The following is a 144,179-nucleotide window of genomic DNA, read 5'->3' as shown; positions in this document are numbered from 1 at the left end:
CAATAACTTTGTGCTATCATGGGTTCATTGGAATCTGAAAGGAACCTAATTAACCTTTGCCAGTATTCAATAATTGTTAGGAGTTGTATTTATTTATTAAATGGGATAAACCAAGGTATCCCTCTTGTATTTTATCCTTTTGTACAGATGTGAGAACATGTCACTTACTTGTCCTCTTGCCCATGTGTATGGACAACTCATTTTTTATAATTCCTGTTGAGATCTGATTGAAAAGATCATTGCTAAAAGAGATTATTGAAAGAGGGAGATTGTTAAAGAAAAAAATGTGTTTCAATCATTATTTTGTCACTGATGTCAAACATGCTATTTTCTGGTAAGAAAATTACTTATAAGATTCAAGTACTATCACTTAGTTGATTGATGAAGAGGATTTGATCAAAAAGATGTAACAATAGCACCTAGAAGAAAGATTGAGTTATGATTATGTAATGAAGTACAAGGATCAATTAAGATAGTGACAACATAATGTATTGATAATCTACTCGAGGTTACAAAGGCTAGTTATACTTAGACACTTTAGAAGAACAAGTTACACAAAGACTATCTGCCAAGCTTGACTAAGCTATTAGTAGCTACCAAGAAAAGTTAGTGCAAGCTGAAGAGAAAATTAGTTGGAGCTGAGTAAAAGAAAAATCTAGTGTATGGTGAGTAGAACAATAGATGCCGAGTAAAGTTTAATGGATGTTGAGCGTCAGTAAACTTTAGTCAATTCTGAGTGATTACATAGTTGATGTCAAGCAACATAGTATGTGTCGAGCATTAGAAGATTGATAATGCCGAGCGACTGCATTATTTAAAAGATCAAAGATTTTTTGAATCTAAGCTAACAAGTTTTTTTTCTTGAAACTTGTAAACTAGGAGAAAGATAAGATTGATGAGCTAGTGGCACAAAAATTATTGTAAACTATTTATAGGTGAATTCAAATGGATTCTAGGAGAAGTTTCTAGAATAAAGATGAAATTGTAGGTTAGATACATTATATACTACCTAATCCATATGAACCCTAAAATGGATGGTGGAAAATGAGTGACAAAGTATCTTAATTTCCTATATAAAGGAATGTCTAGTCATGAAGCAAAGAGTATGTGAAAGAAAAGAAAAGGAAGACAAGAAGACCAGGAATTTGCTTCATCAGGTGACCTAAAAGATGACTGCATTGGCGAGCTAAGTAAGAAGACTTAAGAAGATATATTCTTGAAGGGTGAACAAGATGTCAGAGCTAAAAAGAATAGAAGCCAAGTAGAATTGAGGACTAATAATGATCTATAATCTGCAAGAGAAGTTGTAAGTTGTATCATATCAAAGCTCTATTGTTACTCTTTAACAATTGTATCAGTTTAGGGTAAATCTTTTGGATTAAGTTTGACTTAACAATCATTTGAACATCCTTTAATTGGGTGGCTTTCCAAATGAATGGCCTAAATTCTTCTAATAAGGCTCACTTCTAATAGGGTGATTGAAATCCCTTAACCGGGTCACATTTAACAGTGTGTGTTGTAACCTTTAATAGGGTTGGCCTTTCATAGGGCATCACTTCAGAAGAGTGAAAAGGAGTAGCATATTATTGGTGGTTTTTCCCAAATTGGATTTCCACATAAAATCATTGTGTCAAGTGTTTTGATGAATTTTTTGTGTTTCACATTTACATTTCTGCAATTTAATTTAACAGTAACCTATAAGTTTTTAGTGACTGCATTATCCTATGGATGCATGCATGTATATGAATGTTTTATGGGTTCACTAAGCTAAAGAAAAGTTTTAATTGTACATCTAGACCCTAAATAACTAATTCACCCCCCTTCTCAATTATTCTAAAAGAATTCTAACAATTGGTATCAGAGCCACCTGCTTAAGAATACTAATTTGAAGGTACTAGAAGCACAAAGATCAAGATGTTAAAAAGAGAAGTACCCAAGCTTAACAGAGATAACTTTCCTGTATGGAAAAGTTTGATGAAGCTACACCTTGGAGGACTAGGAGATTATGCACAATTTACCATCATAGTGGAACATGTTGATCCTATTGGAGTTTCAATTGTTGAAGATACAAAGAAGAACAAAGAACACAATCAGGAAATGTTAGAGATTGCCTCTATCATAAGCTATGCCAAATTTGATGATATCAAAAGATGTGACACTACAAATAAAATGTGGGATGCTCTAAACACTATCTATGGAGGAGACAAAAATGTTCAAAGAGCCAAATCTAAGAGTCTCAAACTTAAGTTTGATGATATGATAATGGAATAAGGTCAAAACATTGCTCAATATGTTTCTAGGATAAAAGAAGTTGTTCGTGCAATAAGAGGAGCCATTGGTCATATAGATGATGATATTGCATTAAGAAAAGTCTTAAGAACATTACTACAGATTTATGCTATTAGATTTTTTGCAATCCAAGAATTGAGATGTATACCAGGAAATGATCTAACTCTTGAAGGTCTAGTAGGTAGACTCATTGATTTTGAGTTAGCTAACTATGACAATTAAAAACCAGAGAGTCTTGAATCTACTTTCAAGGCTAAGTTTTTATTGAAGGATTCTGATGAAAAGCAAGACACAAAGAAAAGAAAGATAAAACATGTGTCTAGTGACAGTGATACAGATGAAGAAGATGTTGAACAATTGGAAGCACTGTTGGCAAGAAGATTTCACAGAGGTAAAGGCAAGTTCAAAGGTAAGTTAACTATCATTTTTTTCAATTGTAATGAGATTGGTCATATTGCTGCTAACTGTCCAAAGAAGAAGAACTAAAGAGGTAGTGACAAATATAAAGGAAGAAGAAATGAAGAGAACAAGGATTACAAAGACAAAGGCAAGAAGTGTTAGATTGTTAAAGATGATGATTCTGATGAACATAATGATGTAGTTTATGTTGCAATGAAGGACAAATTTGATGAAGATGAGGCAACTGCACTTGTGACTTGTGTGAACAAAAATGATAGATGGATCATTGATAGTGGATGCTCACATCACATGCCAGGAGACAAAAGTAAGTTCTTTACCTTAAAACATTATAATGGAAATAGTGTAAGATTTGGTAATGATGCACCATGTTTAATAAAAGGAAAGGGTTCTATCAAACTCATAGACAAGATCTCATGTGACAATGCTTACTATGTTGCAGGACTAAACTATAATTTGTTGAGTGTGTCACAACTGAACAATTTGGGATGCGAGGTTGAATTTGAAAACAATATTGCCAAGATATATGACACAAATGGAGAACTAATTGGAAAAGGTGATAAAACTAGAAGTAATATATTCTATCTTAATATAGAAGATGCTTCTTGTTTTGTTGTAAAATTTGATGATGTATGGCTATGGCACAAAAGGTTATATCATGTTAATTTTGATAACTTGGTTAGTATCAATAACATGAAGAAAGTTAGAGGTTTTCCTAAGTTGAAAAAGCCTGATAATATGATATGCAAACAATGTTAGCTAGGAAAAATGACAAAGTCAAGTTTTAAGAGTAAAAATTATACCTCTAAAGAAATACTAGAGATTGTTCATACTAACTTGTGTGGACCAATTGAAGTGCAACTCTACAAAGGAGACAAGTATACATGTTATTTGTAGATGGTTATTCTAGAATGATGATAGTCATGTTTTTGAAACATAAATTTGATGCTTTTCAAATGTTTACATGGTTTTTGGCAAGAGTTGAGAAAGAAATAGGTAAAAGTCTGAAATGTTTGAGATTAGATAGAGGAGGAGAATTCACATCAAATTAGTTTAAAATGTTCTATAATGATAGAGGAATCAAAAGATAGACATTTGTACTTAGAACCCCTCCACAAAATAGAATTGCTAAAAGAAGAAATAGGTCAATAATGGACTATGCTTGAACACTCATGATGGAGAAGAATGTTGCTTTGAAATACTAGAGAGAAGCTATAAGTACAATTGTCTATACCTAGAACTGCATACAAGTCAAGCAAGGTACTCATTCTACACCTTTTGAACTATGGTATGGATATCCACCTAATGTAAAATAATTTAAGGTATTTTAAAAAAAATGTTACATTCTTAAAGATGTTAGGAATGGTAAGCTTGATGCAAAAAGTGAAGAAGTAATATTCCTTAGCTACTCCATAATAAGTAAAGCTTATAAGTGTTTAAATACTAACACTAACAAAATTGTGGAAAGTGCAAATGTGAACTTTGATGAGTATACAGAAGTACATGATGTTGAACCTATGAAAAAGTCAGAGGAATACAAATAATTTATATAATTTTATGAAGGAATGCCTATTGAACAAGATGCTACAAATCAAATTCCAAACCAACAACAAGTTTCAATGATTGTTGAGTCACACCCTGTGAATGCCAAGTTGCATTCAGAAATTGAGTTACAGAATGAAGGATTTGCACATTCTGATTCTGAAGTTAGTATACATGAAAGAGATGTTGAGATATCTAATAGGGATGCACATAGTGATTTTGAGGTTGAAAGACAAGAAACAAGATCTGAGTCAAGATTATCTAAATATGTCAAAAGACTTCATCCTACTGATCAAATAATTGGAAATAAAGATGCTAGGCCAATGACAAGAAATACATTGAGAAGTGAATAATGTTTGCTTAGAAGAAAGGAACCAAAGATAGTAAAAGATGCATTAAAGAAGATGTTGACTTGTATAAAGCTATGAAACAAGAGATTGAACAAATAGAGAAGAACAAAACACGGAGTCTAGCTCCTAGACCAGAAGACAAAAATGTGATTGGCACCAAGTGGGTATTCAAAAACAAGCTAGATGAAAATGGTGAAATCACAAGGAACAAAGCAAGACTAATTTGCAAAGGATATGCACAAGAGGAAGGAATTGACTATGGAGAGACATTGGCCCCTGTTGGAAGATTGGAAGGAGTAAGAACTCTACTTGCTTATGTTGCATACAAAGGTTTCAAAGTTTATTAGATGGATGTTAAATATACATTTCTAAATGGCATATGAGAAGAAGAAGTTTACATAGAATAGCGAGAAGGTTTTGTTGATGTTAACAATAAGAACACGGTATGTAGACTGCACAAAGCTCTATATGGTTTGAAACAAGCACCAAAAGCATGGTATAAGAGACTTTATAAGTATCTTGTGAAGATTGGATTTGAAAGAACTGATGATAATAACAATCTGTACATAAAGACAGAAAAAGGTAAAGGTATTCTATTATCTGAAATTTTTGTTGATGATATAATATTTGGAGGTCAAGATGCTTTATGTAACGATTTTGCAAATCAGATGAAGTTTGAATTTGAAATGTCAATATTTAGAGAGATCAAATTCTTTGTGGGATTACACATATATCAGATGAAATATGGCATATACATCACTCAGTCAAAGTACATCAAGGAAGTATTGAAAACTTTTAGATTGGAAGATTCAAAATTAGTAAGTACACCTATGGTGACATGACACAAATTGTTAAAGAATGATGATTCTACTAAAGTGAATCAAACATTGTATAGGTCTATGTTTGGCAAGTTACAATATGTTGTACATAACAAACCTGATATTGCATTATCTATAGGGATAGTTTCAAGATTTTGTACAAATCTTAGGGAGAATCATCTAATGGCTATGAAAAGAATAATGGGATACTTGAAAGGAACATAAGAGTTTGGCCTATACTACAAGAAGAATGAAAAGTTTGATTTAAGAGCCTACATTGATGCTGATTGCACTAGAAACATAGATGATAGAAAGAGTACCAATGGAGGAGCACTTTTCTTAGGCAAGAGACTAGTTACATGGACTAGTAGGAAACATATTTCTACCTCATAGTCTAATGTTGAAGCTAAATATGTTGTGGCAGCTATCAATTGCACAAACATAGTATGGATCAAGCGGTTACTCAAAGGAATGAAGTGATCATAGAACTAATGATACTTTATTGTGATAATACAAGTGCTATCAATATATCAAAGAATCTAGTGATGCATACAAAGACAAAGTACATTGCAATCAAGTATCATTGCTTGAGAGAACTAGTTCAAGATAAAGAGGTGAAGATGGAATATGTTTAACACAAAGGAACAAATTGTTGATATCTTCACAACTTCATTACCTAAGGATGCTCAAGAATATCTAAGAGGTAAATTAGGGGTAATACCCCTATCAAAGGCTATCTAAGTGACAAGAATATTGTCCTACATTGAACAAGATGATTTCCAAATGTTACAAATTGATGACCATTATCTTACTTTAGGAGCTACTTGAAGTAATCAAAATGATGAAACTCCAAAACAATCACAAGCAAGGGGATAGGGGAAATAACCAAAGAAATGGAAAAGTCTATATCTACATGTTGAGATGAAAAGGTAATATGTCTTTGGTATTGTTGTCAAAGAGGGAGAGATATTAGAAAATGATCATCATTTAGAGGGAGTCATAAGAAAACTGACATCAGACTGACTAGAAAGGAAAACATATATCAAAGGAAGAAATCTCAAAAGGAGTTAATTATTGATGTTGATAATCAAAGGAACACACATGTAAGAGGGAGAAATTAGAAACTCAAAGGGAGTCATAAGAAAGTTTTGTAACCTAATCAAAAGATGGAAGTTGTTGATAGAGGAAGAAATTTTGATACAAGTTTTTCTTTTTGGTATTGTCTTACTATTTTAACCTAGTTAGTGTGGTTGAACGTGTTTTATGATTTAGGTGATTTGGTTGATTAGTTTGGTTTGCCATCAATGCCAAAGAGGGAGATTTTTGAGATCTAATTGAGAAGATCATTGGTAAAATAGATTATTGAAAAAGGGAGATTGTTAAAGTAGAAAATGTGTTTTAATCATTATTTTGCCATTGATGTCAAACATGCTATTTGCTGGTAGACAATTTCTTGTAAGATTCAAGTACTATCACTTAGTTGATTGTTGAAGAGGATTTGATCAATAAGATGTAATAGTATAACCTAGAGGAAAGGTTGAGTTAGGATTATGTAATGAAGTACAAGGATTAGTTAAGACAATGATGATATAATGCATTGATAATCTACTTGAGGTTACAAAGGCTGGTTACACTTGGAAACTTTAGAAAACCAAGTTACACAAAGACTGTCTACTAAGCTTGACCAAGCTATTAGTATGTGTCAAGCAAAGTTAGTGCAAGCCAAGCAAAAAATTAGTTGGAGCTGAGTAAAAGCAAATTATAGTGTATTCCAAGAAGAACAATAGATGCCGAGTAAAATTTAAGGGATGTTGAGCATCACTAAACTTTAGTTGATGCCGAGTGATTACATAGTTGATGTTGAGAAACACAATATGTGTTGAGCATTAGAAGATTGATAATATCGAGCTACTACATTATGTAAAAGATCAAAGATTCATCAAATTTAAGTTGGCAAGTTTATTTTCTTGAAACTTATATACCAAGAGAAAGATAAGATTGATGAGTTGGTGGCATGGAAATTTATGTAAACCATTTCTAGGTGAATTCAAATGGATTCTAGGAGAAGTTTCTAGAATAAAGATGAAATGTGGGTTAGATACATTGTATCCTACCTAATCCATCCGAACTCTAAAATTGGACTTTGGAAAATGAGTGGAAAAATATCTTAATTTCCTATATAAAGGAATGTTTGGTCATGAAGTAGAGTGTATGTTAAAGAAAATAAAAGGAAGATAGGAAGAAAAGGACTTTGTTTCATCAAGTGACTAAACGGTGACTATATTGGCAAGCTGAGTAAGAAGACCTAAGGAGATATATGCTTGAAGGGTGAACAAGCTGACAGAACTAAAAAGAATGGAAGCCAAGTAGAATTAAGGACTGAACAGTGATCTATAATCTACAAGAGAAGTTGTAAGTTGTATCTGATCAAAGCTCTACTATTACTCTCTTACAATTCTATCAGTTTAGGGTAAATCGTTTGGATTAAGGTTGACCTAACAATCATTTGAAAATCCTTTAACTGGGTGGCATTCCAAGTGAATGGCCTAAGGTCCTCTAGCAAGGCTCACTTCTAATAGGGTGATTGAAATCCCTTAACTGGGTCACATTTAATAATGTGTGTTGTAACCTTTAACAGGGTTGGCCTTTCATAGGGCATCATTTTAGAAGAGTGAAAAGGAGTAGCATGTTACTGGTGATTTTTCCAAAATTGGGTTTCCATGTTAAATCATTGTGTCAAGTGCATTGATGAATCTTTTGTGTTTCACATTTACATTTCTGCAAGTTAATTTAATAGTAACCTATAAGTTTTTAGCGACTGAATTATCCTATGGATGCATGCACGTATATGAATGTTTTATAGGTTCACTAAGTTGAAGAAAAGTTTTAATTGTACATCTAGACCTTGAATAACTGATTCACCCCCCCCTCTCAGTTATTCTAAAATAATTCCAACAATTCCTTTTATACGAAAATTACTTTATCCTCCTTAAGAGGATCTTGACACTTTTCACACACTTATTATGAACTGTGGCATTCATAGAAATGAGAGTTACAAATGCAACTCCATTCTCATCTCTCTCTCTCTCTCTCTATGTGGGCTTTTCCCAACATTCATAATATTACACAAGGGGGTTTTTCTTTATTTTTCCCCTTTCAAAATCCTTGTCTCCTCTTGTTTATTCTTTGGTGGTTACTCCTTGGAATTTTATTATTTCAATATCTTTTCATGGAAAGTATTATGGTAACTATTTTTCATTTCAAAATCACTTGAATTATTTCATTTCTCTCCATTTTATCACTTTCTTTCATGGTATTAGAACACTCTAATCCTTGTTTTGAGCTTGTGTGAAGGTTACCATTTGGAGATCTTTATTGAGAGAGAAGAAAGAAGTTTTTGCTTTTTTTCTTGCATGTTTCCTTATTTTTTTCTAACCCCTTTGGAAGGCTTGCCACTAGAGGATTGTTATTTCTTTCATTTTTTCCTCTCTTGTTTTGGAAGGCTTGCTACTAAAACAAGAGACATTTAACTTATCTTTGTTGCAGGATTTAACACTCAAATATTTTTGTAGATTTCACTATATTGTTTTATTTTTATACCATTTAATTGGTCTCATATAAGCTAGTTTCTTTTTTTGTTATATAGTTCATGTAGCATGTTTCTATACATTTCCTATAGCATGTTCCTATACAATTCTTGTAGCAAGTTTCTATACAGCTCTTATAGCATGTTTTTATATAGTTCTTGTAGCAAGTTTCTATAAAGTTCATGCAATGAATTTCTATATAGTTCCTATTGCTATACTCATATTGATAATACTTGCTTGTTGCATAACACTAACATTATTCTTTGCAAGTTTAATTTCATTTTTTTTAATCTAATCTATTTATTGTTGAGTTCTATATGTAAATCTCTTTTATTGCATAATTTTTTTCTTCTTTACTATCTATTCGCTATTGATTCCTGTCGCCTTTTTCTATTCTAAGTTTATTCATGTTGCCCGCCTATTTTTAGCTTCTTCCTGGCACCTCTATATTCTTGCAGATTCATGTTGCCTCTGTTATTCTTACATCTACATTCTAGCATGTTCCTGTTGCCTTTGTCATTTCTCCTCTATAAGTTCCTACCACCTCTGTAATTTTTCTTCTATAGGTTTTTGTTACCTCTACCATTTCTCTTCTGCAAGTTCCTGTTGCCTCTATATTCTTGCAGGTTCTTGTCACCTCTATCATTTCTCTTCTATGGGTTCCTAATGCTCCTTCTCTTTATTGTTATTTTTTCTAATATTCTCCTTTTATTAAGCTTTTTAATCATAGTTCCGGTAACGTTTTAAAATAAAAAGTTAAGATTTTCTTTTAATCTTAATTTCTTCTCAAGATTTTTTAAAAAATCTACCAAGCTTTAATATATATATATATATATATATATATATATATATATATATATATATATATATATATATATATATATATATATATATATATATATATATATATATATATATATATATATAAATTTTTATTTCATAAAATTTAAAGATTAAATACTTTTTCAAATATTAAAAAAAGAAATTTATTTTTTTATTTTTTCATTTATTCTAGGAGATTAATTTTTTACATTAATTTTATTTCAATCATGTCAACTTTGTTTCTTTAAATTAAGTTAAATAACTCAAACTATCATGCTTGAAAAATTTATCTTTCATTTATTTTTTGATTTAAGCATATTTTAGATGTTGCTACTAATGCCTCTTCAATTCCCAATACTTCAACTATGCAAGATGAAATAGATGTGTGAAATACTAAAAATGAAGTAGCTCTTGGTCTTATTGGTATATCACTTAATCCTGATTTGTATGTTTTGATTGCTCACTACACTATTACCCACAAAGCATGGGATACTTTAAAATAAACATATGATAGACCATTTGAATCATGCAAGATTCAATTGCAAGACAATTTGGAAGACTTAAGGTATACTAATTTCAAATCTATAGATGAATTTCTACTTAAGTTTGATTATATTAAAAGTCAATTAATTGGATTAGGTGTCAACCCAACTCATATTAGATTAATTAACATTATTTTAGAGAAATGACTTCCTAGGCAATTTCAACAATTTATTACTAATATTCATTCTCAACTTGTTATTTCTACTTTGTGTACTCAATTAAGTTATAGTATTTTTCAAAATTTGTTATGTCAAGAGGAAGCTAAGTTGTTTCAATTTGGTACTCTTGGATCTAAAGAATATTTCAAAATTTTAAATCATCTAATCATAATAATTCTCCCAACTTCCATAATAATCATAATTTCAATAATAATCATAACAATCATTACTTTAATAATAATCATAATAAAAATGATTATACTAATAATAGATTTAATTCTAGACCTTTTCTTAACAATAATAATAACAATCATAAGCATAATCATAATAATAACTATCCTAATCAATATGATAGCCTTAATAAAAAACTCCATTGTACTTATTGTGGGAAGATGGTCATTTAAGTAACAATTTTTTTAAGAAGAAAAATGATAAACAAGTTATCAATAACAATAATCAATATAATAAAAAATCTCATGGTAATCAATCTCGTCATGCTTTTACTATTAGTTACAATGTTTCTGAACAATTAGAATGGATTGTTGATAGTGGTGCTTCTCAACATGCTACATCTCATAGAGAAGTCTTTGATTCTTTACAACTTGATCCTTCAAATATTCCAATTCAATTAGTTGATAATCATAGTTGCAAAGTTGAAGGATTTGGCAAAGTTAGAATGTTACATGATGTTCTTTATGTTCATAATTTGAAATCCAATCTTCTTTTAGTTGCTAAATTATGTCAAAATTATAAGTTTGAATTTCATAAAGACATGTGCTCTATTATTGATCCTAATAATAATCAAGTTATTGTTAATGCTAAGTTGGATCATGATAACTTGTTCAAGTTATATGAGTTTACCTCTTCACGATACTCTGTGCAAGTCAATATTGATTTTAATGTGTGGCATGAAAGGCTTGGTCACTTGAATTCTAATTATATATCAATGATGCTAAAATCTTATATGGTTGAAGAATTACCTCATATTGTTCCATCTAAGATTGCATGCACTAAGTGCATGAGTGGAGAAATGCATAGGGAGCCCTTTCTCCATGGTTCATCATGGAGGGCATCTCATATGTTACAATTGATTCATAGTGATCTTTTAGGACCTATAGAGAGCATCGCTATTCAAGGTTCAAAGTATGCTCTTACTCTTATTTATGACTTTACAAGAATAATATGGATATATTTCTTACATAGTAATGATCAAATACTTGATACATTTTTTGAATTTCATATGTTTGTGGAAAGACAATTAGATTCTAAGATAAAGATTCTTCGAACTGATAATAGTACTCAATATGTTAATAATTCTTTTCATTCTTACTTAAGATCCTTTGGTATTAAACATCAACTTATTGTTCTTGATACACCACAAAAAAATGGTGTTACAGAAAGGAAGCATAGAACTATTATGGAAATGGCTAGATATATGTTACATGCAAAAAAATATAGATTACAAAATTTGGGTTGAATCTATGGCTTGTGCCACTTATATCCTTAATAGAACTCTTACTAAATATTTAACAGATATAACTCCCGAAAAAGCTTGGTTAGTTAGAAAGCCCAATTTATAACACTTAAGGATATTTGGATCTATTTTTTATGTTCACACACCCAAACAAAAAAGGCATAAATTAGATGCTAAATATTCTCCATTTATATTTGTTGGGTACGATGAAGTACTAAAGGTTATAGATTTTATACTCCTCTTACTAACAAAATGTAAATTGCAAGATATATTTGTATTGTAGAAAGTGAAGTACATGATTGCTCCAAGGCTCAAGATGATAAATTTTGTGGAAGTAAAATTGTGGTACTAGAGGACCAACCCCTTCTCTAAACCCTAATCCTCAAGTATCTTATTTTATTCCTCCTATTTCTTCTAATGCTAGTAATAATGATAATGTTGATACTAATGAAGCATTTACATATCACGACTCTTCTTCTAGTGATGAGTCTATTACTACTAAGAGAAAACCTAAATAGGATCAAGGTTTACTTAATGAAGTGATGATTGTCTTATTAAATTTGGTAAACTTAAACCTAGGAGAATTAATTATTGTAATTATAGTTTGATTTATTCTCTTATGAATTCTAATGATCCTCAAACATTTAAACAAGCTAAGACTCAACCTCATTGTCAAAAAGCTATGCAAGAGGAATATGATACTTTAATTTCTAATCAAACTTGGGATCTAGTCCCTTTACCCCATGCTAAAAATTTAGTTTCATGCAATTGGTTATATAAAGCTAAAATCAATTCCAATAATGAAATTAGTAAGTTTAAAGCTAGGCTAGTAGCTAGAGGATTTTCTCAAATTAAAGGTTTCAATTATAATAAATTTTTTCAAAAGTTGCTAAGATTCCTGTTATAAAGATTGTTCTTTCTTTAGTTTCAAAAATGAATTGGCCTATTACACCTAGGCACCCATGAAGGCATGCTTACAAACCATTTTAGCTTTTAGATAAAAGGTAGAGCTATCTAAGTTCAATGAAGGTTGGTCATATTATGAGTTCATACTTGTAGTTTTCAACTTCCCCTAATAGAGAGATCATAGATTTGCAAGATGAGTAAACAAATAATGAAATATCATAGTTAGATTCCATTGAGCTACACACTATCATACAAATCATACATGCCTATTTGGAGGAAAAAGAAACAAAGTCCCATGAAAATGACAAAAGACCCAAAAGACCAGGACAAAGAAAAGAAACAAAGACTTGAACCAACTATTACAAGGGCCAACAAAGAAAAATAAGAAACCAAAAGGAACAAGACAAAAAGAGAATTTATAGGGTGCACTCGGAGATACACTGGAGGATATTTATAAGAAAATATACACATGTTACACGAAGGGGGAATGTACACCCTTATCCCACCTCCTTATTCAAAATAATGCTTGAGAAATTATCTATTAATGGGAATTAGAATAGGTTCTCCAATTAATGCACTAAAATGGTAAGTATTATTCCTCACATATCTCAATGATTTACTAAGGTCCAAGCCAGAGTTGTTGAAGCTTTGTGTGGTTTCCTTTCTTATCATGGGCCTTGTTCTATAGGAGGACTAAGTCTAAAATCTTAAATGCTTTATACTGGGCTCTTTTTTCAAACTATCATTTGATGACTGCTTGGTGCTTGGTGAAGTGTTCAAGGATTGCATATCTCTGATCTTTGATGTGAATAGGATTGAGGAGGCATACCTCCACAATGTTGTCCTACTCATCATACTCCCTCATGAATTGTAAGATTGGAATCAACATATTCATTGGGAATATCAAATTTTGGTTATTCACCTAGTAAAATGGAGATTTCCCCTAGGTAGCCTTATTTTGGATGCGATTCACCCAAAGTGCAAATCTGAGTTTGTTGTGCTAATCCCTGAGATTTCTCTCTAGTAGATATTTAGTAACCTCTAGGAGGTTCTTATTGGTTGATTCTACTACTTTGTTACCTTTTAGATAGTAAGTTCTTGAATAATTCAAGGTAGAATTTATGTCACGGGATCATCTACAAGCTAGGTTGCGGCAAGCACTATGCCATTATTGCACATGAGGGTGAAAGGAATTCCAAATCTCATGGCAATGTTCTCCTCAATAAAATTAGTTATTGCATCCATTGTCTCTTTTTTACAAGGGATAGCTTCAGGCCACCAAGTACAATAGTCTATTGTAGTTAATACATATTGGTGTCCAATGGATGAATTGGGGTTTATCTACCCAATAAAATCAAATGTCTTTTAGGGAAAAGCTCTACGCTCAAAAATTGGTTGAAAAAGGCATTGCAGGGTTTCTCTCTTTGGAAGTAGTGGTTTGGCAAGTGTGACATCTCCTCACATGGTTTTGAACATCCGCAAGAAAACAAGGCTACTAATACTCAACACAAACTATCTAATGGACCATAGCATCAATTGAACCATGTTTAGTTCTAAACTATCCATGGAATTCTTCTATCATTTTCTTTGCTTGCTCCTAATCAAGGCACCTAGTATATATGCATTTGATATTTTGACAAAATAAGGTCTCACCTTTGATCAATAAAGGTGTGTTGTTTAGTTGAAGGGTAAATCATTTATGGGCTAGGAGTCCCTTTGGACACATGTTGTATAGTAAGAGATATACAAATTTCAATGTACCATGGGTCTTGGGTTAGAGTTTTCATAGTGTAAGTTAGACATTCCAATTGGGTATCAGTTGAGGTCATATTTTTTGATAGTCCTTGCCCACAAACTAATTTCATAGGATCCATTTCTAGGTTGTACTCATGAAGGATGGTCATCCACTTCCCACGTCTTTCACTAAGTTCACTTTGCATAAGAAAGGATTTGACCACTAGTCTGAAATGATTGCATGCACTTTTCTTTGAAGAATTTAGTGCCAAAATTTCTTCACTACCCTAATGAGTGCAAAGGCTTTCTTTTCAAGGGTGGAATATCACATTTTGAAATTCTTGAAAGGAGAGCTCATGAAGGCTATGATTTTCTCTCCACTTTAACTATTTGAGTTAATATGGCAACATCAGAGTGCATGGATGCAAATGAATAGAGAATGGGAGATTGTAATCACAGTATCTTAGAATTGGGGCTTTAGTAATGGCTTGTTTTATCTTCTTGAAGGCCTACTTTTCTTCTAGACTCCACTTAATTTTATTGTCCTTTTTCATCATGTCATTTAAGGGCATTACCATGTTGACAAATCATGTGATGAAATGTCAAATAAAGTTTATCTTTTCAAAGAAAGATCTCATTTCTTTTTGATTGTGGGCATTGATAAACTTACTAGAAGCTCCACTCATTAAGGATTAGTAGTAATACCCTTTTCAGAGACAATATGTCCGAATAATTTTCCTTCAGTGATCCTAAATATGCATTTCTTGGGGTTTAGTGAGATACTAAATTAGAAACATCTCTCATAAAGCTTGGCAAGGTGGGTGGGATGACCATTCCTATTCCAGGAGAATATTTTTAAATAATAATCCATATAGATGATTATACATTTGTTAACTAATCCCTCAAAAATTGTATCCATCACTTTATGGAATGTGGCCCTGACATTGATCAGTCCAAAGGGCACATGTCTATAGGTGAAAGTTCCCCACTTGGTGGTGAACATCCTCTTAAATAGGTCTTCGTGATTAACCATAATCTAATTGTAAGGTCAGGATATCTATTCAAAAATGACATCATTTGTGTATTATTTATAATATGTAGGACCTTATTAATGTTCTATTTGACTTCCAAAAATCTACACATAACTTGATTTCTCTACTTTTCTTCCAAATAGTAACCAAATTAGCTACCCATGTGGTGTGTCAAACATGGAAGATTAACTTTCTGGATAATAGCTTCTAAAAATCTTGATAAATTAATGGATCAATCATAGGGTTAATAGGCCTTTGTTTTTGCATGAATGGCTTGGCACCTAGTTTGAGGGGTATAGTGTTTGTCATTATGGACGTGTCATAAGTCTTTAGATATTTTTATCTCCATGAAGTGATGCCTATGTATTCTCAGAGAACCAAGAGAATCTTCTCTTTTTCTTCAAAGGAAGATGATATACTAATGAACACACTTTTATCCTTGGTGTCTATCTTGAGGTTGACCTTTTTATACTTCTCTCCCCAAAGGAGGGAGGATGTTTGTCTTTAACCCATGGATCCAAAAAAAGATACATTTGAATACTATCATTCCTTTCAGGATTATGTTGTTAGGAAGATTTGGGATTTCTCCTAGGTCTTTCTCTTGCCCTCTATCATTATGTGCTTCTTCTTCCAAAATCTTATCTTTGAACATGCCACTATTGGCCAATAAGTCTAGGATATGATGATCATCCTCAATGACTTGGAAGTTCTTGACATTTTTGGGGATAGATGGAGTTTCTACCAATTCCACAAAGAATTTTTGAAGATAAGAACCAGCCATGGGCTCAAGAGTGCTAGCAGATATAGCAAGGGCATTGGAGTAAGTAATTTCATTTTTGTGGGATAACTTTGATACTGAAGGCATCAAAGTCCTCAAGTAAGTCCCAAACTCAATTGAAATAAGTCATAGCATTTGTACTAGCTCTAAACTTGTTTAACAATGTGTTCAAAGACTCTTTTCTATAGGGTGAAAAGAAGACCCAAACCAAAGCTTCATAATCGGTATGTTGTTTGTGAATTAAAATTGTAGTTGATAAGAAGTAAGGAAAGATCTCCCTTTTTGGTCAATCAATTCTACCCTAGCATCTAATCTAGCCTTTTCTCAGGATCAATCAAACTTCAAGGTTCATAAACTAGCTTCCATAGGTAAAGGCTTAGAGGGCAAAGAAGAAGGTAACACTTGTGGTGGAGGGGATTCTGACCTATCCTCCAATGTGGGGGACACATGGGTGTGAGTTACCTCTAGAGGTGACACCAAGATGGGTCACTCAATTGTAATCCCTTTAGATATAATCATTAGAGCTTTGCTTGGAGTAGGGATTTCTTCTTGTTATTCTTCTTAGGGAATGTCAGAAAGGTGGGCAATTGTTATATTCACACAAAGCTCACATCCAAACTTAGAATGTCCTTTGTAATAGATCATGTACCATGAGTTGGATAGGAGACTTGAAAAGGACTCACAATCAGCTTGAATTTTGATATCATGTTTCAATTGTGCAATAAGTTCATGAATTCTCTATGTGATGATTATTTCCTCATTGTGGAATATCCCTCCTAGAATAAATTTGAGGGATAAAGTCTCCATGGCTTGATACAAGCTAGGTTCAAGCTAACCATACGAAAACTTGCTCACTTGACTATAGTCAATAAGTGCTTGTCTCATTTGTGGTTCATTGTCAACTTTGATCTGATTTATTTTCCCCCTCTAGTGAAGCCATATGTGGGAAAATTTTGTAGAGATGTACCCATTCAAGGCCTTGGAGCAATTATGACTTAACAACATCCCATAATTTTCAAGGATGTCTACCACTTTAATGTCAATGATGCTAGACACTCGAGGTTCTTCAACAAGATTGATTTGAACATTTTTTATCTCGCCCACCATCTTGACAATGATCTTGTCAAGTTGCACCACAACACCCTTGGATGGCATGGTAAATTAATCTGAGCTTCTTACATATGGAAAGATGCCTAACATTACCCAAAGCTTTGGATCTTCCAGCTAGCTATACAATTTTTTACCATAGATTCTCAGATTAATCAAGAAGGGAGAATCCTTGGTATTTCCTCAAAAATTAGCTGCCTTGGCAACATTGAATGTCACATTTTTGGTAGTGATTGGTTGTATATATGGAAGGACAAATTGTTGTATGAGGTTCTTCTACTACTTTGAGTAGCTCAACAAGATGTCCATCAAGGACATGGTAGTATTAGTATTCTCCATCACCTGTCTAATATCAAACTTCACTTTGGATGGACCTAAGCCTTTCATCACAAAATTATGAGGCTATTGGGCTAGTCCTATGGGAGGAGGTGGATTCACATTGGCATGAATGTTAGGAGGTAAGGATGTGTTCTTAGGTGGGACTGGTGTTTTAAAGGGGGGCCTTATTGAACTAGCTCCTTGTATTGTAAGGAGGTTGTGACTGAGTGAAATTGTTGCCCTCATAAGAAGGGATGCCATCATGAAGAATCCTTGTAGAAAAAGTTTCTCATCTTCTTTCTCATCCTACCCATAAAAAAATGTCTTGCAAACAAAGGCAAAGTTGGAAGGTTCCGCCAAACCACATAGAGATATTTGGCTAGACCACAAATGCAAGTCTGAGTAGGAAATCTAGATCACTTCTTTATGGTGGCACAAGTGGCCTCTGAATGCATTCTAGTATCATGTAGCTAACACCAGTTGGTCAAGGGACATAATTCCTTCATAAGGGTAGTATGACTAGGATTTTCACTCCCTTGGTATCTAGTTGAATTAGGGGAACTCCCTCATTGTTTAGCATGTTATTCCATTATCAATTACTCATTCGCTGGTCATAATTGCCATTATTGGTGCCTTAGGGACTAGACTTATAAGAACTTATCTATCCTATAAAAGATATTCCCTTACTGTGGAGGAGTAGATTGTTAGTTTGTTGTTGCAGTGTTCTCTATCATAAGTTGGCTCACATCATTGGCTATACTAGTGACAATTCTCTAGAAGGCCTTTATGCCATCCATGAGACATGTAACTTGATTAGGTGGCTTTGAAGATTATATCTACATGCCCACCAAAGCAACATGGCCATTGAGATTTTTCCCACTTGGGTCGGTGGATAAAAAAGTAGGGACTTTGTATGATGGTGAGGCATGTGGGGCCAAGGTAGAAAATGAAGTCCTAGGTACCTATAATATCATTTGCTGACACCAATGAGAATATTCTAACGATAGGATAGAGGTAGCTTGCAATGCATATGTGTAGTGAGATGTGGGATAAGCTTGTAATCCTACCATAGGAATCATGTTATAACTACCTAGGTGAGGAGCCACTTAGAATTGAGATTAACATGGCATACTTTACCGAGCATTGAATAGATGATCTATAAGTTGGGTAGAGACCTACAGGGCTAATGCATAAACTTTGGCCAAGGTATCTCAGTTTGTTAGGGGCATGATCTATATGATGAAGTTTGACAAAACTTGAGAAATAACATCCAAGTACATTCTCAGGGCTAGTTTTGGTGTGGGAGAAAAATCATCCAAATATTATTTGAGAACATGTTGGAATCAGTTGTTGTAAGAAAGTGATAAAAATGGAGAACAATGAATTACTGTAAAAGTTTCCACCAAGAGATATTGAAATAAGAAAATTCCAATGAGAAATCACCAAAGAATCAACAAGAGGAGATAAGGATTTCGAAAGGGAAAAAGAAAAGAAAAACCCCTTGTGTAATATTATGAATGTTGGGAAAATCTGAAGAGAGAGAGAGAGAGAGAGAGAGAGAGAGAGAGAGAGAGAGAGAGAGAGAGAGAGAGAGAGAGTTGGAGAAAATTATCTCATTACAATAACATCAAAGTGATGTATAGATGAAAAAGTGAAGAAAGAGAGAGAGACATCTCTATTATAGAGATGAGAATGTAGTTGCATTTGTAATTCCCATTTCTATGAATGCCACCATTCATAATAAGTGTGTGCAAAGTGTCAATATCCTCTTAGCGAGGATAAACTAATTTCCTTATGAAAGGAATTATAAAAATTGAGTTGTCCTCATACATGGACAAGAGGAAAAGTAAGTGACATGTTCTCACATGTGTACACAAGGACAAAATATAAGAAGGATACGTAGGTTTATCCCATTTAACAAATGAAAACAACCAAAGAAAGATTACTATTTCCAAAATCCCCCTTTAATATTTACTTGGGGAGATAACATCAAAGGCTATTAAATCCAATTTTTTACAATTAAATTCAAATTTCTCTCTAGAAAGAGGCTCTGTCAAATTATTAACAACTTGATCTTCACCCTTGCAATAGATGAAGGACACTTATTTTTCTTCAATATGTTCTCTTATGAAGTGATGGTGGAGAGAAATATGCTTTGAATTTGCATGGTAGATAGGATTATTTGCCAAGGCTACGACACATTGATTATCACAATACAAAGGTGTAGGTTCTTGTTAAGGTAGACCCAAATCTTAAAGTATTATTCTAAGCCATAGAGATTCTTTAGATGCATTAATACAAATTTTTTATTCAGCTTTAGTATAACATAGGGAAATAAAGGTTTCTTTCTTACTTTTCCAAGATATAGCATCTATACCTACAAAGAAACAATAACCACAAGTAAATTTCCCATCTTTGGGATCTCCACCTAAATCAAAATTAGTAAATACTTGTAAAGTAAAATCATAGTTTGCATCATAAAATAAACCTAGATTAAGAGTTCCTTTGATATATCTTAATATTCTTCTAACTACTTTAAAATGTGCTTGTTGATGTTTGGACATAAATCTTGAAATTAAACCAACACTATATGCAATATCCAGTCTAGTAAGAGTGAGATAATTCAAACTTCCTAGAAGCTATCTATAAGAAGTAGCATCAACAAAAGGAGTGTTCATGTCAACTAATAACCTAGTTACTAACTCACATGTAATAGAAACATGATTAACATCATTCATTTGAAACTTATCCAAAAGATCTTGAGCATACTTTCTTTGAGAAAGAAAAATACCCTTAGGTGTTTGCCATATTTGTATTCTTAAGAAGTAATGTAATATTCCTAAATCAGTCATATGAAATTTTTGATTAAGTTGAAACTTAATATTAGAAAGTAAAGTATTAGAACTTGAAGTAAGAATCAAATCATCAACATAAAGAGTAATAATTATGATATCATCTAAAATATGTTTAATGTATAAGTTAGGATCATTTTTACTTCTATCAAAACCTTGAGAAATAAAGAAAGCATTAATTTTGGAATACCACTCTCTAGAAGATTTATTTAGAGCATAAATAAATTTCTTTCATCTACATACTAAATTTTTACTACCTTCTATAACAAAATCTAATAGTTGAGCCATATAAATTTCTTCATGTAAATCACCATTTAAAAATGTATTTTTAACATCTATTTGCTGAACTCTAAAAAATAGATAGTAAGGGCATGTTGTCACTCTTTCATGCACATGTGTGACCTTGGTCTTAGTAGGATATGATAGTTTGATGGCATGGCTCCAGAAGGTTCAAAGTTTTCTAGGGTGACTATAAATGGTGATTTTCAAAATTTTCTCATCTACTTGGATACAACATCCTTTCTTGGGTTGAGTGTCTTACATCATTTACATCAAGTTTGTTGGTATTTGAATTAAATGATTGTCACATCAATACTACCTAGCATTTATTAATCCCATGTGTCATGAAAATGAGTGTTGAATATTGGTCTTGTCAATCGTATAAGGACAACTTAATGCCATTAGCCACATTGCTAGAAGTCATGTCTAGGTGACATATGTTTTGGGTTTTTGGTAGAGAGAAAATAATATTGTGGTAAGTTTGAAATTGTCTATTTTTGTACTCATGAGGTTTGAAATGATAGGTTCTCAAGATTTAGGGATTTTGGTTGCCACTACTAATGAGAGATAGTTTTCATGCTTCCATGGTATGGCTTCTAGTTTCCATTCTTTTGATTATTATTAGAAGTTGGTATACCTTTTTAGGGTTTCAAGTTTTATGTCCCTTCCTTGTGTGACACATTTTTCTTTTATAAAGGATCAGAAGACGTAAGATCTTAGAATCCCTAAAATCTTGATCAAGTCTAATAAAAGAAGTATTATTGAAAAGTAGATCATGGTATTAACATGTTTTTGGTCTCCCTAGGTGCTAATGGGTGTTGGCTTTGGAGGAACAACACAACTATTTGGGTATCATGGATAGAAAAAGATTAATGCAAATTGTACAAAGATGGAGATCACCTAATAAAAAGGGCATCTCTAGGAAAAGATGGGAAGATGATTCCCTGAGGGTTCTAGGTTAGCAAAGTCCCAAGATGTAAACCATAGAAGAACTAGTTTCCAACATAGTAGTCAAGGTTTCCCAAGAAATGAAGATTTAGAAATAACAAGTTTACAAATGGAAGAATGCTTACATGTTTGGCACTCTACAAGAGTGGGTATGGAATGTTTATCTTCCTGGCTTTATAAGGCCTCCCCTTCTATGTCTGAAACTTTTGGTGTCATGACATGGGAAATTTCTTAATGAGGAATCCCCTACAAGTAATATTTTCATCATGTAGGGATACGTTTGACTGGCTTCAATACTTTCTCAAAGGGAGCTTCACTTGCTTTTAGAGGCACCACAATTCTACTAAGTGTAGAACTAGGTTTAGGATTATGCCATCCTTATGACTTGGTTAGATGAGCATGCATTACATGGTGGTCAGTATTCAACATTCCATATCTAGAATTCTTGGAACTCAAGTCCTTTGGATATGTGGGTGGGTATGTTGGGTTCCTCATGAATCCAACATTTTGTCATCATTATTGGCCAAAAAACCTATTTATGTTGTGATAGGTAGTTAATGATGATAGTTAAAGAATTCATTTTTGTTAAATACATGTTTCCTCACATATCCAATGCATTTAAGACTGTTAGAGAAGTAGAGTGCTCTTATCAATCTATGGGTACCTCAAGGAGATAATTGACAAATATTTGATGGAAAAGCATACAGAGATCAACATTCTTGGGTTATATTTTCTTTGGGACATCCCCGTCCTCATTGCCCACTTGTTTTCATCCCCTTTTCATGTCTTCTCAAGTGTTTTTTTTTTTTTTGCATCTATTTCTATGTGAAGATGATAATAGATTTTATAGATCATAGAAATCAAGTTGGTAGATGAATTAGTTAGTGTAAGATGCTAGTTTCTCACCTAAAGTTGTAGATAGTTGCCTATAAATAAGAAGAATGCTAACTATTCTAGGGTCAGTAAAATTTATGGTTTTATCTTTCATTTCATTGTAACACCATCATTATGAATGAAAATAGTACCACCTTTTCTTTTTCTTGCAATTTGGCTTTCTTGAAGCATTGTTTCATCTAGTGTAGGTTGGTATTTATAATTTTTTTATTAGAGTAAAGGAATCCTTGAGTGCTTTCTATGGGATTCATTCATCTTTGAGGGAAATGAGATCTTTCTATTTTGTTACTATTATCTTCCTTGGCTTGGATAAATCTAAATGATCTTGTTTACTTTGATGCTATTTTATTTGCATCACTTATTTATGTTAGGTTGATTGATTGAGTATGTATTTAAGTTATTCTTCCATCTAAGCATGTATTGCTGATAGTAACATTGCAAAAGTAGACTATAGGTAGATTAAATATCTAACCCTATAGGCTTTTTATTTTCTATTATTTTCTTTCTATAACCCCCTAATTGCATTCTATGATATTTTCCCAACCTAGTTTAAGTGATCTATTGCCAAAACCAATATGCATGAAGAACTGCTAAAGTTTTGTGCACCTTATTATAAATATAGTCATCTCCTTATCCAATTTTTCCTATTCCTTACATGAGTGAGACCTGATCTACAAGAATTTGGTAGTCGAGAGTTCTTCTCTATGCTCTTTCAAGAGCTATTGGCCAAACATTCCAATCACATGACAATTGTTACTCTATTAGCAATGCATGAAATAAACTTCTATCAATAGGATAAAAGTAGTTCACCCATATCTACTATCACCATTCAGTAGTATTTCTAGTATTTGGGCTTCACTGAGGCATCCTATTACTCTACCCTACACATTAAATTCCACAATACTTTAGTTGCCTTTCAATTCCTAATTACACACATTCCAAATCCAAAGTACACTTCATGTTTTACAATTCAAATAAAAATCCACTCAAAACATTACAAGAAAGTGAAAGGGTTGTCTCAATAGGTTGAGCACAATTGGTGAGGATGCTAGTAAGAGTTCACAACCCCTAGATGAATTTGAAGCAAGCTTCTAGTTTAGATGTATGCTTACTCATAACATTTTTAATCTGTTGTATTAAGATAAAGAATGTCAATATTTATGTATGTTGTATTGTTTCCATAAAAAAATCACATGAAAAAACCCCATCCACCATTGACATTGATATATGAAAAATCTAAATAGGAAACTAGCATCATTCTTTGATCACAAAAAGACTTCACTAAAGAAGTGAAATGTTCTATTTTTGTAATTATTTTGTACACGCTATTTCAAAAATCCTCTAAAGTTATTGGCTTTTTGTGTTACTAGTGCACATAATTTTTTTTAAAAATGGACAAAACTTATTAAAACCTTATGTGACCATTGCAATCATTCACCATGGTTTTCATTCATTTATTCCCTTGTTAATCTTCCACTAGTTGAGAACCACCTATGTGGAACCTATTGAGGAAAATCCAACTCTTCCTCATTCATTGAAAACTCATGTCACTTTATTACCTACTTAAGGATTTCCCACATAGTTAGGATTTCTAATTTGTAAGCATCTTTGTTGATCCTTTTCAGCCACCTCACAAAGGGAGCTAGACCAAGTTTCTTTGTCTCCACTCCATCCTTGATTCCTTCAATTACATCAAATCATATACCTTTATGGAACTTGTTGAGGGAAATTTAACTCTTCCTCATTCATTACAAACTCATGTCATCTTATCACCTACTTAAGCCTTTCCCACAAAGTTAGGATTTCCAATTTGTAAGCATCTTTGTTGATCCTTCTCGACTACCTTACAAAGGGAACTACACTAGGTTCCTTTTCCTTTACTACATCCTTGATTCCTTCAGTTACATTAAACCCTATACTGGGAACTTCTCATTCTAAAAATGAGTCAAATCCTAGCAACAAATCATATTTGAAAAAATAATGCATAACCCACTTATTTATTTTAAATTCCTTATTAAGCTCCAATCCCCATGCTAAGATCATAGAGGCAATTTTTGTATTTATTTTACCCCTATCTTTGGCTTCCATAATCAAACTCCCCAATGTTTTCAAAACCAACTCAATCACATTATGTCATGAGGAAATTTTAACAAAAGCTTTAGCCTATGATTATCAATGGGACAAAAGATTTCTTTATAGTACTTCTTGTTTTTGAAAGTAAATGTCACCTATATGGCACCTCTATAAATTCATTTAAAATAATTTCCACCTTCCTAAACTATCTCTAATTCAACTTTAAGGGCATGGCAATAATATCTAATGTGCACCTTTTAAGGGCCTTGAACTTGTTCCAACTATACCTTCCTTAAATGACTCTCCTTACTACCTCAAAATTTTTTGAATCAATATCACAAAAACATTTGTGACCTTTTTTTCTTCAACAATCATATTTAATAAATGAAATATTTTGAATATTTCATATGGTCTTAAAAGAAACTTTGTATCACTTCCTAGTTTTGTAATTATTTTACATGCTCATAAAAGGAACCCTCCAAGATAATGTCACTTAATTTCCTATTTGAAAAAAATGATTAGCTTCCATTGGAAAATAAATTCAAACTTTTGCACTTCTTGAGAGTCATACTAACCATCACCACAATGTCTCTTTGACAAGGAATCTAATGTAACTTCAATATTTTAGGTGATATCATTGTTGCTTAAAAAAAATTCTTCTAATTCAAATCTAATACTTACCATTTTGATAGTATGCCAACTTCCTAGAACTATCCAAGCATCAAATATGGATCATCTAAAAGTTTTCAAAGAGCCCCAATTCTTTAATTACTTTCCATTTATAGTTTTATACCTGTTAAGCCTTATTAGTCACATTTGAGATTATTTGAGTGGTTATTTGAGAGAAAACTTCTAGATAGATTTTTTAACTACTACTAATTGAGTTATTTCAACAAAAAATAGTGCTTCTTACCCTATAAAACATTATTCATTCCCTCGTCAAGATTCTTTTCCCCGATAACTTCAAATTCCCATGCCAATCTTGGAATAGATTTCCTTCTCCTAATGTGCCAAGGTTTCCTTGAGAAACCCAATCAAAATTCACTTTATGGCATCCCCTTGATGGTTTTCTCCAAATCACATCTTCATTACCACCTTTTTATGATATAACCACTTCCAATTCCTTTGATATCCTACCTATCCATCATTTTCTACATTTTGATATATTTCGTTGTGAAGATAATGTGAATATCCTAAATATGTGATGATGGTGTTGTCCCTATAACTTTCTTTATCATATGATTGATTATCCTAACGATCTACTTATTTATGTTTTCTCCAAAAACTTTGTCCTATTTTTCTCTTTCCAAATTTCATAAATCATTATGGAGGGTTTGATTATCCATATGTGGGAGAATTTTTATTTCTTTTGGTTCATAGATGAGCCCTCAAAAACCTCTTTTAATGTATTTTGAAGGGATTCTTTCCACCCTAATTTAAACTTGATCTTCTCCTAAGAATTTGTCTCTACATCAAATTGGAGAAGTAAATGATCTATTATTTCTTCTCTGATTTCACACATCACCCATTTTATTGTGCAAACAAATCCAATTCTTTTCCTCCTCCCCCCAATCAAAATATCCCCCCTCATAAATAGAAAAGAAAATGTTCCATCCTTTGGTAAGAAATCCTTATGCCAACACAACTTTTTTCCAAAAAGTTATCACCCTCTTTTCTATCCCAAAATTGCAATGCAAGTTTAATCAGATAGTCTCCATTCAAAAATATAGGACAAACTAATTTTCCATCTTTATTTTTCATCAGAACTTTATTGTTTTAGAAAATATCTTTCATCATCTCCACCTCCTAATTTTTTAATGGTATCAACCTCCTTCTAGGCATATTCTATTAGGATTCGACAGATGCAAAACAATATACGAATAAATAGTTAAATGAAAAAACAAAAGAAGAAAACCATAAGAACATAGATAACACAAAAATTTAACATGGTTCACCAAAAACCTAGGCTACATCCACCTACACAACTGCCCAATCTTTCTTATTATCTAGTGATTCCAGTACAAACCCTTACAACTCAATACTACCATAAGAACAACCTATGTCACTATGAATCATATTTTACAATCCCTAACCCTAAGCTATCTTATATAATATGCTCCTACTTTAGGATTATAATATACCTATCTAAATAAGGTGTGATAAAATTGTAGTGGAATTTTTTTATGAAGTATGTATAGTACTTCTATGATCAGTCACCAACTAACAATCTCCCACTTGAAGACTGGACCTATAACAATACTGCTATGACATGGGGCTCCTACTAGATAAAATATTTTGATGTGTATTAACTCTATGATCATCAATAAAGAGGCCCAATAGAATCTAAGAAAGGAACCAACTTCTCCTTGGGAACTATCTTCATGAACATGTCTATAGGATTGAATCTTTTCAAGCCGTACTTGGCCATCCTCCAAAATGACCATATAAAATAGTACTTGAGCTGTATGTGCTTTATCCTTGAATGAAAATTAGAATTCTAAGATGAATGACACTTTGGCTATTAATGTACAATGGGAAATCTTCTTGCTTCTAACCCAATTCATATAGAAAACATTATAACTAAATCATCTCCTTGCTAGCTTCCGTAGTAGCTACATACTTAGCTTTAGTGGTTGAAAGTACAATAACCTTCTACAATCTAGAAATCTAACTAACTATAGTACCCCCTATAGTAAAAAAATACCCTATAGTGCTCCTCCTTGTATCAACATCTCCTACCAGATATGAGTCAACAAATCCACTTAGAGCAGAACTAGATCCTATTAGACATAATGCCTTTGTAGTAGTACCTCTCAAATATTGAAGTATCCATTTGACAACACTCCAATTTTCCATATCTAGATTACTCATATACCTACTGACAACTCCCACTGCATGAGAAATATCTGGCCATGTGCATACCATTTCATACATCAGACTGCTAACTATTGATGAATAAAAGATGTTAAACATTTTATCTACCTCTTCCTATGACTTTGGGCACATTTTCTTAGTTAGTCTAAAATGACTAGCCAAAGGTGTACTAACTGCTTTTGCATCCTACATATTAAATCTTTTCAACACCTTCTTTATATACTCACTTTGGGACAAATTCAAGGTTCTATTTTTCCTATCCCATGTGATCCTCATACGAAGGATTTTCTTAGTAGCACCCAAATCCTTCATAGCAAATGACCTTGCTAATTTTTATTTAAGTTCATTTATTTGTTGCATATTAGACCCAACAACGAGCATGCCATCAACATAGAGTAATAGAATAATGTAACTCCCATTATCCAATCTCTTAAAATATACACAATGGTTAGAATTACATCTATGGTAACCTTGTTCAGCCATGAAACTATCAAACTTTAAATACCAATACTAGGGTGCTTACTTTAGGCCATATAAGCTCTTCCTTAACCTGCACACCAAATTCTCCTTACCCTTGACCTCATATCCCTTTGGTTGTTGCATTTAAATTTCCTCCTACAAATCTCCATGAAGAAAGGTTGTTTTCACATCTAGTTGTTCAAGATGCAAGTCATTTGTAGCAACAAGACTTAATAAAGTTCTAATTGAAGTCATTTTTACAACAAGGGATAATATTTCATCAAAATATATACCATTTTTCTATGCAAAACCTTTTACCACAAGTCTTGCCTTATAACTTTTCTATCCTCCAATTTCCTCCTTTAGCCTATAAACCCATTTTTTAGGCAAGGCTCTTTTTCCTTCGAGTAAAGGGAATAAGTCCCAAGTCTTATTTTTTAACAAAGAGTTCATCCCCTCTTTCATGTCCAGTTTCCACTATTGTTTGGCATCTACCTATATTGCCTCTTTACACTCCTCTAGTTCATGAGAATCAATCAATAAAATAGAGTATAAAGAAGGAGAAAACCTTTCAGGAGGTCATATCAACTGAGTAGAATGTCTAATACTTACAAGAGTTTGTGGGACAACTTGTTGTTGCTGAGCATCAAATACTAGTGACATTTCTTTTTCAGGAGTCTCATCCAAAACCACGTAGTCTTCTTTGACCTATTCATGCTTCTTTTCCTACAGCTTTTCTTTTTACATGACCTTCTCATTGAATATAACATCTCTACTTTTAATTATTTTCAGATTTTCAAAATCCTATAACCATAACCATAGTCATCTATTCCATATCTAATGAAGGTACATTTCTAATATTTAGCATCAAGCTTGGTTCTATTTTCTTTATCAACAGGGGAAAAAGCTTCACAACCAAAAGTATTTAGAAATGAATAATTTAACTTTTTACCAATCCATGCTTCCTCTAGAATACCACCATCCAAAGGAGTTGAAGGTCCTTTTTTTATCAAATAGACAGTAGTGTTTACAACATCTACCTAGAAATGAAGTGGTAGCCCAACATGCAGTCTCATGCTCCTTACACATTCCATGATTGCCATATTCATCTTCTTAGACACACCATTTTCTTGTGGAGTTCCTCGAACAATCTTCTTCCTTTTGATTCCATTATTAGAATATCAATCTTCAAAGGACTTGCTATAATACTCGCCTCTATTTTGTGATTTGAGACACTTTAGATTCTTTCTTGTCTCATTTTCAACCAAAGCTTTTAATTTCTTGAAAGTTTCAAAGATATCAAATTTTTACTTTAGAAAATATATCCATGTCTTCCGAGTTGAGTCATCAATGAAAATAACATAGTAACAAGAGCCACCAAGAGATAATACCTAAGTCATTCCCCACACATCCAAGTGCACTACCTTTAACTTCTCACTCTTCTTCTCTTTTCCAACTTTGAGAAATCTGACTCTTTTCTATTTACCATAAACACAATTTTCACAGAACTCTAAATCAATATTTTTCAATCTTGGCAATAGATTCTTAGAGTGAAGGATTTTCATCCCTTTCTCACTCATGTGCCCAAGCCTATGCTGCCACACAAGTGAATCTGTTCTTGCAACATTTATAGTATCTTTCCCTGCATTATCAATATCAAAGCAACTAAAGTAGAATAAGTGTTCCCATTACACAAGTACAATGTGTGAACCTTTTCACCTTTAGCTACTACTAATGAACCTTTAGTTACCTTCTAGGCATTGTTTGTAAACATGAATACACAACCTTCACTACCTAGTTGTCCTATAGAAGTTAAATTTCTTCTTAAATTAGGGACATGCCTTACCTCCTACAACATCTAGTCATTTTAGTTTGGAAAATTGATCTTTATTTTTCCTTTTCCAATAATAGGACAGGGCTCATCATCACCCAAATATGCCAATCCAAATTCACCTTGAGCATAATCTTGAAAATATTTCCTATGGGGTGTACCATGGAATGATGCCCCATAATCTATTACCCAAGAATCATTAGCATTATCTAAACAAAAGATTAAAGAATCTTGTAAATCATTACTTGCAATATTAGCTTCCTTACTGTCATCTTCATTTCCATCTCCTTCTTTGTTTTTCTAAGACCAACAATCTTTCTTTAGGCGACCAGGCTTTCCATAGTACTCGCAATCTTTCTTTCCTTTAGATTGAGAATGTCCTTTCTTTGACTTCCCTTGTGACTTGTCATGCGAAGGGCCTTCTCAGGTCTTTGATTTTCTCTTCCTCTATTCTCCACATTCAATGTAGAACCTAATGAGGTTGAATTTTCACCTATGCTTTTACATTGCATTTCCTCACTTTGGATAACACCAACAACTTCATCAAATTTCAAAGTATTTGAACCAGAGACAGAGTTAATTACAACCATAACCAAGCTATTCGAGCTTTTTGGAAACGAACATAAAATTAAGAGAGCCCCAACCTCTTCATTGAATGAAATTTTTATGGATGACAATTGATTGGTAACTATGTTAAACTCATTTAAATGATTTGCTATAGATCCTCCCTCACCCATTTTCATATTAAAGAAATGCTTCATAAGAAATACCTTATTTATATAAATACTTCAATATTTAAATATTATTATATATGTGAATCATATTATGTATGACTCATTTCTATATTTACATATTACTAGTATAATGTAATATTATATTATATTCAATAATGATTTGTATACTATTTATTTATTTATTTTTATATAAGTTTCTTTCTTACTCAGATATTGCATGGGATATTATGACATATTAAATTTATGATTATATATACTATTTATATGTACAATTATCATACATTATTATTAATTGATAATATATTATTATTATTTCATTTGACCTTATTATATTTATCTAAGTAATGTTCATTGTTATGCCAAAAAAATTGCACTACAATTATATAATGGCTTAGAGGGTTCTGCAGCGTGAGGTACAGGACATGCATCCCTTATAGGGTTGGCCTATCCTATAATTTATAAGGCCTAAGTATTATTTTATATTTTTATTTATATTATAACTATTTTATTTCTATCATAATCAGGGGACATGAAAATTTATTTCCAAATACCCATGTTTTAGTTCTAATAAGTCTCGCACTTTATCCCCCCACTTTTGTGTACCATCTTAAATTTGACGCACTTGGATTTGAGACCTTTTAGCTCCTCTTTAGTGTGCTTTTATTTCATGGTTTCACCTTTAGCAAAAAACTCACATATTTTCCATTCTTTCTCTTAGGCGAAACTAAGGTAGAACCTAAGTGATCTTCCTTGATTTCTCTTAATTATTCACACAATCACTAAATTAAGACCTAATCTATGAGTATCCTCCCTTTCTAGGACCTCAAAACCCTATATTGGATCTCTAGATGATAGTCCAGGAAACACATTTTGTACCTAAATCTCTCCTATTTTGAAATTTGGACAGAGATACCTTGAAGATCAACCTTTTGGACTAGGTCAACTTGGACCTAGTGCTTCTATTGATTTATGACTTTTAGTTGTTTAACACTCCTATTAAAATCTTGCTTCTATTGTCAACTTCTATGATGTACTTTTGTGATTATTCCAAAAATTCACTATTAAAAGGCATCCAATCTCTCATTTTCACAAGAGGAGAACATGAAATGACCTGGCATGAGAGGAGAAAGCAAGTGTAGACAACCCAATGTGACTTAGAGAAGTCACAATGTGGAAATAAAGGCTTGTATCTTATTCTTTGAGGCAAGAGAGGCTATTATTCTTCAATAAAGCATTCAAAGGAAAATATATCAAAACATGGAGTTGCAAAGGGACCTTGAAGATGGTTAGAGTACTTTAGCCTTGGGGGCTTGGTATGATTTCTACATCATTCTTTAGATCTGATTCTTTGCACCTTCATACATTTACATGCATTTAAATACACATATACTTTCATGATAGGATTTCACTCATAAGGTATATTCTTAGATCTAGGATTAAACACATACACATATGCACGACAATTTTCCTAATAGCTATTCATGGAGGTGGAAATCACCAAAGTGGGGTTTTGACTAGGAAAACCCCTTTATAGCCACCCACATAGAACAAATGGTTACAAGTTTATAGGTTTGGAACAAAAATAATTATAGACACATAACCTACATTTCACAAAATTTCTAGAGTTGTTAGTTTCAAAGTTGTAGACTATGTCAACCTTGTTGTAGGACATCCTTCCAAGTCAACCTAGTTCTTCTCTTTCATATTTTGGGGTTTTGTTCCTTTTGATATTTTATTCCAAGATCCATAGTCAAAAGTTTAGCAATAGTTTAGATCTGTGATTTCTAAGGCCAGGCCATGTCTTCCACTACATATTTTCAGATAAGTACATTATCTCTTATTTTCCTTCTTAGCATACATCTAATTTCATATCTTTATTGGGATATTTGTATGTATTTCAGATTTATACTTGTCCTATCTATTGTTTAAATTGCATATAAGAGAACTAACTAGCATACCTCCTTGATGAGTTTCTAGATTTTGCATGGGTATCCCTTGTCCTCTTTGGGGTCTTCCTAGTCAAATTTAGGGCTTATCATGAGTTATGCTTGGAAGCCCATCTTTCTCTTGTATTGAATGTCTCAAAGTGAACATGTTTAACCTATTTAGCCAAGTTTGTATTGTTTGTCATTGGTGTCATTTTCCCTCTGAACCTTTTGGTGAACCCAACATGAACACTCTTTTTGGTTTGATCTTGGTAGTTATATCACTCTTTTATGCATTGCATTTATAAAAACAAAAAAAACAATAAAAAAAAATATTATTATGATTACTTTACATGTTAGTCTTAAGTAATTTTGTTTTACTTCAAGATGTATGATTTCTTGTATGATTATTTTGATGATGTGTTTACTAGAGAACTGTCGTAGGTGTCTAGTAGCAAATAGTCATATGAAAAGAATGAGATCTTCATTGAATCCATTGCTTTGACAACATCTTCCTCAACATCTTTTGCAATGAACCTCTATAGTAGGGTTGTGTCCTGACTTCTTATGTGTAATACTATGTGTAGTATTCAACCTATGTAATTTTCTCAAGCTATTATCATTCTTAAAGGATGCACACCTCAATAACTCATTATCACTCTTAAAGGAGTTCCTCAAGATGATAAGCCTCTTATATTCCTTAAAGGAAAACCTGATTACACTTTAGTTTCTCACTCTTATTAGACACAAAATAATCCTCAACCGACTATTTTGATAGGTCCTATGTATTCACCTCCATCTCAACTAGTGCTTCCTCAAGCACCTCACTTACTAAGTTCCTTTAGAAATTAGTATGACTTAGTTGAGCAGTTACATGCAACTACTACTAAAATATCCTTATGGGAACTTCTTCAAACATCACCTATTTATCATGAAGCTTTACAAAAGGCTTTATATACTCTTCCTAAACCTCCACCTAATCTAGATAATGCAATTTTTTTCTTAGAATGTATAAATTTTACACCTACACCTCTTTGGATTGTGTTTACTAATGAATATTTTCCATCTAAGGAAGTTCAAGATTAGTGTTTCTCTTATGGTTATGGCTCTCATTAATGGGAATCTCATTCATAGAACCCTAATTTATGATGGATCAAGATTAAATGTTTTTAGTCAGGATATATTGAAAGTTATAAATACTGATATGTCTACTATGAAGCAATATAGTCTTCTTATCTCTGGTTTTCATAATATTGCTAAGAAAAATTTGGGAGTTATAACTCTTCCCATCAAGGTTGGTCCTGTGGTATTAGATACTTTGATCCATGTGATGCAAGGACTTCTCAACTAAAAAATTCTATTTGGGAGATCATGGTTGTGTAACATGCATGATATTCTCTCTGCTCTTCATGATAAAGTGAAGTTTATCTATGATAAAATAATATACACCTTTCATGCAGATGATAAACCTAATAATTTTTAAGTACTAAAGCTTCTAAGGTGCCAACACCTAGGGAAGATAAATAAAAGGACAAAATTGAAGTCAAAGAACAATCAATTGAAGAATCTTCATCCTCATTATCTGATGATGATTAGAGTGCTTTGGATTTTCAACCTACACTTATTGGAGAATACTAGGTTTTTGATCTCTCTTTTATGAAGACATCCAAACAACCTAAGGAAGAATTTTTTTGTCTCAACTCCTCTTTCTAGTGAATTAAGTAACAATGTTATCACTGCCTCATGTGTAGAAATTGTTGAAACTATTAAGCAAGATAGTTAGGGGATAGTACCTTATGAAGCTCCTTTGACTATCTCTAATATGGTAGATAGCTATGGTCCTGCATACCATTTTCTCACTAAGCATGGATTTTATGGTCAAAGATGTGGAAAATATGAATAAGGAATACAAGTTGCTTTATCTAGTGATGTTTGTGAGCATACTTATGGTTTGAGATTTAACCCTTATAAATAACCATCATTCTTTCTAAATATTAATCATATCTACAGTGGTCTTTTAAAGATATAAAATCATCACCTTATTGCATTTGAGTAAACTTCTTCTTTGGATTTTTTCTCCTCTGATTATGTTGTGTCTGATTTTCTAGGCGCATATGGGGATTTACCTTATTTTCATCATAATAATAAGATAAATCCTTATAATTTGTATATTAATGGATATTTTGGAGAGGAAATGGAATCCAATTCACAAACTGATTCTCCTCCTCCTATCAAAGAGACACAAAAGAATAATACGTTGATCATTAAAATTATAGAAGTCTTTGTCAATCCTAATGCCTTCGAAAAGGTTATTAAGATTAGGAAGTGCTTAGATGAAATAGAACAAGATCATCTTATTGAACTTCTTCTGAAATTTTCTAGTATCATTGCTTGGAAATACTCTGATGTCTCACGTTGATCCTAAAGTTGTCACTCACAATATAGTTTTGACACCAGATGCTAAACTAGTTAAATGAAAGATTCATAAAATAAATCCTAGCATCACTCTCTTGGTTAAAGTTGAGATAGAAAAACTTTTAGATGTTGACTTCATACATCCTATAGATTATTCCCCTTGAATTTCAAATATTGTGGCTATCTCTAAGGGTGAAAATAACATAAGGATGTGTATTAATTTTTGGGATTAAAAAAAACCTTCTTTGAAAGATAATTTCCCTTTACCAAAAATTCATATGATAGTGTATTCAATAGTTGGACATGCGGTTCTATGTTTTATAGATGGATTTTTTGGATATAATTAGATCTTCATTCCTCCTTATGATCAATACAAGACTATTTTCACAATTCCTTAGGGAAAATTCTATTAGATAATGATGCATTTTGGATTACAAAATGTGTGTGCTACTTATCATCATGCTATGGCATTGTTTTTGTATGATTACATGCATAAGATTCTTCAAGATTATGTGGGTGATATTTTAACAAAGTCTATAAGAAATGATGAGCATGTTTCTATTATTAGAAAGACCTTCAATTTTTTTTTTAAAAACAAATATGCATCTCAACCCATGAATATGTGTCTTTGGGGTTGACAATGGAAATATCCTTTGGTTTATCATATCTAATAGAAGTGTTGAGGTAGACAGAGAACCAATTGATGCTATTATAATATGCCTCCTCATAAAATCTCACAACTTTGTAGTGTATAAGGAAAGATATAGGCTATTCATAGGTCTATTTCTAAACTAGCAAATCGTAGTCTTCCCTTCACTTCCTTTCTTAAGAAAGATTCTACTTTCTCTTAGAATAAATATTGTAAGTTCTCATTTGAGCAATTCAAGGCTTACCTCACTAATCCTCCAATACTTCAACTAACTCAACCTAATAAGCCATTTTTCTTTATACTTATGCTTCTTCTAAGGCATTAAGTATTTTCTTGGCTTAACATGATCAAAATGGTAAAACATTGTGTTTATTACATAATTTGTATGTTGATTGATTATGAAATGCACTATACTACAATTGAAAAATAATACTTGGCTTTGGTTTTTGCTTGTCAAAAACTTAGACATTATCTCCTTAAAGAAGTTAACATTTATGTGAAATTTGATCCTTTGAATAATCTCTTTTCAAAAATAAATTTATTTGGGCAACTTGCTAAATGGGTCATGCTCTTAATGGAGTTTGGTTTAAAGTTAATCTCTCATAAATCTATTAAAGGGAAATCCTTGACTGACTATTTAGTTGAGGTTCCTTCTTCCATCTCTACATCAACACTTGATAAGTTTAGTGATGAATCTGTCTTATCTATTGATGTAGATGAGATATGGGAATTATACTTTGATGGATCTAGATGCCAAATTGGGTCCAGAGCAGGTGTTATATTAATATCTCCATCTAGGAAATTTATCCCTTTATATTACACACTTACTTTTGCATGTACTAATAATATTGTTGACTATGAATCCCTTATCATTGGATTGAAAGTGGTTTTTGTTGGAATGTTTAGAATAACTAGGGTGGGGGGGGGGGGTGTGGTGAATCAATTATCTAAGGTCCAAATATATAAATAAAACTTTTTGGTACTTCAACTTATACTTATGCATTCAATATCTTAAATATTTGCATATTTTTGTCCTAGTTCAAAATAACTTTGTAGATATGTAAACATGCGATACTACAAAATCAATCACACATTTTGACACAAGGATTTTACATGGAAAACCAATTTGGAAAAAGCCACTAGGAACATGCTACCAATTTTCACTCTTCTAAAGTGATCGTAATGAGGAGAAAACATTGTTAAAAATTTTAATGCATACTATTAAATATGAGCTAGTTAAAGGGTTTCAATCAACTTGTTAGGAGTGGGCCTTATTAGAGGACTTTAGAAAATTTCATTATGATGTCACCCTATTAAAGGATTTACTAATGACTATTAGGTCAACCTTAGTCCAAAATATTTATCCAGACTGATATAATTGTTAGAGAGTAACAATAGGACTTGATTTGATAATAAAACAACTCACTTGTAGATAATAGATATGACATTCAATCCTCCATTCTACTTGGAATTCACCCTCTTTCTCCCTAATAGCTTGTTCACCCTTCAAGCCTTCATCTCCTTAATCCTTCTTTCTTAGTATGCCAACTACATATTCTTTCATTTGGCCATCATATGAAGCATCACCCTAGATTTCTTTTCTTTCTTAGATTCTTGCACATGACAAGTTGCTTCTGGCCTATTATCTCCTTAAATAGAGAATTTAAGTCTTTTTCCACTTAACCACAATCATCTATTTTAGGGTTAGGTTATATTCATTGAACCTTCCCATCTTTCCATTTTATTCCCTCAAGAACCTTCCTTTATAACCCTCTTTGAATTCATCTCAAAATAGTTTATCTTGAATTTTGTGCCACCATCTCATCATAGTGATCTTCGACATGCTTCACATAATTCAAGAAATCAACTTTTTTGGCTTAGATTCATCAAATATTTGATCTAACTCATTTTACTTTCACTCAACAATAACAAGTTGTTTTCTCAGCAAACACTGTCTTCTAATGCTCATTCAACACTGGGTTGGATGACATACACTAAGTTTCGCTCGGTCACTACTAACATCTCCTAACTCTTGCCACATACTTAAATTTCTCTTTTCTTGGCATATACTAAACTTACTGTGTGACTTCAACTAAATTTCTTTTTGGGTTGCACTGACTTTCTCGGCTTCCACAATTTTCTTAGCTAGGCTTGGTAGACAAATTTCTTTACTTAGCCTTCTAGTATTTTCTCAAGTACCTTTTCATTATAGCCTTAAGTAGATAAAAAATACACTATATTATCAATGCCTTGCTTGGTCTTAGTGCTCCTTTTATACACCATATAACTCAAATTTCTTTATGTTCTCTTGTTGTCCTTTCTTTTCAAATCATCTTCATCAATCAATAAAGTGATAGCATTCAAACCAAAGTAAGCAATTGTCCCACCAACAAGTAGTAGGTTTGACATCAATGACAAAATAATGATTGCTCCATGATAGGTTTCAACAATCTCCTTTCAAAAATTTTCCTCTTTGGCATTGATGGAAAACCAATACCAACAACACTACCAAAAAGAAACTTAATAAATTTTATTTAAATCTCCCCCTCTATCAAATATGTGTGTCTTCCTTTGTATGTCTAATTTCTTCCACAAATTTCTCCCTCATCTAGTTTTATCCCTCCATACATTCTTAGTAAACTATTCCTCTTTTATAATAATGCCAAAGACTTGTTATCTATACATGCAGGTATAATCAATTCAATTTCTCACTCTATCACCTTGCATGTGACTATAAATCTTCTATTTTTAGCTCCTTTACTTCAAGTAGGTCCTAAAGTAAGATCCACTACATCAAATTGTAAAATATGTCAATTAGCTCTATTGATGTAGGGAACTACTCTTACTTCTTAAGTAGCTTTGTATAGGGATATCACCCCTATTTTACCTCTAAGATATCTGTGTGCATCTTTAGGTAAAGCCTTTGTGAATATATCAACTATCTATTCCTTTTGTATTCACATATTCCATTCTCACTTCTTTGTCTCGAACCAATTCTCTCAAGTAATAATACTTGATTGCAATGTGCTTTGTCTTTGTGTGCATCATAGGGTTCTTAGATATGTTTATAACACTTGTAATGTCACAGTGGAGTACTATATGGTCAATGATTTCTTCTTTTATTCCTTTGGGTAACTTTTTAATCCATACCACATTTGTGCAATTCACTGCAACAACCACATATTCAGCTTCAATGGTAGATTGTGAAATACAATTTTGTTTCTTGCTCATCCTAGAGACCAATCTTTTTCCTAAGAAAAATGCTCCACCACTTGTACTTTCTCTGTCATCAATGTTTTCAACCCAATCAACATTTGTATAGGCTCTCAATTCAAACTTGTCATTATTATTGTAGTATAGACCATAGTATTATGTTCCTTTCAAGTATCCCATAATCCTTTTGACAACCATTAAATGATTCTCCTTAGGATTTGTAGAAAAACTTGCAATAATCCCAATAGCTAGTACAATATCAGGTCTACTATGAACTGCATATTACAATTTTCCAATCATAGACCTCTAAAATGTTTGATTTACTTCAATAGAATCATCCATTTTAGATAATTTGTGTCATGTCACCATAGGAGTACTAACTAACTTTGAATCTTCCATACCAAAAGTTTTCAGTATTTCCTTCACATACTTAAACTATGTGATGTAAATACCATATTTCATTTGATATACTTGCAATCCAAAAAAGAACTTTATTTCTCCAAATATAGACATCTCAAAATGTTTTATCATTTCATTTGCAAATGTCTTACACAATACATTTTGTCCTCCAAATATGATATCATCAACAAATATTTCAGCTAGTAAGATTTCTTTACCTCCTTCTATCTTCAGGTATAGATTATTGTTCTCATCAGTCTTTTCAAAACCAATCTTCACAAGATAGTTGTGCAATCTTTCATATCATGCTTTGGGAGCTTATTTCAAACCATATAAAGCTTTGTGTAGTCTACACACCATTTTCTTATTGTTTGGATCAACAAATTCTTCAGTTTGTTCTATGTAAACCTCCTCTTCTAGTATACCATTCAAAAATGTTGACATAAATCCATTTAAAAAAAAATTAAATCCTTTATAAGAAGAGTAAGCAGGTAGAGTTATTGCTCCTTCCAATCTTGCAACTAGGGAAAATGTCTCTTCATAGTCAATTCCCTCTTCTTATGAATATCCTTTGCAAAATAATCTTGCCTTATTCCTTGTAACGTCACCACTCTCATCTAGTCTATTTATATACACCCACTTGGTTCTAATAACATTCTTGTTCTCAGGTTTGGGTACTAGTATCTAAGTTTTGTTCTTCTCAATCTAATCAATCTCTTCTTTCATGACTTGGTTTCAGTCTTTATTTTCTAATACATCCTTCACTGACTTAGGTTCATGCATGCTTAACAAACATGTGTCATTTCTCAACCTATTCCTTATCATTGGCCTATCTTCTTTATCTCCAATAATTTTTTCAACAGGGTGATGTCTTCTGACATACTTTGACAACCTTGGCTTAGTTCTCCTCTCTACAAGAGGTCTTTCAAGAAGTTCAATTTTAGATTCACTGTGCACTTCTCTATTAGGTAACTTGTCATTCCTTTCATGTAAATTGATCTCTATATCAGAATGTACCTAAGCTTATGATTGCAACTCAGCTCATAAATGCAACTCCACATTGGTTGTATGTGACTCGACATGCACTAATTCTTATTGATTAACAACTTGGTTTGTAGAATTATCAGCATTGTTAGACATGTCTGCATAGTAGTACATAAAGTTTCTATAATTTTGTAGGTTCCTTCTTTGGTTCATCTTCATGCACTTCCATATATTCATCAAACTTTACATTTTCACTTTCTATGACTTGTTTAGTGTTAGTATTTAAACACTTATAAGCTTTACTTTTTGTAGAATAACCTAGGAATATACCTTCTTCACTTTTAGCATTAAGTTTACCATTTCTTTTGTCCTTAAGTATGTAACACTTTCTTCCAAATCCCTTAAAATATTTGGCATTGGGTGAGTATCCATACCATAATTCAAAAGGTGTGGAATTTATACCTTTCTTGATTTGCACTGAGTTCAAGGTATAATAGATGTATTAATAGCTTCTCTCCAATATTTCAAAGCAACATTCTTCTCCATCATTAGTGTTCTACCACAATCTATTACAAATATGTTCCTTTTAGCAATCCCATTTTGTGGAGTGGTCTTAGGTGCAGAAGTTTTCAAACTCATTTGATGTGAACTCTTCACCTCTGTCAGATCTTACACATTTCAATGTTTTACCAGTTTCATTTTCAACTCTTTCCAGATAATATTTAAAGATTTGAAAAACATTATATTTTTCTTTTAAAACCAAATTTATCATCATTCTTGAGTAATCATCAACAAATAGGATAATGTACTTGTCACCTTTGTAGCTTTGCACATCAATTGATCCACATAAATCAATATGAACTAATTACAAAATTTCTTTTGAATTAGGAGTCTTGCTTTTAAAACAAAACTTTTTCATCTTTCCTAATTGACATTTTTTGCAAATTACATTATTAGGTTTCTTTAGTTTTGGAAAACCTCTAACTCTTTTCACCTTATTGATATTGACCAAATTTTCAAAATTTATATGATATAACCTTTTGTACCATAGCCACACATCATCAAATTGTACAAAAAGACAAGTAGCATCATTCATGTCAAGATAAAATAGATTACCTCTTGTCTAATCTCCATTTCCAATTAGCTTTCCATTAGTCTCGTAGATCTTAGACTTCCTATTATCAAATTTAACTTTGCATCATGAACTATTCAATTGTGATACACTTGACAAATTATAGTTAAGTCCTTCTAAATAGTAAACATTGTCACACATGATCTTGTTTATCAATCTTATTGATCCTTTTCACTTTATCAGACAGGGTGCATCATTACCAAATCTAATAGTATTTCCATTATAATACTCAAGGGTAATGAACTTACTTTTTTCTCCAGTCATGTTATGTGAACATCCACTATCAATGATCCATCTATCACTTTTTTTCACATAAGATATCAATGTAGTTAACTCTTCTTCATCAAAATCATATTTCATAGCAACATTGACAACTTCATCATCATGATCATCAAATTCATCATTAGATTCTTCTTTAGCAATGTAACAATCCTTCTTTCCCTTGTCCTTGTAGATTTTGTTAATGTTATCTTTTCTATCTTTGTATTTGTCTTTATTCTGATTGTTTGACTTTTCAGGACATATTGTTGCAATATGACCAACCTCATTATAGTTAAAACATATGATGGGTAACTTACCTTTGTGTGTTCCTTTGTCTCTATGAAATTTTCTAGCTACCAGTGTTTCCAATTCTTCTAGCTCTTCATCATATATATCACTGTGTTGGTACCCATGTGGACCCACTAATTAAATTTTTTAGTGTGGAATCTTGAACCTCTTTGAACTAAGGTTCAAAGTAGATTGAAGTGGTTCAAAGTGGTTCAAAAAGGTTCAATTTTCTCTCAAAAGTTCAATAGTTCATTCTTAGAAGTTTAGATGTACAATCCATCAGCTTAGGTTCAATGATTCATTTCTAGTTTAAAAATGGAGTTTTTCAGTTTACAAATTTGAAGGTTTAGCAATGCAAGGTTCATGTTTAAGGCCAAGTTCACAGATTCTCCTTCATACGATTAATGAAATTAGGTGTAGAAGAAAGGTTCATAACTTTCCACGCTTTTTGTGGCTCAATTCAAATTGGTTTGTGTAAATGTTTTCAAGACCATCTCAAAGAATAGTGAAACATACAGGGGTAATGGAATATTGTGTTCTTGCTAAAATTAAGAAACCATAAGTTACACACCAATCAAGCAAAGGATCTCTTAGTTCAAGTATTGTAGATGCTAGCAAGTGATATAAACAACAAATAGTTTCTATGCACATCGAAGCATAGCCAATATATACAAATTGTATGATGTGATACCCATACCTCAACAATGGAAATCATGAAGGACTAGTTTTTGAATGGTTTAGATAATGAGATACTAGAATTATATGGAGGATATAATAGAATAACTATGCAAATGAAAAGAATCATAATATGTAACAACCACAAAATTTTTGGAGTGATAAAATTGTTCTCAGTGTAGGGGCCATAACTCCCAACTCCACCGTTGGATCTTTCCAAAATTGAAAAATGTTGGATGTAACCTAGCTATTTAAATTCTCATTGGAGACATCTTCAAAATACAATCTCAGTCACAAGATATAGATAAATGTGTGTGGGTCTATTAAAATTACTTAGAACAATCACAAAATGTAGAGCACTGTAAAATAGTCATGTTGCAGGGATTGTATCTCACAATCCAACTGTTGGATTGACCTAAATTTGGATATGTGTTGTAAAACTAATTTTACAAATCCTTTCCAAACAATGTTGCAAGATTCATTTTAGATCAAAAGTTATGTTTGACTGAGTGTAGTGTTGTCAAAATTGCCTATGACTATCATGAAATGATGATAGCACTTTACAACCAGCAAGTGCTGCCTGTTTAAATGTACCCTCACTCTTAATTCCACAGGCATCCTTTCTCATTCCATTTATAAATATAACATTTATAAATATGGAACTCATAATGTAATGTAAAAGGTTAGTCATGTAAACTATTAAATGTCACTAAAGAAAAAGATAGTGATGTGCATAGAAGAAGGGTAAAAGAGATTTCACGAGGGAGAATCTTCAAGATACGGTTATCATAACTAATTAACCACATCAAGATTAAAGGAAATTATATAAACCATTGAGAACAAAGAGGAAAGAGTTCTAGTTATTTGAAGAGGGAAAGAAAGAAAACTGTTGGTTGTGGAAGAGTAGAGCTCTTGCTCATCTTTTGGACTTTGCGTTAGGAAAAGGGAGAAATTTTGATTTAAGCATAATGTAAGGGAGATAATTTTTTTTTCCTCTATATGGTGATTCTAATGCAAATATGTAATGATATTTGTGTATTCCTTTTGTTAAAGTTTGATTAGATTTATAAATTTAATTTTTTGTATGAACTAAAACCTTACACTTAGAACCCCACTTTGTAATAGCACTTTGATATTATGTGTGTTTCAAATGAGACTTCTTGCCCCCTTAAATATATATTACAAGAGAAAACATGAACCAATAAATTACTCAAGTGGCAAGTCTAATCAAGCTTCCATCAATTTGAAAACAAGATTAGTATTAATCATTAAAAAATTAGTGACGGATAACTATCCTGATGATAGAACACGATCAATAATAATATAACAATAAAAACATAAAAGAGTAGTGCCTGAGAAACTAACTTTTCATAATCACTTGATGCAATAATGCATTTAATTTGACTCAGCCATAGATGATGATGTGAACTATAGACAAGGAAATTAAGAGAGTTTGAAAACAATACCCGAACCATAATCAATATTGTACTTTGAACTATCATTGGCCAAAGATATAGTAAATCAATTATATTTAAATGTCATCTGATATAAGCTAAAACATTAACACTCCCTCTTAGCTAGGGAGGATGAACACTATTCATACACAATATGAATAACATATGAATTTAATCTTGAAATGGTTTTTGGAATGTCAACTCATTTGACTTTTTAGTTTATTGAATGCCAACTCATTTGAATTTGAATATCAAATTTAATTTTTGAGTGTTGACTCATTTAACATCTGAATGTCTACTCATTCAACATTTGAATTCACTAGGTGCCTTTGAGTAATGACCTCATGAATGCTAATTTTTCAAGATATTCACCAAGTACTATGAGTGATGGCCTCCTAAACATCAATTTGCATAACATTCACCTAGTACTCAAAAATGTTTATAAGGTATGTGGACACACATTCTTATAATGTGTTCCATATAAACATTCACCATAATCTATCATGATCTACATAGACATCATAAGACATCCATCATAATAGAAAATTAAGTTATTGTAAGATCAGCACCTTTCAATAACTCTTGCAAATACAAGTGATAATCATTTGGAAGTCATCACTTCCTCATGATGTGCACAGAGCCTATATGAAATAACCTTTATTAATAAGTAATTCAATAGTACAATAAATATCCTAAGACTCTTCTCATTAATTTTAGCATACCAAGTTTACTTTAGAAGTGATCCAAATTTATTTTTCTAGAGGCTTGGTGTAGATAATAAAGAACTCCCTCTTAATCTAGAATTTTACAAAATCTTTGAGGTTCTTTTAGAATGCAATAGTCTCTAAATCCAAGCTTGAGTTTCTGATTTCATTGAAAGAAGCTTTATGTTTGATTCTATCAGGACATCTTGCTACAGTCTGACCATATTTGTTGCTTCTAAAACATTGTACATGAGAAAGATCTTTTTGTTTCTTGAATGGTTGTTTATCATTCTTTCCCTTTTTCCTTTTTAAGTTTGTGGTGAGAGCTTGAATGTCTTTATTTATGGACTCTATGTCAATTCCTCTAGTTTTTTTATTACACTCTTCTTGAATGCAATCAATTTTTAATTGATTGAACTTTGGGGGTTTAGGATGAGCATCTATTCCTTGTCTAAAGTTTTCCCATGAAAAAGGCAGCCCATTTAATGATACGATAATTAACTCTTTGCTATCATAGTTGTGACCAACTATTAATAGTTGGTTTCTTAACTCCTTTATCCTCATAAAGTATGATGTGATGGACTCTCCTTTCTTCATTTTTATATTATTGAGTTGATTTATCAAAATGAGAATCCTACTAGTGTTGTTGATCTCAAACATGTCTTCTTGATGCAGGAGCATCCAGAGGTATAAGGGCAATTTTGTGTCAACCAAAAAAAAAGTACTTAGACTTAGTTTCTATTTCATGTGTTTTCATTTCTGGATACCCATTTGGGTCAAATAAACGTTCCAACTCTCACAGTTCCACTATCAGTGTTCTAGGATAGAGTATTTGAACACCTTGGAATATGTGTAAATGTCAAAAAAATAGGAGTATGTAATTGGGCCATCATTTTGGTGAACTAGAAGGTATAAATTGGCCAGATGAATGTAATTGTAATTTAGAGCATTCCAGAAAAAGAATCAGGTCAAAAGGCCCCATGGTTTGAAAGTTATTGCAATTTTTTAGGTTTTGGAGACCTCCTAAGAGTGCTTTAAAGTCAGTTAAGGGCATTAAATGACTTTGAAAGGGGCCAAAAAATGGGGGATGAGTGAAGCTAGTCCATAGGGCTATAGAACACTTTGAGAGCTTTTTGAAAATGTAAATGGTGTTAGGATAAACCACAGACAGAAATAAAAAACTATATGCAAATATAATCAATAACACAAAATAATAGAACACATAGAAATGAACACAAGGCACCAAGATTTAATGTGGTTCACCCAATCCCTGGGCTACATCCACCAAATAGCAAGTTCGATCTTATTACAATCCAGTGATTACAACTTGATTACAATCCGTAATCCCTTACAGCTCAATACTACCGCAAGAGCTAATTTTGCATCACAACATAATGAAAATACCTAACCCTAAACCCCTTTATACAAGGATTTTATTCATTTTAGGGTTACAACATGTCAGCCATATGTCGGCCATAATATGTCGACTACCATGTTGGCCACGGCCCAAAAACCTCATTATTTATGAAGTATGTACAATACTTTCCTGATTAGTCACCATAATCTAACAATCTCCCACTTGGGGACTGATCAGGCTCCACACTAAACAACAATCTCCCACTTGGAGACTGATCTTGTACCAATACCACTACCACATGGGGTCCCCACTGGATCAAACCACCCTGGACTCTATTGTGCTTTTATTCATGTTCAGTCTAAAAGACCAACCGGAGTTGAAGAGGAGTTTAGCTTCTCCCGTGTTACAACCTTTGTCAAAATATCTGTTGGATTGTCATTGGTATGTATCTTCTCTAGATTTAACTTTCCATCCTCCAAAACTGACCAAATGAAATGGTACCGCAACTATATGTGTTTGGTCTTAGAATGCAGAGCTGAATTCTTTGCAAGATGAATGGAACTTTGACTATCAGTGAATAAATAATTATCCTTCTGAGGATGTCCCAATTTTTCCAAGAAGAACTAAAGCCATATCATCTCCTTGACTACCTCTGTAGCAGCAACATACTCTGCCTTTTTATTGGATAGAGCATTAATCTTCTGTAACCTAGAAACCCAGCTCACGGCTGCCCCACCAACAGTAAAGACATAATTTGTAGTACTCCGCCTAGTATCAATATCTCCAGCCAAATATGAGTCAACATAGCCCTGTAAATTAGTAGTAGAGCCCCCAAAGTGTAAACACTTATTGGATGTTCCTCTCAAATATCTGAGAATCCACTTGACAGCATTCCAATGCTCAAATCCTAGATGACTCATATACCTGCTAACGACTCCCACTGCATGTGCAATATCTGGCCTAGTGCATACCATAACATACATCAAGCTTCCTACAGTTGAAGCATAGGGTACCTTGGACATCTTATCCTCCTCTTCCTATGTCTTAGGACACATCTCCTTACTCAATTTCAAATGACCAAGTAAAGGTGTGCTGACAGCTTTAGCATTCTCTATAGAGAAACATTGCAACACCTTCTCAACATAATTAGCCTGAGATATCATCAATGTTCTGTTCTTCCTATCTCTGCAAATCTTCATACCAAAGATTTTTTTTGCTGCCCCCAAATCCTTCATAGCAAATGCATGTGCTAACTCGCATTTGAGCCCCTTAATATGATCCATGTTAGACCCAGCTACAAGCATATCATCAACATATATACATAAAATAATGTAGCTATCATCATCCAACCTCTTAAAATAAACACAGTAATCTGAATGACACCTATTATATCCATTCTCATGCATAAAACTATCAAATTTTAGATACCATTCCCAAGGTGCTTGCTTTAAGCCATATAAACTTTTCTTCAATTTGTACACTAAGTTCTCCTTACCTTTGACCTCAAAACCCTGTGGCTGAGCCATATATATTGCTTCATCCAAATCACCATGAAAAAAGGCTATTTTAACATCCAGTTGCTCTAAATACAAATCTTCAGTAGCCACAAGACTTAAAACAACACGAATAGAAGTCATTTTAACAACAGGAGAAAATATCTCATCAAAATCAATTCCCTTTTTCTATGCAAATCCTTTTACAACTAACCTGGCCTTAAATCTTTTCTTACCTCCTTCCTCTTCTTTCAACCTGTAAACCCACTTATTTTGTAAAGCCTTTTTACCTGCAGGCAACTTGCACAAATCCCATGTCTTATTCTTCAGCAAAGAGTCAATTTCATCATTCATTGCAGACTCCCACTGAATCTTAGTATCCACCTGCACAACTTCATCATAAATTTCAGGTTCACCAACATCAGTAAGTAAAATAGAATACAAAGAGGGAGAAAATCTTTGTGGAGGTCTAATTTGCCTTGTTGGCCATCTAACATTCACTGGTGTGCGTGGTATTTGTTGTTACGATTGTTGCACATCATGAGGAATGGTTGGAACATTAGCTTTTGAAGTATCATCCAACACTACATAATCATCTTCTTTCTTCTCATGTTGTTGCAATAGATCTTTGTACAATACTTTCTCATTGAATATGACATCTCGGCTTCTTATAATTTTATGATTTTTAAAATTCAAAAGCCTATAACCAAATTAATTAATGCCATATCCAACAAAGACACATTTCTTTGACTTAGCTTCTAGCTTGGTTCTATTTTCAGAGTCTATATGAGAAAAAGATTCACAACCGAAGGTCTTGAGAAAAGAATAACTCACCTTCTTCTGAGTCCATGCCTCCTCTAGAATACCATAGCCCAAAGGAGTAGAGGGACCTCTATTAATCAAATATACTACAGTATTGATAGCCTCTGCCCACATGTGTAAGGGCAACCCAACATGCAACCTCATGCTCCTTGCGTGCTCCATTATAGTCCTGTTCATGCGTTCAGGCACTCCATTTTCTTATGGAGTCCTTGAAACAATTTTTTATCTACGAATACCATTAGTGGAGCAATAATCTTCAAATTCATGACTGCAATACTCACCACCATTATCAGATCTGAGACATTTTAATTTCTTACCAGTCTCATTTTCAACCAAGCATTTCCATTTCTTAAAAGTTTGAAATACATCAGATTTCTGTCTAAGGAAATAAACCCATACTTTTCTAGTTGCATCATCAATAAATGTAATATAATAATGAGAGCCACTAAGGGAAGATACCTGAGCTGGTCCCCATACAACTATATGCACAAGCTCTAATTTCTCCTTTTTGTTTTCCTTCCCAGTCTTTACAAAACTCACTCTCTTTTGTTTTCCATACACACAATTTTCATAGAAATCCATATTCACACATTTTAGACCTAGTAAAACTTTCTTTGAATGAAGTACTTTCATACCTTTCTCACTCATGTGCCCAAGTCTATTGTGCCAATGCGTCGTATCAGAATCTACAACAACTATTTGTTCTCCCTGCTCAACTGTAGCAATTGTTCTTCAACATTTATTTTTCTCTGAAGCAATCAAAGTAGAAGGAACAATATGACCTGTACAAAGATATAAGGTGCCTACTTTCACACCTTTTGCTACTACAAGGGAACCTTTTGAAACCTTCCAATTTTTATCATTAAAAGTAACTACACAACCCTCATCACCGAGTTGCCCTACTGAAATTAAATTCCTACTTAGTTTTGGAACATGTCTTACCTCATGTAGTAGCCAATGATTCCCATTCTGCAACTTAATCTTAATTTTTCCCTTTCCAACAATTTGACAGGGTTCATTATCCCCCAAATAAACAAGCCCAAAATCCCCTTGGACATAATTAGTGAAATAACCTCTATGAGGTGTAGCATGAAATGAAGCACCAGAATCTAAAACCCATGAATCATCAACACTTTCTAAAGACAAAAGCAAAGCATCCTCTTCAGATTTGTTACTTACCACATTTGCCTCCTTGTCTCCATCTAATTTATCTCTTTCATTTTTCTTTCGATTCCAGCAATCTTTCTTTTTATGACCTGGTTTCCCATAGTACCAACAATTGTTTTGTCCTCTTGATTGAGATCTCTTCCCCTTTGACTTTCCTCTTGATTTCCCACGATTTCCAGAGTTACTTCCTCTCTCAGTTGTTCTGCCCCTGCTTTGTGCATTCAAAGCACTTCCTAATGTAGATCCACCTAAGGATTTTCTACGAGTTTTCTCACTCAAAACAACACCAATCGCATCATCATATTTGAGGGTACTAGATCCAGGAATAGAATTACTCATAGCCATTACCAAGCCATTCCAGCTTTAATGCAAAGAACACAAAATCAAGAGAGCCCTAATTTCTTCATCAAAATTGATACCCATAGAAGATAACTGACTAGTAATAGTATTAAACTCATTTAAATGATCTGCAACAGATCCACCTTCTACCATTTTCATATTAAATAAATGCTTCATAAGAAATACCTTGTTTGAAGCAGAGGGCTTTTCATACGATGACGCTAGGGTTTTCATCAAATCTTTTGTCGTCTTTGCTTTTGTAATATTAAATGCCACCAATGGTGCCAAGCATAACCAAATTCTTCTAAGTGCCTTTCTATCCAAAAGATCCCATTCAGCCTCTGACATAGTTCCTTGATTCTTGGCTTCGCCATCCAACAGCTTCCATAAATCCTTTTGATATAGATAGTCTTCCATTTGCATCTTCCATAACTGGAAGTTCTACCCATTAAACCTGTCAACCCTCAGCTTACCCTCATCTTCCATTGCTCCCACTCAACCGTGAGACTTCCACTCATCTGTGAGACTTTCTTGCAAAGGATAACTAAAAGACAACCTCGCTCTGATACCACTTGTTAGGATAAACCACAAATAGAAATAAAAAACTATATGCAAATATAATCAATAACAAAAAATAATAGAACACACAAAAATGAACACAAGGCACCAAGATTTAACGTGGTTCACCCAATCCCTGGGCTACATCCACCAAACAACAAGTTTGATCTTACTACAATTCAGTGATTACAACCTGATTACAATCTATAATCCTTTATAGCTCAATACCATCGCAAGAACTAATTTTGCATCACAACATAATGAAAATACCTAACCCTAAACCCTTTTATACAAGGATTTTATTCATTTTAGGGTTACAACATGTTGGCCATATGTCGGCCATAATATGTCAGCTACCATGTCGGCCACGAACCAAAAACCCCATTATTTATGAATTATGTATAGTACTTTCTTTATCAGTCACCATAATCTAACAAACAGTTCGTCAATCGGAGCTATAGTTCAAAAGTTATGCCTCCTAGAAGTTCGATTATCATTTTTGGATTCTTCTAGATTTGCATCGACTTCTAACATAGTTTTTAGAGCCTTCTATTTGGTTGGTGGATGCCAACTAGTACTTTCTAGAATGTATTCCTAGTCCTTAACCCTCCAGGGTCTATTTAATGATATTTCTGGCATTGTAAAAGGCAGTCTAGAGTGGAGTTTGAGAGGAGGTACTAAAAGGAGAAATTATCTCCAGATTTATGCTATTGTAAGCCCATAGGGCATGTTTTAAAGTCTGTTTACTCTGTACAGGATGTATTAGCTTATTTACAAAGTTAATAAAATTTCCCTTTCCTGTTGTGTCCCCATCAAGTGGTATAAGAGCTGATTTTCCTAAGTGTGTAGATAGAGAACTAACTTTGAGGCAGTTTGCACTAGGAATGTGTGGTTGTGGATTTGAGTTAAGAAGATGCCTCCACGAAGAGAGTGTGGTGGATGCGCCAGAGCTGTTACTCCTGAGGAGGTTAGAGCCCTCCAAAGGCAGGTATAAGCATTGCAAGAGGAGCTTTGTAGAGGAACAAACATTGCCGCAGGTGATGACAGTGAGGATGACAATGAAGAAGAAGAAATTGGACCAGAAGGGGAATTTGACGAGGAAGTTCTGAATCAGGTAGAGGAAAGGCCTTTTAGGGCCATTACTAAGTTTGGAAAAAGACCTACAATTGATGTGGGTGTATTTTCAAGAAATCTGAAACCAGTTGAGTTGATCAATTGGATCAATGAACTAGAAGAATACTTTGAGTATGAGGATATTAGGGACCCAAATAGGGTTAAGTTTGCAAAGGTCAAATTGAAAGGCCATGCCAAAATCTGGTGGCAAGAGGTTCAATTGGAAAGAAATAGAAGAGGAAAGGAGAAGATCACAAGATGGGATCGCATGGTGGACAAATTGAAGAAGCAGTTCATTCTTGTGGACTATGAGCTTGATTTGTTTAAGAAGATGCATAGGTCAAAGAAAATAGAAAAATTAGTCCAAGAATATACAGAGGAGTTTTACCAACTCTTGATTAGAGTAGGGCATGCAAAAGCAAATAAGGAGAAGGTTGCTCATTATATCAGTGGGTTGCGACCTAGCATCCAGGAGGAATTAAGTCTTGTAAGAATGACCAGTGTTGAAGAGGCATACCAGTTTGCCCTACGAGTCAAAGAGAAGCTGAATAAAAGGTTTGAAGGGAGACAAAGAGGGTGTGGTCAAGGAGGAAGGGGAAGTGATAGGTCATCTGGAGGTCAAAATGAAACCCAAAAGAAAAATGAAGATGTGGGTACTAGCAGGAACCAGAGGAATGAGGGTTTCAACTGCTCCCATGATCAAGACTTTGGAAATCAGAGAGGAAGAGGTAGAGGACATGGACAAGGAAGAGGTGGCTTTCATCATACCTATTTCCATTGCAATGAAGAAGGTCATCGCGCCTTTGAATACCCTCAATGACAAGGAAGGATAGATAGGAGAATTGAGGGCCAAGCTAGGGTTGCTCATGTGGATGAGGATGCACAATCATCACATTGAGAAGATGCAGAAAGAGGAGAGACTTTAGTAAATGAAAGGGTCTTACTAAGTGGTGAGATTGAACTAGGACAAAGGAGGAGTTTATTCCGTACCAGGTGCAAATGTGAGAAAAATGTTGTGATGTGATCATTGATGGTGGTAGAACTGATAACTTGGTATCAGAGGAGATGGTCTCTAAGATGATGTTGAAGAGGGAGAAACACCCCCATCCCTATTGGATTTCTTGGGTGAAGGATGATCATAAGGTCCTGGTAAGTGAACAATGTTTAGTGAAATTCAAAATTGGGAGTTACCATGATGAAGTTCTCTGTGATGTTATTCCAAAGGATGTTTTCCATCTATTGTTGGGTAGACCATGGTAGTTTGATAGGCATATAGTACATGATGGTCATGCAAACACATACTCTCTAACAAAGGATGGAGTTCACCACAAACTGAAGCCCATGAAAAAAGAAGGTGAAAAGGTATGTAGCAGTGCTAGGATTTTTCTTGTTGATGGAGGAAAGTTTTTAGATGGCATAAAACATCTGCGTATGTGCTATGCTTTGATTCCTAGGAAATATAAAGAAGGTAGTAGTGAAATACCACTTGAAGTTTTAGATTTACTAGGTGAGTTTGGAGATATCATTTTTGATAATGTTCTAGAAGGATTGCCACCAGTAAGTCAAGTTAGTCATCAGATAAATTTGATCCTAGGAGCTAGTTTGCCTAACAAGGCTGCTCATAGGATGACTCCTACTAAAACTGAGGAGCTAAATAGACAGGTTCAGGAGCTATTGAGGAAGGGCTTGATTCGGGAGAGCCTGAGTCCATGTGTAGTACCTGTAGTACTAGCACCAAAGAAGGATGGAGAGTGGAGGATGTGTATAGACTCTCGAGCTATAAATAGGATAACCATCAAGTATCAGTTTCCTTTGCCAAGAATGAATGATCTTATGGACTGCTTGAGTGGATCTTAGTACTTGACAAAGATAGATCTCAAGAGTGGTTATCACCAGATACAGATTTGAGAAGGAGACGAGTGGGAAACAACCTTCAAGACCAAGGATGGTCTTTATGAGTGGTTAGTCATGCCCTTTGGATTGACGAACACCCCAAGCACCGTCATGCAGCTTATGAATGAGGTACTTAAGAAATTCTTGGGAAAATTTGTTATTGTCTATTTGGATGATATTTTAATTTTCAGCAAGACTTTGGAAGAACATTATTGCATATTCATAGTGTCCTTGAAAGGTTAAGGGAAGAGAAATTGTTAATTAATCTGAAGAAGTGTATCTTTGCAAAAAGGGAATTAGTCTACTTGGGGTTTGTTATATCACATTAAGGTCTCAAAATGGATCCAGAGGAGGTAAAAGCCATCTTGGAATGGCCTACTCCAAGGTCTGCTACTGAGGTAAGATCATTTTATGGTCTGGTTAGTTTTTATAGGAAGTTCATAAAGAATTTCAGTGGCATATGTGCATCCTTGACTGACACAATAAGAGGGGATAGAAAAGAGTTCAAATGGATTGCGGCATCTACGAGAAGTTTTGAATTGCTGAAGAAGAAGGTAACAGAATAACTTATGTTGGCACTTAAAGATTTTATGAAGGTGTTCCAAGTGGATTGTGATGCTAGTGGCAGCACTATTGGCGCTGCATTAAGCCAAGAAGGTAAGCCTATTGCATATTTTAGTGAAAAATTGAATGATGCAAAGAAGAAGTATTCTATTTATGATCAAGAGTTCTATGCAATAGTTCAGGCCTTAATGAAATAGAGGCATTATTTATTTCCAAAGGAAATTTTTTTGTATAATGATCACCAGGCATTACAGTACCTAAATAGCCAAGGTAAATTAAATCAAAGGCATATGAAGTGGGTAGAGTTCTTGCAGAGCTATACATTTGTGTTGAAGCATAGAAGTGAAAAATCTAACAGGGTTGCAGATGCACTAAGTAGGAGACAGTTGTTGCTTATAGTAATGCAGGTTGAAGTAGTTGGGTTTGATGAACTCAAGAATTTGTACCTTGATGATCCTAATTTTTTTGAAGTGTAGAAAGCTTGTAAAGAGCCTGTTGCTATAGATAGAACTAAGTGGTTAGACTATCTGATTCAGGATGATATGTTATTCAAGGGCAGTCAATTATGCATTCCAAGGAGTTCCATGAGGGAAAATCTGATTAAGGAAAAACATAGTGGAGGGATGGTAGGACATTTAGGTTGAGATAAGACCATTTCCATTCTTAGAGAACATTATTTTTGGCCTCAGATTTCACAGGATGTGAAGAAGTTTGTACAGAGTTGCCAGGTTTGTCAAGTTGCTAAGGGATTTAGCCACAATACTGGACTATATCAGCCATTGCCTATTCCATCAAAGCCATGGGAGGACATAAGTATGGATTTTGTTCTTGGATTGCCAAGGACACAAAGTGGTAAGGACTCAGTATTTGTGGTGGTTGATAGGTTCTCCAAAATGACACATTTCATTCCATGACACAAAACTCATGATGTTGTCCATATTGCAGACTTGTTTTTCAAAGAGGTGGTAAGACTACATGGTCTTCCAAGGAGTATAGTTTCTGACAGAGATACTAAATTTGTGGGGTATTTCTGGAGAACATTGTGGAAAAAGTTGAGAACAGACTTGAAATTTAGTTCCACACATCACCCGCAGACTGATAGCCAAACATAAGTGGTAAATAGAAGTCTGGGCAATTTGCTGAGATGTTTAGTTGGGGATAAGCCCAAGGGATGGGATTTGATTTTACCACAAGCAGAGTTTTCTTACAATAACTTTGTAAATAAGAGTACTGGTAAATCACCATTCCAAATTGTATATGGAAGTAGCCCAAGGACTGCACCAAAATTGAGGAAGATAGAGCAAGGGGAGAGGACAAGTGTTGAAGCTGAAGAATTTGCTGAACATATTAAGCATCTACATGAGGAGGTTCAGGCACACATTACCAAGATGAATCAACAGTATAAAGCTAGGGCTAATCAAAGGAGAAGACATAAGGAAATCCAAGTAGGGGATCTAGTCATGGTACAGTTACAAAAAGAAAGATTTCCATCCGGTACTTACAACAAGCTAAAAATGAAGATATTTGGTCCCTACAAAATTCTGAAGAAACATGACTCAAGAAATGCATATGAGGTGGAGCTGCCAGATGGTATTCACATTTCTCCTATTTTCAACATTGCAAAATTAATAGAGTATCATGATGATGGTGCAGATGAGGAGCTAGTGTTAGAGCCATGTCCAATTCCTGCTTCTAAGAAGGAGGAGATAGAAGACATTCTAGATCATCGTGTGGGTAGGAGTACCAGAAATAGGCAATATGAAGAGTATTTGGTCTAGTGGAAAGGACAGCCGATAGAGGACTCAACTTGGATTTCAGCAGCTGAGGTTTCCCATTTGGAATTTCCTCTACCATTCATAAAGTGACAGGGTCACTTTTCAACCTACCCTGGGTGTCTGATGCAGGAGCATCCAGAGGTATAAGGGCAATCCTATGTCAACCAAAAAAAATGTACTTAGACTCAATTTTTGTTTCATGTGTTTTCATTTTTGGATACCCATTTGGGTCAAATAAAGGTTCCAACTCTCACAATTCCACTATCAGTGTTCTAGGATAGAGTATTTGAACACCTTGGGATATGTGTAAATGCCAAAAAAATAGGAGTATGTAATTGGGCCATCATTTTCGTGAACTAGAAGGTGTAAATTGGCCAGATGAATGTAATTGTAATCTAGAGTATTCCAAAAAAAGAATTAGGTCAAAAGGCCCCACGGTTTGAAAGTTATTGTAGTTTTTTGAGTTTTGGAGACCTCCTAAGAGTGCTTTAAAGTTAGGTTAGGGGCATTAAATGACCTCTAAAAGGGCCAAAAAGTGGGAGATGAGTGAAGCTAGTATATAGGGCTATAGAGTACTTTGAGAGCTTTTCGAAAATGTAAATGGTTCATCAATCGGAGCTACGGTTCGAAAGTTATGCCTTCCGAAAGTTTGGTTACCATTTTTGGATTCTTCTAGATTTGCATAAACTTCTAACGAAGTTTTTGGAGCCTTCTATTTGGTTGGTGGATGCCAACTAGCACTTTCTAGAATGTATTCCTAGTCTTTAACCCTCCGGGGTCTATTTAAGGACATTTTTGGCATTATAAAAGGCAGTCCGGAGTGGAGTTTGAGAGGAGGTACTAAAAGGAGAAATTATCTCCAGATTTATGCTATTGTAAGCCCATAGGGCATGTTTTGAAGTCTGTTTAGTCTGCACTAGATGCATTAGCTTATTTACAAAGTTAATAAAATTTCCCTTTCCTGTTGTGTCTATTCTGTGCTTGGGTTGTGTCCCCATCACTTCTAGAGCTTTGACCATATCATATGTAGAGTCTATTTTTGTGATAAGAGGTAGTAGATAATCTTTAATCCATCTACTAATAATTCCATTGGTTTGGTGTTGTTAGTTTCCCATTCATCAGTCTTCTTATTTTTTAGAGGATTTTCCACAATTATTTTAAACTTTTGTTTTCTTAGTATCATCATTATACACAATTTCCATGCTTCAAAATTTGAAGCACTTTTAAGTCTATCTTCAATCATCATTTCACTTATCATTTTGATATGTAGGGTTTAATAATGTTTGAATGAACTAATTAAATAAATGTAATCTAAATAGTTTCTTAAACCTGGCTCTAATACCATGTTAAAGTTTGATTAGATTTATAAATTTAGATTTTTGTCTGAACTAAAACCTTACACTTAGAACTCCACTTTTTAATAGCACTTTGAAATTATGTGTGTTTCAAAGGAGAGTTCTTGCCCCCTTAAATATATATTACAAGAGAAAACATGAACCAATACATTACCCAAGTGGAAAATCTAGTCAAGTTTCTATTGGTTTGAAAAAAAGATTAGTGTGAATCATTAACAAATTGGTGACGAATAACTATCCTAATGATAAAACAAGATCAACAATAATATGATAATAAAAACATAAAAGAGCAGTGCCCAAGAAACTAACTTGTCATAATCACATGATGCGATAATGCATTTAATTTGACTCAACCATAGATGATGATGTGAATTGCAAACAAGGAAATTAAGAGAGTTTGAAAACAATACCCGAACCATAATCAATATCGTACTTTGAACTATCATCGACCAAAGACATAAAAAATAAATTATATTGAAATATCATTTGATATAAGCTATAAAAATTAACACTTTTACATTTTAGAGAAAGGAGATTTGAGGGATAATTGTACATCAAAACTTGGAGTTTGGGCGGTTATCTTTCCACTGACTGTGATCTTTGTATAACTTTTAGTTTTCTCTAAATGCATTTTAGTGTCACTATTTTATGAATACATTGTAATTTCAAGTTGTCTTTGAAAATTTTATTCTTCACTATCTCAAGTGGATAGAAAGTTCATCTCTTGTTTTCATTCTTTTTGTTATGTAAAATCTAGGTAAATGGACTTTGCGCCATTTATTTCCTTTTAGCTGTTTAGTTTTTTGCATCTATTTTGTGTTTATGGATAGATTTTTGTAAACCTTTTGTGCTTTCTAGTTAAAAGCATATGTATTTTTATTTTTCTGATTTTATTGTAAACTATACATGGTGATCTGTACCTAGATAAATTTAGAGGGTGCTTATGTTTTTCAATAGCGAAGGGACCCAACTATTAGTGCACATTTAGTCTTTCTTTTTGGGCTTTTGGGGTTAATTTGTATGTTTTTCTTTGGAGAAAAATCTGTTCACTGATAGATTTTTGGTGACTCTATTGAAGATCCAAAAATGAAGATTTAGTGCTTACTAATTGTTTCCTTAGTATTATGATTATCTCTATGTGTAGGAGATTGGTGACTCTATACAAAGACCATGCCGACTATAAAGGTCATGAGAAGACCAAGGCCAAATCTTTCTCTCATGGAACTTTATCAACTGGATGATAAAGTGTTACACAAATTTGTGGACAATTATAAAGAAAGTATCTCTTAAGCTGTTAGGAAAAACATAAGCATAGAAGAGGGCTCCATATCTTAGTTATTGTGGAAAATCCTCTATGTGAGATTTCACAAGTTGAAAGACTTGCAAGAGCTTGAGGAGAAAGTGTACCAGTTGAAGAAAAATTTAGAGGTCAATGATGATGAAGCCCCAATTATATCTTCACATTTCATCTCATGTAATTATTTAGTTCTAGATGGAAAGAAACCCAAAAAACCATAGTTCATTCACAAGAAAACTAGACATGGGAAAACAAGAGCAGTAAAACTGAGAGTGAGAATCCTAGCACTAGTAACAGAAAAGAAGAGAAGGAAAGTGTCATGCCCAAAATTTACAAGGAAAAACACAACTTTTTTTTTGAAATTATTATTATTATCATTATTACTATTATTATTATTAAAGGTAAAGTTTAGAGCATAACATAACATAGAGATCTTAACATTGCTATACTAGGTTATTGAAGACTCAAAGTTTAGGATGGTTATTGGTTATGATTTTAGGGTTGCAACAAAATCTTAAATCTTTAAATGAATTTATCCTTATCAGTGTGGTGAGGGTCTCATTCTTACTTCTTGGGTTGATACCCAAGGATCCCAAAAACATTACAGTATGTCTATATGATGGTGGTGTAGGCAAAGTTTTTTCCTTTTCACTCGAATGAAAACCAAATTCTTTTCATAGGCATAGGCATGGGTTAATGAGTCATCTAAGAATCTATTGAGTACCTCTGATGACGGGCCACACCACCCATACCAACTCACAACCAAAAATGCAATAATATGGAGACAAGAGAGATGACAAAATTGCTTCATAAAGCATCCATTAATACTTGAAATTCATTAGAAGAGATTACATTTGAAGAGCTTACAATTCAAGAACTTCTATTTCTCCAACTTCCATTTCTTGAACTCCCCTACAAATGATAATAGGTCTTTCTTAAATAGGCACTTACCACCCAAGGCATGATTTATCCACAACATTCTAGAATCTCCACAACCTTCTACAATATCTACAACCTTCTAGAATTTCCACTTAAATACAACTAAGCACCACTATGTGGCCCAATTAGAAAATTACATTTCTTTTGTGGATCACAACAAATATTAAATGCATGCTGCCACCTACACACCTCAATTAATGGAATAACAGCTATTTTTATTATTTTTTCTATGCATGATGCCACCTACACACCTCAATTAATGGAATAACAGTTATTTTTATTATTATTTTATTTATACCACCCATGCACCTTGAAAATAGAGATTCATCTTTTCTCCACTTTTCCTATTTTCTATTTTAAATTATTTTCCTTCCATTTTCGTCACTTTCTCTCTCCTCCACAAATTTTTTTTTTTCCTCTTTTTTTTTTTCTCTCTTTTTTTTTTTCTAATAATTTAATTTTTCCATGCAAGATGCTCCTGCATCAGACTCCCTTGGTAGATAGAAAAGTGTGTCCCACACTTTGATGTCAAAAGAGAGATATAGAACCATCTTCATCTTCACCACAAGCTTCCACCTCAATAGGGACAAGAAAACCAACATGCAAATCTTCCACATTTTTTTTTTTTTGCTGATGCATGATGCTCCTGCATCCGACTCCCATGGTAGGAAAAATTTTGTGAATATGGATTCACAAAATGAAGTAGCCACTGTTGACAGATTTTTTTCCTCTTCCTCCAACACATAGCTGGAACAAGTATCCGATGTCGATATATTTCCTTCTTTCTTCTTTTCCAACACCTAGCTGGAACAAGTGTTTGCTGTAGAAATATCTCTTCCTCATCCAATCTTGTTGAATTAATCACACCTGTAATAAACCCAACAACACCATACCAATCTTCCTTTGCATACCATACATCACGAACAAGATCCTCATGCAAACCATCATTAGTATCTTTCAAAATCACCTCAAATTCAGCATCATATAATTCATAAGAATTTACCTCTTTGACATATTCATCTTTTCTTGCCTCTTTCATGCATCTAACTACTTCACTTGTTGGATCTCCAACTAAGGCACTATACTTCTCCTCCATTGCTGCAATCTTCAAATCATCTTGATCTACTTCAGGTTCATAAGTCTTGTCATCTTTATGTTCTTCCTCTTCTCGTTCATCTTCTTCAACTTTAGGTTCGCAAATGATTTCCTCTTCATCCGCTTGCTCTTCCACTGGATCATCTTTCTTTTCCACATCCAAGGAATTATCAACATCTCTTTTCTAGTGAAATGCTCTTTGTTTCCGCAACTCAACTTCTAATTCATTCACTTGCTTCTGCAAATCAACTAGCAATGATTGTTGATTTCTTGCTCTAAATTTCTCAAGTCGAGGAATCTTCAGAATCCATCCAATCACAAAAGTCATCTTCTTCTTTCTCTTCTCCATAATCAAGTCTACAGAAGACAAATCTCATCCAACACAAGAACCTTGTGCAAACTGCCTCACAGTAGGTGATCTGTCTACACAATCAAAAAAATTCTCGACAAACTTCACCCAACTCAAGGTCCTGGTGCAAACTGCCTCACATTCGGCGATCTGTCCACACGCTCAAGAACTCCTGCTCTGATACCACTGATGACGGGCCACACCACCTGTACCAACTCACAACCAAAAATGCAATAATATGGAGACAAGAGAGATGAAAAAATTGCTTCATAAAGCATCCATTAATATTTGAAATTCATTAGAAGAGATTACATTTGAAGAGCTTACAATTCAAGAACTTCTATTTCTCCAACTTCCATTTCTCGAACTCCCCTACAAATGATAATAGGCCTTTCTTAAATAGGCACTTACCACCCAAGGCATGATTTATCCACAACATTCTAGAATCTCCACAACCTTCTACAATATCTACAACCTTCTAGAATTTCCACCTAAATACAACTAAGCACCACTATTTGGCCCAATTAGAAAATTACATTTCTTTTGTGGATCACAACAAATATTAAATGCATGATGCCACCTACACACCTCAATTAATGGAATAATAGCTATTTTTATTATTTTTCTATTTATACCACCCATGCACCTTGAAAATAGAGATTCCTCTTTTCTCCACTTTTCCTATTTTCTATTTTAAATTATTTTCCTTCCATTTTCGTCACTTTCTCTCTCCTCCACAATTTTTTTTTTTTTTCCTCTTTTTTTTTTCTCTCTCTTTTTTTTTTTTTTCTAATAATTTAATTTCCTCCCAACTAAAATTTTGTGTAATTAAATTAAAGTCCACTTATGAGACAATTTAGTACGTTAATATAATTAATAAATTACATCGCCTTCTTAGAAATCTCTAAAAGTCAATGTGTTAGCATACATAATTTGATATATGACCAATTAGTAGTTTCTATTCATTGATTGACATACATAGTTAAACTTTCCATGTATTCCATATATAGGAGATACATTTATGATATATAAAATCAATGACATATTGGTTAGGCATTATTTATTATATAGCAATAATACCTTACATCTTGATAGTTTTTCTAAAGGAACTAAATAAAATATCAAATACTAACTCCAACCTTAACTTTTATTTTTACAAAATAAAATTTCTTATATGCTTAACCACAATTACATTATTTATGCCATAGTTTATTGTGCTCCCTAGCCCTTTTCATTATTGATATATTTTTGAAACATGCTATAATGTATTCTATTCAAAATATGTTATATAATATTCATTTGAAATTAACTATTATTTTGTTTCATTCTCTTATTACTAGTTCATTAAAATTACCAACATTACTAACTAAAACTAGTTACTAATTACTCTTACTATACCATTGTTGACTTAACATACCAATATTCCTAACTCACATAAAAACCAATATTTAAGTTCCTTAGGACCTACTAACTACTCTCATAATTGTCTAATGATAAAAATTTCCTAAATTTAGTATCATAAAACTACTCATCTATTACGATCTATCAATCCCACTTACTCTTAATACTACCCATTAACTTTTCATTAATAACTAACTTCTAATGCTACTACTACTAAAAAATGCAACTATAGTCTATTGAGTATTTTATTACCTCATAATGTCCATTAGCTAACTAGTTTGTATTAATTACTTAAATTCTAACTATCCTAAGCTAACCCACATGATTCTCCCTCCAAAATTTATTTCTAACTACCTTTGTAACCTTATTATCCCCTAGCACATACTTATCTAGTAATACCATCAACTATAGTACATACTACCTTGGGACTAACTTCTCCCACCCTTCCCTTTCTACACACTCCACTAAGTGCCCTCCTTTTCCTAGCACGTAAGCCACTGGGAAAATGGTGACTCCCTCTTCCTAATCCATGTCACCCTAACACACACCCCAGGAATTATCTACCTCATGCACTTGGAATCCATATGACCGGTCTCACACATGAGTGGAGACATCAACTAAGGAGGTGTTAGGAGTATGTGGGCCCAAGTTAGAGTTTTGGAGGTGCTCTTAAGCACACAAGAAAAGAAAAACATAGGGAGTTGTTGGGGAGGTGGGGACCACTCCCTTCTCCCATACACTTGTCTCCCCAAGGTGCCATACCTTCACTTGTCATGTCTAGCTTACATGACACTTGCATATAATTTTTTTTTTTTTGCTTGAGTCTTTTCTTAAACTTATACTTAGGTGGTCGATTTCTTTACTATGGAGATGTGTAGGGATTTAGCTTTATATATATAATATTTTTGAGCTCCCATTCATGTGACTCTCATGGGTCTTGACATGTCTATTGATATGAATTAGTTTTTTATTAGGTGTTGCTTGTGTTGTGCTTACATGACACTTGCATATAAATATTTATTTTTTCTTGAGTCTTTTCTTAAACTTATACTTAGTTGGTCGATTTCCTTACTAGGGAGATGTGTAGGAATTTAGCTTCATATTTATATAATATTTTTGAGCTCCCATTCATGTGACTCTCATGGGTCTTGACATGTCTATTGATATGAATTAGTTTTTTGTTAGGTGTTGCTTGTGTTAATATTTTCTAGGGTCAATATTAGTTTTTTTTTTTTCTCTTTATTTTTTTGAAATTTTCTATATGGGGGGAATCACTAGGAATATTCTATTGGGTTTTATAATGGACTGTAATAGATAGAGTGATATTTTTTTTTCATTCCCATACAAAATCCAAAGAACTAAAAGTACATGTACAGGTTTTCTCTCATGGTATTTGATATGTAATATGTTTGATGTATCCTCCCTATGCGATTGTGATGTTATTAGTATCAATTTAGTAGAAATAAGATGTTGCTACTATATTACAATATAAATATATAAATAAATGGGTCTCTTTATAATTTGTTTAATCAAATCTTAACATGGAATGCCCTTGAATCAAGATCAATTATGAACCTATAGATTTGTATTTTTCTTTTAATAATGGAACTAAAAATGGTATTTCTTGTTGAATTAATGTGTACTGGAATTTCTTCACATAATCAAATCCTTGCAAAGTTTTATCTTGATCTGGTCTTAATTTAAAATGAGTAAAATGTAACAATATATATTTGTTCCTCAAGTATCAAAATAAATGGTTATGTCTAAGATGAAATATTTCCATACCCAAACTATGGTACATCAATCTCCCCTTTACCATTACATCTAAATGCAAGAACCTAGAATTTTACACTGCAATTGCATATGACCATATCCCAAATTCTTCATTCCTCACATGGATTATTTTCTCTCCACAATGTACACAAGGTGATAATATCACTTTTAAAATACAATACACAAAAGATACAAGTGAAGGTTTCCACTTTTACAATACAATATACAATCACATAATAAGGATTTCATCCCTTCAAATACATTACACAATGACATATCCCTTTTCACTTCAACAAGGAATGGAGAACCCTAATATCTTCATGCGTTCAATTAGCATAAACCTACAAAAATAACATAAAACTAAGAACCATGGAGGCTCACCTCCCACCCTAGGCTTCTAAGAAGTCACCTGTTGAGCAGGGGAAACAAGACTCAAACAGATTACACCCATACAACTAACATTGCATACAATAGAAAATCACAATACATAGACAATCCCTCCAAGGTTTAAACACAATGATTAATTATTAGAATCATGAAAATGGTGGTTGAAGGTGGGCTCTCCAAAGAGGAGAATTCCATATCCATATACACATATACATTTACAAATGCACATTTCCTCCTCAAGGCTATCAAAATATATCCTTCTCATCATCTCAATACTCTAATACCTCCCATTATACAAATTCCTCTTCAAGGCTATCAAAAAAAGCATATGGCTTCAATGGATCACATACTCCATGAACAAAAAAACTCTCTCCAAGAAGAAAAACTCTCAACTTCAATGTTGAGCCCAACTAACCCCTTCACCCAAGGAATCTCTTCCCTCCCAAGGGTGAGTGAAGCCTTCACACTCATACAAAATTTCATACACAAAAATCAATAGAAAAGGAAAGAAAAATTCATCACAATGTATTTACACATAATAACAAATACAACCCACATACATTACATATTTCCATTCACAATATGAATAAGTATTCTACAAAATGAACAAGTGCAATGAGGATCATGGAATGCGCACCAACCTTTGTCCAAGCTAATGGAAAGTTGTTGAAGAGCTTTCTATTTCCTTAGCTCTTTCTCCAAACTCTAATTTTCTCTAAACTTAGAGAGTGGGTGAACACCCCACTAGTTTGTTTGAGACCACTAAAAAAACTCTCCCACAACCTCCTTTTGGCAAAAAACATCAAGCCACTATCACTTACAACTTTTTCCCTATCAAATTTGTTACTTTTGACTAAGAACAAGGATGGGGTTAAACTAATGGGACAACTCATTTTTCAAATTGGCCCAAGAATGCATTGGTTAATGGGTCCCCTAGGCTAGCTAAGCAATAAAATGGTCAAATTTAGGCTCCTAACATGTTATGGTAACATATGGGTAGCTTATTTTGACAAAAATGGCACTTTGGGACCACCTATTGACCCCCTAAAATCCTTGTCAAGTTTGAATTCGAATTTTCCTTGATGGTGACCCATCCTTTCCTTTCTCCAAGTGAATTTACTTAATCATGTGAAAGGTAATTAGTTTAAGGTTAAGTATAACCATGACTAGAACACTAGGTGACATGTCATCAACACATAAACAACTATAAGTGTCAAGTGAAACATTGAAATACATTAGACATCACAATGACATGTCTCTACTTGCTCATGAATTCAAATTCACCACACATACACACACAAGCTTACATTTACGAAATAAAACACATCACAACAAGGCTTTTAAATCTCCCAAGATTCTCCTTGGTTAAATTTTGTTCGCATAAGTTTGGACCTTGTTTCCTTCAAATAATTTGATGGTTCAATTGCTTGCACACTAACTTGAACGTCAGTAGCCCAATAAAAAAAATTCATATAAAATGCATGTATATAAGTTCATAACAATTTTGCCAATAGTTGCATGTTGTGATGGTTAAGTTGTTGAGTTGTTATCCTTGCCATCAAGGTTCAAATCTAATGGGGATGAGGTCCCCCATTTGTGGTCTCACTGGTTCATAGCTCCAGGTCAAAGCATTTACTCCTCTTTAAAAAGAAGAAAGAGTTCATAACAATTTCATATTAAATAATTCAACTTAACATCATAATCAATTTTCATTTTCTAATCATTTTCATATAAATCATTTAAAGCATTAAAATATCAAAATTTGCATATCGACATTAATATCTAATCAAATGACCAGCTAACATTCTAAACCACATCATAATCCATTTCCTATTATAATGATGAAAGGTTGAATCTATACTTGTCATGCCCAAATTTTTAGGGCATAAACACAACTAACAATCTATTTTATTTTATTTATTATTATTATTATTTATTATTATAATATTTTAAAGATAAACTTAGGGGTTGACACGTTGACCAATGCATGTTGCAACAAGGTTATCAATAGCTGCATACCCAGTATGCATCTTACTCAAGATTTACAAAGTAACTACTTAGTTCATTAAGTGTAAATCATCCTAATTTTTGTACCTTAACAAAGGTCAGGAGGTTTGCTGACTTATCCATCTGTGGTATTTAAGCTAGGGTAGTTTTTAATAAATGGCAAGGCTATCTATGAACATATTGTCATAATGTTTACCAATCTAAAGTCACTATCTTACTTGAATGTAGCACCCTCAGGGTTAGTTTAGAATTATTAATATCCTATGAATATTTGGTATCATTTTTACCAACATAATGTTACTTCAAGGTTTGGATTGAAAATTTAACTAGGCCTAAGGTACTAAGATTATATATAGTTATAATGAAGGTATATATAAGACATGTTTCAATTTGATGTGTAACCTTGATAAGTGGTTAGAGTTCAATGTGTCATTCTATTCCAAATCTAATACTATAATGACCAATGTCAATACCATAATGTAGGGTCTATTGTCAAATTGATTCACTAATACTAGCATTTACTAAGGTTTAGGTCCTATTTATAACATATTGATGCTGGAATAATTTAAAGGAGGTGATCATATTATTGGTGCATTTGCCCTAATTCTATGAATGAATTTCCATTTATTATCAAGTGTGTACCTATTCGGTTTCTACATACAAACCCCAATATATGAAATCCTCAAGTCAATTAAGCACATCATATAACAACTCAATATGTTCCATTTCAAATTCAATCTTGTGTTTTCTAATTTCAAGGTAAATTAAATTATTGAAATGAAATAAGTTGTACCTATCTAAGTTGACATTCTTACAAGTTTCATTAGGTTAGTGTAACCCAAGATCACAACAAAATAAAAGTGCATTTCATGAAATATTTGATTGTTAGATTATTATAATTGTATTATTATATTTATAATTCATCAATATTATATAATTCAATTTATATTTAACTATGCACTAATACCAAATCAACTAGACCAAAATTACATGCATCTTATAATTCTAAAATCTACTAAAACAATAATAAGTGTGTTCTATATTTATCACTTTATTACTAAATAGCTAACTACTTACATTAGCCTAACTACTAGCTAATTACTACTCTCAATTTAATCCCATCCGTTTTCCAATTAACCTAAGTAATCACTAACGTAATCATTAAACATTAATAAAATAGCAATAATTACACACCACTATCCTTGCAATTCTCGAAACCTATTCACATACGAATTGTTTTTCATAATACTTTACCTAGCTACAACTCTTCCTCCCATAAAAATAGTATCCCATGCAAATGTACTTTACCTCCCACTAATCCTTGATTTAATTATCCCCCCAAGTATACTTCTCCATGCTCTCATGTGGGCATCCCCATTCCCACAAGTAGAGGGGGCATGAGGAACAATACGGAAGAGGTTGGTCGGTGTTTGATGGGACCACTCTACCTCAAGAAGAGTATGGTTCTTGTTCCCTTGGTCACCCATTGTATATGGTACATGGTATGGGTAGTTAGGGTAGGTGATAATAAAGTATTTTATCATTTTCTTTTGTGCAAGGGTCATTGTTGACTATGTTGTGTCCTCCAACAAAGTATTAGATTTCCAAGTTATTATATGTGGTACCTAACAATTATAATTTATTTAGGTGTCACTATGCTTTCTTTCTTCCTTGTCATTTCTTAGGACCATGTGATAATTTATGTTATTATACTGTTAAACATAATCTTAGGGTTATTCCTCAATTATTTTAATGGGTCTGTGTTTTTTTTCTGTTTGATAGAGATATTATCTTTCATTCTAATACTATTTCCAAAGAGTAGAAACACCTTCCCAATACTATTTCTTTGTAACTCTACTCATGCATATTCCTCTTGATGTTTTTTTTCTTTCTACTAACTCTAAATAGTACCATTATGATCATGCCAAAAATTTGAATAGCATGATAAATCTTTTAAGAGCTACTGAGCCTTACTTAAGAAGGGATGCACCTAATGTCTTGAGAATTTAATCTTTCCTTATAATGCTATATTTTCATCTTAATAAGAATGTAATTTTTATTGATTAAATTCCATCACATCTATACTTGTATCATACTTTAGATCATAATGAAAGTATTTACCTAAATATATTAGTTCATTACTTTTTAGCTAGTTGAGAGCATTTCTTGCATGTACATTATTATCACCCAAGAAAATTTACTATGATACATTTTGAAACTACTCACAATTTAAAGCATATTAAGGATGGAAGATTACATAGCTTTTCATGCATCAATAATGAAATAGTTTCAAACATACACTTTTATTTCACATGAGTATTGAGTGCAATTTTCTCAACACCTTTCATAAATCAAATGGGAATACTCCAACATAATCCTATTGATTTCAATGGACATTGAATACTATTTAACATCTATTTAAAATGATTCCATTACACATTTAAACTATACCTACAATAATGTTTTAAATTTGCAATCTCATTACATCCAAATACATACCAATGAAATAATGGCACAATTACATATGATTCTTTCACGATTTCTTCATTTCTACCATGCAATCATTTATCACAACAACATGAAAAAGATGGAGATTTATTCATTACAAATGCAATGCACATAGAACAAGTTTCTTTTTCCTTGATGTTGTAACCCATGAGAAATCCAAGTCCTCTTCTATGAGTTCATCGAGCACAACCTTGCAAATACATAAAAGAAAAACAACAAGAACCAGGGAGGCTCACCTTCAATCTTAGGCTCCTGAGAAGCCACCCACCAAGTAGGGGAAACAAATCCCAAATAGGATACACACACAACATTTTTTAATGCATAAAATCACACAACACAACACATATAATTCCCTTCCATGATTTGCACATTGATTTACCATTGGAATCATGAACACATTGGATAAAGGTGGACTCTAAAAAGAGTAGAATGCCATATCCATAACAAAAAAATAAAATTTTATTTTCATTTTTGCCTCTCAAGGCTATCATAAAATCTCCTCCTTCTTAAACATACACTTATACCTCCAAAACAACAAAAGGCATATGATTTCAATGGAGCCCATACTCCATGAAAGAAAGAATAACTCCTCATCATGAGGTATATTTTCTTAGCTAAAATGTTGAGCCCAACTAACCCCTTCACCCAAGGCTTCTCTTCCCTCCCAAGGGTGAGTGAAGCCTTTGCACCCATGAACAATTTAATCATTCAAACAAAACAAGGAGATCAAGGAAGAGAACCAAGAAAATGCATGAACTAGTACACAATCACAACACACCACAAAGATTACAATGACAATGCATGATCCCCTAACAATACTCCATACTTGTAGATTCATTATGCAATGCTAAAATAAAATGGTTATGGTTTGAGCACCAACCTTGGTCCAAGCTTAAGGAAATGATAGTTGATGAAGAGCTCCCTTAGCCTCCCTCCAAAACCCTAATTATCTCTAAACTTAGAGAGTGGGTGAACACCACTAGTTTTCTCGAGACTCTCTAAAAAGGCTTTCCCACTAACTATTTTGGAAAAAAACACCAAGTCACTCCCTCTTATCAACTTGTTTCCCCCTAAGTTTTCTATATTTGACTTAGTGGAAACATGGAAAAGACCTCATGTGACAACTCCATTTTCGAATTGGTGGAAGAATGCATGGACAAAGGGGCCCCCTAGGCTATGTAGGCATTAACATGGTCAAAATTAGGTCCATAAAATGTTATACTATCATATGGGTAGCTTATTTTCACACAAAAGATACTTTGGGACCACCTAATGACCCTTCAAATCCTAGTCAAGTCTAATTTCGAATTTTCTTTGATTGTGACCCATCCTATCCCTTGTCAAGTGGATTTATTTAATAATTAACAAGGTAATTAGTTTTAGGGTAACATTCTACCATGACCAAACCCTAGATGACATGTCCTTAACACAAAAAATTGACAAGTTTCAAGTGACACATAAAAGCGCATTCCACATCATCATGACATGTCCCTAATGCATCTCTGAGATTAAAATTTCACACACAAACAAGATTAAATTTATAAAATAAAATACATCACAATGAGGCTTTTGAATCTTCCAAAGATTTGCCTTGGCTAAACTACATTCACATAGGTTTGGACCTTGTTTCCCCCAAAGATTTTCATGGTTCCACTTCTTGTACACTAAACTTGAGCATCAATATTCCAAAGAGGTCATATAAAATAAATATCATAAATGCATATGAATTTAAATGTTACATAATCCATATTAACATAATTCAATGGAATTTCTTTATTTAATCACTTCAAATAAGACATTCAAAATGTTAAAATATCAAAATCTGCACATAAAATTTAATCATAAATCATCATAATCAATTTAAACATTTCACATCACATCATAATCTATTTCCTATCAAAATGACAAAATGTTGAATCTATATTGCTAAATCAGCCAACATGAAAATTAGTTCCAATTACATACCTTAGATAAAAACCACCAAAATATAATCATCACAATTAGTATACTTGATTTAATTAAATATGGTTTGAATACTAACTTGATCTCATTATCATTATGAGATATTACATAATAAGGCATATGTCTCTAAAGTCACTAATGTCAGGAAATTAGGATGTTTTCATAATCATGTTTGCATAGGTTCATAATCAGTAATTAGGAAAACCCATTATATCTGTTAGTTAATATATTACATCTTTATCTTAATCATCATCCAATGTAGCCTACCCACCTAATACTATTTGTACAACAATTGACTTACTATATTTACATCATGGTGATCTCTATAGAGTAGACCTTTATCTAAATTTATAACAATTTTTGTCTATAATTATTATTAGTATTCATAAGGGCGGGTGTTAGTTCATATTTTCACAATGACCACCTAAAACAACTATCCTAATAAATCATAACATACTATGAACCCATTGACATAGTTTCTAAGTTATAACATCTTGAGTCTTTATTACATAAGGTCTTAGCTTACCAACTTGATCAAATTTTGAATACAATACTTATGACAATAATGACTACAATGTCTATTAGTCTTAATAAGATCTCAAGTTTGATATTAATAAGAAGTATGCCAATCATGACATACCTAAATCCTAGAACCTACTTATCATCATTCTATCATAAGGTGTATGGCAATAGTCTATAGTTCATACACCATGCATGAGAGACAAAGACATGACATCTCAACTCCTTATGCTTCCTAGTTCTGACCATATTCATGTTATTTGGGGTTTATAATATGTTACTAGGGAAGGGCATTACAATATTGTTAAGTCATTGAACATGAAAATTAGTTCTAAACACATATTTTAGATTAAAATTGTCAAAATGTAAACATCATCACTAATATCCTTTGATTCACTTAAATATAGTTTGATTGCTAACATGATCCTATTATCATTATGAGATAGTACATTATAAGGTGTATCAATTTTGTTAGGTAAATAGGATGTTTGCATAGTCATGTATCATAGTTTTAAAATCTATCATAGAATAAATCCATTACATTTTATTGAGTCATAAAATCTATCCTTATGAATATTAACATATCCACCTAATATAGCAGCAATTTCTGGAAGAGATTGTGTTATAATTTTTTTGTGTCAATGTTTCAGATCAAACTCTATGATCCATCATCAGGACATAAGAGAGCTAGAGGATGAGTAAGAATATCCACCTAATACTACTTGCACAATAATATGATTATTTCATTACATCATAGAGTTCCACCATGTAGACCCTTATCTAATTTTGATAACAATTTTTATCTGTGACTATTAGAGATGTTCACAAGAGTGTATGTTGATTTATCTTTCCAAAATTCAATTATCCTAATAGCCCAAATTATATCATGAAACCATCAACATAGTTTCCAAGTTATGACATCTTGAGCCTTTATTCCTTAGGTCTTAGCTTATCAGCCTAATGTAATTTTGAATACAATACTTAACACAATAGAGACTAAAATGTATGTCAGTCCTAATAAGATCTTAGGTTCATATTGGTAAGGAAAATGCTAGTCATGGCATACTCAAATCCTAGAACCTACTTACCATCATTCTATCATAAGGTGAATGATTACATTATAAATTTCACATTCTATACATAATAGGTAGAAATATGACATTTCATCTTCTGAATTTTCCTATATCGAATCATATTCATGTTATTAGGATTTAAAATAGGGTATTGGGTAAGGGGCCTTATAGAAAGCTATCTTAAAAGAAACTTCCAACTTGTGGAGAACCCATTGGAAGTGTTAAATGTTACCCTTCTTTATGAATAAGAGGAAAGGTTTCGTAATAAAGAGAATCCCTCTAAGTATGTTTCAGTTATTGATCTAGATTTGGCTAAAAGTAAAGAAGTGAAATATTTTTCACCATGCATAGAATATGAGAAAGGAGAAGATTCTCCTACTATTTTTGACAAAATAGAACCACTAGATGAATATGGGAATGATAATTTTTAGCATGAGACCTCCTTTCAAAATAGTAAGAATGTTGAAATAGAGATAGATCTACTCACCTCTAAGCTGGGTAGTTTTCAAAAGATGATCATCTTTCACTTGTAGTGGAGGAAATCTAGTTTCAACCAAATACAACAATAGCAAGAGAGAATGAAGAAAATTTTGAAAAATTGGGAGATAAGATCTTCTAGAGTGAATAAAATCTACTATACTTGCCAATGGGGTTTTGTGAAGATATTATTATCAGATAATATCCTTTATTTCAGCCTTATGGTTCACTATTAAGTGATGAAAATCTATTCTCACCTTTCATATTAGAAAATGTTGAAACTTTGATACAAGGAGGAAAGGTTGGAGTTAGTCTTCAACCTATGGGTGGTTCGATTGAGACATTGGGTAGTACTCCCATCTACAAGGAAGAAGAAGACATCATATGCAGATTTTTATCATCTCTTGGGCAAGGAGATTTCTCTTTGGATAGTCAAGGAATGAGTACAAAATAGATAGGCTACAAGAGTTTGTTTGGTGATTCATTTCATTCTTTTGGGTGTGATTCTATTGAAGATAATGTTATGAAATCTAAAGATGCACTAGGAGAAATGAAAGATCAAATGTTTTACATATTTGATGATGCCTCAATTCTTGATAGAGTTAGAGAAAAGTTTCATGATAAATTTGATCCCATGTTAGATGAATTCTCTTAGTTTGATAATGTGAAACATGATTTTCACAATTATGAGAATAAACAAGTCATTATAGACAATAGTGTTGGAATTAACAAGTGGGAAGATATAATTCTAGGGGGTTTTAGGGGTGGGGTGTGAATCAAAAGTAACTAACTTTAACCTTTTCAAATTCTTTTAACTGAAACCATTCAGATGCATCTAATTTATCTAATAAACATGAAAGTAAAGACATGCATGAAAATATATAAGACACAAATTTGGTAACCCTGAAACCCTCCAAAATGAGAAGGTAAAATTGGGGTGGGGATGACACCCACAAAATATCACTACAACAATGTGTAACTATTCAAGGTTACAATGTTTGACCACTTCCAATGGTTTTCCTTATGAAAGGCCTATCCTGTTAAAGAATTTACACTTTGTTAAAAGTGACCTAGTTAAAGAATTTCACTACCTTGCTAAAAGTAGGCACAGTTAAAGGACTTTTGTACATTCACTTGGAATGCCACCCTGTTAAAGGATTTAAAAATGGCTGCTAGGCCAACCTAAGTCCATAGCATTTCCATATCTAATACAATTACTAGAGAGTATTAGAAAGTCTTTGACTTGATAGCTATGCAATCTTCAATTGCTGATTCTAGATCCTTGTTCTGCTTTGTCACTCTGATCCTTGCTTGATTTGATATGTCACTCTTTGAAGTTCTAATACTTTGTTCTTCATCAACTGGATTTGGTAATGCTGCTCTATTATTCACTAAGTCTTTTACCCTTCTGCACTTTGCTATAATTCACCCATACACTTCTATCTTGCATATCCTCTCTCTTGCATAATGGGGCTTTGTTCTTCTTTTAAAGATTTTGAAGGCTTAGGGTTAGTTATGAATCTATGATCAATATTAAATCTTCATTTCCTACTTATTTCTTGCACTTCTCCTATTGATTGCATGCCTTCTCCATTTTTCTTATTGGTTGCATGTTGATTGCATAGGTAATGCAAAAGATTCAATCTTATCTTTAAGATCCTTTAAGATTCATCCCATGTTGGCTCCAAAAATGGTTTACATTTAAGTTTGTGAGGGCACAAACTCATATGTTGATTTTGTGTTACTTGGCATAGACTAGTTGCTAATGCTCAGTACATATAAGAAAACTAGCTCACTCAACTCCTATAGAAATTCTATTACACTTAGCATCTAGAGTGACTCGACATCTATACTTTACTTGACACTTGAACTTTGGTTAGCACCTAAAGATTGCTTGACACTTGAAGTTTTCTCGGCACCTATTGAATTTTCTAGCTCAACATACATTGTAGTTTTGCTTCTGTATTATACTCAGCATCAACTGAAGAATTGGTTAAGTGTGTTGAATATTAATTGTCAAAACCAATTTGAGACCAACAATCTCCCCCTTTGACATGAGTGGAAAAAACACTTAAATAGAAATTATAAATCTGATATTTATGAGTACACTACATATTCTGTTCGACATATGTACAAGACTTCAAAAAACTTATTCAAAATTTTGTGTACCTCAAAATATTGTAACTCCCCCTTAGCTGATATGACATTTCCATTCCTGTAACAAAAATTCTTGTTTCTTAATCTGATGCATTTTTCCTTGTTGTCTTGTCTACACTCTATATATGTTTGTACCCTATTTCTAGTCCTTGTACTCTATATTTGCTTCCGCTTTCACATCTTCTTGCAACTTTGCATCCTTTTGGCTTTATTACTTTCTTAAAATGTGAATTTGAATATCTCCCCCTTTGGATATTCTTTATTGCTTCCATCAAAGAATGCATTATGTAACCATTCTTATTCACATCTCCCCCAAAACATTATATCACCTCATTTTTATTAGATGTAATAATGAATTATATCCCATTATCTCCCCCACAAGTATATTCTCCCCCTTTTTGACACTTATGTCAAAGGGTCCTAAGGATAAATAGAATACTTTGCCAAAAATGTTTTATTTACCTCCATAATCATCTTGAGAGAAGCATCCCAATTATCTAATGCAATCTCCAATGACTTGTGCTAGATGGCTATCTCTGTAGCAAGATGAACAAGGCCTTCTAAAGTAGAAAGATTAGGATCTTTCTTTATAACATTTTTTGCATAGGCCTACTCCTTATGGAGTACTTACAGATGTGGGGTTATGGAGGATTGAATTTGCATCAATTGGGCCTTAATATTGGCCTCTTCTATTGTCAATACAACTAATTCTTTTTCTGTGTGAAGCGTAGTTGCAAAATGCTTCTCACTCTAAGTTGGATCTTTTGGTAGCTAAGTGCTGGAAATCTTTAGATTTCATTCCAAGTTCAATATCCTTTGGCTAGTTTCTAGTGTGAAATATGAGAAATCACACAACTTGTTGTATAATGAGAATACATTCTCAAGTACTTTCTTCACTTTTTCAATCTTCTTTGCCAATTCAACTAGTGAAAGTGCTATTTCACTTGATATTTTCTCATTTACTTTTATCTAAAACTTCTTTTCTAACCATTCTAATAATTTAAGATTAGTTTCTAGGTCCTCCTTCTGTACCTAGTCCATAATGTTGGACAATTTCTCCATTATGGGTTGGGTTTCATTAGGTACTTGCAAGCCGAATGCATCAAGAAATATGTTCTTGATTTCTACCAGTGCTTGCTTTTTCCTAAACTCATTTTTGAGTATTCCTTGTTTCTTCCTCCTCTCTAGTTCCTCTTGCACTTCATTTATATATTGCAAATTCATGGTTCTTGAGTCATAACTAGGTATGACTATTTCTTCATCAAGTGCAGGGTCTCCATATTGAAGTACCCTTGCAACCTTGGTAGAGCTCAAGTGTGGTGCTGAAATTTGTAATGGTACTACATCAGTGCTCAACTTCTTATTAGGAGTCCCTAAGGTAGGCAAGTTGACCAATGTTTGTATCGCCTCTTGCTCCTTAGGGGTTTTCACTTCTTATTTCTCCTCTTCTCTACTACCTTGATTAATGATTATAATTTGTGGAGGTGCATGTTAACATTGTGCACTAGGAACATCTTTCCCTATTTGTTCCTTTGCTTTATCCTTGATAGTTGTTGTCACTTTTATCGTAGAATCAACCTTAGCAATTTTTCCTTGTTCTTCTTGCTCTTTGGGTTGATCTGTTGTAGTTGTGGGAGGTTGTGTAGATTGGTCTTGTCTACTTTCTTTCTCCCTTTTTTATTTTTGCTACAACTTTCTATAGCTCATCAAAACTCACCAAAACTAGATTTGTACAAAGTTGTGCTTGCAATGTAGATTGGTGAAGGATCTTTTTGAGATCCTTTGTAGTTAAAGGATTGATGTTCTAACCTAAGGCATTAGGGAAATCCTTAAAAATTACTGTTTATGTAGGTGTTGTGTGTGGAGGACTTGGTGGTGGCATTTGGGTGTCTTGGACACTCTGTTCAATCTACTACTCTTTAGTTGTTTCCTTTTCACCATGTGTCTCCTCCGCTATTTCTTTTTTTGTCTCTTTCTCTCCTTCGTCTTTTTCTTTCTTTCTTTCTTCCTCTTTCTCATTCTCTTCTTCTTCTTCATCATTTCTACCCTCGAATGGGTCTTCTTTCCCATCTTTCACAATAGTCAAACAATATATTAATTTCCAAATTTGTGTGGACTTTTGGACAACATCTTCTATTTGGTTTCGCAAAATTTTGAAGGCTATGTATTTAGGTACAAATTTTCTCCCATGCTTGTTACTAGCCTTTTTTATTTGACATTTAGTAAGGTCTGGCATTACATGAGCCAATGTGGACTCCCTCATTTCTTTCTCTATTTTAAGATAGTAATGCCATTTATTCTCAACTAATAAGCTTAGCTCCTTAAGCATTGTATTATCTAGTTCAAGTGGGGTGGTCTTGAACTTAGCCATCATAGTGTAGATGGACACTTCCACTATGTTTTGTTGTTCCTTTGACAACTAATTGAAATCTATGGTCTTTAGACCAGTTAAATCTACATTATCTCTAATATTATTGCAAATGTTTTCCAATTTAGATGTGGTAGAATGTCTTACCAATCTGAATTGTTCTTCATTAGATTCTATTCTTTCTTCGTCTAATTTAGGAGGTGCAACATACTTTCTTCTCTTTTTTTTCTTTTTAGGTCCTCCTTGTTTTATTGACTTCTATTTTTCATGCTCCTTTTCCCCTTGAGTTGTAGCCTTGGTGGCAACCTTTGTAGTTGGCTTAGTTGGGCTTGACTTTGTAGCCTTCTTCTTTCCCTTGGGCTATGCAATTGGCTATTTTTGAGCTTTTATCTTCTTTGGTTCAACCTTTGGTGCTTCTTGCTCTGCACCTTCCTCTTCATTTGCATCCTCCCCCATACCTTGGGTTAAGGCAAGCGGCCCTTAATCTTGTTCTTCTTCATCACCCTCAACATCTTCATCATCTTCTTCTGCTTCTTCTGTAGTACCTTCCCCAAATTTAGCTTTTAGATTCTTAAAAAGCTTGTCCTTCTTCTTCAAAGTGGAGGTAGTCTTCAACTCCATATCCACTTTTGATCTCACCATGTCATAAGTTCCAAAATTTGGTGCATCCTTGTCAATTTCCTCTATCAATAATGTAGTTATTATTGTTGATGCTTCATCTATGTTTATTTCATACCCAAGAGGTCTTAACCATCTCACTCTTGGTATGTCCACTTGTGTGTATGTATAGTCTATATCTACAAGAAAGCATACATCATTTACATGTTTCTCTACTAAAGAAACTAGAATTCTAAGCCTTTTCTTCATTGTCTTCTTAAAGTCCTCAAAATAACTAGTCATCAAGGTCTCAAAATTAGCTCCCATCTGCTCTATGTATTCATTGACCTGACCTATGATTGACCTATCAGTATTCCATGCCACTTTACTAAAAGAAGGAAATTCATTCTAAACATAGAAGAAAATAAATATCAAAATGGCACCAAATTTGCATTGGGTTCCCTTTGTTCTCCAAATTTTTGCTAGACTTTCATTGATCTGTTGTATTTGTAGTTCTGTAGGATCATATGTATGATCCTTCTTCACCAATTTGTATCCTACATCAACTACAATGCAATGCACACTGTTGAGTCTATTGGAATATTAGAATTTTTGTGCAATGACCCTAATAGAAAAGTCAACTAGTGGGTCTTGGATAGTGTCAATTTTCATCCCTCTCTTATTCCATTTTGCACCTGTGTTTTTCTCAGTTGCCTCCTTAGAATCACTTCTAAGGGTCTTTGATTGATCTAGGGTTGGATATCCTATCACTCTATGAAAAATTCTCTTTGTGATTTTTATAGGACCATCCTCCAAACATAGACCACCATCATGCATTTTGCTCAGCAATAGTCTAATCCATTCAATATTGAACATTGTATGGAATTCTAGGGCTCACATTAAACCCTTCCTCTCAACAATTTTGTACTCTTCCTTCAACACTCCATTATCACACAATTTTTCATATGTCTCCTTCATTTCCATGTCACCTATAGTTCCAATTTTGCATTTATAGCACTTCCTTATGTCTTGAACCATTACAACCTTGGGGTTATGATGGATAGGGCTCTAATTGGGTCATTCTTGTATGCAACTTTAGGTATTGGGCAGAAATTGAGTTGTCTAACCTGTTTGGACACTAACTAGACTTCAAATGATTCCTTCTCCTAATTTTTTCTAGAGCTACAATCCATTTTACACAATCTAGGGTTTTAACATGAAGAAAACACAAAATTGCATAGCTCAGCACAGTTGTGAATACCTTGAAATTGATGGAATTGTGCTTGGAATATTATTGAAATCTTCTTACACATTTGTTTCTTTGCTTTGGATTTTCTTTGCACTCTTTCTCATCTTTTCTCTTCATTATTGATGAGGAAAAATGATTGAAAATATGATAATATATCATATTTTCATTTCTTATAATGCTTAGTGTATTTATAGCTATCCATTCAACTTTTGAAGGATTCTACATTACTCGGCTTCAACTAGAGTATTACTTACTCGGCCTCAACTAAGATTTCTTCTTAACTCAACTTCCTCTACCAACTTGGCTCCTACTAATCATTTAGCTCCCACTATTTTTACAATCAACTTGACTTCTAAGGGAAACTCAGCAACACTTGTGAAATCTTGAATTTTTAACTTTGCATCTTTGTTCATGCTGATCTATTCTTTTTCTGTATTTTCTTTTCTAGGAATTGATGTGTGATAGAACTTTGTAAATCAGTCCCTTGTGCCTTCTCTTACTTAGTTTGATGAAGTGTGACCACTTGACCTATTAGGTGAACTGATCCCTTCATTGGATGTGCTACCCCCATCTTTCTTCTTCCATTTCTTGTTCATTTCTCCTTTGATGTGTTCAACATCTACCTTCTCTTTACCTTCGTCATTCTTTGAGTTGGGTGCCTTTGACTTTGTTGAGCAATTCCTACTGATATGACTAGTCTTCAAGTAACTAAAACATGTGGTTGGCTCAACCATCGGCTATAGTTTCCTCTAAAATGTGTCCTTATGCAATTTTAGGAATGTGTCCATATTCCTAATAGTAATGACAACTATACCTAGTGTTGTAGTCCAAATTGTTGTGATGACCATGATTACCTTCCCTTGCTGCCTGGTTTGGCATCCACATAGGGTTTGATCTGCACTCAAAAACTCTATCTCCATACTTCTTGCAATTGTAGTAGTGATCTCAAATTTTGGTGTTCTGATAGTTCTAGTCCTGTAGTTATGTGCTTGATGTCCTTGATTTTTTCACTTATGACAATAGCTTGCATTCTTAGGCTTTTCATGCTAATGGGCATTTTTGCTCTTGCATTCATTAGAGGTATGTCCCTTTTTACCACAGACATGACAAGTAGGATTAGCGTTCTTACCTTTGGTACTCCTTTCTTCCATAGTTTTGGATGACTCTCCTTATTCAGTGATTATGTAACCTAGCCCTAAAGTATCATTGCTAGCCCTTGGTGATTTCAATAGATGCTCAACGTACTTGATGGCCTCATTAAGTTTGTTGAAGATTTTTACAATCACCTTCTCTCTTTTTAGGTCATTTTGTAGTTATTCATTTTGCATCTTCAGTGTAGAGATCTCAATGTCCTTGAAATTTAGTTCATGATGTGTATTCATCATCTGACTTAGGGTGTCTAGTTGCATGTTTGAGATTCTTGCAAGCTCAATTGACTTTTCTTCCAGTCTATTGGCAAGGTTTCTCTTGTCTTCTTCTAGCATAGCCTTATCTTCAATGGCTCTTTTCTTCTATTTAGGTACCTCACAAAGCATCATGGCTTGTGATTCTTGTTCAAGCTTTAGTGTTCTAATTTCTTTTGCTTGAGCTTTATTCTTCTCCATCAGGTCTACTATTGTTGCATCAAACTCTTTGTAATCTCCATTTAAAAATATATTTGAGGTGTTAATCTCTTTGTACTATGTGTCATTCTTAGCTATGGTAATCTCTCTTCTTCTTTTTAAGGATTTTCTCAGTTCCTCTCTAGCTTCTTTTAGTGCATGTAAAGCAAGTTGAATATCAATTGCATGATTCTCTATGATCTTCCCAAGTTTGTAGACTTCCATTTCTTGATCTTTTCTCCAAGCTGTAAGGCTTCTCCTTGTGAGTACCTTGCTCTGATACTAATTATTGGAATTAACAAGTGGGAAGATTTACTTCTGAGAGGGGAGGTTAATCAAAAGTAACTAACTTTAACCTTTTCAAATCCTTTTAATTGAAACCATTCACATGCATCTAATTTATCTAATAAACATAAAATTAAAGACATGCATGAAAATAGATAACACACAAGTTTGGTAACTTAGGAACCCTCCAAAATGAGAAGGTAAAACTGGGGTGGGGATGACACCCACAAAATATCATTGCAACAATGTGTAACTATTCAAGGTTACAATGTTTGACCACTTCCAATGATCTGCCCTATGAAAGGCCTGTCCTGTTAAAGACTTTACACTATATTAAAAGTAACCTAGTTAAAAGATTTCACTACCCTACTAAAAGTAGGCTTGGTTAAAGGACTTTTGTACATTCACTTGGAATGCCACCCTATTAAAGGATTTACAAATGGCTGCTAGGAAAACCTATGTCCATAGGATTTCCATATCTAATACAATTGCTAGAGAGTATTAGAAAACCTTTGACCTAATAGCTTTGCAATCTTCAATCGCTGATTCCAGATCCTTGTTTTTCTCTATCACTCCGATCCTTGCTTGATCTGATATGTCACTCTTTGAAGTTCTGATACTCTATTCTTCATCAACTCGATTTTGCAATGCTACTCTATTCTTTACTAAGTCTTTTACCCTTCTAGAATTTTCTATAATTCACTCGTACAATTCTATCTTACATATCCTCTCTCTTGCATAATGGGGCTTTTTTCTCCTTCTAAAGATTTTTAAGGCTTAGGGTTAGGTATGAATCTATGATCAATATTAAATCTTCATTTCTTGCTTATTTCTTGCACTTTTCCTATTGGTTGCATGCCTTCTCCATTTTTCTTATTGGTTGCATGTTGATTGCATAGGTAATGCAAAAGTTTCAATCTTATCTTCAAGATCCTTTGAGATTCATCCCATGTCAGCTCCAAAAATGGTTTACATCTAAGTTTTTGAGGGCACAAACTCATGTTGATTCTATGTTACTCAACACATACTAGTTGTTGATGCTCAACACATATAGGAAAATTGGCTCACTCAACTCCTATAGCAATTGCATACATTGTAGTTCTACTTTTGTATTATACTTAGCATCAACTAAAGAATTGGCTAAGTGTAATGACACTCAATTGTAAAAACCAATCTAAGACCAACAAATAGTAGAGAGCCTACTGAAGAATTCAATGAATATTGTTCTCCCCAATTTGAGGCTTTTCTTGATTTGAAAAATGATGTAGAAAACCCATTTGAAGATGAAGAATGCTACAATGAGCTTTGGTTATTTGAGATAGAGTGTTGGGTTGCCAAAAAAATTTATATTGTTAGCTTGATTTTTAGAATTGAAGAGATCACTAGGAGGTAGTGGTCAAGAGCTGCTCCATTAAAGCATGGTCTGCTACTATGGAAGGGCTCTTACTTCTCCTAGCTAGTAAATGGATTCACATGAGTTCTTATTTCTTCTAGTTCAAATGGTATGTTCTTTTTCTACCTTTTTATATTTTGTAAATATGTTTTTGGTATGGGAAGTGTTAGTTTGAATGATGTGCAAACTTCATGCTTATTGTTAGTTTATGTCAATTGGTTTTTCCTTGCTCCCCTTCACTCTCTTTGCAAGAAACTCCCAATTTTTCTCTTCTTAGTGACTCTATTTGCCCAATGGATAAGGTATTTGACTTTTTCCAAAGATTACTAGAGGTCTCTGCTTTTGAGTCAAAAATAGTCCTATAGTTAGAGCTCCTATTGGTACCCATAGGGACCTAGTAATTAAAATTTTTAGTGTGCAATCTTGAACCTCTTTGAACTAAGGTTCAAAGTAGTTTGAATTGATTTGAAGTGGTTCAATTTTCTCTGACAAGTTCAATAGTTCATTCTAAGAAGTTTAAATTTATAATCCATTGGCTTAGGTTCAGTGATTCATTATCAGCTCAAAAATGCAATTTGTTAGTTTAAAAATTTGAAGGTTCAGCAATGCAAGTTAATGTTTAAGGCCAAATTCATAGATTCTCCTTCATACCATTAATGCAATCAGGTGTAAAAGAAAGGTTCCTAACTATCCACACTTTTTATGGCTCAATTTAGATTGGTTTGTGTAAATTTTTTCAAGACCATCTCAGAGAATTCTGAAGCATGCATAGGTAATGGAAGATTGTGTTCTTTCCAAAATTAAGCAACCATAAGCTACAAATTAATCAAGAAAAGGATCTCTCAGTTTGAGTATTGTAGATACCAACAATTAATGTAAACAACAAGCAATTTCTGTGCACATCAAATAATAGCCAATATATACAAATTGTATGATGTGATACCCATACCTCAATAATGGAAATCATGAAAGACTAGTTTTTGAATGGTTTAGATAATGAGATACTAGAATAATATGGAAGAGATTATAGAATGACTGTGTAAATCAAAAGAATCAAAATATTTAACAATTACATTTTCTAGAATGATAAAATTGGTCTTAGTGCAGGGGCCATTCCTCCTAACTCCACTGTTGGATCTTTCCATTATTGAAATATGTTAGACATAATGCAGCTATCTAAATTCTCACTAGAGCAATCTTCAAAATTTAGCCTGGTTTGAAAAATATAGATATGTGTGTGTGTGTATCAAAATTACCCAAAATAGTCAGAAAATGCAAAGCACAATAAAAAAATCATGTTGTTGTGGTAGTATCTCACAATTCAATTTTGGATTGACCCAAATTTTGGATGACTTGTAAAAGCTAGTTTTAAAAATCCTCTCCATATATCATTGCAAGATTCATTTTAGATCAAAAGTTATGCTTGACTAAGTGTAGTGTTGTCATAATTGCCTATGACTATCATGAAACGATGACAACACTTTACAACCAACAAGTGCCACTTATTTAAGTGTGATCTCACTCTTAATTCCATGAGCATCCTTTCTCATTCCATTTATAAACATAATATTTATAAATATGTAATTCATAATGTAATATAAAAGGTTAGTCATCTAAACTATTAAACATCACCCGAGAAAAACATAGTGATTTGGATAGCACATCGATAAAAGAGATTTCATGAGGGAGAATCTTCAAGATACGGTTATCATAATTGATTAACCACATCAAGATTGAAGGAAATTATATAAACCATTAAGAATGAAGAGGTAGGAGTTCCAGTTCTTCGAAGAGGGAAAGAAAGAAGAGTATGGGCTATGGAAGAGTAGAGCTCCTGCTCATTTTTTGGACTTTGTGTTAGGAAAAGGGAGAAATTTTGATTTCAAGTGTAATGTATGGGAGGGAATTTTTTTTTCTTCTAGATGGTGATTTTGATGCAAATATGTAATGAGATCTACATATTCTTTTACATTTTAGAGAAGGGAGATTTGAGGAATAATTGGACATCAAAACTTGGAGTTTGGGCAGTTATCTTTCCACTGATTATGATCTTTGTATAGCTTTTAGTTTTCTCTAAATGCATCATAGTGTCACTATTTTCTAAAAATGTGTTGATTTCAAGATGTCTTTGAAGCTTTGATTCTTCACTTTCTCAAGAGGATGAAAAGTTCATCTCTTTTTTTTCTTCTTTTTGTTTTGTAAAATCTAGGTAAATGGACCTTGTGCCATTTATTTCCTTTTAGTTGCTTAATTTTTCCACATCTATTTTGTGTTTACAAATTGATATTTGTAAACCTTTTGTGCTTTCTGGTTAAAAGCATCTATATTTATATTTCTGTGAATTCATTGTAAACTATACATAGGGAGTTGTACCTAGATAAATTCAGAGGGTGCTTACGTTTTTCAATAGCGAAGTGACCCAATTTCTAGTGCATATTCATTCTTCCTATCTGGGCTTTTGGGGTTAATTTGTATGTTTTTCTTTGGAGGAGAATCCGTTCACTAACACACTATCACTAGTAACATGTTTAACCTTTTTCTTCTTTTATTTTCATCTTAGCTTTGAAAACATATTCAACATTCAAAGATTTTAAATTATCAAAATTTGAAAGTTCAAAAGTAGTGAGTCTACCAATTATTCCTTCAAGGGTCAGATTGCTACAAGGAGTACACCTTAGTTCTTGTATAGTGAAGACTCTAAGAGAAAATATAGGTAGCAGGGTTCTTAATACTTTTTTTATTATAACCTCATCTTCAATCCTATCCATTAGATCCTTGAATTGCATTAACAAAATCTTTTATTATTGCACAATACTAGACTATAGTCCCACCTTCTTGCATTCTCATTTCATCAAATTTTCCACTGAGACATTCACCTTTGCTTGCAACACATTTTTGTCTCCTCCATAGATATTCTATAGGGCACCCCACATATTCTTAGTAGAATCACATCCTTTGATGTCATCAAACTCTGAATAGCTTAGGGAAGATGCAATATCTAATATTATCTAATTGTGTTGCTTCCTATGTTTCAAGTGTTCAATAGTTGGGGCTCTAGTTGGATATACATGCTTAGTGATGATGGTTGATTGTGTATAATCTCCAAGAATTCCTAAATGTATCTTCATCAAACTTTTCCATGTGGGAAAGTTTTCCTTGTTTAACTTTTGAACCTCCTTTCTATACATCTTGATCTTTAGCTTTAAGTACATTCAAATTTTTTCCTTACAAGCACATGGTGCTCTAATACCCATTTTTAGAATGTTTAAAATAAGTAAGATGGGGGTGAATTGTTTATTCAAGGTCCAAATGTACAAATAAAACTTTTTAGTACTTTAACTTCTACTTATGTATTCATTGATCATTCAATATCTTAAACATTTGCATATTGTTGTGCTAGGTCAAAATAACTTTGCAAATATGCAAAGATGCAATACCACACAATCAATCACACATTTTGACACAAGGATTTTACATGGAAACTAAATTTGAGAAAAACTGCCAGTAACATACTACTAATTTTCACTCTTCTAAAGTGAACCTTGTGAGGAGCCAACTTTGTTGAAGGTTACAATGAACACTATTAAATGTGACCTAGTTAAAGGATTTCAATTACCCTATCAGAAGTGAGCCTTGTTAGAGGACTTTAGAAAATTCCATTAGAATATCACCCTATAAAAGGATTTACTAATGATTGTTATGTCAACCTTAGTCCAAAGGATTTATCTAGACTGATACAATTGTTAGAGAGTAACAATAGGACTTGATCTAATAATAAAACAACTCACTTATTGATTACAGATCTCACATTCAATCCTCGATTCTACTTGGCATTCATCCTCTTCATCTTTAATATATTATTCACCCTTCAAGCCTTCATCTCCTTAAGCCTTGTTACTTAGTATACCACCTATATACTTTTTTATTTTGCCACCATATGAAGTAACACCCTAGCCTTCTTGTTGTTCTTAGGTTCTCACACATGAAAAGTTGCTTTTGGCCTGTTATCTCTTTAAATAGAGATTTTAGGTCTTTTTTTCTTAATCACAATTGTCCATTTTAGGGTTAGGAAAGATTCATTGAATCTTCCCATCTTTCCATTTTATTCCCTCTAAAAAATTCCTTTTCAATCCTCTTTAAATTCATCTCAAAATAGTTTATCTTGAATCTTGTACCACCAACTCATCATAGTTATCTTCCACACACTTCACACAATTCAAGAAATCAACTTTGTCAACTTAGATTCATCAAATATTTGATCTAACTCATTTTATTATCACTTGGCAATAACAAGTTGTTTTCTCAACTAACATTGTCTTCCAATGCTTGGTCAACACTGGGTTGCATGACATACACTAAGTTTTTCTTGATCACTATTGCCATCTTTTGACGCTTGGAACATACTAAGATTTTTATTTTCTTGGCACATACTAAACTTACTACTTAGCTTCAACTAACTTTCTACTCAGCCTTCACTAACTTGCTTAGCTTCCACTATTTGCTTGGCCAAGCTTGGTAGACACATTTATTCACCTAGCCTTCTTCTAGTCTACTCAAATATCTTTTCATTATAGCCTTAAGTAGATAAAAAATACACTATATTATCAATCTCTTGCTCTATCTTATTGCTCCTTTTATACCCCATATAACTCAACCTTTCTCTAGGTTCTCTTATTATCCTTTCTTTTCAAATCCTCTTAAGTAATCAAACAAATAATAGAGTTTAGACCAAAGTAAGAAATTATCTCACTAACAAGTACCAGGTTTGATATGAGTGACAAAATAATGACCATTCCATGATAGGTTTTTTCAATCTTATTCATTTCAAAAATCTCCTTTCAAAAACTTTATCTTTGAATATTAGACATATTAAGATCTTTGGGGGTTCACAAATTGTCATACAATAAATTAATGGGACATATCAACTTAAGAACAATAAATTGACCAAGTATTGTGATCTCACTATGGACATACTTGGAATTTTTTCTTCTTTCTCCATTCATAATATACCTCAAAAAGATAATCAAAATGTTGATGATATGGCTAGTGCAACATCCTTAATCACTTTAGAGGAAGGTGTGTTGGATTTTTAGTTCATGATTCATACTTTTTGATCCTATTTTTTCACATGATGCCTCAATGGATGTAACTTGTCTTAGCTTACATTTAGATGAGTTTTATCCTCACATTTATCAATATCTTAATGATGCTTCTTTCCCCAAATCAAAAAATAGGAATTCTAGAAGTAGAATTTAGAATCTTGCAAGATGTTATATCATTCTTGCTGATATTCGTTATACAATATGTTATGATGGCCTTCTCCTTAGATGCCTTACTAAAGCTGAAATACCTATATCTTTGCAAAATCTCATGGTGGATCATCTGGTGGCATTTTTTTGAGAAGTCTTTAGTTAACAAACTTCTTCATATGGGTTTTATTGGAAAAATATGGAGAAAGTCTTATTCTCCTTCATCAAAAAGTGTTTGCATCGTCAATAACATAAAAACCTTATTAATGCTCCTACATACTCTTTGCACTCTCAAGTTCCACCACAGCCTTTTAGTGTGGGGTTTTGATATTATTATTAATATCCATCCCCTTCTTCTTAAGGGCATATGTATGTCACCACTGCTACAAATTACTTTACTAATTGGATAGAAGTTGTATCTCTTCACTCTACCACTATGAATGTAATTTGTGACTTCATTATTCAAAAGATTATTGCTAGACTTTGTATCCTTATGGATATAATCCTGGATAATAGAGCTCAATTTAAAATGATGAATTTAAGGCCTTTTTGGAAAAATATTGTATTCATCATCATTTTTCTTCTCCTTACTTCCCTCAATCTAATGAACAATCTGAGGCTTCTAATAAGGTTATCGAACAAATCCTTTGAAAGATAATAAATAAACATGATAAAAAATGGCATGCTCATTTTATGTATTCTTTGTGGTCTTATAGGAAATGTTTTCAAACTACAACCATAACATATCCTTATGACTTAGTTTATGGGGAAGATACAGTAATTCCTTTAGAATTTGAAATTCCTTCTTTGAGAATTTCTTTCAAAGGTATAATTGACAAAGATACTTTTTGAGAACAACATTTACAATAGCTTAAGATGTTGGATGCAATCAATCAATCCCCTAGAACACATCATGACTTATGTTGGTGTAAATAATTATTTACTTATTACACTTACTTAAGTTTACTTAGGTTAATGCATTATTTATTATTTTACATTATTTTATTATTTTTATTTGTGAGACACTTAGGAGTTTGTGCACCTTTTTGAGTTGTCATGTAGACAACACATGAGTACGCAACTCTATTTTAGTACATGGTGTCTACAACACTAATTTGCATGTCACACCCTTGTAGACTTATCCTCTCATCATCGCACTTACTTTCATGCTTAATGGAGGATAACCCATACCTGATGGACATGTGCTCGGTTGTATGACTTATCATGTAGCTGATTACGAGACATTCTAGATGTATCTCAGAGGCCTTTATATACAGGCACTCCTAGTGTACTTTGACATTGCATATTGAATACATTGTCATTATGCTCATACTCCCTCTCTCTCTTTGGTCTGCTGTGTGCTTGTGTTTGAGTTCTTAGTTCTTGGGTGAATTTTACTCTTAAGAAAATTCTTACATGGTATCAGAGCAACTTGGAGACTTTCTCATCACATAGCCATTCGAGACCACACTTGCTTCATCACCTCATCCCAAATCTGGAGTGCTACAAAAATTGGGAGTGTCTAGAGCTAGATCTAACCTTGCCATTACATCCGAAATGCTGAATCAATGAGAATTGACTATAAACTCAGCTACCTTCACCTAAAGTCGACTATGAGGAAATTTTTTTTTGCAAATTGGAACTTGGAGGCCTCAATTTGCAGTATGGGTATGGTCATTTTTCATAGATTCAATTAATTTAATTTAGATCTGCATTTATTTTCTCTGAATTTTTGTCAAATCTTTTTCCCTTTCTAGCACACACTAGAGAAATTTTTTTTAGCAGACCTGGGCAGTAACACCCTAGATCTGCCATTTGTGGAGTATATTTTATTATCATAGGACGTATTTAGTTATTTCACAGCAGACTGTACAATTTTTTGCCCACCCTTTCGACGGCCTCTTCAACATAGCCTTGGTAGGCTATTTGTTTTCATTTTTGCAGAGGCTTGTTTTTATTAAGCGCTAAGCGCCCACACACAGAGAATGTGGGATTAAACTCCACCACTCTCACCTATTGCAAATGACCTTGACCATCATGCATTTTTGACACCATTGTTGAAGAACCCCGACGTGCTCCAACAAAACCTATTTCAGCAACGTTGATAGAGAATCTCGGTGACGTCCACAAATAATTTGACATCACATTTTAAACCTCTAGCATGTTTTATTCTAGTTGCCTAAAGTCTACCTCCGAAAAATCCTTTGCGATAGTCCAGCATTTGTGGAATCCGCTCTGGCCACTGTTGAATGATTCAACATTATGGACTAATCTCGAGTGACGATCATTATGAAATTTGGCACCCACTGCAATGAAGTTTCTGGCTACCTATGCTAATTTTTTCATACCTGCATTTTCATTTCCAGTGCATCATTAAGATTTTGGCAACTTGATTAGGTTTACAACAGTTTTTGTTGCAAAAACTCCTGCCTGCACATTTGAAGAAACGCAGTGCCATGTGTTCTGCCCTCAATGTCGCCATGCAGAAACTACAAACTACTCCGTGTCTATTCACTACCACACCACACAACCTCTATTCATTTGTTCCAACCAAACACCTGTACACGACAGTGACACATGGATTTTTTGCCAACTAAGCCACCTCTAGTGCCACGCAGGAGTACAGGTAGATAGTACATGTCACTTGCCAACTGTATAGTGACACCTCATTGCCTGACATTGCCATGTGTCATGTGGAATCTATACTTTTTACCATGTGTAAGTTTCGTATAGTATAGATATCTAGTCAGCTGACACATCACCAAGTAGACTATATTTTTGCTGACATCATCTTTTCTTGAGGTTAAAATTGATAGCCACTTGACTGTCATTCCCAAGCATTTTATAACTATAGTGATGATCATTTGACTGTCAAATTTAGACTCACAGTTTTCCTTCTAGACCCCTCTCTAGATTGCTTTTTAGTTTGGCAGCTCAACTTTGCAAGCCCATATCTCAGATATCTAGACTCCGATTCAGGTGCAATTTTTTTGAAATCAGGTAGAATTTCTTGAATTTTCCAGTGGTGGTGTTGTTTTCTTGTTTTGGTGCACATATTTTGCAGAAATTGCATTTTTTGGAAACTGTACCTACATAATCTTGTATTTTGCAACTTTAGAAGCTCCGTATGGGCACATCTGTTCACTTTTTTAGGTTCTTTTTTATTTGAAAGTGTGTATATTTTCATCTACTTTCTAGATCTGAAGTTAGATTCTAGGGTTTTGTGGACCAATTTCTCACTTTTAGAATGAGGCCTTTTTCGACATTATAAAGCTTTGATTCTTTTTTGAATTGTTGTAAAACTAAGCTACAGTGCATAAGTGACAAATTTAAGCCTCATAAGGTAGTTGTAAAAACAAAATCAGAAAGTCCACTTTGTTCATTTTGACAAGTGACCCATTGTAAATGCATTACTTATAAAGTGCCAAAGCATCTTTTTTGGGGGGGTCTTTTGATTGAGTGAAAAGGGGGGGTGTGAACTATGTTGCGTGTCTCTCTATTGTGCTCTTTTCATTTTCTGCATCATGGGTTTTAAATGTCCTCCTTTAACTTCACACAACTATTCTACATGGAAAGATATTGCATGGAGTAGATTAATAGAAAAATGATATAGTCTTTATGTTGATGGTACAATTACCAAACCTACTGATGCTAAAGAACTCATTGAATGAAAAAATCAAGACCGACAAGCTTTAGGTGTTATCAAGAGTTGTGTACATGGGGATCTTCTCTTTCACATTAAAAATTGTTTAGAATCTAAAGAAGCTTGGGATAAACTTGAACAATTGTATGGTAAATTTGATGAAGAAAAGGGATTTCAGATTGAAGATGATCTACTTCTCTTAGATCCTAAGAATTATGACACAATTCAAGATTATATCATCAAAGTTAATCAGTATAGGGCACTTCTCAAAGATTGTGGAAATCCCATGAAAGATGACAAGTTGATTCATCATATCCTGAAGAGGCTACCTTTTGAGTATGCCAATTTTGTTTCGAGTTTCAATACTCACAGGTTAACCATGGGATCTGCTTACCAGAAATCTTCCTTTTGATGGATTTGTAGATATGTTGATTATTGAACAATCTCACTTGCTAGATTTTGGACTTCTCAAGTCATCTAAGACCAAAGCCTTGGTGGCTAGTGATGATCACAAATCAAGTCAAGGGGGAAAAATCAGCAACAATAAGAAGTAGTGGAAGTAGAAAACACAATCTGAGACACAACAATCCTCCTCTCAACAAGGTGATTCTTCTTCAAACAAAAAAGTAAGTAATGAAAAGAAGGACAAACTCTTTTTTGTATACTGCAAAAAGCCAAATCATGATGAGCATCATTGCAAGACAAAAATAATCAATGAGTTAGAAAATCTACTCAAGAAGAATAAGATTCAAGTGCTAGGTACTTCCAAGGATTCAACTCCAACCTCTTCAAAGGGTAAAGGTCAAGCACTTATGGCAAACATAAATTCTTCTTTAGAATGGATACTTGACTCAGCTGCCTCTTACCATATGGGTTCTTCAAAGGAAGAATTTTCTTCATTGAAGCAGTCAAAGGTACCACACATCTTTGTGGGAGATGATACTAAGATGGAAGTTGAAGGGAAAGGACATGTGGAAATGGAAGATGGGGAATTCAAAGATGTTCTCTACATTCAAAATCTAAGCTCCAATCTCCTATCATTTTACCAAATCACTCACCTTGGAGATGGTCATAAGGTTGAGTTCCTTCCAGATTCAGTGATGGTGCAAAGTCTCAAAGATGATTCATTGGTAGTAGTTGAGAAAGTCAATGATGACAAGAGGCTTTAATCCTTCTCCCACTTTGTGCCAAAGAGTCCTTCCCAAGCCTTGTTAACTCACTCTACTTCAAACATCAACTTTTGCATGAGTGGTTTGGTCACCTTGACTTTTGCTCTCTTCAGCAACTTTTCTCAAAAAGCATGGTCAAAGGTCTACCTAATATTAGCTTTTCTAAAGGAGAATGTTCATCTTATTTAGTGGCTATGAATCTCAAGGAGAAGTATGATAAAGGGAAGTCTTCTTGAGCTCTAGTAGTTCTTCAACTAGTTCACATGGTATTAGTAGGACCCTTTGCAGTGACTTCAGTCAGCCAAGGCCGCTACATACTCACATTTGTTGATGACTTTTCAAGATTCACTTGGGTCTTCTTCCTTCATCGCAAGAATGAAGTGGTTCATAAGCTTCAAGACTTCAAGACTCATGTTGAACACAAGTCAAGGAAAGACATCAAAGTATTAAGGGTGAACAATGAGAATAGATATGTTGACAGAAGACTTAAGAACTTTTTCAAAATTGAGGGGATTGATCTTTAGAACTCACCAGCATTCAGTCTGCACAAGACAAATGTTGTAGCTATAAGGATTAGGACTCTCAAGACCATGGAAAGTTGCATGATTAAGGCCAAGTCTCTTGATCCTATACTTGAAGTTGAAGTCATTAGTAGTGCTACTCACATACTTAACAGGTCTCCTCATCTAGCCTTAGATGGAAAGACTCCTTTTGAGGCATGGTGTGGTAGAAAACCAGTTGTGAGTCACCTTAGAGTCTTCGGCTATCCAGCATGGGCAAACCTTTCTTCTAGGCATTGCAAGGCACCAACACCTAGGCCTTGTACCTTCATCGGTTATGAAGACAATGTGAAGGCATATAGACTTATGGATCTAGAGACTCATGAGATTTTTGTGGAGAAGGATGTTCACTTTGAGGAAAGTTCTCCCAACTTATCCTCTACTCCTCTTCGCACATCATACATAGTGGAAACTAATAGTGACACCAGCGATAGTGCTTCAATAGGTTCAAACATGTGGGGTTCTATTGATAGTTGTAGTGAGAGGTCACCTCAATCCAGTCCACATGTTTACATTGCCATAGTGAAAGGTCCATCACAGCATGGTACATCTTGTCTTCCAACTCCAGCTTTAGTTGACTTGGGAGATAGACTTGAGGACTTACATCTTCTCATTGATGATGATTCTTCTATAGTTGTTGCAAGGGCTCACTCTGACCCTCATGTCCATTCTCTACATGATCAATCTTCATAGGTTGGTGTGATTGTGGATCCTTATGAACAACAACTAGTGGAGGTCTCTTTCTTAGTTGAGGAGACATATGGTTCAATGGAATAGGTTCAATAGACATCCTTGATAGATCTGTATTCATTATTTTCAGCACAGTTGGAAGGGGTGAACTTCAGCATTAGTACAGGGATACTTGTGTAGGTTTCAAGGCCAGCACACATCTTTAGGAGTGTACCTTTGGCTTTGTTTCTTCCTAAGGGGAGGAACACCTTTTTGCATTCTTGGACAAGCTTCTTCATTGGAGCGGCTTTCACTTGTTGGCATTCTTCTTTTTGGGGGGGGGTAGCCTATTCTGTCTCTCTTCCTTCTCTCATTCTCTTATGTATATATTAGATGCATGTCATAATGGGGGGGGGTCTTGATCACTCCATCCATCGATGCATCCTATTTATCTCTCTTTTTGGGGGAGGGTTTTTCTCATGAGGTTTTCCCTCTTTCCTCACTTTATGAGAGATTGCATTTTCATTATGTACATGGGACCTAATATGGCCTAGTAGCCAAGACCCATCTTACATCTTCATCCTAGTTTGTAAGCTTAAGGGAATTCTCCTCAGTTGCACTTAAGGGGGGGTGTTGGTGTAAATAAGTATTTACTTATTAGACTCACTTAAGTTTACTTAGTTTAATGCATTATTTATTATTTTGCATTATTTTATTATTTTTATTTGTGAGACACTTAGGAGTTTGCACACCTTTGTGAGTTGTCATGTAGACAACATAGGAGTACACAACTCTATTTTAGCACATGTTGTCTACAACACTAATTTGCATGTCACACCCTTGTAGGCTTATCCTCTCATCACTGCACTTACTTTCGTGCTTAATGGAGGATAACCCATATCTAGTGGACATGTACTTGGTTGTATGACACATCATGATGCTGATTACGAGGCATTCTAGATGTATCTCAGAGGCTTAGATGTATCATGTTGTACAACTTATCATGAAATAATGAACAAAAGATACAATGGTAAATTGATTAAATGCTCTTTTTTAGTAGGAGATTTAGTTCTTTATGCAAATCAAGGGATTGTAAATGCCTTACTAGGATAAAAAGAAGTTTAGTCCTAACTAATTAGGCCCTTATATTATCTCAGAGGTATATAGATTTGGTGCATATAAGATTTCTAATATGAATGACATACCTTGTAAGAAACCTATTAATATTATGCATTTACAACGATATTATGTATAATCATTCATTTATTTCAAATGTTTCCTTTTCTATTCATTGTAATTAGTTATTAAAATCAATCAAGGAAAGAAATATAAAAACATGGTCACTGTATATATTATCAAACTATTTTGATATACAGAAGTAGGCACTTGATACAAAAATGTGCCAAATATCAAAATAAGTACAATCAACTCTCACCCATAGGAAGATGAGATCTAGATCTCTCTCCTCTATGATGTGATGACAAGGCAATCCTCTAAGTCATGGATAATATGTATGACTCCTAGAGGTACTCCACTCTAATTAGATATTTGATCTAATTTAGTACTTATGTAGCTCTTGTAGCTCACATCCTTGCTGATTTAGCTACTCTCACATCAATTGTATTTCTACTACTACATGTGTAAGGATGTCTAAATGGAATCTAGGGTCTTGTCTCCTTGTGTACTAGATCTATAAAGTGGATGAAATCCTTTCTTCTATGTTCATATCCATTAGGATATCTTGCACAAAGGATCTCCACTCCTCCATGCTGGCTGTACAAATTATAATTTTCATCACTTATATATTTGATATATTGTTTATTCATTCATTCTATATCTCTTTTTCATACTTGGATATTCTTCCTATAACTTGGGATCTATATCTTAGATATGGGTAGTTGGTGGTGGATGACTTGACTCCATGCCCTATTTGTCTTGTTCTAGGGGAGGCATTTAAATATAATCTCATAGTGTGCATGACTATAGTAGTTTGGCTACAATAAGAGATGGTGTCCTCTCTTGTGGTCTCCCACCCACTATGAGTATATCTACCTCACCCTCTTTTGGATTTTCCTCTATTGGAGGCTCATCATCATCATCATCATATCCACCATCTCCTCATGATGTTCTATGATATAGACCTAGATCAATTATAGGGTAGTAATATGGGAATATAGCTCTCACATCATGCACATTAAAATATTTTAGGTAGTCACTAGATGATTCTACATCATCTTGTGTAGGGGTCACCTCTATGTCATCTAGATCCTTGGTATCTATCACTATAATATCATCTATAGACAATTGTTGTTTGTTCCTAGGTATATCCCTATACCTAGCTCCATATGGATATTAGGGCATGGATGGAGGTGAATCCTGCCAAAGAAAAAATTGTTGGATTACTCTATCATAATAGTAGGGCACCACTATGTACTCATTCCTTCCCTCTAGCACCCTCTATCTTTGCACCCACCTCAACTATTCTATTAAGTCTCACCATACTATCATAAGATGGTAGGGTCTCGTTCTACAATTAGTAGATTGTAACTAATAAAATATTATCCTCTAATATAGTATATCTCTAAAATTCTAGAGACGGCTAAGTAAGTAAGAATACACTCTCAATGATATTGATAGAATCTCAATTAGAAACCAATGGCCTTGTGCATGTGAAGTGCTCAAAGACCCATCCCTGTAAGAGTGTACATGTAACAAGACTAGCTCATTTATATCTCACAAACTTCCCCAACTCATCATATAGATGTGCTATTATGCTACACCCTCATGCATATACTATCAGTACTCTCTCTCCATATGCTCGACTAAATGTTTTAGAGGATTTAGGAATATTGTACCCTTTGTATCAAGTATGATAGTCATGTCCATGATACATAGCATAATCTTCTTAACCAGAGGTATCATCCAAGGATGATGCTATCTAGGTGCACTATACTCTCTCTCTCTCTCTCTATATATATATATATATATATATATATATATATATATATATATATATGGCATACCCGTATAATAGTCAAAATCTATCATAATCTTTCTATGTGATCTCTATCCTTGGAGTCTCATTGTAAGTCCCCAAACTAGTAGACATAAGATCTAGTAGACATCCTCTAATATGACTTTCATCTCTCCCACTATTAAGTGGAAGGAGCATGTGGTCTCATCCCAACTCTCCATCAATGCTAACAACATACCTATGTGGAATCTCATATGTGGCTACCTAGTGTAACCATGTATCCTTGAGTATTTGTATCATTTTTTCTCATAGTATTTGGATATAGATCATCACATCTGATATATAGTGCGCTTGCATGATTAGTGGATCCTATATAATCATCAAACAAGAGATCTATCAGTATATCACATCAACCTAATTTCCATCTAGTTTGTTTCTAGACTAGGTTGACCTCCTAAGGGACTGGGTTGACTTCCTTGAGACTAGGTTGACCTCCTAGGGGACTAGGTCAATTTACCTAGAGACTAGGTTGACCTATCTATGGTCTAGGTCACATGCCCTTTGGATACCCTAGAAGCCTTGAGGACTAGGTTGACCTCCTACTAGGGGCCCTATAGATCACCTAAATAACTAGATTCTACAACTACAGAAAGAAAAAATGCATAAGGTAGCAAAAAGATGTGTCTAATGCTTACCACCTCGAGTGAAACACCATCCAACCTGTCATTTCAAAGAACCTCCTTCTATGTGGTTTGTAGCAGCTTTATCTTCAACATATCTCTTCCTTCTTCTTCTTCTCTCCTTCTAGCACGATGTTAGAAAATGAGCTTTTCAAAAGTTAACATGCACTTATATAACATTGTTTTAGGTTACAATTTGAATATATTTTACAAAACCCTAATTTACATGTATTCACTCTTTCTATGATATCTTGACTTGTGTAATTTTTATTTCCTCCATGTTAGATGCATTGGAATCATGATTAAATTCATTACATTACTAAGACCTTCTAGAAGCATCAAAGCTAATTTGATAGTGCTTTGACGGCTTCTTTTCATCACTTCCTATTCCTAGTTCATTGTGATTAGCATAATCCCTTGTTTCACCTTTTCTAATGAGCAAGCTGAAATAAAGGGGACAAGGCTATCCATGAACTTCACCATCTTTGTATAGTAAGTCTTAGGTGATTTTTGGATTATCATTGACCCATGCTTTTGTAGGATGTGGTTACTAATTTTTTGTTGGAGGATTTGCACATGTGGACTTTTTGATATCCTTTTTACAAGTTATGATTATGTTTTCTTACTTTATCTTATATATGCATGTAGTGTCATATTCTACTAAAGTGGTAGCTAAATGTATCATCTTAAATTTGACACACTTGAACTTAAGACCTTTTAGCTCCTCTTTAGTGTGTTTTTATTTCATATTTTCACCTTTAGTACACACCTCACATCTTTTACCTTCTTTCTCTTTGACAAAATTGAGGTAGGAACTAACCCATCCTCCTTGATTTCCTTTCATTGTTGACATAAACACTAAATCAAGACCTAATCTGCAAGTATGCTTCCTTTTCTAGGACCTCAAAACCCTAGATTGGATATCTAGATGATAGTCTAGGACACACACTTCATCTCTAAATCTATGCTAGTCTAAAATTTGGATAGGGAGGCCCTATAGGAAAACCTCCAAGACTAGGTTGATGTGGTTCTAGTGCTTTTGGTAATTTAGGACTTGCCATTATTTAACAGTCATGTTAAAATCTTGCATGTATTTTAGCTCTGATAGTGTAATTTTGTGATTATTCCAAAAATTCACTATAAAAAGGCATCCAATCTCTGATTTTCAAAAGAGGAGAACATGAAATGACTTGGCATGAGAGGAGAAATCAAGTGTGGACACCCCAATTTGACTTAGAGAAATTTCAAGGTGGAAATAAAGGCTTGTTTCTTATTCTTAGAGGCAAGGGAGGCTATTATTCTTCAATCAAGAATTAAAAGGAAAATATCTAAAAATATGGAGTTGTAAAGGGATCTTGAAGATGGTTAGAGTACTTTATCCATGGGGCTTGGTATGATTTCTACATCATTCTTTAGATTTGATTCTTTGCACCTGAATACATTTTCATACACATATAGTTTCATGCTAGGATTTCACTCACAGAGTATATTCTTAGCATATTTGCATTCTAGATATACACATCTATGATTATACACATACAAATTATGCTTTTCCTAATGGCTATGTGTGCAGGTGGAAATCACCAAAGTAGGGGTTTGACTAGGCAAACCCTTAATAGCCACCCACAAACACAAAATTGTTATAGGTTTATAGGTTGGGAGTGAAAATAATTATACATATTGAACATACATTTCGCAAGCTTTCTAGAGTAGTTAGTTTTGAAGTTACAAAATATGCCAACCTAGTTGTAGGACATCCTTCCAAGTTGACCTAGTTCTTCAATCTTAGATTTCAAGGTTTTCTTCCTTTTGATATTTTATCCCAAGATCCACTGTCAAAAGTTTAAAAATAATTCAAACCTGAGAGTTCTAAGGCCAAACAATATCTTCCACTATACATTTCTAGATAAGTACATTATTTCTTTTGTTCCTTCTTAGCATACATCTACTTTCATATTTCTATTGGGATATTTGTGTGTATTTCAAATTTACACTTGTCCTATCTATTTTTTACATTGCATGAAAGAGAACTTACTAGCATACCTCCTTGAAAAGTTTCTAGATTTTGCATGAGCATCTCTTATCCTCTTTACAATCTTGCTAATAAAATCTAAAGCTTATCACGAGTTATGCTTGGAAGTCCCTCTTTCTCTCATATTGAATGTCTCAGAGTGAATGTGTTTAACTTGTCTTGCCTAGTTTATATTGTTTTTCATTAGTGTCATTTTCTGCCTAAACCTTTTGGTGAACCCAACATGAACACTCTCTTTTGTTTGATCTTGGTAGTTAGATCTTTCTTTTATGCATTGCATTTATTTTAAAAAAAAAAAAAAAAAAAATAGTATTATTAGGATTACTTTACATGTTAGTCTTAAGTAATTTTTTTTACTTCACTATGTATGATTTATTTTATGAGTACTCTAATTATGTGTTTACAAGAGAACTATCAAAAGTGTCTAGTAGAAAAGAGTTGTATGAGAAGAACATGATCTTTATTGAATACATTGCTCCTACAACATCCTCTACATCTTTTTTAATGATCCTTTATAGTAGGGTTATGTCATGGCTTCTTATGTGTGATACTATGTGTATTATTGAACCTATGTGATTTTCTCAACCTATTATCACTCTTAAAGAATGTCCACCATAATAACTCACTATCACTCTTAAAGGAGTTCCTTAGGATGATAAGCCTCTTATATTCCATAAAGTAATACCTAATTACACTTTAGTTTCTCACACTTATCAGACACAAAATAATCCTTAACTAACTATTCCAATAGATCCTACATATTTACCTCCATCTCAACCAGTGCTTCCTTAAGCAACTCACTTACCAAGTTCCTTTGGAAAGGAGTATGACTTAGGTGACAAGTTGTGTACTACCACTACTAAAATATCTTTATGGGAACTTCTTCAAACATCAACTACTTATCATGAAGCTTTACATAAGCCTTCATCTACTCATCCTAAACCTTGACCTAATCTAAATAATGAAAATTATTTCTTAGAATGTATGCATGCTACACCTATATCTCTTTGGATTGGGTTTATTGATGAAGATTTTCCATCTAAGGAAGTTAAAGATTGGTATAATGCTCTTATGGTTATGGTTCTCATCAATGGGAATCTCATTTTTAGAAGTCTAATTTATAATGGATTAGGATTAAATATTTGTAGTCTAGATATGTTGAAAGTTCTAAATGCTGATATGTCTACTATGAAGCCAGATAGTCTTCCTATCTATAGTTTTGTTAATATTGCTGAGAAAACTTTTTGAGATATAATTCTTCCCATCAAGGTTGGTCCTATGGCATTAGATACTTTGATCCATGTGATGTCAAGACCTCTCAAGTAAAACCTTCTATTTGGGAGATCATGGTTGTGTAACATGCATGATGTTACCTCTACTTTTCATGATAAAGTGAAGTTTATCTATAATAACATAATGTATACCCTTCATGTAGATGATAAACCTAATAATTTCTATAGTACTAAAGCTTATAAGGTGCCAACACCTAGGGAAGAGGAAAAAAAGGACAAAATTGCAGTTAAAGAAAAATCAAGTGAGAATCATTACCTTCATTATCTGATGATGACTATGGTACTTTGGACTTTAATCCTACATTTATTGGGGAATACTAGGTCTTTGATCTCTCTTTTATGAAGACCTCTAAACAACCTAAGGAAGAAAAAGTTGTCTCAACTCCTCTTTCTGGTGAATTAAGTAACAATTTTATCACTACAAGATGTAAAGAAACCATTAAAACTATTAAGTGTGATGGTTAGGGGATAGTTTCCTATAAAGCTTCTTTGACTATCTCTAATATGGTAGATCACTATGGTCATGCATATTGTTTCCTCACTAAGCATGGGTTTTGTGGTCAAGCATGTGGAAATATGATTAAGTAATAGAAGTTCCCTTAGCTAATGATGTTTATGTGCATACTTATGGGCTAGGATTTAACCCTTATAAATAATCATCATTCTTTATTAATGTTAATCATATCTACAGTGGTCCTTTAAAGCTAAAAAATCCTCATCTTATGCATTTGATTAAACTTCGTTGGATGTTTTCTCCTTTAACAATGCCCTATTTGATTTTCTAGGTGCATATGAGGATTTACTTTATTTTCATCATAATAAGAGAAATCCTTATTATTTGGATATTAATGGATATTTTGGAGAGGATGACATAGAGAGAATGATGGAAGCTAGGGCCAAAGACATGTCATGCCTGACTCCTTCTATTGGTTATTCTGTTTTTATGACTTAGCTGTGATCTAGTTTCTTTTTGTTTGATACGTTGATTATTCGGTCAGAACTTGGTTATATTTTGTTTAGTAGAACATAAAATTTTTGTTGAGTGTGTTTTCGGTATCAGCATTATTCTATCTAGATATGACAGATGACTTATGATTTTAATATGTTATATTAAGAGGTTTGATATACCTAACTTTTGTGGTTGCATTAATCAGATTGCTTTGAAAGATTAAAAGTTTAAGTTCTTAATTTAAATTGAGTTTTTAAGGTTTGAAAGCATGATTATAAGAATTTATAATGTTAGGGTATCAAGTGTTCATGAGGTTAAACTTTAGAAGGTTTATGCATATAAATTGTTAATAGATTAATCACTTCCTTAGAGGTTTTTGACTTAGTATATTTGCAAATGTTGTGAATGGGGTAAAATATATCTAAATGCATTTACCCTAAATTGGTTTTGCTTCAAGACATTAGTTCACTTGTTTAATTAGGGTCTTGTTAACCGCAGTTGATAGAATATACATATTATTTAGTATTGTTAATTTGGGTTTTGAATGCTTAAAAGAGGTAAATTTTACATGTTTCAAATAGCCAAAATGGTGATGGTAATGGGTCTGTCTTGTGTACCTAGCATTGCTATGTGTCACTGAAGCATTGAATGCATAATTTAAGAGGTATTGTGGCACTCAGGGTTTCTATTGATCATTTCATTTGCGAGTGGGGTTTCTATTGAGGTTAGGCCGAAAACATGGCTGCCTTGCTCTATTTGGTTTACATTTGTGAACTTAGTTGCTGTGGTTTCAGAATCATGAATGAGGTTGTTGAAAATGTTTACATGCATATGAGGCTAAGCATCGAGATGTTACTCTCCGTCAGTTTTTTTTGCAAGTTCTTCAATCTTTGCATTTTTGAAGTTCGGTTGGATTTGGCTTCTAGGGCTTTTGTTTTAAGCTTCATAGTAGGGCTCTATGTTGGACAATTTCATGTTTGTTGAATCTCAAGTAGGGGGCAGTTCCTAACCTTTACCCTTTACTGTTTTGGGTGTTAATTTTGTTCTAAGGAAATTGTGGAAGTTCAGTTTTAAGTTACACTTGTCGATACCCAAGTATGGGTATATGTAGGGTTGGACAATTGGTGTTGAGCTCTGTATATATCCATATTTGGATAACAAGCAATATGTGTTTTCAAACATTGTGTTTTTGGATTTAGATGATGTTTTTAAAAAGTATTATATATATTCAGATTCAAGATGACTGAGATCAACTGTGTGTTTTGATTTCTTGTGTTATATAGATGTTTTGTCATATGAATGGCTTGTGATAAAAGAACACAGTTACTCTGTGATACAAGTTTTACGTTTGGGGTTTTGTTATTTGGTAAAACAGTATCTATGCGGTATCACCCAGATTTAATTTGTAGGCAATATGTGTTTACGAATTCATAGATGCATGGTTTAAGGGTTTTGTGGTAACATCGAATAACTAGTTTGATGTTAGAGGCACTATCATTGTTTTATAGATGGTTTGAGTTTGGAGGAAAGTAATCGAACTTGATTTTTGAAATATAGGCTTGGGTTTGAAGTGCAGTCTGACCTGTGGTGATAGTATTAAAACACCAGTAGTAGAAACTTATATGGAAATTTGAGTTGCATAAAACTAATAACTTAGTCTGAATATCGTATCATTGTTTGGATTTGTAAGCGAACATTTTTTTAAACATTTTCATGGTATAAGGGTTGACATTTGGTCATATAATTAGTTCAAAGCATAAAGAATGTTGTATCAGCATTTCTTGGTGTAGTATTATTATGTCATCAAAAGGCTATCTAACAGTCGATACTTTGTGTGAGTTGGAATTATGTTTCAATTACTATTTGGAATTTGTATGCTATCGAGTTTTAGTTATCTTGCTATATTGAGACTTGGAAACTGTGCGATGTCATTATTTCATTAGCTAGATAAAACATGAAGCAGGTAGATGCATCAATTCAATAGTATAAAACTGCTCAATACTTGTTTGAATTTTGTTTTCATTAAAATATAGGTATATATATATATATATATATATACTTGTATTATGATTGTGAGATGACGGTCATATGTTGTGAATTGGGTCATCAAGGATAGTATTATATAATGTTTTTATATGGAACTCGAGTTTAACAGTGGTGAATAGAGATAGTTTATTATGTTTAGTAAATTATGATGGATATTGAGTCATCACTCATTGTTGTTTTGAGAAGTTACTCACAACTGAGTATGACAGTATTGATAAACGAAAACATTGGTTAACTTTGCTATTTCATTATCAAAGCAGTTATTTATGAATAGCTAGGATGTACATTTTAGATTAGGAATGTTATATCCTAAATTACTTTTGAGTGTCGGGATGCTGAAAGTCACATTGCATATTGTGAATTATATTCCAAATTGATTTTAAACATCACATCTTAATATGTTGTTGTAGTTATTTTGGGTAGTGGCTTATTGTCAAAACAGAGGTGTTACTTTTATAGACTCTTGTTTATCTTAATAACTTAGTTAATGATCACTTGTTAAGATTTGGCTATACTTAGTTTCTATTATGATTATAATGTGTTCTATTAGCATTATTGGACTGTTTGAGATTAGATGCTTAAGACAAAGTTCTTTTATTATTTAAGATGAATTTTAGTTCTTAGTTAAATGAAAGTAGTATATGAATTGAGGCAAATTTTGATATATGTTTGATGATGTGTCATTTAAAAAAAAAGAATATCATGTGCATTTTGATTTGTTATCTTGGTCAGTTCGATGTTAAGTGTAGATGGTTAGGTCAGCTGGGAATTAAAATTATAGTATGAAGATTTTGTAAGTATCGTTGAGCTGTGCAACAGTTCAATTGTATTTATGTGATCTTGATATTATAGGTTTTATTTTTGTTGTTGTAATTATCCATATTTACCTTTGAAATTGGCAGAATAAGATGTGTTACAGATGGATTTAAGGATGTAGTATCATGTTGTAAACTGATTTTATATTTGCCGCATGTACATTCTTAGTATATCTATTTGATGTGTATTTTTAAGAATAGTTGTGATGAACGTATATTGAGGTGGCTGAATTTGGTTTATCCTATTTAGTTAATTAATTCAGTGATAACTTTAAAATAAATTGGGTGGGTTAATTTCATATAAAAGATAATTGGCCTTACCTATGACTTAAACCTATATGGTTAAGTACGGAGAAAAGGCATGTCTCTATTCTGTCAATGACAAGTAAAATAGAGAATACCGTTATATGATGACTATGAGCATACCATATTTGGATGCAGAAACTTAGTACCATAACGATGACACCTCAGAATATATATGTTTCATTTACGGGTTGTTCTTAGTGTGAGTTTAATTTTGCATTGATAAGTAATTGTTTACTTCTTGCATATTAATATAAGATTTGCACTATATTAGATGGATTAGAAATATGCTTTTGGATATCTATATGTTGGCACTAACATGTATGCAGATGGATTTTGCTTTTCTACTCAGTGTGTACTGAGCCCCTATTTGTGTTATGTTGCATTCTGTCTGGTTTTCAGGTGCTTTGAGTTTCAAGTAGCTAAGGATGTTTATTGAAGTTACTTCTTGAATCAGCATTTAGGGTTCCTATGTTGGACATAGGTGTCTAGAAATGAAATTTTACTTCAAGATTGTATTGAACTCTTTATGTATTCTTATTGTAATGAAAATGTATTTGGATGATATTCTCTTTCATTGGGAATTTTTCTGTATAAGAGTGATTCAGTCCTTGTGTTGGAACTTGTGTTGAGATGATTTAAATAAATAAAAAAAATTATTGTATTCTTTGTTCTCGTTCTTTGTTTCAAGTATTGTTTTGTTTATGGTAGGTAGTGTGTTACAAGACACACCTAGATACCAAACTCACTTGCAAGAGCAAACACAACAGAAACACAACACAAAGAACAACAACCAAAGGAGATAGAAGATAAAAACACTTTATTGATTCATAATCATACATGACCAACTATAAGGCCTTTTGGGTTATGACCAACATTAAAAATCAAACAAGATGATCTTCATATTTGAACGCCTACTGACTCTTCCTTATCAAATTACCTTCATGATCCCTAAAGACTTTAGCCAAGATGCTCTTAAATATTTTCATGGCCAAAAGTCATCCTATTACAAATTAAAAACTAAATAAACCTTACATTAAATACATAACCAATATACAAGTTGGATCTCAACAAAGATTAAATAAAAATCATGAAAATAATGTACAAGGTCAGCCAAAACTGGAGCTAGACATAAACATCTTGGTCAAAGAAGGACCAAAACAAATATAGTCACTCGGTAACACTCGACACATAAACAAACTTGGCACCAATAGGCACTCAACAACAACTAAGAAATCATCACAAATTCTAAGGTTGGCAACAAAAAATAACTCAACACCAACCAGGAGCTCAACAACAACTAAGAGCTCAACAATAACAACAAAATAAGAGAAACATGCAAGATAGCAATGTAACCTAGGATGCTTTTGCATCAAAAAACTAGGGTTGAAATAAATTATTCTCCTAAATCATGTAAGTTTCACAACCTAAGTTGAATCCAACTCAAAATGAGAAATCCATGTAGCATCTTCAACTAATATGTTCTTCCATTTCACCAAATACTCGTAGTAATTTTTTCCTCTTGTACTTTTACCAACTCTTTAATTCAATACATGTTTGACTTCTTCAATCTACTTCTTAGGATAATCATATGATATATTAACTTCATCATCTAAATCATGATATTTATACAAATCAGCAACATTGAATATAGGAGATATATCCACATCATTAGATATCAACCTCATATAAGCATTACCACTATCAAAATTCCTGAAAATCTTACAAGGTCCAAACTTCTTCATCTATTATATGTTCTACTAGGAAATCTATCTTTCTTCAAATGAACCATCACCTCATCACCAAATTAAAAATCATGATTTTTTTAGACTTATCAACATTCTCCTTATACTCATGATTAATTTGTTCCAACCTCAACTTCACTTATGCAAAGAATCCATAAAATCAACAAATTCTACCCCTACAACACTTCTCTTTTCATCACTAGAAACATCCCTCAATTTATATATTCCTCTAGCTTGTATTCCAGTAACAATCTCAAAAGGTTCTTTCCCTGAACTCGTATTCACAAAATTATTATATGCAAACTCAAATAGTGTGAATACCAACTCCCAATTGTGTGGTTTATCTCCAACTAAACATCTCAACAAATTACTCAAGATTCTATTCACAACCTCTATTTATCCATCTATTCATGGATGGAATGTAGAACTAAACTTCAACTTATTACCCATTTTCTTCCACAAAGTCTTCCAAAAGTAACCAAGAAAATTACTGTCTCTATCAAAAATAATACTTCTTGATAATCTATACAATCTAAAAATCTCTTTGAAGAAAATCTCAGCAATATGCTTGGCATCTGATGTCTTCAAAGTCTTAAAACTCTTCTTAACTCCATGTGTCCACCTAAAATCATTTTTATGTTAGAACTGAAATTCCTTATAAAATTCTTGTAAAAACTAGCCAAGCCATGAAATTATCTTAGCTCACCCACATTCTCAAGTGTAGGAGATTCCAAAATTTCTTTAACCTTCTTAAGATCCATTCTCAAACCATTAGTAAAAATCACAACTCACAAATACACAATCTCTTCTTGCATAAAAGAACACTTTTTTAAGTTAATCATCAACTTCTCTTCTTTCAATATTTTCAATACTTGTTTGACATGCTCAATATGTTCTTCCTTAGTCTTACTGAATATCTAAATATCATCCAAATAAAAAATCAAAAACTTAACCAAAAATCTCTTGAGAACCTCATTTATTAATCTCATGAAAGTACTAGGTGTATTAGTCAAACCAAAAGGCATTACCAACCATTCATACAAACCATCTTTTGTCTTAAAAGAAATCTTGCATTCATCACCTTCTTTGATTTTGATATGATGATAACCACTCTTCAAATCAATCTTGGTAAAATACTTTATTCCACTCAAACAATCCATTATGTCATCCATCCTTGGCATAGGAAACCTATATTTCACTGTGATCTTGTTATTAGCTCTGAAATTTGTAAACATTCTCCATTCTCCATTTTTCGTAGGTGCTAATACAATAGGTACAACACATGGACTCAAACTTTCTCTAATCAAACCTTTTTGTAATAACTCATGCACTTGTCTATTAAGTTCTTCATTCTTTTTAGGTGTCAATCTATATGGTGCTTTATTTGGAAAACTAGCTCTAGGGATTACATCCATACAATGACTTATACTTCTTACAAGTGGTAAACCATTAGAAACATCTTCTAAAATAATTTCTTTATATTCATTCAACAAGTTTTAAATTTTTTCTGGTACTTGGCTTCTACCAATTTTTATTGCTCAACCATCCTTAGTTGTACTCAGTAACCATTATTTTCTATCACTCAGCTACTACTAGTACAACTTGATCTCATAGGAATTATAGAAAAATAGACTTGATTCTTCTTCATTTCTTTTTCAAATTTCTTACCATTGACCATGCAAACCTTTAGAGTAGTACAATTAACCTCATCTGGACTTTCAATCAAAGGAAAAAATATTTTCTTTCTCCCATTCACCCAAAGGGTATATTGATTCAATCTTCCATCATGTATAACATATCTATCATATTTCCAAGGTCTACCTAACAAATATGACAATAATTTATAGGCATAATATCACACAGAACTTCATCAAAATTATATTCAATCTTGAAATTCAAAATATATTGCTCACTTACCAATATCTAATGCTCATCTTTGATCCATGAAACATGATAGGGTTTAAGATTCTTCAGCCTCTATAATTGCAACTTTGTAACTAGCTCCTCAGATGCCAAATTTGTAGAACTTCTACTATTAATGATCACTTTGCAAAATTTTCTAGCCATCTTACATCTAGTCTTGAAAAGACTCCTCCTAAGGATAGGTTCTTCATCACTTCTCTTATTACATAAGGTTCTTCTCACCATCATATTTTCTCTAGCCTTAGGTTCACTCGATGAAACCTCTATGTCTCCTTGAACCATATCATTTCTGTTACCTTGCCCATTTTCAGAGGATCTACATTCAAAGGATGTATTCCCTTCTTTACCACATCTAAAATAATTACCATGAAAACCACCTCTAGAATAATAATTAACTCTTCCTCGGTAAGAATCACCACCTTTCCACTCAGTCTTTCCTTTTTCATCATTCTTCCATTCAAATTTTTCCTTATCTTGCATAGAATTGTTATATCTACTACCTTCTCCATAAGATCTACCTCTACCTCTCTGGAATTTACCACCTCTACCTATTTGTCTTTGTTCATGCTTCTTTGTCAAGATCTCCTTGGCTTTCAAGGCATATTAATATGCTTCCTTCACATTTTCCAATTGAAAAATACTTATCTCATCATGAATCCCATATCTTAATCCATTTATGTACCTTGAAATTTTCTCCACATCATCATCCACATGTCCAAATTTGATGCCCAATCTATAGAATTCCTCAATATACTCCTTCATAGTCATGTCTCTTTGTCTCAAATTTTGAATCTTTCTCAACAAGATAACTTCATAATTAGTAGGAAGGAGCTTCTTTTTCACTTTGTTCACCATTTTCACCCAAGTCTTGATCTTCTCCTTTCCTCTTCTTTGTCTATTAGTTTGTAAATGCTCCCACCATAGTGAGACATGACCCGCCAACCTAGTAACTATAATTTTTACCTTCCTATCATCATGAGTGTTTTCATACTCAAAGAACTTCTCCATATCAGAGATCCAATCCAACATAGCATTGGTGTCCAATTTTCCATCATAAGGAACAACTTCTATAGAAGGCTTTAAATTTTCCCTAGACAATACTCTCAACAATCTTTCCTCATCTTGATCCTCTTAAGGTTCTAGATTAGGGTTTGGTGCTACTACTTCATCATCACTCACATCATCAAGATGCACTCCTCTCCTTTGGGTTGTCTCTACAACATCTTATCTGGCTGTAATTTGTCTCTATGTATCCAATATGACATTGTTAGCATCTCCTCTACCTCGAACCCTCTTTACAATTAGGTTCTTGCAAGATCGTAACCCATTGCAAGTTGTAGGTGAAATCCTCAGATTTGCGACCCCATAACCAAATTAACTTAGGGTTCAACATGATCCAATCTTCACAAGGATGAACCTCAAGATTTGATACCACCTAACACATGGAGAATGATAGAAACTAGGGCCAAAGGCACACCTAGCTACCAAAGTCACCTACAAGAGTAAACACATTGGAAATACAACACAAAGAATAAAAACCAAAGGAGATAGAAGAGAAAAACACTTTATTGGTTCATCAAATCATCAAAATACATTCCCAATAGTAAGGCCTTCTAGGTTACAACCCACATTACAATTCAAACTTTAATGATGATCTTTTCATTTCAACTCCTACTAACTCTTCCATTTTGACCTACCTTCATGATCCCTAAAGACTCTACCCAAGACCCCCCTTAAATACTTAAAAAAACACAAGTTGGCCTATTACATATTACCAACTAAATAAACCCCTCATTAAATTCATAACCAAGCCACAAGTTATCTCTCAACAAATATTAAATAAAAATCATGAAATTAACATGCAAGGTTAGACCAAACTAGAACTAAACATAGATAGCTTGGGCAAAGAAGGACCAAAAGAAAATACTATCACTCAAAAATTCTCAACATATATGCAAAATCAATACCAACATGCAATAAGAAACAACTAAGAACTCTTTAGCAACTATGAGCTTGACAACAACAAAGAACTCAACACCAACTAGGAGCTCAAAAAAAACTAAGAGCTCGGTAGTAACAAAGAGCTTAGAAGAAATAGTGAAATGAGAGAAACATGTAGGATAAAAATACAACCTAGGATGCTCCTGCATTAGAGGAAATTGAATTATATTTAAAAATTGATTCTCCTCCTATCAAAGAGACACATATGTTGATCACTAAAATGATAGAAGTGCTTGTCAATCTCAATGACTTTGAAAATGTTATTAAGATTGGGAAATGCTTAGATAAAATAGAACAAAATCATCTTATTGAACTTCTTCTGGAAATTTCTAATATCTTTTCTTGGAAACATTCTTGTCTATCATTGATCCTAAAGTTGTCACTCACAATATAATCTTGACACTAGATGCTAAACCTATTAAACAAAAGATTCATAAAATGAATCCTAGCATCACTCTCTTGGTTAAAGTTGAGATAGAAAAACTTATAGATGTCGGCTTCATATATCCTATAGATTATTCCCCTTGGATTTAGAATATTGTGGCTATCTCTAAGGGTGAAAATAAGATAAGGATGTGTACCAATTTTTTGGATTTAAACAAAGCTTCTTTGAAAGATGATTTTCCTTTACCAAATATTGATATGATAGTGGATTCAACGGCTAGACATGCATTGCTATCTTTTATGGATGGATTTTTTAGATATAATTAGATTTTCATTCCACCTTATGATCAATACAAGACTACTTTCATAACTCCTTGGTGAACTTTCTGTTAGATAATGATACATTTTGGATTAGAAAATGTGGGTGCTACTAATCATCATGCTATGACATTGATTTTCATGATTACATGCATAAGATTCTTGAAAGTTATGTGTTGGAGCTACAATAAGAAAGGTAAACTCTAAGGGGGAGGTGAATCAGTACTTCAAACTTTTACCTATGAAACGTTCACCATACATCCATCTCACAATTCAACAAGTAAACTGAAAAATCATATAATGCATATACATCTAAAGTATGTAAACAACTAAGCATTCACACATGTATGACACAAGATATTATTACCCAAAAACCCTCCAATGAGAAGGTAAAATTGGGTTGGGGATGACACCCACAAATCTTCACTATTGTAGTTATAAAGTGTATCCACTGAAGGTTACAATATTTGATCATGAAACATGATCTACCTTGTAAAAGGTTTGCCCAATTAAAAGCTTACAAAGACTATTAGGTCTTACCCTATTAAAGGATTTCACCACACTATAAGAAGTGTGCCTAATTAAAGGACTTTAACTCACAATTAAGTAAGCACCTTGTTAGAGGATTTTAATATATCCTATTAGGGCTAATCTATTATGAGATTTAACTAATTCACCTGTTAAAATGTCTCATCAATGGTCCTATGATTAGCAGTGTATTGATTGACGTGAGATCACCTCTATATTGATGTATAATTGATCCTTTCTAATAAGATGTCTCTTTTTTTTCCATTATTTCCTTTCCTTTGTTCTCCTTTAACTAATTCTATAGTGAAACTCAAATCATAATACCTTGGTCACCATGAATGTCCTATTTGTGCATACAAACTCTCCTTCTCTACACTTCAAACATTTAGGATTTTTCCTCCTTAAGAAGACCTAGGTGACTTAGGATTAGGTATGAATAAATGGTTTTGATTCACCCATATTGCCACTTAAACCTTCACTTTTATTGGATGCATGTAATACATAGGAATTCACAATTAAAATTTATTCTTATCAACAAAAGATTGTAAATCAATCCTTAAGTTGGCTTAAAAATGATTTACATAGTAGTTTGTGCCAATACAAACAAATATGTCAAAATTGTGTTACTCGACATCTAAAGTCCTTGGTGCTTAGCACTAAATGTAACTTCAATGCTATCACTTGACATCTAAATGACTTGACATGCATTGCTTGTTTGACACCTAAATCACTCTGCACATACTATCTACTCAAAATCTGAGTGACTTGGCACTTACTATTTACTCAACATGTTCCAACTTATATGTTGTGCTCAATATATATTACTTGTTAGGTATGAACTAAGTAAATGACTTAAAGTGTATAGGAACTCATTTGTCAAAACCAATATAAGATTAACATTATGTGGATGATATTTTAACAAAGTCTATAAGACATGATGAGCATGTTCCTATTCTTAGAAAGATATTTGAAAATATAAGAAAATATAATGTGTCTCAACCCATGAAATTGTTTCTTTGGGATTGACAATGGAAATCTCCTCGAGTTTATAATATCTAATAGAGGTATAGAGGTAGATAGAGAGAAAATTGATGCTATTATTAATATGCCTCGTAACATCTCAAAACTTCATAGCTTAGAAGGAAAGATATAGGCTATTCATAGGTTTGTTTTTAACCTAGAAAATTGTACTCTTTCCTTCACTTCCTTTCTTAAGAAAGATTCTACTTTCTTTTGGAGTAAATATTGTAAGCTCTCATTTGAACAATTCAAGGCTTACCTCACTAATCCTCCAATCCTTCAACCAACTCAACCTAATAATATTTTTTCTATATAATTATACTTCTTCAAAGGCATTATGTGTTTTTTTGGCTCAACATGATCAAAATGGTAAAACATGTCTTTTTTATTACATAAGTTGTATGTTGATTGATTATGAAATGTCCTATACTATGATTGAAAAAAATGTTTGGCTTTGGTTTTTTCTTGTCAAAAACATAGCCTTATATCCTTAAAGAAGAAATTAACATTAATGTGGAGTTTGATTCTTTGAAGCATATTTTTTCAAAAATATGTTTATCTAGGAAACTTGCTAAATAGGTCATGCTCTTAATAGAGTTTGATTTAAAGTTTATCTCTCATAAATCCATTAAAGGGAAAGCCTTAACTACATATTTAGTTGAGGCTTCTTCTTCCATCTCTACACAAGATAATTTTCTTGATGAATTTTTCTTATCTATTGGAGTAGATGAGATATGGGAACCATACATCAATGGATCTAGATGCCAAACTGGGTCCAGCATAGGTATTATATTAATATCTCCATCTAGGAAATTTATCGCTTTACCTAAAAGACTTACTTTTGCATGTACTAATAATATCTTTGAGCATGAATCCCTTATCACTAGATTGAAAATGACTTTATCTTTGACTATTAGACATATTAAGATCTGTGGTGATTCAAAAATTATCATACAAAAAATTAATAGGACATATCAAGCTAAGAATGCTAAATTGACCAAGTATCGTGATATCACTTTGGACATACTTGGAATTTTTTATTCTTTCTCCATTCATAATCTAACTCAAAAAGATAATTGACATGTTGATGTTATGGCTAGTGCAACATCCTTAATCACTTTAGAGGAAGGTGTATTAGATTTTCAGTTCACTAGTCATACTCTATTTGAACCTATTATTTCACATGATGCCTTGCTAGATTTAACTTGTCTTATCTTACATTTAGATAAGAGGTATTCTCACATTTATCAATATCTTAAAGATAGTTCTTTCCCCAAATCAATGAATGGGAATTATATAAGTAAAATTCAAAAAATTGTAACACATTATATCATTCTTGCTGATATTCTTTATAAAAGATCTTATAATGGTCTTCTCCTTAGATGTATTACTAAAGATGAAATCCCTATAGCTTTGCAAGAAGGTCATGCTAGATCATGTGGGGGAATTTTGATGGGAAGTCTTTAGTTAAAAAACTTCTACATATGGGGTATTATTGGAAAACTATGGAGCAAGCCTCATTCTCCTTCATCAAAAAGTGTCTACACTATCAACACCATAACAACCTTATTCACACTCCTATGTATGCTTTGCACTCTCAAGCTCCACCATAGCCTTTTAGTGTGTGGGTTTTTGATCTTATTGGTAATATATATCCCCCTTGTTGTCAAGGACATACATATATCCTCACTGCTATAGATTACTTTACTAATTAGGTAGAAGTTGTCTCTCTCTACTCTACCACTACGGATGTAATTTGAGACTTCATTTTTAAAAACATTATCTCTAGATTTTGTATCTGTATGACTATAATCTTGGATAATAGAGCTCAATTTAAAAACAAGGAATTTAACGCCTTTTTGGAAAAATATTATATTCATCATTGCTTTTTTTCTCCTTAATTCCCTCAATCTAATGGAGAAGATGAGGCTTCTAATAAGGTTATTGAACAAATCCTTAGAAAGACAATTAATAAACATGCTAAATATTAGTACACTTAGTTTGTGTATTCTTTGTGGGCTTATAGGAAAAGTGTTTGAATTGCAATCAGAACATCTGCTTATGACTTGGTTTATGGGGAAGATATGGTGATGCCTTTAGAATTTTAAATTTCTTGGTTGAGAGTTTCTTTCAAAGGTATAATTGACAAAGATACTTTTTGAGAACAAAATTTACAAGAGTTTAAGATGTTGTATGAACAATGAATCAATCCTCTAGAACACATCATGACATATAATAAAATAGTGAATAAAGATTCAATGGTAAAGTGATTGAATGCTCTTTTTTGGTATTAGATTTAGTTCTTTACAAGAATAAAAGGATTGTAAATTCCTTAATCAGAAAAAAGGGAAGTTTAGACTTAATTGGTTAGGTCCTTATATTATCTTAGAGGTATATGGATTTTGTGCTTATAAGATTGTTGATATGAATGACATATCCTTTAAGGAACCTATAAATATTATGCATTTATAACAATATTGTGTGTAATCATCATTAATTTCAGATTTTTTGTTTTCTCTTTGTTGTAATTAGTTATAAAAATGAATCAAGGAAAGAAATAGAAAAAGATTTTAATCATATATATATATATATATATATATATATATATATATATATATATATTATCATCAAACTATTTTGATATACAAAAGTAGGCATTTGATAGAAAAATGTGCCTAATATCAAAACATGTGCAGTCAACTCTCATCCATGGGAAAATGAGATCTAGATCTCTTTCTTCTATGATGTGATGACAACTCTGTCCTCTGAGTCATGGATACACATGTATGACTCCTAAATGTACTCCTCTCCAATTAGATATGTGACCTATGTTAGTACTGATGTAGCTCTCATAGCTAGTGACTCTACTAATTTAGCCACTCTTGCATCAATTTTATTTCTACTACATGTGTAAAGATATTTGAATGGAGTCTGGGGTCTCATCTTCTCATGTACTAGATTTGAAAAGTAGATTAAATCCTTTCTTTTGTAGTCATATCCATTAGGATATCCTGCACAAAGGATCTCCACTCCTCCATACTGGTTACACAAATTATTATTTTCATCACTCATATATTTGATATCATTTTTTATGCACTCATTATATATCTCTTTTTCATACTTGGATCTCCTTCATATTACCTGAGATCCATATCTTGGAGATGTGTAGTTGGTGGTGGATGACTTGAATCTCCACACACCACCTATCTAATTCTAGGGGAGGCATCTCAGTATAATCTCATAGTGTGTTTGACTATAGTGGTCTAGCTTCTACAAGAGATGGTGTCCTCTCTTGTTTTCTTCCACCCACTATTGGTGTATCCTCCTTACCCTCTTTTATATTTCCCTCCATTGGAGGCTCATCATCCCCATCCTCATCCTCATCATCATCATCATATCCACCATCTCCTCATGGTGCTCTACAATATGGACCTAGATCAATTGTAGGGTAGTAATATGGGAATATAACTCTCAGACCATGCAAACTAAAATATTTTAGGTACTCTCTAAATACTCCTACATTCTCATGTGTAGGGGTCACCTCTGTGTCATCTAGACCCTTGATATCTATCACTATAACATCATCTATAGAGAATCATTGTTTGGTCCTAGGTAAATCCATGAACCTAGCTCCATATGGATATTAGGGAACAATTAGAGGTGAATCCTTTTTAAGAACAAATTGTTGCATTACTCTATCATAATAGTAGGGCACCTTATGCCTACCTTCTAGGACCCTCTATCTTTGCATCCACCTCAATTATTCTACTAAGTCTAGCCATGCTATCATAAGATGGTAGGGTCTCATTCTAACATTAGTAGATTGTAACTAATTGAATATTATTCTCCAATTTAGTATATATCTAAACTGCTAGGGATGGCTCAGTGAGTAACAATACACTCTTGGTGACAGAATCATAATCTTAGTTATAAATTCATGGCCTTGTGTATGTGAAGTGCTCAAAGGCCCACACTTGTAAGAGTGTACATGTCATATGACTAGCTAATTGATATCTCACAAAATTTCTCAACTCAGAGTATATATGTTCTATGATGCTCCATCCTCATTCATATACTATCAACTCTCTCTCCATATGCCCAACTATATGTGCTAGAGGAGTCTGGAATAATGTTCCCTATAACAGTCATGGCCATGATACGTAACATAATATTCCTAAGTAGAGGTATCATCCAAGGATGATACTCTTTAGACACACTAGTCTCTATCTCTCTATGTATGGCATACCCATTCAATACTCAAAATCTATCATAATCTCTCTCTGTGATCTCTATCCCTAGAATCTCAATGTAAGTCCCTAGACTAGCAAGCGTAAGATCTGATAGACATCCTCCAATATGACTTTCATCTCTCCCAGTAGTAAGTGGAAGGAGCATGTGGTCTCATTCCATCTCTCTATCAGTGATCATAACATATTGTTGTGGAATACTACATGTGGCTACCTAGTGCAACCATGTATCCTTGATTATTTGTATCTTTTTTTTATCATAGATTAGTGATGTTCTCTCAGATATATATCATCTATCATAATATCTCTATGTAATCTCTATCCCTAGAATCTCAATGTAAATCCCTAGATTGGCAAGCATAAGATCTAATAGACATCCTCCAATATGAATTTCATCTCTCCCAGTAGTAAGTGGAAGGAGCATGTGGTCTCATCCCATCTCTCTATCAGTGCTCATAACATGCCATTGTGGAATCTTATATGTGGCTATCTAGTGCAACCATGTATCCTTGATTATTTGTATCTCTGTTTCTCATAGATTAGTGTTGTTCTATTAGATATATATCATCATGTTAGATTATAGTGCTCCTACATGACAAGTGGATCCTATAGAATCATAACACAAGAGATCCATTAGAATATCACATCAAACTGATGTCCACCTAGTCTTCCTCTAGACTAGGTTGACCTCCTAAGGGACTATGTTGACTTCCTCAAGACTAGGTGGACCTCCTAGGGGAATAGGCCAACCTCTCTAGAGACTAGGTGGATGTACTTCTAGAATAGGTAGGCATGCCCTTGGGATACCCTAAAAGCCTTATGGACTAGGTTGAACTCCTACTAGGGACTCCACAGATCATCTAAATAACTAGATTCTACAACTACAAAAAGAAAAAATGTGTAAGATAACAAAAAGATGGGTCTAATGCTTACCTCCTCTAGTGCAACACCATCCATCACATCCTATCAGAGCACCTCCATCAATGTGGGTTTTAGTGGCTTTATCTTTAGCATATCTCTTTCTCCTCCTTCTTCTTCTCTTCTTCTAGCACAAGGTCAAAAAATGAGCTTTTCAAAAGGTAAATTGCATTTATATAACATTATTTTAGGTTACATTTTGAACATGTTTTACAAAACCTTAATTTACATGTGTTCACTCTTTCTATGATATCTTGAGTTATGTAACTCTGATTTCCTCCTTTTTACATGCATTGGAATCATGATTCAGTTACTTTCATTTCTAGTACCCTCTAGAAGTATTTAAAGCTAATCTAATAGTTCTTTGAGGACTTATTTTCATCACTTCCTATTCTCAGTTCATTGCAATAAGCATGATCCCTTGTTTCACCTTTTCTAATGAGCAAGCCAAAACAAAGTGGGACAATACTATCTATGGACTTCACCACTTTTCTATAGTAAGTCATAGGTGATTTTTGGATTATCACTAACCTGTGATTTTGCAAGATGTGGTCACTAATGTTTTCTTGTAGGATTTTCACATGTGGACTTTTCTATATCCTTTTTACAAGTTATGATTATGTTTTCTTATTTTAGCTTGCATTTGCATGTAGTATCATATCCTACTAAAGAGGTGGCTAAATATATCATCTTAAATTTGACATACTTGGATTTAAGACCTTGTAGCTCCTCTTTAGTGTGCTTATATTTCATGTTTTCACCTTTAGCACACACCTCACATCTTTTCCCTTCTTTCTCTTTGAGGAAATTGAGGTAGGACCTAACTGATCCTCCTTGATTTCCTTTCATTCTTGACATAATCACTAAATTAAGACCTAATTTGCAAGTATACTCCCTTTCTAGGACCTCAAAACCCTATATTGGATCTCTGGATGATTGTCCAAGACACACATCTCATCTCTAAATCTATGCTAATCTAAAATATGGAAAGGGAGACCCTAAAGGTCAACTTTTTGGACTAGGTCAACCTAGGTCTACCTAGTCCCAGTACTTCTAATGATTTAGGATTCATAGTTGTTTAACACTCCTATTAAAATCTTTCTTGTGTTGTCATTCCTTTTGGTGTAATTTCATGATTTTTCTAAAAATTCACTAGAAAAAAGGTATCTAATCTCTCATTTTCACAAGAGGAGAACATGTCATCACTTGGCATGAGAGGAAAAAGATAATGTGGACGCCCCAATCTAACTTAGAGAAATTGCAAGATGGAAATAAAGGCTTGTTTCTTATTCTTTAAGGAAAGAGAGACTATTATTCTTCAATCAAGAATTCAAATAAAAATATATCAAACCATGGAGTAAGGGATAACTTTAAGAAAGCCCTCCTATAAAAAAACTAAAATATTGATGAATCCAACATTTTATGGGCAGGAAAATTTTTAAGTCGAGGGTGATTTTTTTGTTCCATGCAGAGAAATAAAATATTAAATGATTGAAAAAACATTCTTGCCCTAACAAAATTCATTTTAAATGTGGTGAATTAAAAAAAAAAAAAAAATCTTCCTGACACAAATAAATGTTGGCTACTTTTTTTCTTGCCAAAATTAGTTTGTAATGTCAAAGTTGAATTACTTGTTTTGTAGGAAAAAAAATAATATTAGTCTTGGCTAATCTTTAGTGGTAAACTAAAAAATTATTTTATTTGAAAGTGAATTCACTAAGTGTATTGGGTAGAACCCTTTATGGCTTTATGGTTTCCAAGTGTACGAACTAGTGTTTTCTCTATTATTAATAATGTTAGTGTTACAATTACTAACTTGTCCACTGTCACTTTGGTATCATTAATATGTTAGTTATATCGATCATTGATTAATTAGGGATGAATTCCAAAAGATGCATTTTAGGGCTAGTTGCTTGAAAATACTTGGAGCCGCATGAAATTCTTCAAAATGGAGACACGTTGAAAGTTTTATGCGACAACCACTAACTAGAATGTAGTGAACATCATATCAAGATTAAAATCATAAATGTGAGACTTATAGTTATAACTAATACATTCCATTTCCAGCCAGCTATGTAGGCACTCTAACATTAATGTAAGTACATTTCCCACAAGTTTTCAAATTAATAGGAATATGAAGGAAAAAAGATATGAAAGAGTCTCTTCAATTCCTCTTTCACATCATTTCTCAAATTCTCAATTTTGTATTTGGTTCTTAGTTTTGTTAGTTTGTAGAGTTTCTTAGGTGTATATATATATATATATATATATATTTGTAGACTTTAGGTTTATAATTGTCATGGATACACCAATTTTGTTGAAATGCAAAAAAATGTGTCAGCAAAAGCCTTTTTCGGTATGATATCTGAGGATGTGATACTATGATTTGCAAGGAAGAATCCACAAGTCTTTTTTTTCTATTGTTTGCTCATGGTCCTCATCCATGAATTCTTAAGAAATGAGAAGAGGTACCGTGTGTCCATGAACATTATGTCTCAATTCCTTGCATCTCTTCTTGACATATAATGCAATAAAGTAGACATTTTGATGCTTCTATGTAATATTTTGAAGGAAATATTTTTAGAGACTACATGAAAATCTTTGTATTGGCCAAGAAGTTACTGGGCATTAGCATCCTTTTTACAGACATACTAGACAAGTGTTGGGAGCAAGCCTAAGGATCATTCTATAGAAGTAACCCTTCCTACTTGAAATGAATGAATGCCAATTGAATCACTATTGGAAGTGAGTGCAACTTGGGAGGGATTTTCTATAGAAGTAGTTGTCAAATGATGTTAGTGACAATAACTTCACATGGTTGCATGAGTTCAAAGACATGATCCTCTCAAAGAGATTCCTTGTTGGGCTTGAAGAATTTTCTGATTGAAGGTTTCAAATGCTTAGCCCTTTGAAAGAAAATATATTTTAAGATTTTTTTTTTATAAAAAATATTTGTAGTTACTTCATATTGGGCCTTGCCCTTGGATGTAAATTATGAAAGAGTAAAATTAAGCTTATTTAATTAGCTATTTTGAATATCTATATTGTACAATGTCAAATCTAATCAATGAAAACTTTTTTTTTGGCTTCTCAATTCATTATTCTTGTAAATATGTGAATTGTTGTTCAATTTTTTTTTTACATTATTATCAAATCTCGATTATGGGTATTTAAATTATTTGGTTTCAACTATAATTTTATAGAGTGATACTGATGAATCATGATTTTCATAAATGCACTATTCAAATGTTAGTTTGTGACTCTAATAAATAAAAAATTGTTAGAACATTAGAAAAAAAAAAAAGGGTTTCAACATTCCCTTTATGGTTTCATATTTGATTCATAAAATATAGTCAAAGATTATTTAATTGAAAATTTTCCAACAAAAATTTGTAATATGTATCTGTATGGCCTGAAATTTTCAAAACCTATAAATTTTGATAATATATGAACATAGGGTCATGCAATTTATATAATGATAAGAACATAAGAAGATGACAAATATAAGAGAAGAGGGGCATATGAACTTTGGGAAGCCCAAAGTGAAGAGAGGATACAAAAGTTAAAGAGAAGAGCCATGAGTTTTTATTTGAAGTTGAGTAAGAGATTAGTGTGGCCTATTGAAAGGCAATGGTGGTAGTTGCCATAAGGAGTAAGGCTCCTAAGGAGGCCTTAATGATAGATAATGATGTAGTCTTCCAAGAGAAATGGGATGAGAATAAATATAGTGTGTGTGGAGTAATAGGTCAAAAAGTTGAACCTTATTTATGGGAGTAGTTTGTAGCCACCATAGAAGAATGGAAATGCTATGGAGATGTTGGGGAGGCTCGAGAAGAAGCAATCCTCAAAGAAGAGAGTGAGATTAAGAGGATGGTGCAAGAGGAGGATCAAATTGTGATATTATCTCCAATAAAAAAAGATGTTGTAGGATGAAGAGTTGGAGTAGAAACTATGGATGGTACATCTAATGCAAGTGATGGTACATATAACAGATTGAATGGAGGATCAAGTACAAAAAAAAGATTCCCATATTTCTTCCATGGGTAGAAAACCAATATTCAAAATGAATGGAAGCAATGTGGATCAGTACCATGAATAGAATAATTAAGCCAAGGGCAAAGATGAGAGATTTTTGTGTTTTCACATTTTTTGTTTGCAAGTGTTTCCAAGAGGACTTGGAAAGTTTTCAAACTTGGGGACTATGGGGTAAAAGAATATTGAAAATAAATTTTTTGGAAAGTTAATTAAAATATCTTTCCAATCATATAGGTTTTAGACCTTAACCAAAGTGTGTACACACATGAGAACTAGATAGTGAAAATATTTCAATCAAAAATCACAAATTTTCTTTGTTTCTATATCCAAACTTGTCCAAAACCCTTTTTTTATTGTTGTTCATAAACTTACATTATGACATAATTCAACCAAAAACATATATAGACATGATTCTTTTCTTTTTGAGTTCTTCTGTATTTAAAAGAATCTAAGACTTCTAAAATTGCTAGAATTTCCTAGTTGTAAAAATGCTACTTTGTAATGTGCAAGCAATAATAAACTACCATGCCATTTTATTTGTGTGACCCCTACAAAACACTTAGATTATCCTAATATTGAGTTAAATGAAATAGTTACATGCTTATAGGCTACTTGACACCTTGAACATGATGGTTGTACATCTAGCTCCTTTTGTCTTAAAATTTGTCTCCTACTATGTAGTTAGATTTCATAATCCTCAAGTAGGTAAGTTTATCTTACCTTGGAACTAATCTTTCCCCATGAATTTAACATGTTCCTACCTTCTATGACCCTTTCTTCTTGGATGCAATTCCACCAAGTGAGGGTTGATCCCTTCAACTTTGACTTGAAAATCTTTACCTTATCTTTCTCTTCTACAATTTTACATTCAAAGTAGTTTTTGAGGGATTCTATCCAATCCACAACAACATCAACATCCATCTTACCTAAAAATATGGGTAAGTTACCATTGGTATCCTTCTTACCAAATCTTTCAAGGGCTTCTATGAAGTATTGCTGGTCTATAGGCAAGTTAACCACCTCCTCCTTAGGGAATTTTCACCTTGCCCTTCTTCCTCCTTTGATTAAATCTTTAATCATTTATCCATCTGATCCTCCAATTTCTCAAGTTCATCCAATGATCACTTACTGGTTTTCTCTTTTTCTTGTATCTTCTTTGCCAATTCGACATTGGTGACCATGTTTGATGTCTCATCTTCAGACTTTGATTCTAACATAAAACCTAATTTCTTCAAGATCCTTCCCCAAGCTTTGATAAAAATAATTATAAAGGTAAAATAAAAAATTCCACAACACTCTTTCAAAATTTCACAAAATAAGTGGATTAATAAGCCTAATTGGGCCACATTAATTAAGCAATTTCAACAAAATGGATTGGTAATGACTAAAACATTATTTTTCCAAACCAAAGTGATTGAGTTTCATTTATAACTTATGATTTTGTGTTAACACACGCAAAGATATGTGCAACTACTATGATGCAGACAATTAAAACCAAATATGTGAAGAAAACAAGAGACCACATAAAATAAAGTATATAAAATAAAAATAATTGTTGAAAAAATGGAATTTGAAGGAATAAATGGAATGTTTAGAAAACTACATTAAGTGGAAATAGTAATTATAGTGCATTTAGTTTAAACTCCAAATATTTCTAAATATAATGTAAAGTCTATGTGAGTCACACATACACTACCAAAAAGGCATTGACAACATCCTTCCATGTGCTACAACCATGTCACTCTATGAGAGTTTATTATTATGCATTCCTTTGATATAGAATACAAGCTAAGGGAAAGGAAAAAGAGTTTTAAAAAGGAAATCATATGAATCAATAAAATAAAAATAGAGAATTATTTAAAGAGTTTATAAAAGAATAGTTAATTTATCTATAACATTCTATGCATAATACTACAAAATTAATATGTTGAGAGCAGAAATACGATACCAAATAAGGAATTCAAAATACTAAACTAACTCACTTGATTAATTAATAAATGTTAAGTTACCTCTCCACAAATCTTCATCTAACTTGTCCTTTTCATTTGGGGTAACATCTTTTGAATACAATTGTGACAAGAAAATTCCAAATCCTGCCAAAAAAACACAAACTTTTGTATTGTTAGTTATGAAAAAAAATATTTTTATGAATGCCAGAATCATTTTTATCTAGTATTCCTTATAGAGTGCTAATAAAAATATGCTTTTCCTAAAATATTTGGTTATCAACTCATTTATTTCCATAGCAACATGATTTTCTTCTTGGGAAAGCCTCCCTTTTTTGCATAATATTTATATCAGTATGAGATCGAATGCCTTTCATGTGATTAGCATACAAGAATGTTGTTATAGGTTATTGGAAGGAGGCTTGATAATAATAGGGTATTGGAAGGAGGGTTGATAAATAGTTATAGGATATGAAGGTGAAATTAGGGACATAGAGTTTTATGACCAAATGTGATCAACACATATGATTGAGATCGGAGGAGATTTGTGAAGAGTAAAAGTTTGAGGTTTGTGTTAGACTTTGAAAGACCTAAGGAAGATAGATTTGATATTTTAAAGGTCTTTTGGATGATATCAAGAGATATATTGACAAAAGGAGAGTCTATTAATCAAAGATTGATGAATTAGATTAGTGTCTTTGAAGATAAAAATCGATTTAAGAAATTGTATCTCCTTGAGGCAATGTGAGATTTGTCCTTATTGATTAGGATAATGAGTGACATTTTATAGGATTCCTAAAATCATAGGAGGATGCTATGCATCACATATTCAAATCAATAAAATAAGCCACCTAGGATTATGTTAAGATGTCTTTTGGCTGAGACTCATTATTATGATTTGGTAAGTTGATAATCATTAAAGTGATACATAGTTTTAGAAAGGTTATCCATGTTATATAAATCATAATAAAAAAAAAAATTAAGTCTATTTTAAGTGCAAGTAATGTGTTAGAATGAATAAAAAATATCTTTTTCAAGTCCTTTCAAAATCCCTATAGTTGTGATATACCATTAAATTAGGTGTATAACATGAATGTGTTAATGAAATTTTAGTGTATCTTTTACCTACTACTATATCAAGGTTGATACCCTAATAGATTAGCCTACCTTTATTTCATATGCTTGAATTATGTCCTAAAGTCATCCATTTTCCATCACATCATCAAATTAATTTATGTAACATTCTATTCATAATATTTATCTTTTTAGCCTTAATCAAAACATCTACATATTAATGTTCTTAATCATGGAGCTTATTATTGATAAAATTATGGACTTGATTCCTTAACATTAGATAATTTATTAGCTTGGTAAGTCTAATAGCTATATGCTCTCTTGGTCTCTGAAATGAAAAATGAAAAAAAAAAAGTATGATAGAATGATAGTGGCTAAATAAAATAAATGAATAATCCAAACATTAAACTAAATACTAATTTTTTTTAACCTAAGTCACTTGAAATTTGAAACTAGTACAATAGGCCAAACAAACTCACTCATCAATAACATACATGTTACCCTTGCAATGAAGCTTTCAAGAAAAAAACAAATCAATTTGTTTATTTTTATTTTTATAGCCATAACTCAACACATTTCTGGTAACATTTACCTATTGTTCAAGAGCAAGAAGAATCTTCTTCTATAAAATAACATCCTCAACATGATCCTTTCCAACATATAAACTTTTAACTTACACCTAAATAGTTTGCTTTGAAATAGTTTGTCAATTAGAATGCATGGAATAATGACACTGGCATAAAAGATCTAAAAAAATAAACTTATATTTGAATTCAACCAATTTTTTATTTACTAAGATCAATCTTAAAAGAAATCAAAGTTTAGAATGAAGAGACATAGTGAATACATATTTTTAAATTCAATTCCACATTGAAGGAAGTATACTTTTTCTGAGAATATTCAAGAAAAAATAATCATGCAATGAACGTTACATTCCTCCAAATTTGAGCCCTGCAATGTCTTATAAAATGGTAGTTGTGCTAAAAAAGTTATAATTTGATCAAAATAGACTAACCTATCCTATGTGGTTGTAGATGCCATAACCTTTGTTAGGATTAAAATACTCTTAAAATTGACCTTTTCTTCTCTTCAAGAGTCTCCACCTATGAAATGAATTATGATGCTTTCCTATTCAGCAAGCTCTACACATATAGTGACTATGCAAAGTTTTTATGTTTTTAAGGAAATAAGGGTTTCAATCTAAAATAAAAAATAAGGTTCTTACCTAATGATGTTGACAAAGGGTTATCAAGAATTTATTAATTTGGAAAACCAACAAACTCCTCCTCCTCTTCATCTTCTTACTCACCTTCTTCCATAGCTCATGTGCATGGTTTCTCAATTCCCCATCTATGAACAATATTTTGGTGCCCTATAAATGCATAACTCCAGTGTGTCCACTAGAGTGGTGTGACCTATGAGTATTTTAGGAATCACAGTATGTCCATTAAGATTTGATTGGCCCAAGCTACTCCAATTTCTATATCCCCATGGATTTTATCTTGATTCCTTGATTTGGCTTTTTCAAGCTGAGAAAATTGAAACTTTAACTTCCCTCATTTCCTCCATTTTGCTCTGAACAAGAATATGAGAAATAAAAGAATAAGACATTAAAATATATAACAAGTTTGATATCTTTCATTTTATTTAGATAATGCCCTTTAGATCAAACAATTATAGAATATCAAAAGCCTTTTTTTCTTGAAAAGGATAATGTCAATAATTGGTAGTTGTCAATAAATTTAGAAATGTGATTCTATTTTTTTTATATGAGAGATTTGTTTTGTTTGATTTATTTTAATTTATCAATGTCTTTTAATATAACATTTAGGGATTTAAAAGATGTGACTATAGATACTATACTAGTATAATGAATGACTTGCAAAATAAAGTTGTATTTGTGACCATCTCATAAAAATTAAAATTTGAGAAATAGATTATTATTTTAAAAATTAAGAATATAAAAAGAAAAATTTAATATGATTTTTATTTTAATATTATTTCCTTGTAAAAATTTAAAAGGAAATGTTTGATAAATTAAAACTTGTTTATATATTCAATCTATTATTAACTTATAAAATTTAATAAATTTAAATAATTAAATTATAATTTGAATTCATTGTCGAGGGTGTCCTTAAATTTATCTTTGTTGTAGAGGGCCTCATTAACTAAAAATTCATTGTTGAATGATGTGAATTCATTTCCCACTTTGAAGAAAATGGACATGGAACTATTTTATTTTATAAGAAATTGTTAGCATGTCTTAGCACTTTGAATAAAGATCTTGACTATTTTTCAACAAGCTTGGAGCAACTCAAGGCTATTCAAAAAAAATTGGAAGTCACTAAGTTGATCAATCAAGTCATATAAGATGCATTGAGTGGAATGTTCCTAGTAGGAAATATACTTCACTACATGGGAATTTTGCATTTAAACATGGAACAAACTCTATCGTGACCTTTCAAGTAAACAAAGAATGGTAAAAGTTACAGATAAAGTATCTATAGTCACCATTAATGCAAAAATTAGTTTTGAGGCCAATTGGGCTTCACATAGAAACCAATTTTTAAATTGCAAAATATTATCATGGGTAGGCATTTTTCATTCCCTCTCATAAAGAGGATGTACTGCAATTTCATGTTGAGGCATTAACAAAGGAGTTTTCATATAGTCTAGCTCAAGCAATTTAGGAGCATGTGTATCAATTTGTAGGACTTATAAGTGATGTATGCTCAAAGTATTATATCATTTAAAGAACATGATTAGTGAAAAGATGCTTAATCTCGTAGAAATAATTCCTTTATTTTCTTCCTTCAAGAAATTTTACAAAATAAAAATGCATTAGATGAAAGGTTACATTTCCCTAACTACATTACTGTACTTCTTTTGATTTCTATTGTTTATTTCCTTTGACTTGCAAACTCATTTGAGTTATGAGGCTTAATGTTTCCAATTGTCAAATTCAAAACCACTTTCTCACATATAATCATACTAAGTAAATGTATGATGTAAAGAATATTTTTGTTGATGTTTTTGACATTCATAATTTTAAAGATGCATCAATCATAAACTGGCTTGTATAACATTTGTACAATATCCGTACAACATTTGTACACATTTTTTAAAGATGTGCCAAGATTCATTAATAATTTTTAGTGACAAATAAATATAGTCAAGCCTATGATGAAGAGATCTAGCAATGTTATTTCTGAGTCAAAGGGATTAAGCATTAATCATTACAATAATCCACTGAATGCTTACATTGGTCTAGTTTTAGGTAGCTGATAGGAACATGAGATCCAAATTGATCTCTATTAAGGAAATGATGATACCTCATTTGTTGGTCATGTTGAGAGAACTAAAAACAATCCAAGATCTTATCGTAGAAGATCATAATCTTTCAGTTGCTAATAGTGTAATTGATTTGGCTCCAAGAATTCAATTAAAAAATCAAAATTTTGGAAGTAGGAAGAAGCACATAGAATCATGCATTGTCAATAACTACTAGAGTTCATAAGGAATTCATTGAAAAATATGGGTCGGGTCATGTACATAAGAAAATATGTACTGAGCTCTATAGGAGTTGAGTAAGTTTTTGGTACAGGGTAATTTTGTATATTTCAAGGAAAATTTCAAGTTTGTCAAGGTTGTTGCAAAATATTTATTACCTATAGAGGTTTTTATAGAACATTTCCATGATATGGATCAGATATCCCTATGTTGTGTGTTTGACAATCAAGATGAAGAGGCAAAATATGGAATCATCTAGAAAAGTCTTTAGGAAACTCTTTAAATGGTGATGATCTAAACCTAGATCATAAGCATGCAAAGAAAGAGAAATTATAAAGAGGTGTATGCATGTGAACAAGAATTAAGAGAAGGATTTTGTTATCATCTAACAAAGAAAGTGACCTAGTCATGGTTGTGAAGTGAAAGAGAAAGACAAGCATATCATATCAGAGGAGAGGTTTAGTTAGCAAGGAGAAGACTATAAATAAGCTTGTAGAGAAAACTAAGAGTTAGGTACTAAATCAATTTTAACAAACTTGAATCAAGGAAATTCTATTAACATACTCATCTCAAGAGATATTTGTAAATATCTTAAAATAGTCCTTACTTTGTTATGTGAAAAATCCTCTAACAAGGTGAGACCTAGTAGTCTCTTAAGCTTTTAAAAGGACATACCCCTCATAGGGTAGATCATATTTTATGATTAAACATTGTAGCCATAATTGGTTAATTTTATTACTATAGTAGTGAAGATTTGTGGGTGTCATCCCCACCCCAATTTTACCTTCATCTTGGAGGGTTTCTTGTTAAAAAATACTAGGTTACATGTTTTACTTTCATGCATGTGATTGATCAGATTTATATGTTACAATAGATTTTCATTACAAATTTTACATGCACAAGTTATTGATAGGTGTGAATGAATTCCTAAAAAAGTTATAAAGTGTTATAGATTTTGATTCAGCCCCCACCCCCTTCTAAATATCTAGTTTATACTATTTATCCCTCCATCAATTAGTAGATATAATTTGAAATAATCTATATCTAGAGAGTTTATATATTTTCTACACTAGATTATATATCATGATAGTCCCTCTAGGTGCAAAGAGTAATTTCCAGAGCTAATCAATTTTCAATGCATTTGAAATCTGCACAACAACTTTAACATCCTAACTAATTTGGTTTCCTTCCAAGATTAGAGTAGTGTTGTTTGTAATTTTTATGGTCTTGTATCTCTCTTCCTTATTGTCACTTTCACTCCAAATAAGATTTTGATCCAAATTATTCTTATATGCGAGTAACATTGCCTATTAATAAACAAGCATTATTTACTATCATAACCCATGCATCTCCACATGATAGATATTTAATGCCCAGTATTAATTTTTAGATGAGGTTAGCATTTTTTTAATTGAGGCATTTGGATAAAGGAGATATAAGTAGTGGTGAAGCAAAATATTTTGCTGAACATTTGCAGAACATCCATGAAGAGTTGAGGAAGCATATTGTAAAGATGGATACATAGTACAAGTATAAAGTAGATGTTATAATGAGGTATAAGTAATTTCAAATAGGAGATGTTGTTATGGTTCTTTAGATGAAGGAGATATTTCTAGTTGGTATAAATAATAAACTAAAAATGAAGGAGTTTGGATCATGTAAGGTAGTGAAAAGACATGATTCTGGAAATGCCTATGAAGTAGAGTTTCCTGTTGAACTGAATATGTCACTAGTATTTAACATTTTAGATTTGATAAATTATCACAAAGGAGGTGATGAAGGTGAAATTGTAGAAGCACAATAGATTATTTTAACAAGTATTTCATCTACAAAGGAGATTGAGGAAATACTGGACAACCATTTTGGAAAAAGTACAAGGAAAAAAACTTATGAAGAAAAATTAGTCAAATAGAAAGGGAGGTCAGTAGAAGAGTCATCATGGATAGAAAGGGAGGATGTTAATTATTTTGGTTTTCCTTTGAACACCTGAGATGTGACAAGGTCACTCTTCAAATTTCCCAAGGTGTCTGATGCACAAGAAAATTATACTTGGTGTTTGATGTAGGAGAATCCTCAGTGTAAGAGAAATCTCACATCAACCAAAAAAATCATTTTAGTTGTTTGAATAAGGATTGTCTTCATGTAGATTTATTTTATATGGAGGATTACTACTTAGTAAGTCAATCATAGAAGCTTAGAATTTCCTAATTTCATATGTGGATGTTCATCTCTCTCATATCATCATGGAAGTTGATGCTCAATGTGATATCATAAGTATCGGTGAAGTTATTATGGATTTTTGGTATAAATTATTCGTAAAAAAACTTTGAGTTGAATTTGGCTCCTTGACCTTGCACCTCATAGGGCATTCCTCTACTGTAAATGCAATTTCTTTTCTCAATGGAGATACTTGCCAAAAAGAACATCCATACTTGGTTTATATTTCATTGACATCTACATCTATTTCCTACAAATTGTGCCCTATTTTAAGTGTAGGACAAAGGTACATCTATCATCATCAAAAAAATCATGAAATAATTGAAATAACTAAATGAACATACATATATCAACTGAGTTTGAAGTAATATCCAACAATATGGAAAACAAATGTCACTAATATTTAAACATAAACATAAAACTAGCCTAAAAGAGTTTGGCAATAACAACAGAAAGTCAACTAGGGGTAGGCATTACATCCACCCCCCCTAGACTTAGGCTTACTCCTAGAAGCCTAAAAGAAAGATAAAAATAAACTAGGTGTAGGCATTACACTGCATATATGTAACCAACATAAAAATTCACAAATTTACTCTTTAATAAAATAAATGTAAAATATCAATTATATAAATGTACATCTTTAAAACCATATCAATTATATAAATAAAGTTAAACATTTAAGTAAAATTTAATCTTTAGGTTAATTGAACATTATGCCAAATTTAAGACTCTTAGCCTCTTCTGCTCTCATGTTAAGAGCATACCCCTAGTTACCCTTTTGATCTACCAAAAACATCATTCAAAGTATAAATTACATGTAGGGGTGTTGTACCCTTCAATTCAGGGATTAGTGACATAAGAGTGCACTAATCCAATCTATTGTAGATAACTTGTTTCTCACAATCTTGGGCATAAGGAGTCATTGAAAAACCAATTAAAGGTGAGGGAAAAATTAATTACCAACATGGTTATAATTTCTTGCCAAAAGATGAAAAAAATGAGGTCCATGTTTCCATTAGCAAACATGTGCACCTAATACAACTTCACATGTGTAACCCCAAATAAGTTCATGACATATCTATTAACATTCGTACTAAATTTGACAATAATGAGATATTGCACATAATTCTAACATATGCATTTTTTCCCATATATGTCCAGATGAGGCCTAAAAACTTAACAAATGGATGCTTGTGGTGATTTGAACTTCTAGATCAGATATTAGGGATTCTAAAAAGTGCTTATAATAGCTAATCAAAGAAATGGTTTGAAAATTATGGCCTTCCAAAGCTGGGTTGATCAAAACTTCTAAAAAAATGTCAAAGGTGTATTTGACTGACTCTATATGTATTGTTAGGGTTTTTCAGCCCTGGGTATTATGTTTGATTTTCTAGAACCTTCTTGGACAACATAAAATTCCCTATTTAGGAAATTCTTGTAGATTGTCTAGGACAACTTTAAGTGATAGTCACAGCTTTGTTTTGCAGAATACTGTAATGAAGGAGCCTATGTGGGTTTGTAGATTGCAATTATAAATTTTGTAATTCCACATTTGTAGTCAAAATAAGAACCCCATATTTTTTTCTCACAAATTATTGTTATTTCTTTGTTCTTGTTATGTGTTTATGGTATTAAGTGGTGTGCAAGCTTTAGAGTTTCTCTTTTGCATTGGATTCTCAAAGGTTAGGGTTTTCAAATTTTATTTTAGGTGGGAAGGAGTTACATTTATCTTTTTGGAGTTGGTCAATATGTGGACTCTTTTTTTCCAAGGGCCTTTTTCAATATTTCACACTTGTAAGAGTTTGGATCTTGCATAAGATTAGACAGAAGGACAAATCATAGTCAAAAGTATAGTACTAGGAAAAAGGAGTATACGTATTCATTGGACACTTAGAGATTTTTTTATTAAATCAAGAGTTAGATTTCACTTACAATTGGTAACTATCATGCCTCTTCATTTGATAGTATATGATAGTGGGTCAAAGAGAAAATATGGAGCAACTATGCCTTCTTTATTGGGTATTTCTAACTACAACTTGCATAGACTTAAAGAAAGTTTGGATGTGGCCATGATAATATGCCATTAAAGTGAAATATGGATTCTATTAATCTTTCAAATTAAATTGGTCATTTCAAATACACAAATAATATTTTTGAAAAAAGCCTTTTTGGTGAAGCACATATGATTGTACACATGGTTGAGGTGATATGATCAATAATATAATCATTACATCCAAAAATAGAGATGTCCAAGGCATATGGTAGTGGACCACATGTTCAAGGGATTAGTCCTTCTATCAACTAATTGTGATAACAATGGACATTGCTCGAGACTATCAGACTAACCACCAATGTTCCCCTTTGAGATTCATGACATGGATTAACTGCCTCATGTGTTCTATAAGTCTAGTGGTTGTATCAAGCATTAACAGGTTGATCTTTTGGTGCAACGAAAACTCTAACATGTAACAAGTGGTATCAGAGCTTGGTCACAAGTTTGAATCTCCTTGGGTAACACCCAAGGGGGGATTATTGGACTAACTACCAATGTTCGCCTTCAAAATTTGTGACATGGCTTAACTGCTTCCTATGTTCTATAAGTCTAGTGGTTTCATCGGGCATTAAAAGGTTGATCTTTTGGTGCAACAACAACTCTAGCTTATAATAGAGACTTCCCTAATATCCCAATTCTCTAAATCTACAAATTCATATTATACTTCTAGATAAGGTTCAAAAGGGATAACGTAAAGATAGAGGCTCACCAAGATTTGACGTCGATTGAACTAAGTGTCTGTGCTTCCATGGATTTTCACTAGTACAAAAACAACAATATATGACTAAATAAACTACTAGAACTTATAAATATATGACCAATTTTAAACATGTGACCATTGGTATTTTATTGTCAGTCATTAATATTACAACCAAATTTATGACTATACTATTTTAATCATTAATTTGGTCATTGATTTGATTGTTGATTGTTATTAAGTAGTAATTTATTTGGTGTTTTTTTATTAATTTATTTGGTAGTTTATTTGGTAGTTGATTGTTATTAAAAAGTAGTATATTTGATAATTTATTTGGTGGATTATTTGATCATTTATTTGGTTGTTTATTTGGTAGTTTATTTAGTTGTTTATTTGGTAGTATATTTGATACATATTTGATAGTTTATTTGATTGTTGATTTGGTTGTTGATTTGATCATTTATTTAATCATTAATTTAGTCACAATAGGGCACGATAGAATTGAACCCCCATCCTCCTACTTGCAAAGTAGGTGCTCTTCCATTGAGCTAGTACCTTTTAAAGAATAATGAAAAATAAAAATAAAACTACCTTCCCAAAATTAGATCTATCATGATTGTGGTTGTAACATGATATGCTCTTCTCTAGGAACACATTCAATATTTATAACCAAAAAATTTAGAAAATGCACAACATGAAATGTATATAAAAAAAGTAAATTCACCATACCCATTTTCAAAACTCAAATTCTAATTTTTTTACGTCAAGTTAATTAATATACCTATGTCTTTAGCCAAAAACTTATCTTAATTATGGTTTCTTGGTTGTCCTTCTCATTGATGTATTGATTTTATAACATTCTAAATATCATATTCGTAACTATATATTTTTTGAAAAAATAATTGTATTTCTTGTTCTATAGAAAACTTTTCTTTGAATAGAATGAAAAGATTTAATGACAATTTGATAAGTAAAAGAGGCACCTTGTCAAGAAATTTGGAAGGATATACATTTAAATTGGATTGGGCCTATATAATGTCCCCACAATGATTCCTCAACTCTATCTACAGAGAATTCATAAGCTCTTAGTGAGATTTCATGTCTCCTACCTAGAGAATTTAGTATTGATATTGCTTCTCCAAACAATAATGATAAACTCAAGTTTTGAACTTCATGGACTATCAAATCAAAGTTATCTTCAACCCAAACAATTCCAAGCATAATTTCCAACTTTCTACATGAATCTATTGATACTCGCTCCCTTTTGTTGCATTTTGAAGTAGTGTTTAGGTGTCAACTATTGTGAGTGTCCATATAGTTTTAGATGTTTGCATTAATGAGATTTCATGTATGTACATTTTAATTTCAAATAAATGAATTGTGAATCACAAATTTTGAGATAAATTATTGAATTTCATTGGAAAAAATTGCCAATGGATACTTCACAATGACAATATATATGGTACTAGATTTAGGAGAGGTTATTTATAAGATATTTTTATATTTTAGTTTGGGTCTTGGGAGTATCTTGAGGTTTAGATTGTATTACTATAACTTTTGTCAATCTTAACTAGTAACATAAGCTATAACATTGTTCCAACTTCTTTCATCTAATCTAAAGTAAAGGTCAAAATGTTTATTATATATATATTGCTCTATTTTTTCAATTAAATAAATCTACCTTTTGTATTTAATTTTCAGAAGTTTCATATGTCAAATCTTCATGGTCAGTAGCAAATAATAATATAAATAAATAAATAAACATATAAAGAATATAATTTATTAATGAATGTAACATATAGCCAAATTCTAATAATGATATAATAATCAATAACCAAAATCATTGAAAATGATAATCTAAATTTAAAAGTTCCCTTAAACATCTACCCCTACAATTAGAAATCAAAAGAAAACTATTCTCATGCATAAGAAAAACCAAATGAAAAGTTACTATTTCCACTCAATAGATATTTTATGAATGCCTATAATATTTTTTATCAAATAAAAGCACAAGATGGGTTCTCATAGAAAATGGTTATTGCAGTGTATCAAATTTTTGTTCCCTTGTAACTAGTTTGACATCTAGAATTTGTGTGACTTTTATTAGTATTTGGACTTTATATGTGATTAAATTTTTTTATGTGAAATCAAATGTCTCTATCTAATTGTGGTTTGCATTTTGGTATTGTTGTAAGAAGCATTTTTTCCTATGCAAAGTATTGATTTCAACTAATGATAAATTATAGAGTAATGACCATAAACATATTAGCTGATCAAATTATTCAATCATAACAATAAATTATTGTGGGATTTAAGGTATATATTATGTTCATATTTCTTCTCAAATTCTCCAATTAGGTGTCCATTGAAAAAGGTAACCTTGCATACAATCAAGCTATTGATTTCTTACACCATTTAGAGTAATAAAGTACTTAATGTATCACTATCTAAAAATATAATTTGTCAATCATAGACAAAGCTCTTAAACAATTTTGTGGGTTAGAAGCTTACTATTATCACTTGTCCTTTCATCTCCATTAATTACAAACTTGAAGCTTGGGCATTGGTTTTGACTTGCATAAGCCTAGAAACATAAAATCAATAGATATATTAAGCATAAATTATGAATTTTGTTGTTAAAAATATGATAAGTAATTTCTTGAGACAATCCCAAATGAGGATTATTTTTCTATAGAAAATCCAAAAAATTATGTTATATGTATACAAAATGTTAATAAAGCATTTTCTACTTGAGATATATATTTAAAAATATGATTTTGAGTCTCATATGCATTTATAAGAAATTTGTGATAAATGGATGAATGACTTAAATATATATATATATATATATATATATATAAAGCATGTTATAGCAATTGGTGACTTGTAGAGTTTTGTATAGCCTTGTTGGCTCAATAACTGGTGAAACTAAATAATTATTGAACCTCAATGCTTACCATAACTTATTTCTAGTTTCCCTTTCATTCTTTAGGGAATAGAGATAAAAGAGAGTCAAATGTAGTGAATTGTTTTTCTTTTATTACACACTGAAAGAAGTGAAATTGCACCAAATTTTTAGTAAAGGAATGAGAGAGAATATTAAAAAAGAAATTCTATAAGTGCGCAATTAGGGAAATCTTTATAAATTTGGTGTTTGTTAAAGTTGAGTTCAAAGTGGAACTTCTATAGATAAATGAACAAATTTTCCCTTGCTGCAAAACCATGAAATCGATTAAACTAGAAATCAAGAAGAGAGAGGAAGTAGATTCTAATCTAGTTAACTTGGATGTATACTGATATACATTTTCTAAAGATCTTTAAAAGAATCTACTTACAAAAATAAAATGATCTTCAACTTTTTATTTGCAATAAGAGCCTATTAGCAATTTTTCCATGGCCATCAACTTTGTGTCATTTGAGAACAAATGTAGTGTTTCATTTTTATGCTCACTTCCATGAAAAAATATTGATTTTACTTTATTGTGAGAACTTTACCCATGCTATCCATGCTCAATACTATTGGTTTCACTTGATGCAACAAATCTACAAGTTCTTCTCAATGTAAGGGTTTTAAGATTTGTATTGTCTTTATTAGATGAAGGGTACACATTAGAAATAAACTACTAAGAGCCTTTAGAATTATTGGATTACTTGATTTTTTACATTAGAATTTTTTATCTTAGGCAAGCTGTAATTTTTCTAAGCAATCTTTTGCATTTTTTTTTTCTTTGTTGTTTGATTATTCCATAGTCGGTCTTGCTTTTCTAGAATGTCATGTTCATACCCTAGATAAAAACAAGTGTGAGGGTGTTGACCCTTTGAAGCCTCTACAAGCATGAGACTTATCAAAAACACAAGATTATATCATACCCTATAAGACAAGACCCTTGTTAAGATTTGTTACTTTGCACAATTTTTGATTGTATACTATAGTAACTAGTAAAAATCAGACTAGTCCAATCATCTATGAAGATTTAATTTAAAATATTTCATCACTTTTACAAGTTTTCTCTTGAAACATAGTGAAATACTTAGCCATTAAATCCATTTTAAAGTGACTTCCCAAAAAATAAATTTTAATTTTACAATGCTCTTTTTCTAAAAAAATAAACTTGGAACAATTAGATAACTCACTATAGGAAATATTGGGCCTCAAGAATGACATCATCTTCAATATCAGACTACAACCCCTCTCTTTACTTATCAAAATCCCTTCTCTCCATCATTTGTCATTGATAAAGATTTTCCTCCTAGCATAAAAGGAAATCTTAAGGATATCCGAGGTGCAATCTTTCTTTCTACTTTCAAGGTTAAAATTGATCCAAATTTCCAATGGGGTCACTTTTTAAATGGAATAGATATGAAGGAAATCATGGGAATTTACCATAAAATACACTAAAAGTGTTTTCCTATGCATTTTTTGCTACTGAGTGAAATATAGAAATCAACTATAAGCAATTATTGAAAAAATTATATAGATTGTTTAAGGAGGGTAAAAGGACTTAAATATTATGTATGCTACATATAGATAGCCTAAAGACTAATTTATCTACTCTATAGGCCTATAGTCAAGGCAAATCAATGTGAAAATTAATAGTGTTGTAGTCACTGGTTATTAATCACCTATCATAAATGATTATTAAATTGTTGTAAATAAATTCATAGCTAATATCAAAATATAACACAATTGCAGCTTCACCAATGGAAAGAAATTTAGAACACAAAGAACACAATATTTTTGGACAAATCATTCCTAGAAAAACCCCTAAGGGAAAACCAAAAAAACTACCAAGGGAAAAGAAGTTTTGTAGATGGAAAATATATTAACTTCAGAAAATCAAGAGATACAAAATTCCTTGCCTCTCACTCTCACAATTTAGACAACCTCCTTTTTTCTCCCATTTATATTCCCCACTGCTATCCCCAATGCTATCACTGCACCCTTGCTAACACTACAAGACTGTTTGCTATCACTACAAACTCATTTGCTAACACTGAAAATGCTTTTACAACTCCTTGTGTTCTTTGTTCTATTTTGTTTAATTCTCCAAATGCCTCCCTTGACCCCCTTTTATACTACTTAACCAAAAGGTTTCTAGTTGCTTCATGATCAAGACAACTCAACCAAGAAGTTTCTAGTTGCTTCTTGATTAAAACAACCTAACCAATAGGTTGCCAGTGGATTTTAGGAGTCAATTTTGTTGTAACTCTAACAATTATTTTCCAATTAATCACGAGGAAAAACAACTATCCAATCTATCTAAAACTAACACTCCCTCTTAGTGAGCAAGTTTTTCTACATGAAAACCAACTTATCTTCGAAGAAGATGAATTTTGCCTTCCCAATGCCTTTATCAAATGTCTGCTACCTGCTCCTCTGTAGGTATGTACTATAGCTAAACAACCCCCCATTGTACCCCAATCTCTGATGAAGTGATATTTGATGTCTATATGTTTATACCTATCATGAAACACTAGATTCTTAGACAACTTGATGCAACTCTGATTGTCATAGTGTATTGCAGTAGTATCAACCTTTTGACCAAACAAGGCTACTAACAACTTTTGAAGCCATATAGCTTCACATGTCACTGTGCTAGCTGCTATGTATTCTAAATTTTGCTTCCTTTTGAACCAAGATACAACGCCTGATCCTAAACTAAAACAAAACCCTAAAGTGCTCCTTTTGTCCATTGTACTTCCTACCTAATTTTTATTGATTAGTATAGCCAATCAACCTAATACCTTCACCTCGAATATATCTAATCAATTTACAAATGTGGGTCTCTTTGCTGTGTGCTACAAAGCCTTCTGGTTGCTCTATATATACCTCCTCCTTTAACTCACTATTAAGGAATGTTGTCTTGACATCCATTTGATGGATCTTCCATCCCATCTATGCTGCAAATGAGATCACAACTTGTAGAAAAGTATATCTAGCCATTGGAGCAAATGTCTCCTCATAGTCTATTCCCTCCTTCTAAGAGAACCCCTTGGTCACTAACCTTGCCTTGTATTTCTTGATGCTACCATCTACACTATGATTTATCTTATAGATCCAACTATTGCTATATTTATTGGTCTAGGAACTACCTCCCACACATCATTCTACAGTATTGAGTTATACTCCTCAACTATAGTATCTCACCATACCTAATAGCTAGAAGGTTCACTATCTACCAATTGACTAACTAATGCCACATAGTCATTGAAATTGGTTGGTTGTCTCCATTGTCTAGTACTCTTCCTAGGAGCTCCCACAAACTCCTGAGTATCCCTTTGTGTCTCTTAAACCTTGCAGTTCCTACTACCAACTATAGAGGATGAAATATCAACCTTTAAGTCTTCTAGATGCATTTCCTATTGCACCTATTGCTCCATGCTCTATGAAACCTCACCACCTGAGCCTACACTTGTACTAGTAATAGTACTTGTGCTTTGCTACCCTTGACTAGGCCCTGGAGCTTCTGCTAGCTGCTTACTCTGATCAACTACTAGAAAATATCTAGACCTTCTAAATGCCTTATCCTCCATGAACTTGACATCACATCTAATAATAATTCTTTTGGTCTCAGGGATAAAAATTATATATGCCTTTGAGGTTTCATTGTACCCAACAAAGTACCCCCTCTCTATAGTCTGATTTATCTTAGTACACGTATCACCTAGAATATGACAATATTCCAAACTCCCAAATATTCTAAAATGGCTAACATTAGGCTTATTACCTATGAAAGCTTCCTCAAGTGTCATCCTCCCTAGTACTTGTGTGGAACCTTGTTCTGAATGTAGATTGATGTACTACATGCTTCTACCCATAAGTAGTGGGGCATATCCTGGTCATGTAGCATGGTTCTTACTGCCTCTAATATAGAATGGTTGTTCCTCTCAAAAACTCTATTCTTTTGTGGGTTGTAAGGAATAGTCCACTGTCTCTTGATTCCTTCCCTAGTACGAAACTCCTAGAAGTTATTTCCTTTCTATTTTCCTTCATTTTTTGACTGAAGAACCTTGGTCTTCTTTCTTGTCAAGTTCTCCACTAGAGCCTTGAACTCTTCAAACTAACTAAAAACCTCATCCTTGGTCTTTAGGAAGTATATCCAAGTCTTCCTAGAGAAATCATCGATAAAAGTAACATAGTACTCATATCCTCTAAGAGACTTTGTTGACATTGGTCCACTTACATTTGAATGTACTAGATCAAAAAAACCTTTAGATTTGGTGTCACTCCTTGGAAAAGATGTTTTTGCAAACTTCCCCAATACACATCCCTTACATATATCATCATACTCTATGCTCACCTCTAGAACATGTGTCACCATCTCATGAAGCAATTTGAGTGCTCCATGATGAATATATCCCATCCTCCTATATCATAGCTCTCCAAGATCTATAGGATTAGTGATTCTCATGAGTACCTTAGGAGTATCAAACTGCAACCTGTAAAAGGGACCACTCCTAACTCCAATAGTTATGGGTGATTTCTAGTACTTGTGCTTAATCAACACATGTGTCCCTCTAAAGAGTACATTATACCCCCTATCTTGAAGAATAGATATGGAAATCAAATTAATACCTAATCCTAGCACGTGCAACACATCATGAACTAGAATTATCTTTCCATTCTCCCTCTAAAATTTAACAGTTCCTTTCCCAACCAGGTTGAGTTTGGACAAGTTTCCTGTAGAAATCTGGATATTGGTGTTCTCCTCCTTATAACTATAGAAGTACTCTCTAACTCTTGTCATGTGAAATGAATCCCCACTATCTATATACCAGATAGTTTATGAGGTTGAGCTCACCATACAAGCTATATGTGCAAACTCATCTTCTAGTCTACTAGAGAGTTCTTCTACACTTGCTGAAGTTGTCGCTTGCTTCTTTGTATTCTTCCTTTCTAGGAAATCACTGACATAGTGACCATACTCATGATAACCAAAGCACTTGACTTTAGAAAGGTCCTTCTTCTTCTCACTTTGCAAATTTGATCCTTTGCTTTCCCTTTCCCTGCTAGGGAAAAATTTTCCTATTCCACCTCACTTTTCTGACTCTTGTTGGCCCATTGACAAGACTTAGTCTAAACTCCTCCTAAGTGAAATTAGTCCATAGTTGATCCCAACTTAGTAAGGTATCTCATCCATTGACAACTTGAAAAAAGACACTCCACTATTTAGAAAACCCATTTAGGGCTATTCTCACTAACTTGTCATCACTGGGACTATCTCCAATAGCTGCTAACTCATCCTTGACAAGTCTAAGCCCAATGAAGCAACTTGTAACATCTTCTATCTAGTTCATCCAAGTATTCTTCAACTTGATAATCATCTTCCTGTTGGTGGTAGCAATATGGTATAGATTCAAAATGACGTCCCACATCTTCTTCACTATATCTAGCTCCAAGTTATGTGGAACAATACGATCCTTGACACAATCAAGGATAATTCTCCTCACCTTGGCATCATCCTTCTTATATGTTTCAAGCTATATAACATCTGCAGGAATAACTATACTAGTGATAGCATAATCTTTGATACCATTCTCTTCCAACAATAAATAAATTTTGGCCTTCCACACACCAAAATTTGAGGCACCATCCTTTGTCTAATCTCTCAAAATAGTTGAAGCCATCTCTAGGGATTAAAGCAATAATTCTGAAGAGACCACACTACATTATATAAAACCTTAATTTCTTTCCTAGGGAAAATATATTCTACCCTCAACATCATCCTGATACCATGTGAAAATTAACACTATTTTAGTCACTAATTATTAATCTCCTATTGTAAATGATTATTAAACCGCTGAAAATAAATTCATAGATAAAATAGAAAAATAACCCAATTGCAACTTCACCAATAAAATACGGAAAGAAATTTAGAACACAAAGAACACAATATTTTTGGACAAATCATCCCTAGAAAAACCTCTAAAGGAAAACTAGTTCTACAGATGGAAAATATATTAACATTAGCAAATCAAGAGGTACAAAATTCCTTGCCTCTCACTGATAGAATTTGTACAACCTCCTAATTTCTCCTGCTAATATTCCCCACTGCTATCCCCAACAATATCACTGCGCCCTTGCTAGTACTGCAAGACTATTTGCTATCACTACAAACTCATTTTCTAACACTACAAATGCTTCTACAAATCCTTGTGTTCTCTGTTATGTTATGTTCTATTCTCCAAATGCCTCCCTTGACCCAATTTCATACTACTTAACTAAGAGGTTTCTAGTTGCTTCTTGATCAAGACGACTCAACCAAGAAGTTTCTCATTACTTCCTAACCAAGAAGTTTCTAGTTGCTTCTCAATTAAAACAACCTAACCAATAGGTTAAGAGTGGCTTCTAGAAGGAGTCAGTTAATTAACAAATATTTGTCGTAACTCTAACAATTATTTGCCAATTAATCACATAAGGATGAGTAGTTGTCCAAGCTACCTAAAACTATCAATTTGCATTGATGATGTCACTAAAATTTTCAACTGTGTGATTAATAGAGATATTTGTTTCATTGTTCAAAAAAACTTTAGTAAAGTGACATGAATTCTAAAATATTACTTTCTACATTGAATAATAAAATTGTGTTAGTTTTTGACATCCCATTCATTAAGTATTGAAAAATAAATTCAATTTTATGTAAGAAATTGTAATATTTGTATCCAAATATGCCTTACGTAGTTTTAGATACTATCTATACAACTCTTAGAATATTGATTTCTTTTTCAATTAGTTCTCGCTGCTCTTCAATTAACTTTACTCACTTCATAAGGATATAGATAACAAGAGTAAAAATGTATATATGAGTATATTTATATATATTAATTTGCACTACAAAATTCAATACTCTTCACTATATGATTTTATTGACACATTTGTTTGACTTGGTTTTAACTTCATTTCAACTCAATATGACATGTTCCTTAATATAATCAATTTCTATATTGATCTAGATATTCAAAATCTACTTGTGAGCAAGACTTCTTACTCACTTTGTAGGCTATAGCTATAGGCTGAAATCTACTCTACTTTTTTGAAAGTCTGAGATCTGCTCTGGAAACTATTTCAATCATTGCTAGTTTTATTTGTGGAAAGCATGTAGCTAATATCTACAACATCTTCTCATAGCTTTATACAGGAAACAACTTTTTATATTTATTTAGAACCAATTTCATATGCTTAAAAAAAAGAGTACATGAAAGCATCTATAGAATCTCAGCAAGCTACTTAGATCACACAGAAAAAAATACCCAACACAATATAGTTCTAGTGTAATGCCCCGCCAAGGGATCCAAAGAATTAACCTAGAATTTCACTAAGTTTGGTAGCATTTTGTTTTTCTAACATGAAAGTAATTACCACATATAACTTATGCATCATAACGGAAGCAA

This window comes from Cupressus sempervirens, chromosome 11, assembly GCF_028749045.1.
Source record: "Cupressus sempervirens isolate cs-2001-9-10 chromosome 11, ASM2874904v1, whole genome shotgun sequence".
In the NCBI taxonomy this organism is placed as follows: domain Eukaryota; kingdom Viridiplantae; phylum Streptophyta; class Pinopsida; order Cupressales; family Cupressaceae; genus Cupressus; species Cupressus sempervirens.
This window is presented reverse-complemented; position numbering follows the sequence as displayed.